This window comes from Stenella coeruleoalba (genome assembly GCF_951394435.1).
Source record: "Stenella coeruleoalba genome assembly, chromosome: 12".
NCBI lineage: Eukaryota > Metazoa > Chordata > Mammalia > Artiodactyla > Delphinidae > Stenella > Stenella coeruleoalba.
The window spans coordinates 60,327,188-60,447,580 of NC_137158.1; the positions used below are offsets into that span (position 1 = coordinate 60,327,188).

The window sequence follows — 120,393 nt, forward strand, 5'->3', positions numbered from 1 at the left end:
TCTTTAGAGAATCCCTAAACTTGAAGGAGGAAGATGAACTTGGGTTGGTTTTCTTTACTTATGCATTTTATATATACTATACATATGTACGTATAGTATATAATGAGAGATAGCAAGGTTATTGAAGGAATGGATTATTGCAGCTGAAAAGGGAAAAAGGTCATAAGACAAGGCCAGGGACACAATAGGACCGTAAACCCTTTTACTGAGATATCCGAACACTTAGGTCCCTGGGCTCCTGCCTTCACCAAGCATAAGCCTGAGGGCATCGCAAGATGTTTTTTTCTTAGGGTATTTTTTTTTTTTTTTTTTTTTTTTTGCCATACGCGGGCCTCTCACTGTTGTGGCCTCTTCCATTGTGGAGCACAGGCTCCGGACGCGTAGGCTCAGCGGCCATGGCTCACGGGCCTAGCCGCTCCACGGCATGTGGGATCTTCCCGGACCGGAGCACGAACCCGTGTCCCCTGCATCGGCAGGCGGACTCTCAACCACTGCGCCACCAGGGAAGCCCTCTTAGAGTATCTTTTGACACACAAGAGAAAGGGGTTAATTTCCTGATCCAAGGGGTATAGTCCCTTACTCCTACTCATATTTGCGTCCAACAAATCTTTCTCCTAGCTCTGTCTCCCCTTTTAAACTGGGAGTCCTAGAACATGAGTGCCCATTGAAAATCCTCCTTCACTAATTACACTCACTCAGCTGCTATCTTTGACCTGAAAATGATAAATATGTATCAACTGACTACATACTGGTCACTCAGTAAATGTTTTGGGGATGAAGAGTAAAGGGTGAAGGATAAAAATACAAACATGAAACTCAATCCCTAACTGAACAAACTCATTCTGTTTGGAATTTTTTAAATTCCAAATGTTTTTGACTGGTAAAACATCTATATCCATAATGTATGTTGTTGCGTATAGGATTTGATACCATATTCTGTATCAGAAAGCCAACAGATAACTGGGTAAAATTTTTTTCGTGTTTCTTTTCTTTCTTTTTTTTTGTATGTTCTGGATACAAATTCACAATCATTAGTTTCTCTATTCATAACTTGTTTTCCAATTATGAACCTACCAACTCTTTCACCTTTTGTTAGCTTTTAAATTTATTTATTTAGTTATTTATTTTTGGCTGTGTTGGGTCTCTATTGCTGTGCGAGGGCTTTCTCCAGTTGCGGCGAGCGGGGTCCACTCTTAATCGCGGTGCGCGGGCCTCTCACTATAGCGGCCTCTCTTGTTGTGGAGCACAGGCTCCAGACGCGCAGGCTCAGCGGCCATGGCTCACGGGCCTAGTTGCTCCGCGGCATGTGGGATCTTCCCAGACCAGGGCACGAACCCGTGTCCCCTGCATTGGCAGGCAGATTCTTAACCACTGCGCCACCAGGGAAGCCCTGTTAGCTTTTAAATCATTTGTAACTGGGGAAATGTCTTGAACTCAAGTATAATATAAAAGAATTATAATCAGTGCCTGCTCTGGACATATGGCTTCATTTAGAGTGTTTACAGTTATTAAACTTTATGAAAAATATAATTGAAGTAATATGAACATAGAATAAAGTTTATATGAGTGTTTGTAAATCTCTTTAAATTTATTAAAAACAACCTATAGTGATTTTCTCAAATGTAAACAACGTTGATTTTCAAATGTCAAAAGTTGCTCTTACGATCATGTTCTTTCTTCAAACGGAGCCAAATGGTGTAGTAATCAACACTGTGCAATATTATTTTAAACAAAATCTAAGGCTGCAAACAGAAAATATCTTATTATTTCTATTCTTCTTTAAAGGTTAAACATCTCTCAACTCTGTCATTTATTGGTTTAAAGTATGCGTTTCAATATTTAGATATATTATTTCTTGGACTAGTTAACTGATTTTTTTTCCTGTGAAATCTCTTCTTTACACATCATCAACTGAATCAAATTAGATATCAAATAATGTGGCCTACAAAATTAAAAAAAGATATAATTCCGAGGGTGTTTTTACTAGGAATAAATAAGCACATCATTGAATGTTTGGGATTCTGCTTTAGAGAAAAAGCATGTTATTACATGTGAAACTAAAATATGTATTAGTTCTGTGTCAAGCTTATTCCATTTATCCTATATAAGCTTGCTTTTTAAACATAAATATATTTAAGAACAATAATACCAACAAATATCCTGAAAATTATAAACCACTTAAAACAGGTTTTCTAATCTACCAATGCTAAGATTTAAATGAATCTCTGTAAGCATGGCCAAACGTACCCATAGGCACATACTTCTACAGGAGCCAAAAAGCATAGCTCAAAGGGATTTAAAATGAAGGCGGGCATCATGGCACATAGGCTGTTGTACTGATGTCATCAGGCAGGTCTTAGGACTGAAAGATGAGTCATTCTACTCACTGAAGCTTTCCACTGAAACAATCACCTGTTTTCCTGAAAGGTCCTTTACTGAACTTACGAGGAAGCAATCCCTTTCTCTGCTGAACACATTGGGGAAAGCATGGTCCACAGAAGAAATTCCTGTTTTGAAGTTTTGGAGCCAAGAAAACCAGAGAAAAGCTGGAGCAGTCAGCAGGTGTAAACAGGAGGCAACACAAAGCAATAAGCAACTGAATTCACAATAGGATCCAGAGCAAGACGAATACGCAACCACTATATTAGCATCTTCCTCAGGAATCACTGAAACAACTGAAGAAAATGCTAGATTCCCCAAACGACCTAGGATGGGGACTCAAACTATTTTATTTAGAAAACATTCTGGAAGGGTGTAAACCAAACTGTTAAACACTTTTTATTGGGAAGGGGGATATTGTTTTTTACCTTCTATATTGTTACATCGTTTAAAAATAAGCATGAATTATCTTTATAAACATGAAAATCAGTAAAGATATTTTCATGATCATTATTTTTATGTATTGGTTTAAAATCATAACATAGTGAAAATTTAGCTGCTTGTGTTTAACTATTTATTTGGTTGTGCCGGGTCTTAGTTGCAGCAGGCAGGCTCCGTAGATGCAGCTCATCAGCTCCTTAGTTGCAGCAAGCATGTGGGATCTAGTTCCCTGAACCGGGATCACACCCGTGCCACCTGCATTGGGAGTGCGGAGTTTTATCCACTGCGCCACCAGGGAAGTCCCGATGGTGTTGTTTAGAAGGTATAAACTGTCATTCTGACTCTCTCTGCTGGCTGGCCAACAGGACCAATGAAGCAACCTTCATCCCTGCCACATATTCTAGGAGACTCTGGTGGGGAGCAGAACAACAGCATCTCTTCATTAGAGACTGTCAGTTGCAGAGGAAGGACCATATTGCTTGTCATTTCTTGGTCTGGAGGGAATCAGGTGACTCTTGGTAAAGACGGTTCTTCCTGGAGAATTCTTAGTGTGAAGGCACTCAGAATATGTCACCCAATGTTCTCCTGAGGCCCATCAATGGTATCTCATGCATGGTGGTTTTTAACCTTACATTTGATAAATGGATTAAGAGCCTCAGTTTACCAAGCGACAAAGCCTCAGGTCTCCCTTCTTGTGGCTGTCTGGACTTTTCCAGGAAACAGGAGTGTGTTATGTGCAGTCAGAACTAGCTCATTGGTCACTTACTACCAGTAAACGCTTTGCCTTCAGGAAAGGCATCTGCCCCACAGCCACGCTAGGAGACACACGGGGTGATACTGACTCCAGTGTGATCTTCTCGGGGCCCACTTTCCCCTGCAGATGCCAGAGCTCTTCTTTCCTGCCTCTTGGTCCATGGAGTTTCAGTGGTGCTGGCTGCCTCAGCTAAGGGATGCCCACAGCTGTGTGAATCAGAACCTGGCTTCTGCTAACCTGGGACAGATTTCATGCTCCCATTTCTGCCATCTCCTGTCTGAGATCTTCGCTCTCTGCAATACGCCTTCTGATACCCAGTGTTGACCGCTTTCTCTCTGCCATTTGGAAAGCACTGTCCTCTCCCCGTGTCCAGCTCTTTCAAAGAGAAGTTCTCACAGTCGAGAAATAGCCCCGGTGGCAATTTATACTGTTCTTCTCTTTTGTCCCTATGGCAGCCTCACGTTGTAAAGTACACCAGTCAAGCACTGTTACTGAGTCTAACTGCCACACAGTTTACTACTGGATATTTTCCCCCAAAGGCTCCTCTTGTGCTTTCCTGCCATCTGTCTCCACTTCTACACTCACCATCCCCCTCACCGTACTCCGTCTGTCCATTGGCATATCTCCACTCGACTAAACCCAAACTCTGAACTGATTTTAAGGTCTTTGGTAGGGGTGTTATGTAAATGAAAGCATGTGGCTAATTGCCTTCTAACATTCCGTGACAGAGAAGCTTTGAGGATCTGTTTGGCGATGTACAAACACACCCTCCAGAAAGATGTCAACTGTGGTCAGAGGTAGATTTACTATGTTGTTAATGAATCTTAATCTTTAGGGCCTCTCACTGTACCCGTTCTAAGGCTTGCTGTGTTCTCTGGATGACTAGAGAAGGAGTGGCCCTAGCCATGGACAGGAAGCAGGAAGTACTGCCCAGCCTGGTGGTCACCCTCTACAACCTGACGGTGGTACTGGGACTGCACTGGTACTAGCGGCTACCAGGAATACTACTGTATCATCCTGGGACTCCAGGTATAGCATCAGGCCTCCGGACCCTATCTTTGAGCCCAAGGAGATGTCTCCCTGCTTATGGGCAACTATGACCGAGAATTCAGGAATATTTTCTGTCCATCATTTCAGGTACTGCCCACTGGGAAGAGGGAGCAGCAAAGACCTAATAAAAGTGAACCATCTGCTGTGGCAGGGGTTATCAGGGTCCATATCCAGTGATATTGGAGTTTTCTTATAATTTTCTTGACCAATGCCTGAGAAAGAAACTCAGATGTGGCATTACCGGTAACAAATGAAGAAATTGCAAGAAAGCTTTCTGATCACTCAATTTCCATCAATCATGATAGAGGAAAGAATGAACTATATTTCTAGTCTTTCAAGAAAAAGTATTACAAAAAATGTTCATATGAAGAGATAAAAGTGTATGCAGCCTGAAAATGCAGGAAAAAAAGTTATAAAAGTGTTAGGCAGATTATTGTCATCATAAATCATCAACATTACTTATTGTGTTGTGCTATTTTTCTTTTTAAAATATAGTAATTTTTTGTGATTTCTCATTCTAAATACTCACAATTCACAGTTTATTTTTGTATTCATAATTTTGTGTTCTCGTTCTTAAAGAAGGCCTATCCACCTGGCACTAGTCTGTTCAACACAAGCTGTTGTCTGGTTCCCATTCAGGCTGTGACTTAGCAAGGGCTGACCCTGCAGGGACAGATGCAGAAGACAGAAGCGTTTTTAATTTTGACGAGGTTTAAATTAATTGAGTCAATTGACCACAAATGTAATAATTTATATCAGGACTCTCAAGTCTCCTCCACTGATCTATATGTCCATTCTTGAGACAATATCACATTGTCTTGATTACTGTGCCTTTGTAGTAAGCTTTGGAATCAGGTAGAAATCCACCAATGTTATTTTTCTTTTTCAAAATGTTTTGGCTACTCCATGACTTTTGCATTTTCATATAAATTTTAGGATCAGCCTGTCAATTTCTACAAAAATTCCACTTGGTATTTTGACTGAGATTGCACTGAGTTTATTGATACATTTGCAGATAACTGCCATTTTGCAATATTGAGCTTTCAACCAATCAACACAAACTATATCTCCATTTAGATATCTTTAATTTCTCTCAGCAATATTTTATAGTTTTCAGTGTACAAGTCTTGTATATCGTTTGTTAAATTAATTCCTAAGCATTTTACTCTTTTTGATGCTAACGTGAAATGAAATTATTTTCTTAATTTGTAGAATGTTCAATGGTAGTATATAGAAATACAATTGATTTTGTACATTAACCTTGTATCCTCCATCTTTGCAAAGCTCACTTAGTAGTTCTAGTAGCTTTTTTTTAGATTCCATTTAACTTGCTACATAAACGGCCACGTCATCTGAAAGTAGTGACAGTTTCACTGCTTCATTTCCCATCCAGATGCCTTTAAAAAAATTTTTTTTCCTGATTGCAATGGCTATAAACACCAGTACAATATTAAATAGAAGTGATGAGTATAGGCATCTTTGTCTTATTCTCAATCTCAGGGGCAAAGCATTTAATCTTTTACCATTTTAGATGGTGTTAGCTTTTTTTGAAGATGTCTTTAGCAGGTTGAAGAAGTTTCTTTCTCTTCCTAGTTTGTTGAGAGTTTTACCATGAATGAGTATTGAATTTTGTCAAATGAATTTTCTGAATATACTAAGATGATCAAGTCGGTTTTTTGCTTTATTCAATTAATATGGTATGTAACATTAATTGTTTTTAGATGTAAACCAACCTTGCCTTCCAATGTTATATTTTTAATACTAAGAATGTCTTTCTCAAGGACCTGGGAGCCATCCCATTAAAACATAATCATCTAGAAAGACTGCACCTTTATCTCCTAGTCTCTGTGAAAAGGTAGGGAACTAACCTCAATAAGCACCAATTGGCAAACAGAGATGGCCTAATGGCATTGACTAACCTCCCCAATAATGCCCAACAGTACTTTTCACCACCTCACTTCAGTGCTTAAAAGTTCTCTTACCTTTTGTTTCAGTGGAGGTAAGTTCATTCTCTTTCTCCTATTACAATAGTATTTAATAAAGTCTCCCTTGCCTGTTTAATCTGCTCAGTACAGTTTTCTTACATTATGATAGCTTTCATAAGGAGAAAGGAGCATGGGTTCTCCCTTTGGTGGTTTCAGCTGTGGAACTGAAGTCACTATCCACTGAAGAGAGTCTTAATAAAAGGCAACTATCTCTTTGCTGGTTAAAAGGCAGAGACCTACAGAATAGGTGATAGAATGTTGATGTAAACTAAGAAGTACTGTGATTCAATTATAGTGTTCTCATTCTTTTTGAGAGTCTCTAGTTGCATATTATAATTTAAATGAAAACAACTACTTAGCTTTATCTCCTTAAAATATGCTATTGATAGAAAGGCCATTTTCCCCTCTCCCTGTTAAGGGCTTTCCCAACAGCACCCCCGATAGTTTTAAAGGAATTACAAGGGCAAAGAAGCTAAGAGTCTGAGATAACTTGGTATAATTGATGACCCAAAGGACAACACCACATATTAAACAGTGATTTAAATGCTATTCAACCGATAAAATTGTGCCACTGTAGTATGTGCTTGCCTGTGTGTATCTCTGTTTCTCAATAATTATGCTTCAATAAAAAAGAACAGTCTTCCAAATAGTACTGTCATTATATAAAAAACATCATTAAACTTAAAAAACATCATTAAATTTAGATAATTTGGAAATAGTCATAAGCAGAGAAATAAAAGTTAAATTAAAAGTATTGAAGGATAATGTAACTGAGGTTTTTTGGTTTCCTCAGTGAGGGCAATATTTATTCTTGCTCTAAGATCTTGATATGACAAATGTTTTCCAGTGAATTACTCACCCAACAAAAAGCAGTCAATTTCTCTTTGCTCTGTTCCATAGAGCTTGAGGGGGTTTTTAGATGGAAAAAAAAAAAATACAAATGTCATATTGAAATCATTAGGTGGGAGACTTTGGTCTTTTCGTTTTCTCTTAATACAATGATTTTTTTTTAAAGGTTAAATCATACTACTTTACAAATCATAAATAGCTTTGAGGATTAGAAAAAAGTAGACCTTTAAGCAGTCTTCTTTGTTTAGTCAAAAATGACTGGCTAACCTCACCCTAGTTCTCTGAGGCACAGTACTACCAAGTCTTAGAAAAGCAAGTCAGCAAAAGGCCTGACCCATGAATCCCAGTGATCCTTACACACCTAAGTGTCTCCTCCAACCATGTTTAATCTAAACCAAACATTGCATAGTACCAAAATAAGACCTACTTTGTTTTTCTAAAACCCATATTACTTTGTCAGTGTGTAATATATTTGGGATTAGAGGTTTTTCCTTATTAGAACTATTCAGGAAAAAAGTCTAGACTACCCCCAAATCAAAGGATACTGTTGGCTGTGAGTGATCAAATCCCTCTCTGAAATAATACTCTTCCCCTCCGTCTGTATTTTGAAAATTACAGAAAAATTAATAATGTAAAATGCAATTGATGCTGAATTATTACCCAACAGACTAAGTTAAGTGCTTAAGATACCAACAAAGCAGATGAACCAGAAATTACTAAGAAATTTTAACTGTGATGAATTTATGCAGCGTTTCAAAATAAGAAAATCTAGAAAAAAGTCATTTTAATTTCAGTATCTAGGTGTTTTATGACCTTCTGAAAAAATAAATTTTCTTTTGAATTACATATGGGGCTGTCATCACAATCTTTTTAGTATTTGGAGCTTCTAAAATTCTCAATCCAGCCCTGGATACAAAAACTCTAAACACAGAGTTAAGGCATCAAAGATGAAAGCTAGTACACTCACAACTATTTATATTGCAAAAGCTTTGCTCTTCTGCAAGAACATGCAGTTGCCCAAACGCTAACCTCTCTTTACAAGGTTATGCTTATTAGCTAGGATTTGAAGCTCAATAGCAACACTGTTCATCCATGGTTCAATTCAGATTGTAATTTCTTTTTAAACTACCTGACCCTTATAATCATATGGTGAGTAGGTCTGATCATTCATCTTCCTGAGGCCAAGTACTTGGCCTGAACACAGAGTCACTTGTGTTTCTGAAGCCTCTCAGCATCATGATGATTGAGGTAGAAACTGTTGATTGAGAAAAGTTTGAAAGAAACCTTTCATACAATGTTTTCATTGTCTTGTTCTTTTTCTGGAACTAAAATTCCTGACTGGAAAAGCAAAAGTCTTCCTAGATACAAGGATGAAGTTTTAAGAGATGTTTCTAATTGTTGTGGAAGCTATAAACAATTTCACTGTCCCCAATGTCAGAATTTGCTAAATAAGATTTTGCTTTTCCTAGGGCCCAGTATTTATTAAGCACTCAGCAAATTCTTATTGAATAAATGAACGACTCTACCCAACTTCACATCCTTGTCTTGAAGCTGTATCATCCCTCATAGTATTAAAATGTTGCACTAGTGTCCAGCTTCATATCCAGTGCACCACAACCCACATGGTATCCAGATTGGATTATAGTTTGGAGGAGAGGAATGCTTGAGCTGATTGTTTAGACTGGGTTTCTGCCCTTCCCTGAACCAAACACTAAGGCAAAAGGAATGGGATGGGCTGATTTATCTAAAGTAGTGCCCACCATCTCTGGAGTTAGGTTGGAGTCAATTCCACCCAAAGCATGTGGCTGCTACCCAAGAGAGGAGAAAAAATATTCCAAAGGAAAGTCTGAGACCAGTAAGAACTGGCAAGAGGTGCATGGCTTCTGGGTAGGCAACTAACACGTACTGACAATGTAATTTCTATTTTCAATATGACTCAATGAAAAACTGATGAATATTACATATGTTAGAAATCATCCTTCTCTCTTAATATTTAAAGAAAAGCTCCTCTAAGTTGGTTTGGAAAAAGAAAAATTAGTTACATTTGACGCCACGCTCTTGTTTTTAGGAAGGGACCCTAAGATAGGACACCATCTACTGTAGAGTGGAGTTTTAGACTTTAACTAGACATTGATGATTAGGTGACTGGCCTTGAGGGTTTTTTAAAGTTAACAGTGCTATTTCCAAAGAGGTTTTAAATAAAAAGTTGTTTCTAAGAAAATTTTCCCTAATTAGAGGTTATAAAAACATTCTTTAACGTTTTCCTTCTTAGCACGTCATTCCTTCTTGCATCTCAGACCTTCCTTCTAGTTATTTTTCTCTACTCTAAATTCATCCTTATTCTTTAAATGAAAGTTTATTGGTCACAAATTCTCCTTTTAAAGAAAACAAAACTAAATATGTCTTTATTTTGCCTTTGTTCTTGAAAGATAATTTCACTGGGCACTCATTCTAGATTGACAGTTATTGTCACTTAGCACCTTGAAGATGTTATTCTACTGTCTTTTGGCTTCAATTTTTGGCACTGAAAATTCGACTGTCAAAATCTGTCATTCCTTTGCATGTGGATATTTAGTTATTCTGGCTGCTTTTAAGATCTCTTTGTCTTTGTTGTTCTTCAGTTTCCTTTTACTCATCTTGCTTGATATACGTGTTATTTCTTGTATATGTGGATTCACGTTTCTGATTAGTTCTGGAAATTTTTCAGCAGTCATCTATCTCTTCCATTTTTTTCTATTCTCCATCTTTGGGACTCTGATTAGACACGTATTAGATCTTCTCATTCAATCTTTCAGGTCTCATCACCTGTCATTCATATTTTCTATCTCCTTATCTGTCCTTACTACAGTATGTCTTATTTTCTCAGTTAATTAACTACTCATGAAAGCTTTTCATGATTAGGTCTTCAGCTACGCAAGTTACTAAAAGCTTGTATCTTACTCCTGGGCTAAATCTCTAGTTTCTAGAGATGTAAACTTGGTTTCTTTGATCCTGGTTTGACTTTAGCATTTCAGATGTACCATTTAACAGTTGATATGAAACTTCCAGAAGGCACTCACTAGCAACTGAAACTAGTATCAGTAAATCTTTGTTGAGGGTAAACAACTGCATTTCTAAGTTTCCACCAATGCTAAGAGATTTTGGAGTTAGTAACTACCGTCTAACGGTACTTACAGTAAACACTTAAAAATTTGTACTTTGGGTTTGCCAAAGTGGGAATTAATGTCCTTTCAAGTTTATTTAAAGACTCAGTTCAGCTCTAGCAGACTCCCTCTAAAACAAGTAAGGGTGTTATGCATGTAACGACTGCACAGGAAATCTGGTTTTGCCTTCCACCACTTACATTTTAAGCAGGAATGCCATCACTACACAAAACCTACAAGAATCCCACTCTGAGTAATTAAATGACCAACCTCTTAAAAACCTGCCAGAAGCAACAGGGTCTATAAAAATCTATTTAGTGTGTCGTTTAGTTCTACTTCTGCTTTTAAAATTAGAATTATTTGGAGAAAAATAAGGTTTCCTAATATTCATGATTTTCATGTTAACCAAAGGATTGCGAAAACAAAGGATTAAAATCGACCAATTGAAACAGTATTTAAATTATGAGAAAATGGGTTAATGTGAGCCATTGAGGGTGTTCTTTATTCCATTTTGATACCACAGAAAAAAATAATAAAAATTGCCAAGGGATAGGGCAGGGTTAAATTAAAAATGTTTTAAGGGACATTTTACTAGGAACATGCATAATGCATTGGCTTTGAGTACATTCTGAAGAAACATGGATTCCAAAATTCCCTTAGCTCTTTCCTCTTTCCAGTGCTCTTCCCTCTATTGGGAGTAATAATTTTGCAAAAGTCCTATAAATGTCAGTCCTATCAGGACGCCCTAGCTCTGAATCCAGATGCTGCCACCAAAAGATGGAAAGTTGTTTCCTGGAGACAATACATACAGATCAACTTTCAAATTAGTAGCTACTTTTTAGAAAAACTATCACTTTTCTAGTAGTCTGTTAACTGAGAAAAGAGAATGAAATTCACTTACTTGGTAATGAGGTAATAGGATAAACAGGAAGCCAGTCCTTAAGAATGAGCAGTCCCCAGGTGTAGGTGGATTCATCCTCATTCAGTTTTTCCCTTACCTCCTTCCTCTCCCACCCACCATTTTCCTCCTAACATCAAGTGTTTTTTACATGCTTAATACCAAAATGTAAGCTCCTTGAGGGCAGGGACCACATTCTTTTGGTTCACTCTAATACCCTCTGTGCCCGGGCATGTGGCAGCCTGGCACAAAATAAATGCCAAATTAAGTACACAAATATTTATTGGGCAACTAGGGAAGGACAGAGGAAGGAAACAGCTAGGTGCTGGGGTCCCAGAGTATATATAATACAGAGACTTTGTTCTGGTTGGGAAAATGGGCTTGTTTACCATTTAAAATCAGTGTTATTTTTTTTCCCCACCAAAGAACCCCTAATGGAAGAGAATTCTGTGAGGCTTTCTGCTTCACCTTGTTTGTGCCCTTTCCATCTATCAGCGTTTCACCATTGTGATGGGCTGTCTGCTGTCACCTCAACATCACTGTCCCCTCCTTCTGTAGCGTTCTTTGCACTGCAGGGGAGCCAGAAACTACACTTTCCAGAACCTCCTTTGCTTTCTAGTTCTAAGTCAGTGTGGCCCAAAGAGAAGCATTTCCAGGGGATGGAGGAGGCAGAGAAGGGAGAGGCCACCCTCCCTTGGAGGCCATCCAGGCAGAAGTGTGCACAGGCCCGCAGACACGGGCATCGCAGCAGCTTCCAAGATCTCTCACAGGTCACCTGCTTTGGTGCTGTCAACAGCCTAGACAGCTGGTGACAGTTCCTTGAGACTCACTGCGTCGGTGCTGCAGGCTGAGGTGACGGGAGCTTCCTGGATGCTTCCAGATTCTCACGGCCTCCTGGGCCAGCTCCTGAGATCCGCCCAGGGTGGTACTGCAGATGCACCTTCCCTCGCCTGCCCTTCTGACGCTCGGTGGAAGCTTCTGACTCCCCACATTGAAACACTTTATGCTTACATCATCAGGTGGTTGTTTTCCTGACTGAACCCAAATAGAAAGGTTAAAATACTTGAATTTAGCATTAAGAGAAAAACAGGTTTCCTACATGTCTTAACTTAGTGAAAGAGATAATGCTTCACTGAGTCTACTGACTTTGTTAAACGCAGATGAAATGAAGAAAGATGAACCTGCAGGTTTACATCAGGCAATTTCTTTATTTCCTGTGTGACAGTATTTTGAGGACACAGATTCCTAAAAAAGTGGGGGAAATGGTTTTCTCTTCACTGATTGATGAACTATGTCTGGACAGTCGTTAAGCAGAAATGTGATGTATTCTGTCAAGGAAGTGGTCCAGTGTAACACTTTCAGGCTCCTGTGGGTGCCAATCTTGCTATATTTTCTTGCTGAGAAATACAAGGTCAAGCTGCTCAAATCTTATGGTGTACCGAAGAGGTCTGGGAGCCAGAGGTCAGTTTTTTGTTTTCCTAAGTGAATTATGAAAATACGCAATTTTTTTTTCCACGAAAGGATGCCTAATGATGTTCTTTCCCACTAATGAGAAATTTTCATCATATTTAAATGAACTAAAAATGTCATTTAACTCATAACTTACCCAAACAACTCTCATCTCCTTCTGAAATTTAATTTTTATTGTAGTAACCTGATCATGTGTAAAAAATAGTTTTGCTTTTCAAAAAATAAATGCTGAATAAGTTACCCTTGTGAATTGCTCTTCATTATTACGGCGGACAATGACCTTTTTTTCCTTTATATAGCTTTTTTTATTGTGACATTCCTTTTTCTACATGAAGAAACAAATGAAAATCACACCAACTAGAGAAACTACTCTGCATTTTCCTTGCTCAAACCACAGATTAATTTTTGTGGAACAAATTTTCAAAAGTCATTTTTCATTATAAATTTGTCTAGATCGGTATTCAAAACATGATTTTTTGTGTGCAAGATTTTACTTTTTCTTTTCGGTACGCGGGCCTCTCACTGTTGTGGCCTCTCCCATTGCAGAGCACAGGCTCCGGACGCGCAGACTCAGCGGCCATGGCTCACGGGTCCAGCCGCTCCGTGGCACGTGGGATCCTCCCGGACCGGGGCACGAACCCGTGTCCCCTGCATCGGCAGGCGGACTCTCAACCACTGCGCCACCAGGGAAGCCCGATTTTACTATTTTTTAACAAAAGCAGTGAAGACCCTGAAGAAGGACCCAGTGGCAACGTCCTCCAGGTGCAGTGTTCTCAGTGAGCGACACAGATACAGCTGCCGGGCACCCAGTGTACTCAGTGCTCCTGACTCCAGAGGCTGCCTCCATGGTTTGTTGTCTCAGACCAAGCTCCATCTGTGTCCATATCTGTATTTTTTTAGGGTTGATCCCACGCCTAGTAAAACAAGCTGCATTATGTTGAAATGGCACCACTTATTTTTCTACCACTAATCATTGTGCAAAACCAGAACATTTTCTTAATATTTAATGGCTAGTACAACAGCTTAACCCTTCATGCCACACTGTCATTCAGTTTAAGCAAAGAGGCTGGTTAATCTCAGTCTGCGTTGTTCAAGTATGTCTTCAGAACACACTAAAATGAATAATATGTGTCACTTGATAAGGAAAGTTCTTCAGTTTGAGACTCAGTTCAACTCAAACAGATTCAGATATGTTGACAGTCATGAAAGTAAGCATCACTCTTTCAAAGAGATTCTAAAACTCACCTAAAGAAAACCTTTGTTAAGAACTTAAAAAAAATTGGCTACTGTATTGTTTTTCATTTTATTTTTTCTAATCAAGACTACTCTTTTGTGGAAAAAATTGAGTTTTGATGACAAGCAAAGCAGCTTCTACCTATTAGCGGCAAAACCTTTTAAGATTGCCAAAATAAAAACTTTTGAGTACGCCAGTACTCCAGCAAGATGCAGAATGGTGGCCATGTGGTTACATCTCCTCTGTTGAGACTGCAGTGGCAAAAGTGTGAGGTAAGTATCAAGTCCCACGGAAGCAGAGTTCTCCTGAAATAAAACTATCCAGACACTTTTTAAAATCATCTTTATTTTGGTTGCAAAGATACAATTTACTTAGTTACTTAATATTTCATTTGTTCCCATTTGAAGTCTCATAGCTTGCCATGTAAAACATTGCCTTCACTATCAAACTGCTATATAAGAACATTATAAAATACAAACTATAAACTAAGATAATCTTCTTTACAGTATTCAGATTAGTGCATTAAAACAACATTGATTAAAAAAGGCAAGTGAGTTAAGTGGCGAACATCCAATTCCCTTTCTAATGAAGGATGGTACAAAATGGTATGAAGGGAAACAGAATTTTAAGTGTTAGGTGCTCAAAAACTGTAACTGTGGGAAAGTTACTTCCCAAAAGTAATCTTTATTATTCTACAGGACATAAGAGAAGGTAATTAATTTTCCATCATAACAGCTGTGGAAATACACAGCCGAATACAAGTTGGGATCTTTAGAATTCTAACACAATAGGTATTGATCTGTCATACTCTTCCTCCAAATCACATTAAACATTTATAGTGACCACACAATCCCCTGCAAACGAACGTGAGACTTAAACAGAACCCATATAAAAACAATCTATCCTTAGTATTTTACTAGCCAATCTACAGCAAATGCTTACTATATACACATCAGGAGTAAGAGATATACTAGGAAGTTATTCACTGATTTCATTCAGAATAAACAAGGGTCTTAAGAGAAAAATAACAGTAAAAGTTAAATAGACAATTTGTGTTGCTGTGAACTAGATAAAAACAAAACTCCAAACACAAACATATATGTTAATTTTTAAAGTTATTGACAATACTTCCTCTGCTGGCCCAAATCAAAATTAAATTTAAGATTTGTAATTGAAGTAACACAAACGTGGGTGCATGTTACACTGTGACAGAGAGGTGCACACAGAACACACACACACCTTTGAATTTACTAATTCCAAAAACTAAGTCAACAGGATAAATAAATTATAAACGAAAGGCACATACAATGTGGGCAAAAAACTAAGTTACTAGGTCGAAAAGCAGGAAGCTATGCCAGCAGTGATATTTAAAAAAACTTTCAGTATTAGAAAATATCAGATTTAATCCAAAGAAAACTTCCCCCCAAATAAAAATAACAAAGTATGGGAACCATCCTTTAAGCAACAGCTTTAAAATAATAACAATTAAAAAAACCTACCATGATTAAAGGAATCTTCCTACATAATTTACATAATGTAGTGCAATATTGTGCTCCTTTATAATCTTAGCCTTTCACTCCCCATATGATGAGACCGATAATTACGACTCCGATAACAAGGATAAAAATGATGATGCACAGGGTTTTCCTGGATTTGCGCTGCAGATGCGAAAAAACAAAAACACGTTTACAGATGTAGTGGAGCACCTCTATAGCAAGTGAAGATCATTCGGTTCACTTCTAGAGTAAAATCAATAGTAATTTATTGCCCTCATTTTGGGCTATATTTTTTTGCTTTTCAATACATATAGCCCTATGCTTTCAAAAAATATTCTTCTTGAATTAATGGTATAATTCAGGGGGTAATTATTCAACTTCTGTTGGTACTTTTTCTAGATGTGTGGTTGGGCTTAATTTAAAAATGACACAGAGAAATAAAAATTAATAACTTGAGCAATAGAGTTTACCTATGTGTGAAAACAAAAAACAGCTTAAAGGAAGATAAAAAAAGCAGAAGGTAAATATTGGTCTTTGAAAGCAGAATTTTCCAATAAGAGAAGAACTTAGAACTCATCTCTTTCAATTTCATCACGAAAGGCAGGAAGAATATTTAATTACCCTAATGGTTTACCCTAATTTATTTATTAGCGGAATTAGCTCCCCAGTCCAAGCTGAGTTAGTACAGGACTGGCACAGATTCATCTGCTTTCACCAGTCCTTTAAGGAAAGAGGGTGGACGGGGAGAGGTTTTGGTTGTACGTGTTCCTGCTGGCCTGATGCCTGGTTCCTAGGCATCAGGCCAGGCCAGAGGCCTTCTAGGAGGCTCTGGGGTAGGGAAGGCCACATGGTTGGGGATTTAGGGGCTGGCCTCACTCAAAGCTGACGAAAGGTAGAATATATGAGTCCCTTCTTTAAAGTGGCAAGAAAACTTCCCTTCTCATCCAGACACCTACTCTCTATTCCCTTTATCCAAACCTCATAGAATTTTAACCAGGAGAAACTTTAGATAGTTTTTTGTCTCTTCCTTTTATAATAAGGAAATGGAGAAAGAGAAAGGGGAAATATCTTGCCCCATGGTCATACTGCTAGTGATTATCAAAAAAAGGATGGTTCCTTTCCACTGATGACTTGTCTACTGATCACACTGTGCTTAGGCTGTGAGCTACGTTTTTTTTTTTTTTAACATCTTTATTGGGGTATAATTGCTTTACAATGGTGTGTTAGTTTCTGCTTTATAACAAAGTGAATCAGTTATACATATACATATGTTCCCATATCTCTTCCCTCTTGCATCTCTCTCCCTCCCACCCTCCCTATCCCACCCCTCCAGGCAGTCACAAAGCACCGAGCTGATCTCCCTGTGCTATGCGGCTGCTTCCCACTAGCTATCTATTTTACGTTTGGTAGCGTATATATGTCCATGCCTCTCTCTCGCTTTGTCACAGCTTACCCTTCCCCCTCCCCATATCCTCAAGTCCGTTCTCTAGTAGGTCTGTGTCTTTATTCCTGTCTTACCCCTAGGTTCTTCATGACATTTTTTTTCCTTAAATTCCATATATATGTGTTAGCATACGGTATTTGTCTTTCTCTTTCTGACTTACTTCACTCTGTATGACAGACTCTAGGTCTATCCACCTCATTACAAATAGCTCAATTTTGTTTCTTTTTATGGCTGAGTAATATTCCATTGTATGTATGTGCCACATCTTCTTTATCCATTCACCCGATGATGGGCACTTAGGTTGTTTCCATCTCCGGGCTACTGTAAATACAGCTGCAATGAACATTTTGGTACATGACTCTTTTTGAATTATGGTTTTCTCAGGGTATATGCCCAGTAGTGGGATTGCTGGGTCATATGGTAGTTCTATTTGTAGTTTTTTAAGGAACCTCCATACTGTTCTCCAGAGTGGCTGTACCAGCTCACATTCCCACCAGCAGTGCAAGAGTGCTCCCTTTTCTCCACACCTTCTCCAGCATTTATTGTTTCTAGATTTTTTGATGATGGCCATTCTGACTGGTGTGAGATGACATCTCATTGTAGCTATGATTTGCATTTCTCTAATGATTAATGATGTTGAGCATTCTTTCATGTGTTTGTTGGCAGTCTGTATATCTTCTTTGGAGAAATATCTATTTAGGTCTTCTGCCCATTTTTGGATTGGGTTGTTTTTTTGTTATTGAGCTGCATGAGCTTCTTGTAAATTTTGGAAATTAATCCTTTGTCAGTTGCTTCATTTGCAAATATTTTCTCCCATTCTGAAGGTTGTCTTTTGGTATTGTTCATGGTTTCCTTTGCTGTGCAAAAGCTTTGAAGTTTCATTAGGTCCCATTTGTTTATTTTTGTTTTTATTTCCATTTCTCTAGGAGGTGGGTCAAAAAGGATCTTGCTGTGATTTATGTCATAGAATGTTCTGCCTATGTTTTCCTCTAAGAGTTTGATAGTTTCTGGCCTTACATTTAGGTCTTTAATCCATTTTGAGCTTATTTTTGTGTATGGTGTCAGGGAGTGATCTAATCTCATACATACTGGACATGTACCTGTCCAGTTTTCCCAGCACCACTTATTGAAGAGGCTGTCCTTTCTCCACTGTACATTCCTGCCTCCTTTATCAAAGATAAGGTGACCATATGTGCGTGGGTTTATCTCTGGGCTTTCTATCCTGTTCCACTGATCTATCTTTCTGTTTTTGTGCCAGTACCATACTGTCTTGATTACTGTAGCTTTGTAGTATAGTCTGAAGTCAGGGAGCCTGATTCCTCCAGTTCCGTTTTTCGTTCTCAAGATTGCTTTGGCTATTCGGGGTCTTTTGTGTTTCCATACAAATTGTGAAATTTTTTGTTCTAGTTCTGTGAAAAACGGTTGGCAATATTTCTTAAAGTAGACTTATTAATTTCCCAAATCATTCCCATCCTTGAATATGAATGGAAACTGCATTCAAAATCTCTCAACATTCAAATAAACTATAAAACACAAAGAGCTAAAAAAAATTCTAATACTGTCATTTAAAATATAAACGTTAAGAGTTTTGCTCCATTATTCATTCCTGGCCCAGCTGTAGCTTTCTATATTTCTCCAATGGCTTGTATATCTCACAGCTACAGGCAGGAATCCTTTTGCTTACAAAGTAAAAAAAATTTGTAATTTACTTTGTGTCAACTAGAAGTAGTATAAAATTTACAAAAAGAATATGTTCCTGACTCTGAAATTATCCTGAAAACTACTTATACTTTGCAGTATTCCATATGGCCATCTAATTTTTCAACAGAATATACTCTGCATATATTACATATATTACATATATATTACTCTGCATATAAGCAGTTCAAGTTTCAATCTCATCATGCCCATGTATTTTCCCCAGATTCCACCTGGTTACCGCAGACCCATGTGTAACGTGCCTTCATCAACAATGAGAGCTGTTCCCCTAGAGTATCTTTTTTCCTGGGGCACCCTCTCCAGCGTGCGGTGGTGAGGTCCTGGGGTGCCATGGTGATGAAAGCATTTTCCACCTTCCTTTATGTTCATGGTCCATCCAAACTATTTAGAAGCACTGCACCGTATTTTGCAGAGGCATAAGTTTAATATCAAGGCTGCCAAGTGGGACTATTGGGAAGCTGCTCTCTTTCTAGCCCTTGTGTTGCATGGCTCTTTCCTCATCCCTCCAGGGCCTGTGGGATTAAGGATGGGGGCAACTCTTGCTCTGGAGGTACAACTTGGGAAGATGTGTTCCTTTTCCCCAGGGTGGCTATAGGCCTTCCCTTCCACAAGGAAGAGTAAAAATAAAACTTGGGGATATATCTATATCCCCCTGAAGTCCAAAAGGAAAATGAAATTATATGGAATCCCAGTCACTGATGAATCCTGCTAAACACTCTGAGCAGCTATAACTGTTGGTATTTACAGATTACTCTGTGTGTGTGTGTGTGTGTGTGTGTTCAACTATTCATGAATGACACCTACATTCTAGGACATGGTGACATTAGCTATCTTGAGCTGCATATCTGAATCTCATGCACAAAGACAGTAAACATGAGTTACTCTGTCGGTGAGCACAATTGGTTGTATAACTCAGCATCCTCTATATGCACTGATTTGTCCAGTGAAAAAAATGGCATTGAAACTAAAGGGAACTTCTAAGATCAGTGAGAAAAGTGAAAAGCAATTAAAAAATACCTAGGATGGTGATAATATCTTAGAAATTTTATAAGAAGGTAATAAGTTTCTGAGAAAATAATTATGAACAACTACATCAACAAAAAAAAATGAAGTTTTAAAAGGGAACTCAAATGCTAGGGTGGTATTTAGGGGTTCCCAAAGAGCCTGGGCTTATCTTTGTTAAACGTCAAAGGTCTACATATTAAGTGATATATTAATAGTTCATGGTGCTAATATTTGTAGTCCTTTATATATATTTGACTCATACCTATGGATTCCCTATACTAACCTGATTCACTTAAGAGATCAGTTCATTCCTGGTGAAGAGTCTGCTGAATGCTGACAGAATACCCACTGGTCAAGGACACTCACTCTAAGCTAATATAATTTCCACAGGACCTGAAGAGATCTTTCTGGACAAGGATCTTTGCCTCTTTAGTCCATAGTATCATTGACAAAAAAGAAAGGTAGAAGGGAACAGCAAGAAACAGAAGGAAATCGCTATCAAAGAGGTTTCTGGGTTGAAATGTCAAAATGACATCGGAGACCAAAAGTTGTCAGAAAAGACTGGAGTTGTGTACTGCTCCCCTCAAGACTCTAAACTTCCCATCCCTGTGGGCACAACACTGGTTCAAACCTGAGAACAGACAGGCTACATACACACAGTTTGAACTGACTGGCATATTTCTAGCCTGTCTTCCATGGTATTTTGAATTTTAACATCTCCAGCCACTTTAAACCTGATTTTACACACACACACACACACACACACACACACACACACACACACGTTTAAAAGTCTGAGTTATAAGACAATTCAGCACAGTTAATATTACCTGATAGTCTGCCGCCCTTGACAGCTGCTGGTTTGCTTGCTGGACGTGCACCTCAGCATTTTCCACATTGGCTTCTATGCTATCTTTAAAATAAAACACACACACAAAGCGGGTGCTGATGCTTTAGTAACAGAGCTGTATCAATCACCAGATTTTATTCAAGATAAGATTAAACATGTTCACTATTCAAAGGTTAATATTAATAGTGTATGGGTAAGGCTGAATTTTTTTTTTTTAGTGATACTACTTCTCAGGTGATCCAAACAATACTGAAGAATTTGAAGGAAAGAAACTTGATTATCTTCATTATAGTGCACTCCAGTTCTACCTGGTAACCCCCAAAAGTACCGTCACCAGTACCTGCATTCTGTGATGGCCAACTCAGCAGCAAGCAAGGCATCTGAACTTTGGTTTAGGGTAAACATAGAGAACTGAAAACCGTCATCTGCTGGGCGGCCCTCATCAACCTCCTTCTGCGCTGAAACCTAGGCTCCCTGAGGGTCCCCAGAGCCTTCTCAACTGGTGACAATTTCCTCCCCCCCTCCTCTGACCTGGGGGTGGAACAGGTGTCAGTCTGTAGGATGGGTGACCACTGTTTCCTCCTTCTCCGTGCCGACTTTCAGTTTTAGAGCTATTGCTGTCCAACTCATTCAACCCACCTTGCTGCAGACATCCACAGATGTCTTTTCTTCTCATTCTTTGACTATTTTAGCCCCTGAGTCACTGATGTTCTTTTCGATGCTTCTACTGTCCTACATAACGGTGATTTCAATATCCAATTGCTGAGCCTCTAATGCCCAGGCCTCTCAATTCTTTGAACACATGTTTTTTCAAAGACTTTGCCTGTGGCGCTTTCCGAGCCACCCACAGCCATGGTCACACCCCAAACCTGTCATTACCAATAACTGCAGCTTCTCTATCATCTCCATTTCAGGTGTCACTCTCTGATTACCATCTGCTACCTTTAGAGTTCTCGCCTTCTAAGACCCCAGCTTTAGTGATCCTACCACTTTTTCACTGCCCCTCACATACTTCATGTCCTCACTTTCCTCTTCCCTAGCCTAGACTCCATATACACAGTCATCTGTCACTGGTTTCTTGCATTTCTCCTCAGCCCTCTTCCCTCCTACTGTGGTCACAGTTAGGTGACAAAACCCCAACCTGTCCCACGCAGCTGAACATGGGTGCAAAAAAGAATCGCCGTGATGACTTATTTCACTTTAAATTCTTGACTGCACAGCACGCCTGCCTCATCTCCCCAATTCCTGGAACACTAAGTCACACTTCCTCCTCTCTCCCCTAACTTCTCATGCCTCGTCACACATTGTCATTCTCCACCAGTGACCTTATTTCTAGATCACTGAGACAATAGGAACAACCCGAAGACACTTCCACAATCTCCTTTGACCCTACCCACCACCACATGCAACAGTCTCTGTGCTCCCCATGCTTGTACTTTATCCCACTCCTTGTTGCCTAGTTCAAAGACTCCAGGCCAGCAATTTCCTCCCTCTCACTATCAACACTTCTTTCCCATCAATCCTATTACTGTCATCTTAAAAACACACAAACAAACCCCCAACCCCCTCATTTATGCCACACCCACTGGCAGCTATGACCTCACTTGACTCCTAGAAAGACTTGTCTCCACTTGCTATCTCCAGTCGCTCTCCTCCCAGTGTCTTTTGAGCCTACTTTATCATGCTTTCACCTGCACTATTTCACCAGCACAGCTCTCATCTGAGGTCACCTATGCCCTACACATTGTTAAATTCAGCAGTCAATTCTAAAGCCTCAGTTTACCTAACCGAATAGCAGCATTTGAGAGAGCTGACCTCCCATCGCTCTTGAAACGCTTTCTCCTCTCCATTCTAAAACTATACATTCACGTGGTTTTCTTCTGTATCACTAGCTATTCTTTCTTGGTCATTTTTGTTCGTTCCTCCTTGGCTCTCTAGGCTCTAAATCAGGGATCAACAAACTTTCTTTGTCTCAGATAATAACTTTAAGCTCTGCAGTTCATTCATATGGTTTCTGTCATAAATACTCAACTATGCCTCTGTTGTACAAAACCTGTTGTAGATGATAACGCATAAACAAATGGATGTAGTTTGCCGACCACACCCTAAATATTTACAAGTCCTCAGACACCCCTCTTCTCTATCTGCACTTATCTCCTAGGTGATCTCACCTAATCTCATGGCTTTAAATACCATCTATGTACAGATAACGCCCAGATTTATACCCCCAGGCCAGACGTCTACCCTTTACCCCATCTTCTCGGTACCAATGCCTATCAAACCTTTACCTGGGTGACACCTAGCCCCTGAATCGTAACAGATCCAAAAATCACTGATTTATAGCCATCCAAACCAGCTCCAGTGACAGATTTCCGCATCTCAGAAAACGGCACCGCCATGATTTTCGTGAGCCAGGCCAAAACCTTACAGTCACCCTTGAATTTACTCTCTCACATCCATATCCAGATAGTCAGTAGATCTTTTTGGCTCTACATTTAAAAAAATATCCAGAATCCCACTGCTTCTCACCACTTCACTGCTTCCGTACTGATCCAAGACAACATAGCTGCCCACGTGGATTCCTGCAATAGGCTTTTAAGTGCTTTGTTTTTGGTCTTGTCCCTTTGCAGTCTGCTCACCTAAGTCAAATGATAACGCTCCTCTGCTCAAATCCTCCTGTGGCTTCCCCTCCATTAATACAAAAACAGTCCTCACGATGGCTCAGGGGCCTATGTAATCTGGTCTCCTGTGACTTCTGACATCGTCTCCATCCTCCTCTTGCTGACTCCATTGGCCCACGATGTCAGGCGTGCTTCTGCCTGAAGGCCTTTGCACCTGCGGTTCCCTCTGCCTGGAACATGTTCTCTTGCCTGCTCCCTTACTTCCGTGAAGTCTTCACTAAAATGTCACCTATCAGTGAGGCCTTACCTGACTCCCCCAGAAGAGCAGCACATTCCCCCCACCTCCTGCAGTCCTACCCCCGACCTGGCCTTATTTTCCCCGTAACACTTATCACCATCTACTTACTTTTCTTTCTGTTTTAATTGTCTCTCTCTTCCAATTAGATTATAAGATCTTTTATCTGTTGTTTAATTTCAGCTGAATCCTCAAGGCCTAGATATATGCCTGGATATAGTAGGCATTCAATAAACATTTACTGGATGAATGAATGGCTTTTGAAAATTTACCCTACTGGGGCTACAGAGGAGGGTAAGAATGGACAAATAATAATTATATTAAACTATAGGTCCAAGCATTTCAACTGAACCAAATTCAGAAAATGTATTAAATATATCTTTAGCATACCCACAGATATCTTCATATATCAAAATGATAAAGATGATCAGAATCCTGATCAATGTTGACAACTACACCTTAAATGAATTACAATTACATTTAAAACTTAAAGGAAGTCTTAGTCACTGATTTTTTTTTAAAGAATTTTTCAAAAAGAATTCTCAGTATCTAAGTAATACAACTAAATTAATGTACTAAAAAAGCTATAAGAATTAATGTTCAGGCAAATGGCTTCTTATTCCCTCTACTTTAAAAGACAAGATAGTGTGCACAATTATGAACAGATGTTTTCCCCAAAGTCCTTGGTGTGATAAGAATTAAATTGGGATAAGACAGAAACCAGAGATCCTGGAAATAAGCTAGAATGATGTTAAATGTTACCTTCCATGATCTCAGCAGCAGTAGACCCTGATTAAATTTGGAACTTCTTAAATAAATTAAGCTGGTCATTTCCACCAGTAGGAGCCGAAAACGAGATCTGTTTTAGATAATGCCAAGGGTGATGCTTTGTTTATTACAGACACTGTACTTTTGATTTCAGGAGGGCCGAAAGAGAGGAAGGAGCTACCCTGGCTTGAGAAGTTACCACAGGTAAACTGCATGTAGCTTCCTTCTGCCTCATGAAATCGAATGAGTAGGGCTTACCTATTACATCTCCTTGCTCATGAATCATCATTCCCAAATCTTTAAATATTTCATTAATATCCATAATATCAGCCTAAGAGAAAAAAAATGCATATTATTGTAATCAGAAATTCAGTCCCCAATCCACAAAAGGAGAAAATTTTAAAAAACACAAACCACTGCTCATACCTAGGTGAGCATGCATCTGGACCTAATAACATATATTTGGGGAATATCAGAAAACTATTTTACTATAGGCAATACCAAGTAAGTAGCCTCTGAATCTCAGTTCTCTAAAATAAGTTTGTGATGTTAAAAATATCAAGTGATTCAGAGTGGAAATGAAGGACTATACAATAGAGAAGGGTTGTGGGTTACTGAATTTATGTCATGCAATATGATTAGTTTTGTTATCATGAATAGTATTTCCTCAAAAAAGTAAAAAATATTCTTATTGTATTTCTAGTAAAAATGTATATGTCAATTTGACACTTTAAAAGAATAAAACATTAGGTGTAAATTCAAAGCCTCACATTAATAAATCTGAAAATGCAATGGAAGAGTGATGGATAAATAAGTTATAAATTTAATTTTCTTCAATATATAACTATTATTTTGCTTGATTAAAAAGTAAAGTTTAAACACTTTATTCAGGAAAGGTGGGGCAATTTACATAGTCATCCTGTGCCTCAGTTTCCCCATCTGTAGAAGGGCAATGATAATGACACAGTTAATTACTTCACAGAGCTTTTATGAGAACTAAGTAAGACAATTAAAGAATTCATCACATACTGCTTGGTGCATGAAGCCCTCAATAAATGGTAGCTATTGTTAGCTATTATTAGCCCACTTCCTAGGGAACAGGTAGGTTCCCTAAGAACTAAGGCTACTAAACCTTTTAGACCTCTTTGATATCCTACACACACTAAAGAGAAATAAAACACTTTTAAAGCCCTCGGAAAAGTCTTATTCATGCAGGTGTGATGTGTATCATGTGCCATGGAAGCTTTCTAGACTCTCTGAACAGACCTTTATCTCTAGACTGATAATTTTCTCAATGCTCAGGTGGCTTGAGATGACTTAACAGAATTAAAAAAAAAAATAAAGTTGGAGTAGAGGGAAGTATATTTTCTCATCCTTGCACAAATTCTAAAGAAATTACTTTATTTTAACAGAATGACTCTAATTTATATGAAATATGCCATCAAATTGATACATCTATTTAGTTTTCTTTCTTGACCTCTCTCCCAGCATCATCTAAGCATCTTGAGGACAAACTCACTAAGAACAGAACAGCAATCCAATTCTGCAATGTAAAGCTTACTTCGAGTTGCCTAATAGAAGACTCTCTCTCCTGAATAAGGCGGAGGTCATCCTCTGTAATTTCTTCATCCTGCACCTGCACCTGAGGCTGAGTTTGGCTATTAAAAAGAAAAGAATATGTAAAAAAGAAAAACCGGTATGAAAACAATGAGGCTTCCTTTTTATTTAAGAAATACTTATTGAATAGAATATTTTTTCTTCAAAGTCATAGAACTGCTCACTTAAATTCTAAAAATATAACAGAAATGTTAACCAAATTTTATTCATGTTTCATTTCAATGATGTTATTATTATTTAATTATTGGAAACTATTATATTTGGCAAGTGAGTACTTCTTCTTGGTTGATTTAAACTTCACCTATGGGAATAATCTATATCAAATAATAATTAAGTCAATAATATTTATTTGGATAATTAAAGAGTATTATTGCTATACTGGAATATTTTTATATATTTTATAATAAATAATGACTTTGAAAATTTTTCAAACTTATTGTTTTCTATTTATAAATAACTTAGGATAGTCATGATATATACTGAAAGCTTTAATTCTGCCCAGGGACTGTGATGTAAAAAACGTATTTGAAGAATTATCTTTTGATCTGTATAATGTTTTATACTTCTTACCTTTCCCAGGACACAAGATTCCTTTCTTTTGAGCTCTCCTCAGGAAAACCACCCTGAATAATTTAGTAACAGAATGGATTGAGAAGATGCAAAGGAAAAACACACAACACTCACATTTTACTTCATAATAATCTAAACTGATTTATGTACACACTGGAGTGCAGGTGTAAGAAAAGAGAGAGAAAAGTTCTTGTTCTAGTATTTTAGGTCAATTACTTCAAGTAATAAAAAAAATTATATCCTAAGCTGACAAAGAAGGAATTCATTAAATATTCTCAAGGGCCAAATAACAAATATTATTTGATTAAAACATAATGTAGTCTTGGAACCTCTATGTTAAGGAACAACGAAACAACCTGTGATAGTTTCTAGGGAGATTTAAAATTAGATTAAGTCAAGATTCCACTCTAACTTATCCTTTATTTTCTCCAGGTGTACATTCGTTTTAAATATTCATACAATATATTCACTGTTCATTTACATCATCTTCATATAATGCAGGATTAAAGTGCTCTCTACTCCAGCACGAATACAAAGTAACAGCCTCAGGCTCAAGTTAGGATTTGACTCTAATCTTTCTGACAAAACGTTTCTATATTTTTACATAATCTTTTGTTCCACAACATTGACAGAATAACCACAATAATACATAATGATCATCCTTCTTAAAAACTGATTAGAAACACCTGAAAATAAGTATTCAAATACCGATTTCCAAGATATTCACAGGTCTTTACGACTCAAGAAACATGCCGTATAGCTCTTCACGGGGCCCTTGGAGGGTACCACGTTCTTTTTACAGTGCTGATTTAAATACTTACAGACACTCTGGAACTGGCTCTTACTCGAGCGACAAACTCTTTCTCTCTCTCAGCAGCCTGTCTCTGCGCCTTCTGAAAGTTTGTCAGTGATGTGGTGAATTCCGCCACTAAGCGATCCTTCTGTATTTTCCTTTGACGCTAGAGGAAAGCCGGGGGGGAAAGAAACCTACCAGAATCAAGCTGTGAAGCTCTACAGAATTTGCAAAAGCTGTTTTGCTGCTCTTTATTTAATTCGGAAAATTTCACTCACTCTCTTATTACAGGGCCTTACTGATTAACTCAATAACATTTTGAACAATTTGACAGTATGTTCAAATACTGTGCTTATTTTACCTTGAGGCAAAAGGCCCATAATGTTGGATTTCTCACCTCAAGTTCTCATCCTAAAAACTGGGCCATGATTTTATGTTAAAGTATTTTTTTTTAATGAAAATAAAACCTTTGACTCACCTAAGTAATAACTTCCACAAAGTAATAAGCAGGGTAATAAATACATGTGCCCCTAGGAAACCTCACATCTTGAATGAGCGTGTATGTTATATGAAGTCAGTCCTGGAAGGCCAGGAAACAATTACTCAGGAAGCATTTTCTGAGCACTTACTTAATTATGGGTCAGGGCAAGTGCATGGAAATAATTTTTGCTTTATTGAACCAAAGGATACTACCTGGGCAATTAAATATAGTTTTGTGTTCTGTGAACTAATCTCAAATTGATTTTTTCCCCCTAATTTCCTTTCTAGCACAACAGTTCAAAAATCCTACAATACATTTGATTTCTTTCACATTCAATACATCAACAGCGTGTCTTAAAGCTTCATACCTGGTCACTGGGGGTGGTGGGCAGAGATCCAAACTCTTTAATGTACTTATCTGTTTCTTTGGCAAGTTGGTTCGTATATTGCTGCTTCTGTTGCCTAAAATGAGAAAACACACATTATAGCAATAGAACTAACACATTTCTTTAAGCTATAACTCCGCCACTTGATTCAACCCTGATGAATAGTTTTAGAAAAATCACTTTTTTATAGACTGGCTCCAAATTTTCTCTATGAAAACAAAATTTTCAGGTTCTATTCTTTCACAAATATTGAACAAATACTATGTGGAAGGTTCTTTACTCACACATGGAGTAACCAAGCTCTGAGAAATAAATCAGCAGCCATTTAGAAAGGAAGATGACAAAAGCCAACAGGAGATTGTAAGGTGTATGATGTTTGAGATTTGGTGGCTGTGGGAGCCTTTGATGTGCATCCCACAATTGGGAGGTCAGCTGAATAAGTAAAGAAGATTTGTTGTCTTTAACTCTGCCCAGTTCCCAGGTCTCAGGGTACAGCCAGCCTCTCATATTTCTCTACCTGAACATTTATATCCTATACTTAAAAAAAAAAAAAAAAAAAAGCAGAGACGAGTAATAATACGAATTTACTATTATTTAAGTTTGCTGTGGAAAGAACAATAGCACTCCTCTGTAAAAAGAACAGAACAGAGTAAAAGAGGTAAATTATATAGCTATTTATATCTATCTTGCTAGCTAGCTTATGAAGTAAAAACTAAGATCTCTAACTAAAGAAATTAGCACTAAAAAAAAGCCTGTATTAATGTGATGCTTTACAAGTACAACATCAGTACTTCTCATATATATTATCTCTCATTTTAAACATGTATTGGTCACACTTAGGATCCTTTAAAATAATGATACTATGTAAAAATATGTTTTAGTATAGATATCTGTATTTGACTGGTAAGGAAGAATTATACTCTACTTTTATATACTTACCAAGTGCCCTATCTTTAATATGCCTTTTAAAAATCTTTAGAAAAAGTAATATAATTAAAATTCTAAAAGAAGACTTTAATGATGTCTACATATTCAGAATCTCCACTATTAACCTTAGCAAAATATTATTAACTACTAAGAATTATGGTTTCTATTCCATTTTACTTTATTTTAATAAATGATGGTTTATTATTTAGATTTGGGGCATGTTTAGCTCCTTGATATCTACCCACTGCAGAAAACTGCAATACAAATTAGAAACAACTGCAAATTCCTCAAATTGTACTTCATAAAAATATGAATTACTATTACCTATCTCTTAATTTCTTCTTTGCAATTTTTCCTTCTGTAGCTAATGTTTGGCATATCACTTATTACATATATATTACTTGAAATCTGTAGCTGTTAACAGTGCTGAACTAAGATTTAAGATTCAGGTTCAGAATAATGTTGGGCAAATCATCAAACCCCAAACAGACATGTTTTCCTTGTAAGTAAAATGGAAATAGTTCTTTTAATCTATCTAGCTCACTCCAATTTTGTAAGTTTCAGATGAGAAAATGTGTAAAAACACTCTGTAAAATCTGTAACCCATGAAGTATTATTGCTGTTTTTCTAATAGCATGTTAATTTATTCAAATATGTACTAGATAACTTCATTACAACTTTTTTTTTTTTAAACAGAGGCTAATGCTTTCTGAAATTCAAATATGTAAATATAAACTTTTAGGGGCATAGTTCATATTGGATATGCATTGAATCTCAGTGAAGTAAAAATCATCATATGGATTGTTAGCTATGGGAAATGAATCACATAAGTAGAGAAGCTCAGAGTACCGTTTTTCAAAGCCATCAAAAACAACCTATTAAAAGGTATAAGAAAGCTAACCAAAGAAGTTCTGCTTTGATAGAGTAAGCCAGATCTTTAAAATGAAGAAACACATCTGCCCACTCTGGACAGGAAAAAACCTACACAAAAGCTTAGTACAAATGAGGCAGCAGAAAAACCTTATTAATTTTCCATTGTTTTCTCCAATAAACGTAACACTACACACTATCAAAGGAACATAACAATAGGTGGTTTTTCCCATTTCCTTTTTTCTTGTTTAATTAATACTTACAGCTGCTGCCTCAATTCAGGTGAATCTTGAGGTGTTCCAAGTTGATTCAGAGTCCTCTGTATTTCTGCAGCTATTATGATAGAAAATAAATGTGTAATTGTTACAAATGTTAGGGCAATAGAAATTAATACAAACAATAGGACAGTTAGAAAAAGACAGAAAAACAAAGAGATAAATATAAGAAGTATTAGTTGAGAAACAAAAAAGAAATGGTTTATTCAAATCTAATTAGTGACAATGGACTAATTTTCAAGATTAATTAAATTAATTAAAACTCAAGATTAGAGACAATGGATTTATTTTCAAGAGTATTGTGTGGGGACCTTACCATGTGAAACGGCAATTATGAGCCAAAAATATTATCGTCTTCCCTATTCCATCAGAACATTTAGTACAATGGCACATGGACTTTCACGTAACTCTACTGGCATAAAAATTGTAAGGAAAATAATTGTTACAATTACATAATTCACTGGGATATAAAGTGAATGAATTATAGTTAATAAATGAAGGGGGAATAACAAAATTAGAAAAATTATTTTTCAACTATGTAATAAGTGATTCAGGCAAAGATCAAAGGATGCTAAAACCATGGGGATACTCACATGACCTCAAATTATCATCACACAGATGTCACTACTTTGAGTTAACTTTATCGAAGATAAATCTGTTGCTTATAAAACAAATGATCAAATTTAGGACCACCAATGGTACAAACTAGCATTATGAGCCTCCTGACATAATGCAACACGAAAGTCACAATATGACCTATGTATTTTGCTTGCCAAAATATTTAACCCAAATCTAATCATGAGAAAGAAATCAGACCAATTTAAATTATGGGCTAATCTACAAAACAACTGGCCTGTACTTTTTAAAATGTCAATGTCAACAAAAGAAAAGAAGTATGAAAGCAGGAAAGCTTTCTAAATTAAAGAACTAAAAAACACAAAACACTAAAACACCCAGTGTATGATTTTTGACTGGATTCTGAATCAGGAAAAAAAGAAAAAGACAAACCCACAAAAACTATAAAAAAGTTGTGGAGACAACTGGAGAAACTTGAATTTGAATCTGGAGAGAGAGAGACTAAACAAGAGTTGAAAAATGTCAGCAACTGGTGAACCCAGGTAAAGGGTATATAAAAAATTCACTGTACTATACTTTTACTCTTCTGTAGGTTTTAAATATTTTATGCTAAGTTCACCACTCAAAAGTCTATGACCACTGTAATAAAAAAAAGGGGCTCTTTACAAAAGGGGAGGTCCTAGTTTTACGCATTTATATACACAAATAAAATGTCAAGTAGAAACAAGTTGAAAATCCATCTCAAAGTAAGAAACTTTCACACTTCCAAGAACTAGAGAAAAATGATTCAACCCACCCATTCTTTTCATTTAAAATAATCATTGATTTATACAGCTTAAATGCTTTTATATAGTCACTATTTATTGATATTTATGGGATCAAAGGAATGACTGTATTCCAAAGCACAGGATAACTTTTTTTCACTGAGGATGATGTAATCAATATTGGTTTCAAGTCAAAGATGAAAAATATAAATACTGGAGAGGAATCATATAGCAACTGTTAACCATGCAGCTACTTACAAAGGAATTTCTTTTTGCAGTTCTTTTCGGTAACAGATTTTTCTTTTGTGAGGTGGAGGAATTTTGTTTGCTGTTTTATAACATATGGCGGCTTCCAATTAGTTACATATTTCCTTCTTAACCTCAGCAGATTTTCTTGGGCTACCTTATAGGGGTTTAAAGCTTTTATTTTCAAAAAAAGTATGCTGATAAGACAAACTGATGCAGGCATTTATCACATATCTAGAGGGCTCTTGTCTTTTAAAAAAGGTCACAATAAGTGAAAAAAAAAATAGATTGCTCAATAAATGACACGAGGAAAACTGACTAACCACTTGGGGGTTAAAACAGAGAACTCTAGCTTACCTCATGAAGTAAAATAAATCTGTAATAAATTATTAATATAAGAAACTATTAAACTGCTACATAAAACTATAAAAATGTATTTATTACACAATCTTATTTATGATCTTGGCATGAGGTATAAAATATTATCCAAGTATGATATAAAACTAAAAACCATGAAGGAAAATATGTCAAACTGGCAAAACATACACAAAATTTTAAAATACTATATGAAAAATATGTATCTACATTACAAATAAATAAAAGTAACGTGTGTGTGTGTGTGTGTGTGTGTGTGTGTGTACGTACACGGGAGAAAATACCTGCAGCATATAATGAGTAAAGGGGTTAATATCCCTAATATAGAAAAGAATCCTATAAACTGGAAATATAAAAATAGCTCAATGAAAAATGGGTAAAAGGTATCATCTTAAAATTATAATAAGCAAAAAAAATATGAGAAATTAAACTTCATTGATAATCAACACATATCAGATTGGTAAAAATCAAGAAAAATAAGCAGATGATAATATAATTACAATCAAAAGCCTTGAAAAAGGTAAAGACATAGGAAGGAGCAATCTCCATCATGTAGAAAGAATCAGAAATAACTGAGAAAAGGTCAGACAAGCCAGTACAAAAATCAGCCAGGAACAGGAACTTTAAAAATTGATAATATTCACTGAAAACATGAATAGCAAAAGAAAAATTGAAAAGAATATCAATCCTGGAAAGGATAAATAACTTTAATGTATGAACGCTATATAAAACTGTTCCGCCCTTAAAAAATTTAAGTAGACATGCTTCTGATAGGCCCAGTGGGAAGGAGCCTAAATCTACCAAGTGGTTATTTCCCTAGTTTTTGTAAACAGATACACTCAGCAACCCGTTTTCACCCTTTCTCCCTGAGTAAGGGCTTATATGCAAAGGAAGAGATAACCAGGAGCCCCTGAGGGCGCAAGACTCCAACAAAACAGAAAACCAGGAGCAACACCTATTCTTGTGTACTGCTCAGAAAGGCCTCCAAGACCTGACAAGCTGAGCAGGGTGAAGTCTCCCCTATTCCCCTCTTCCCATTTAACTGGCCCGTCTGGAGGATGCAGAAGGCAAAGAGTTATGATGGCTAGCAGAAGCTTATTCAAATGGTGACTCCAACTGCAGTGCTCCTCAAAATGTGATCTATTTACTAGAACAGATCGTCACAATCTCTGGCACCTTGTATAAACCTGCTGATATGGTAAATACTTTTTGCTCTACCCTAAAAAATAGAAAACATGAGAAGGAGTTTGTTTTCAACTGGATGGGATGGCGTAGAGCCTTCACAGTCTTATCTTAGGGTTATATATACTCTTTATCTCTGTACTACAAGTTAGTTGTCAAGGTTGTTGATCCTCTCCTCCAATGGGACACTACACTAGTCCAACACACTGCTTACATGTGCTTTTAGGATCTGAAAGGCAAGAAGCAACATGCACTCTTCAATGCCTTGGAAGGATGGAAGTATGCCAGTAGATAGAAGATAAATTCCGTGAAAATACAGGACCCTGTTTCTTTGGTGAAGAATCTTGGTTCATTAATCCGTATGGATCACTGACATACTCCTGCAAAGTAAATGACAAATTGCTTTTCTTTGCAGTCTCAAATACAAATAGGGAAACAGTGCTTAGTGAGACTTTTTAATGTGGCTCCAACCCATTTTACTGAATGCCCCCAAACGTTGCCAGCTCTGGCTTCAGCTCCGCAAAAGAAAAGGCTATCCAGCTAGTTCAAGTGTTGGTACAAGCAGCTCTACAAGTTGGCTTTAATGACCCGGTTGATCCAATGGTAACTCAAGCTCCTGTGCAATTTCAGAGTTCTGTATAACACTAGTGGCAAGTCCCACTAGGAAGAAAAAAACCCACAGGAGTCCCTTAGAATCTTGGAGCAAAATCATGCTCTCTTTGGCAAACCAATGTTATCTTTTGAGGAACAGTTCTAGTTTTGCTGCTAAGCCCTGGATAAGAAGTAAACAGTGGTATACTAGGTGACCCAGTGACCTGAGCTGCCTGCTATGTATTAGGTGTTATGTTATCTTGTTAGTTTATCTCTTTCTAGATTTTGTTCTGTGTATGTTAACCAGCCTGCCCCTCACCCCAACTTCTACAGCACTTGTTCACTGGACTAATCAACCAGCAATGGTTTAAGAATAAAAACCACTTGTAGGCTCACCAACTGGACTTCCCCTTTCTCAGATTAACAGGATTACTGGAAATGCCATGTACCGATTTGCAGCAAGAGTGTCAAAAGTAAGTAAGTGATGTGGCGCCATCTATGGGGCTATGAGCCAGTCACCCAGTGGCAAGATGATGACACTCCTTCCTTCGTGGTGGAGGCGGAATTTCATACTCACTGAAACAGCAGTACTGTGGATTTTGTTATGCTTCTTCTACTGCCCTCCCCCCCATGATTCTACCAGCTTCCTAATCCATATATTAGTCACAATCACGGTATTCTACACACCGGTGCTTTTGATCAAGATATTCAATTGACAGAGAAAAAAAAATTAACAGAACTTCCAAGGACAACGGGATTCCTTGGTCTCCCAGTACTCCATTATCTGGAAGCTGCTGGACTTCTAGAATCTTTAATGGCCTTTTGAAGACCCAATTACGGTGTCATCTGAGAGACAGTGTCTTGGGAAGGTGACCTGCAGCCCCATGGGATCTTTACGCTCTCAAAGAACCCCCACTCCTTGGTGCTGCTTCACCCACAGCCAGAAAGAACACTCAGATTTAGGAACTAAGGGGCAAAAGTGAAGGGAAATAGTTCACATTTACACCTAATTACTCACTTGCAAATTTTCTTCCATCCCTTGAGGTGATTTACAGACAATATCCAAATAAGGAATATAATCACACCTCCATCTGGTAGAAGCAGAGGAGGAATGGACTGGAAATCACCCACTAGACCTGGCACTGGATGCAGGAAATAAACAGGCCTTGGTCCTATCCATCTGTAGAGATGGGAGAGGAGTTCAGGTTGTATGAGTGAAAGCGGTACCATGTTAGACAGGGGCTTTTTAATTTTTTCAAGCTTAAGTATGCAAAAAGGGAAATATGTTCATTATCGGAAACAAAAGGTATGAACTATAATGGACATTTATTTTTGGTCATCTGATACCCCAAATTCTTATTACATTGGCTCTTTTTGGTTTATAATACCATGACCACTGGGAAGCATCATTACAGAACCAGTCTTAGGGGAAAAAACTGGTTGTTAAACTAGTCTAAGAGTCTTTGGGCTTTGCTTACCTCCATTATGAGTAACGCAGGTGATTAACAGTCAGAGTCCTAGCAACAATCACAAAAAGAAAGGCCAGACTCATAAAACAAGCTACTTGTAATCAAAAGCTAGATTTACTTAGTGCTATTTAGGTTTCATAAATATTGAAGTTCTTTACAAGTCAAATGCTTTAGCTGACAACCTTCTTCTCACTCTGAAACAATAATTTTAATAACACAGTGTCTCATAAATTGAACTTTCTTAGAAACGCAACCATTATGCTTTGCCTAACAGAGTGCATTAAATTAATGACTGCTAGATGCTTTTCATGAATACAAATGTAAGACAAGGCCCCTTACACTCAGGCAGCATGTAATCTAGAAAAGGAGAAAAAAAGGTACATTATATAAATGTTACAATAATGTTTCAAACGAGGACCTATAATATAGGCATTCAATTGAAGGACAATCCAAAAAGCCTTAACAGAGGTGGCATTTGTATTGTTTTTGAAGTAAGACACTAGACACTTTGTTTTGGAGATTCAAACCTCTAATACCATACTTAGACATAACTTGAAATGATCAGATTACCGACTGGTTCCCCCAACCACAAGGGTAAACTCCTTAAAGGCAAGAACTAGGTATCCATTGTTCATTACTGTATCTCTAGAACCCACCATATTGTTCACACTCAACGAGTATTTTTTAAACTGAACAACAAAAGAGCATTAGAAAGACTGAATCCTATATAAGAAGTCATATGTATTTCTAAAACACAAGGCATATATAAGAAGAAAGCTAAGAAAGGTAGGTATGCTCCTTTATTACTCATTCATTCGACACGGTCCGGCCATCCACTACCCACCGGGCACAGTGAAGGGTTTCTGGACATCAACACTCATTTACTTGTATATCTTTACTTTGTATAGCTCTAAACTTGAGGATCAAGTAAACGTATCATCTGATCAGGTGATAAAGGGCCTATGGAAACATAAATTTGAAATTACTGAATCAAATTTAGGAGAAATATTATATGGCATTAGTTCAATTCTATTATATACATGAAGTTGAGAACCAAACAGAATAACTGATTTGTCCAAGAAACTATGGCTATTTCAGTAGAAGAGCTGGGATTAGAATATAGATTTCTTAGTTTCTAAAACAGTATTTTTCAGTGTCCTAAAAGGGCTAAAAGTAAAAGGCTTTTAAAAAGATCATTTCATAATCCAGGTGTATGATAGTTGCCAAAGCAAACAAAGGAAAAATAAGTCTGTGCTAACTTCGAGTAACTTAATAGGAGTTGAGCTGAGATGCTTAGGTGTTGCAAGTAGTGTTCAAAGTACATTTCAAGTCCTACCAGTGGACCACAAGGATTCTTCCGCCCTACTGAAGTTGATCAGGAAATAAACACCTGTCCTTTCTTCAGGTCTTATGAACTGGCAAGATTCCAGAGACATCAATTTACATATGACCAGTATTACCCTCTTACACCAGGGTCAGCCATTTATGACCTGTCGGGGCTTCCAGCCTAGTTTTCTACAGCCCTCCAGCTAAGAATGGTTGTTACATTTTGAAAGGGTTAACAAAAAACAAAACAACAATGAATACACAAGAGACCATACGTGGGTAGCAAAGCCTAAAATGTTTACTATTTGGCTCTTTATAGTAAAAATTGGCCGATCCTTGTCCTAAACTAGTAAAAATTCCTAAAACTTTGTATTCACAAACTCAATTCAGTATGGTACTTGAGTGTACTAAGTACTCACTATGTTGTCTGTTTCACACAAAACGGAACAATGCTGCAAATCTTCCACTGAACACGCATGTATACTAGGTTGGATTTCTGCAATTTTCAGAAAGAATGTTACCAGTACCTCACAGGTGCTGGCTTGTATGGGCTATTATTTTCAATTGCTGCTCTTCTCACATTAATTTAGAAACAATTATCGTTACTTTTTCATTGTACTGGATGAACATTTTTGTAGAGTAACTATGTCGTTACCAATCTATTATTTTACTACTCTCCAGTTTTTGACTATCTCCTAGTTTTAGGATAGTGGTTCAGAGGATCTCTTGCCTTACTCAAGTTGACCATGTTCAAAAATGTTTAAGCAAAATTAGTTCAGAGAAAGAGAGAGAGAGATAAAAAAGAGGTTTCTAGGTAGATGACAAACAGGATGGTGATCTGGAAAAACTGATAATCATTCCTAGCTTCTTCCAGGTCATGTCTACTGGGTTTCATTTCATTACCTCGCCTGGGATACTGTGAATTTATGAAGCAGTCATATTCATTTTTATTGGCATATGTCTAATTTGAAAGAAAAAAACCCTGTGAAACATAAAAATTAAGGAACAAATATTTTACATAACCATAAACAGTTACTTGAAGAAAAATTCACCTGATACTGATAAACTGAGATAGGATTAAATCAAGATGCACCTCAACAACAATAGAATGAATAAATTATTTTTGCATTATCTACAATCTGCAACTATTTGCACCATTACTTCTAGAGAGGTGACTTTACAGTATATATTACATTTTTCATGACGTAAAGATAACACTATTTCCTACACATCCAGAAAAGGTGCATTATTATTTCCACAAAACCCAAACCATCCCCTTTCTGGCTCTTCATTATTTTCAGTACCAAACACCCATTCTGTTCCACGTGAGTCTGCTGCCATCTAGTGGATGATCTGAGGGAAAAACCGCTTCATAGCAAAGGGTATTTTTTTCTGCTGTACAACTGTAGGCAACAGTTGGCATCAGGGGCTGCGTAATGTCACCACCTGTCAGAGTGCCCTGGGGACCAGGGAGGATTATGTCTGACCACTGAGAGTGGCTGGGCTTCCTGGGCCAGCCCTAACAGGCATGTGCGCCTTCAAAGAAATGTCTCCAAACAACGGAGAACAGAATACAACTACTTGCTCTTTTAGCACAAAATATCTGTTGCTCAACCCAAAATAATTCACAGTTGAAACTGTCAATCGTAGAAAAAAATAATGGTTATTAAAACCCTTGGACAAGTGGTTTTGAGATTCTGACTTGGTCTCACCCACATCACACTGAGGAAGAAGAAGTAGAGTGTAACACTGACCAGCAAGCAGCCTGGGAGCCAGACAGTCTGATTTGGAAATCTGACCTCACTTCTTGCTGGCTGCTGACCTTGGGCAATTGACCTCATCTTTCCAAGCTATAACTGCCTCACTAGTCAAGCAGGGGGGGAATCACCTCTTCCTCAGTTATGATGAACTTCAACTGAGGACAGTGTATGTAAGCACCTTGTACTGGAAACAGAAACAGTTCAATAAATGAGAGCAAACAGTATGAAGTGGCTTAATGTTTTTCTCCTGAAAGTCAGAAATGAACAGTAAGAATATTCTTATTAATATATATTAATGTGAACCATGCTGTAGGAGGGTGTTGAAACTTAATAAACTCTGATATAGTTATGAGAATTGTAGAGATAATGATAAATATCAACTGACACAAGACAGTTATAACCCCTAATTAGGAGCGAACTCAGCTACCACCTGACAGTGACATGTATACACACAAGTAAGAAACTGAACTAGAAAAAAAACCCAACTAAATATTAATAAAAACAAATTCTGTTTTAGACAACTCCTCACCTATCAAACACTCTATCTATTTTAAAGGGTGGGTTGAAATATTACAGACGATACATATAAAAATATTTTCAAAATGGCATAGATTTCTGTAAGAACACGAGATGCTATTACTGGTAAGTTTACTATAATCAGAGTTAGAATCATTAGGTTGGGCTCATTACACAGTACAAGGTGCATAGGATAATGTATCATGAGAAAATATATCAGCTAGTTGAAAATAAGTTTCAACACAAAAAGGTTCTGAGAAAAATAATCAAGTGAACTAGGTCCCAGAAAAGTATATTATAATTCTAAAAAGCACATGTTAAGTAGAAAAACTCCTTAGAGAATCTGAAACAAAGCTACTAATATAATTATGGGCTTTTTTCCAATAGGCTCTCTATCTCATGCTCTGTCTTGTGACCTGAATAGGGAGCTTATCTTCTCTGTGGGTAAAAGAACTGATGTGAACGGTGGGGAGGAAACTGAAGGATCTTCTAAAGGATGAGTCTTGAGCTGAGAAGCTCAGGTGAAGCCTGCGCCTCGGGGCCAAGCCTGCTGGTTTACTGTGCCCTCCTTCCTGGCACTCCAACACTTGCAGGCAAGTCCTGCTTCCATGAAGCAATCTCCCATTTAGAACACATTTAATTTTAAATTTCTCATTGGTTTTCTTTCCAAATACTTAGAGGGAGAAAGGCACACAGGCTAACGAAGTAGAAATTTAGGGCATTTTAAAGCTACTGTAGACTAATAAAGAGTTAAATCTAGAGTCATGATTCTTAAAAATGAACAAAGTGCAAAAACAAGCCATTTGAAAACTGTATGTAAACAGTACTTCGGATTTCTAAGATGGCCAGAACACTGCAAGCTCTGTCTTAGCAAAGATGTTCAGTCCTAACATCTTATCATGTGGCCCTGCTCAGCTGACCTGCTCAGAGAGAGTCGAGAATCGGGAGTAACAGAGGTCAAGAGGAGGACGTGGCCCCTTGAGTAGGTGATCTGTGTACTCAGCTAACACAGGGGGATTTGCCAGCGGGGCAGCCTTACTCCTTGCGGTTCTCCAGCCTTCCTGAGCCCTCCTTGGCCCTCCTCACCTCCTGGATGAGTTTCCTTCCTGTCATCCACCAGATGGCCCGACAGTCTGCTCCAAAAGCAGCCTGAGTATTAGCCATGTGAGGAAGTTCACCTCCAGCTCATATGGCAGTGATTCCTCAACTGTTTATCTCAGTCCGAATTTCTAATCAGTTTTTTTGGTTTTTTTTTTTGCGGTATGCGGGCCTCTCACCGTTGTGGCCTCTCCCGTTGCGGAGCACAGGCTCCAGACGCGCAGGCTTAGCGGCCATGGCTCACGGGCCCAGCCGCTCCGCGGCATGTGGGATCTTCCCAGACCGGGGCACGAACCCGTGTCCCCCGCATCGGCAGGAGGACTCTCAACCACTGTGCCACCAGGGAAGCCCTCTAATCAGTTTTATTTGCAAGGCCCTGCTGTTCACATGTTTTTACTAAAACACTGCAAATGGATTTCTGCTTCCTATAGGAACATGGTACAAGTTTTTTCCTGAATCTTCCCTCTTCTTCCCTCTTCAAGCCATATAGACGGTGCAGAGAGGCAGGAAAAAAGAAAACCCATGTAAGCTACATTTTCAGAGAAATTAAGACCACAAAAGAATTCTCAAAAATATGTACATGTGGCCAGAAGAAACAGAAAAGAGCAGATCGTGAGTGGGAAGCCATGGGGATGGGATAGGAAACAGGGGTGCTGCAGAGGAGAATAGGGGAGGCAGAGCGCCAAAATGTCACCAGCAAGTGTGCGCCACCAGGAGATGATGGTGATTCCCAAGGGGGACCGGGGCAGGGCTGACAGGAAGCAGACACTCTGCTGAGAGAGGTGGAGAGCAGAGGCTTGGACCATGCTCGGGGCCCCAGGCTGCTCATCTCTGAAAGTGTCACCTTTCCCTAAGAGGAAGGGGATGCCTTATGCACTGGGGAACCAATGGAGTGACAGGAGGACGTCTGGACTGGAGGGGGAACTCTCCTATGTCAGGCTAGGTTCTGAGAGGCAGAGGGGGAAAGAAACAGTGCCTCAGGGCAGTGCAGAGAGGAAGGAGCCCGAGGGCACAGCCTGGGCACCCTCTCCCTTCACAGCTGTCTCCTGCCAGGAAAAGTAAGCTCACTCCACTGAACAACAACCAAGAGAACAGAAAGAGCAGCCATGCAAAAGATTATATAAAACTGTGGAAAAGAACAGCAAAACTCGCTACAAAGAAAATGCAGCAGGAAAAAATGTTGCCACAGAAGTGGATAAGGTGAAAATTATAACCCAAAATAGCACCCTTTTTTTTGTTTTAACTCAGTGAGGCAATTGCAATTTTAAAGGAAAATCACAAAACAGCTCATAGACAAGATGGCCAGATAATAGGCAGCAGCGAAGCAGAAACTAGAGGAACTCAGGGAAGAAAAGAGAAAGACAAATTCAGAAATGAAAGGAAAGATTAGATGCACAGAAAGCCTGAGCCCCGTTAACAGCTGTTGCCATTTTGGGTTGCTCAGGCCACAGCCCTTGAATTGCTGATGGCTTTAGCTCCTAGCTCAATGTCACTGTCACATCCTCTCTCAACTCCTAGTGATTTCAATACCCATGCTGATAATCCTGCCACCATCCTGGCCTCATTTCTTTGCACGCTTTTCTCCAAATGATCTTGTCCTCCACGCTCCCGTAATCACACACTCCAAGATCTTACCAAATGCCTTCTCATTACCAGCAACCGCAACTCCTCCATAACCTTAGTTTCATACACACCACCGACAAATCACCACCTCCTGTATGTCTAGCTCTCTCCCACTGGCACCCTGACCCAATGAGCCTCTGACCCACCCAGGACCTAGCATCCTTTGGTCCTGCCACTTTGCCACTTTCCCTCGCATGACCTCCCCTTCCCGCCATGTCTTCGCTTGCCTCCTGACCCAATTTAAACGCCACAGTCAGCTTAAATGTCATCATCTTCACTCTCTTGCTTATATCCCCTCAAGCCCCTCTCTCCACTTACCTTAACCACTTGACAAATCCAAAACTCTAGTTAAGACCAACACTGTGCTTCCTCTATTATGTGACTGTGCCATACGTCATTTAACCAAACCTCTGTTAATGGAGATTTTATCCTAAGTTTATAGGTTTAAAAGTTGGGGAACTTAACCATTTATGCTGTCTCTACAAATGAATCCTTCTGAGTTCTATTACACAGAGAGAAAATAAAGTGTAATGCTGACTAGATGAGAACATTCTCCTATCTATGTATTGACTTTCCATTTATTTACATGCTCAAAAGGCTGGTTCTACCCAGAGTAGAAGCCTGAATTCTTACGATAGCCTGTAAGGCACCCCCCAGCGCCCCCCCCAGCCCCTACTCTGCCCTCTGTGTGCTCTGCACACACTGACCCCTCCTCCACTCCTCCAACACCCAGGCAGGCTCCCACCTCAGGGCCCCTGTACCTGCTATCCCCCCATCTAGAATATTCTTTCCCCAGATACTGAAGGGTGCATTCCCTTACTTCCTTTAAATACATGTACAACTATCATCTCCTCAGTAAGGCCTATCCTGGCTCCCTGTGTATCCCATTTAGAAATGCAGTCCCCTCTCCAGGATACCAGATCCCCACTGTTATGTTTTCGTCAGGGTGCTTCTCATAACACTTAACACCTCCTTCCAATACACTATTTACTTATTTATTTTCTGTCTGTCTTCTCTCACTAAAGGTTAGCTCCATAAAGGTAGGTATTTTGCTTGTTTTATTCACTGAAATATCTCTGGCATCCAGACGGCGCCTAGCACATCACAGATGCTTAATACTCATGGTATGAATGAATGCACATAAATGCACAATGACCTGGTACAATATAAAACATGATCCAAATGCACAGTGTTACGTGAATCAGACTGTCCTGGGTTCAAGTGCCAGCCTCTCCAAAATAATTATATGAACTTGAGCAAGTGACTTAACCACTTCAAACCTAAAATTTCTCATCTGACAGAGTTGGCCAGAAGATCAAATAACAATGTACAAAAAACAGATTCAAAATACCAAATACGAGGCACAAAGTACACAGTTAGCAAAGAGAGCTAAAAGATACTAACCTACATACATATCTTCCAGAATGAGATCTTTTGTTTTCAGAATGAGATTTCTGAGTAAAGCAGGGTGTACAGGCAATACTCTACAACTAAAGTCACTGGATGCATTTGGGCCACGCTGCCCAGCTCTCCTCCCCCACCTCAGCAGAAAGGCAGTGCTCTGAGCACTGCCAAGTAAACAGGCCTTAGCTGGATTTTTAGCTAAAGGCTTCCACATTCCCCAGCAGAAAAATAATAATCCACAGGCTACAAGGGGATCTTGGTGATGTCTGCAGGCATTCTCTTGGGACGTTAAATGGGATGAAGAACAAACTATTCCAGAGAAGTTGGTGGCCATACTCAAAAGGAGTAATATGCTACTGCAACAATGGTTTCTTCAAATAATGATCATGATAATGACACTATAACAAGAAAGATGACTCCAAAAGGAAATGTCCCAAGACTTACAGAACACCATTTTGTATGACCGTTGGTTTCTTCCAAATCAATTAATATGCAAACCAATTAATAACTGCTTTAAGAAAACACCCAGACTGGAGTAAGTATAAACGGCAATATACTCTTTAATGAAAAATATTGCTTATTAATTGGTGAAAAACAACAAAAAAGTGTCAAAGAGATGAGGACAAGAATTGTCAAAACCATTCCAGGAAACCAAAACTAAACAGCCCAGCCTGAGCTTTGTTGTCCTGCTCTCACACCAGCACTGAGACAACTAAACCGTACGCACAGGCAGCATCACAGGGCAGCTGAGCAGCAGTTACACAACTGACCACGAACTTTATTTAATAAGAGAAGCCACTCTGTAATACAATTACTGAGCATATTGAATATATTTATAGTGGAAAAAGCTAACAATAGTTAAATTAATTTTTAAATAAGAGTCTGGAAACATATATATGAAAATTTTTATGGTATAATCAGCACCACATTTTATTTATACAGAACTCAGAGGAAGGATTCATTTGGGAGGCAGCATAAACAGTAAGCTCCTCAACTTTTTTTTTTTGCGGTACGCGGGCCTCCCACTGTTGTGGCCTCTCCCGTTGCGGAGCACAGGCTCCGGATGCGCAGGCTCAGCGGCCATGGCTCACGGGCTCAGCCGCTCTGCGGCATGTGGGATCTTCCCGGACCGGGGCACGAACCCGTGTCCCCTGCATCGGCAGGCGGACTCTCAACCACTGTGCCACCAGGGAAGCCCACTCCTCAACTTTAAACATATAATTTTAGGATAAAATGTCCATTAACAGAGGTTTGACTCCTGAGCAGTTTCTCAGAGCTATCTGAAATGCTGTCTCCTGGGCTACAGTCCTCATTTTGCCCCAAATAAAACTTAACTCACAACTAAAAAACAAACCAAAAAAACCCGAACAAAAACAAAAAAAACACAGATGTTTGAGATGTATGGCAAATTCATATAATAACAAATTATGCAAGCAACATAGAAGAGAGAAAAAACAAGCAGCAAAAAAAAAAAAAAGGTATAGTATTATCCTATTTTCATTAAAAAAGAAAGAAGGTAATTATGTATAAATATTTCTGGAATCATTTAGATTTGCTACTAAAGAAAAGAATATGCAAGTTGACTTTAATGCTGTTTTCCTCAGGTTGCCATTGAGGAAAAGCACTCTGACAGGTAAGAGATTTTGGTAGATAAGTGCTGAAAAAACAACTGATGTCACACTGTCAGTCCTGACTTATCTTTATGATCATTATCAGTAGTCGCTTCAAATAGAAGCAAATCTTATAATTAATGCATGTTTAATAAAGGTATTTCTATATTATTATGCATTAACTATTCTTCTTAATGTGCTATTTAGTAAGTGAAAACATCTTTCGGAATCTTGAGTTTTTCATAAAAGTCAAAAGAAGTTAAAATAAATATCTCTTCTTCCATTCTGTATCATGTGATCAACAATATCTTCCTATGCACAGGAGTGCACATTACTTTTGAAATACAATTAGTTACAACAAACTGTAGAATCTCGGGATTCAAAAGCAAACTTCACCATTATCTGGGTTTCCCATAACTTTAAATCCCAGTGCATCACGCCAAGGAATGCAGGGCTGTATTTAGTTTGTGAGGTCTGCCATAACAAAATACCACAGACTAGTAGCTTAAACAACAGAATTCTATTTTCTCACAGTTCTGGGCGGAGGCTGGAAGTCTAAGGTCAAGGTGCCAGTGGGGCTGGCTTTTCCTGCGGCTTCTCCTTGGCTTACAGATGGCCTCCTTCCCACTGTGTCCTCATGTGGCCTTTTCTCTGTGCCTGGGCGTCCCTGGTGTCTCTCCTCTTAAGGACACCAGTCATACTGGATTAGGGCCCCACTCTTATGACCTCACTTAACCTTAATTTCCTCTATAAAGGCCCTATCTCCAAATTCAGTCACACTGGGGGTTGGGACTTCAACAATACGAATTTTGCGGGGACGAAATTCAGTCCATAACAAGGACCCTGACAGTGCTAATGTGAGAGGAAGGTTAAAAAACAGTACTAATGAGTAAAAAGATACCTGTTAAGTATGTTTGACCTAAGCTCAAACACCTGTATGAATGAGTAACTTGTACCAGTCCACAGCATCCTTGGAAAGCCCTGCTGGAAGGACCACTCATATTTGCTGCAACTTCTTTCTACTCATCTCTTAACTGCCCTCCTTAATATCATACAGAAGGAAGGGTGACCCTCTTCCACCTGACACCCCTTCAATTATCTGAAGCAGCAATCTCAGCCCCCCTAGAAGTGTTCCTAGTACTTCCAAATGCTGTGTGTATCAATGGATCATAGTGTGATTTCTGTACCCTTCTCATTCCCCTCTCTTTCCATTATTCACATTCAATAACTGCTTCTTTTTCAGAACTGGGTTCACAGAAAGGTAGAAAGGTAACGTGCCTTTCCTTTAAGAGTTTTCTTCTTTTTTTCCCCCCATGTCATCCTTCTGCAGGGGCTATGCTAATCGTCTGTGTATTGTTCCATTTTTAGTATATGTGCTGCTGAAGCGAGCACTGAGATTTCTTTATATAACTTGTTTCTTCCTCATTCAGGTGATTTTACATTGCAGTCAGGATTTCTGAGAGCTTCCCATCTTCTCAAACCATGTTCCTTCCCTCCAGTGTCACATCTTGGAATCACAACATTCTCTTTTTTGAAATTTTCTATTCTATCCTTTCTGTTCTATCCTTCATCATCCAATAAATCCTTACTAGCACCTGTATGCAAAACTCTTGAGAGACATAATTCTGCATAAAGGTACGATCCCCAGCCACAGAAGAGATTACAGACCCTGGTAGTTAAGGGAAAAAAATGCTGGCACTTAAAAAAAATTATAAAGATGAAATACAAAAGAATTCACAAGCCAGCATCTCATTACCAAATGAGTGAGGGGAGATTGCTGCCATAAGGTCAAAGGAAGGAAAAGAAATAAACTTATAATGGTTACTACATGCGAGGCACACTTATCCCTACTTGCTGAAAATAGATAAATGTAGTTTAGATACATTGGGTAACCTACTTGAGGTCATTCACTCCAATTTTATTAAGGGCTGACTCATGGCCAGGCACTGTTCTTACAATACAGAGCTGTGAACAAGGTATATTAAGCCCTTTCTCTTCAGGAGCCGCCATTCTAGTAGGGAATGCAGAAAATAAGTAGGCAAATGTGGTAGTTTAATTTACTGATCAAAGGCATTACAAAAACAAACTGGTTGGGCTTCCCTGGTGGCGCAGTGTTGAGAGTCCACCTGCCGATGCAGTGGACACTAGTTCGTGCCCTGGTCCGGGAAGATCCCACATGCCGTGGAGCGGCTGGGCCCGTGAGCCATGGCCGCTGAGCCTGCGCGTCCGGAGCCTGTGCTCTGCAACAGGAGAGGCCACAACACTGAGAGGCCTGCGTACCGCAAAAAACAAACAAACAAAAAACTGGTTAATGAGAAAAAGAATGAGTGGAGGAACAAAAATGATAGGTCAGGGAAAACATCTCTAAGGATGTGACCTCTGGGCTAAGACCTAAAAGCCAAGGAGAAGCCAACTGTGTGAAGATTCGGGAAGATGTCTGAAGCAGAGGAAAAGTAAGCGCAAAGGCCCTGAGGTAAGAAGGAGCTCAACTGTTCAAGCAGCAGAAAGGCAGCCAACGTGGCTGAAATCTGAAATCTTGCAGCTGCAAAGGGGAGAGTGGTAGGAGTTGGCAAATGGGGGCAGGATCAGATCTGGAGGGTGTTGTGAGGCATGGTGGGGATTAACAACAGATTGTGAGTGCCACGGGAATCACTGCAGAGTTTCCAGCTGTGAGATGGCATGGTCTGACTGATTGTTCACCTGGGCTATAGTATGGAGAATAGACTGTAGACAGGCAGGAATGGAAGCAGGGAGAACATTTTGGAGGCTACAGTCATGCCGAGAAGAAAGAGCAGCAGCTGGGACCTGGGTGGTGACAGCAGAGATGGAGAGAAATGGACAAATTTTGCAGGGAGAACCAATAGGATGTACACTTAGGTTGCAAATGGGGAGCAAAGACACACAGTACTAGGGATTGGGGTTGTAACCAACGGTAAGAAAATTCATGTTCAGGACAGAGGCATGTAGATGGTTCACATATAGGAGCAGTGAGGGACAGAGCTCCCTGGAGCATATTTTAAAGTTTTAGTTCATAAAACAAACAGAAAACATTCAGTCATAAACAGCACTCGTGTTCAGTCATGTAGGAAAAATCACCAGAGAGAAGAAAGGATGGTTGTTCTCTGTTCAAATTCCCTTGGATATGACATTAATTTCCACTCCTAGCTCTGTTCTATGTCAACACCTTAGGCATGAAGAGAATCACAACAATGAAATGAAAGCTATTAAAGCTTTTCTCCTCAAGGCGAAAAAATTCAACCAGGTATTTTCAGACGTGTGAAGTCAGAAGTAGATATAACAAAGGGCGTTTTAGGGGAGGGAGGAGAGGAGGGAAAGAGAGAGAGAAGAACACGTTTTCAACTCCTTTCCCTCTGTAAACTGCCTTCCTGTCCACCAGACCACCCCAGGAAACAAAAGGTAACACCTCCAATTCCTCGGTAAATACACAGTTCCAGTCAATTCATTAACTTCTCAGGACTGGAGTTCTTTTGTTAAAGAAAATTTGCCCTGGCAACCAAAAAGGAGAACTCAATGATACTAGCTTCCCTTTTCTGCAGTCATGTGTTAAGGTGCAAAACTAGTGTCCCTTTCACCAGACTGTAGTTAAAAGAACTGCATTCATTCTCAAAAGTATAACAACAAAAGGGCTCAAGCTTTTGTAGAGATTTTATTTTTCTTCTCAAAGTCCTAAGGACCTTACAGGGACAAGAGCCAAGCACTGATCCTGCCTAATAAACAATTAAAGGACGCACACAGAATGAGAAGCTAATTGCAACACAGAGAAACCAATAATATTTACTTCAAATCTAAAGAAGTCTGTGTTGGACCAACAATTTTAATCTATAGGAGATAAAGGATAAAAAATAAAACAATTAAGATTCAACACAGACCTTTTTCAGTCACCTTCTCTTAACCTTTATAACATGGGATTAAGTTCACACATTTTATGCCCCTCTAAAAAGTTCTGACTTCTCAAATCTTCCGGAACACACACATAAGCACATATGACATATCATGCATATTTCTCCTAAAAAGCAGAAAACTTCTGCACTTACACATTCCGCTGAGTATATTTTATAAAGTTACAAATGGATCTATTGGGTTCATTTTCCAAAGGCTAGCTTTTAGCCACTCTCTATCTTCCTTTTTCATTCTTTTTTTAAAATACATTTTATTTATTTATTTATTTTGGCTGCATTGGGTCTTCGCTGCTGCTGCACACGGCTTTCTCTAGTTGCTGCGAGCAGAAGCTACTCTTCGTTGCAGTGCACGGGCTTCTCATTGTGTTGACTTCTCTTGCTGTGGAGCACAGGCTCTAGGCACGCGGGCTTCAGTAGTTATGGCATGCGGGGTCAGTAGATGTGGCTCGTGGGCTCTAGAGCACAGGCTCAGTAGTTGTGGCGCACGGGCTTAGTTGCTCCTCGGCACGTGGGATCTTCCCAGATCAGGGCTCGAACCCATGTCCCCTGCATTGGCAGGCAGATTCTTAACCACTGCGCCACCAAGGAAGCCCTCTTTTACATTATTCTTTAAACCAATACTCAAATGCCAGAGTGCTCATTAGCACTGGTAAGATTTACTATAATATGTACGTATGGGAAAATTTTATCTCAACGACTGTGTTTCATGGTCAGCTGTGGTTATTTCTATCTATCAATTTCCTGCAATTCATAACTTAGTTACTTCTGACATGATTCACTCCAGAATCCCTTGTGACCGCAACTCTCCCACCTCCTAATACTTAGATATGTAACTCTTAGTGGAACTCCACTTGTGGCTAACTTGTGAATGACTGTTTCCATTATGGGAGTTTAAAAGCATGCATGATGGGTCCAGATATGGCAACTGGTTTCTTAATAACAAAGAGAATAATCCTGCATATGTCAGAAGAGCTTTCAGGATTTTTTACAACTTTAACTTGGTTAAAATTATAGCCTGCTAAAGTTGGTACAGACCATAATCCGGCCCACAGAAAAAATACATAAGAAAATCATGTCTTGGAAGGTAAAACAACTTACTCAGGCCACACTGCTGTTGGATGTGATTTCGGGAAACGAGCAAGCACGCACATACAGCTTGCCTAATTAGAAACTTTTCCTATTGTCCCATTGATTTTCTTAGCTCAGCTACATTCTGGAAGTCTGATTCTAATCAGGGAATTGCAATATACATCACAGTGGGACACACTGAAATTTAAGACTATAAATGCAAATGTTGGCAAGGATTTGGAGCAACACAAACTCTGATATCCTGGCTGGTGGGAGTACAGTCTGGAACCACTACTTTAGGTAACTGTTTACCTGTATCTACTACAACTGAACATACACATATCCTATGACCCAGCAACCCAATTCCTAGACACACGTATGAAATAAAAGAACATACAAGAATGTTCAGCATTGTCCATAAAAGCAAAAAACAAAACCAAACAAAGCAAAAATACAGAAACACTCCAAATGTCCACCAACTGTAGAAAGAATAACTAGATGTGGTATACTCGAATACAGTAATGAAAACAAATGACTGACAGCCACCTGCAACAACACAGATGAACTGCACAAACCTAATGGGAGAAAGAACTTCAATATAAAACATATTTCTTGATTCCATTAGATAAAGTTAAAAACTAGGAACATTAATCAATGACATTAGAAGTCGGGACACTGGTTACATCTGGAGAGTATGGAGGGGGCTCTAAGCATGAGAAGGGCTTCAGGGGGCTGGTAATATTCTATTTCCTGACATGTGTGGTGCTGTAACATAACTCACTGAGCTATATACTAATAATTGGTATACAACTCAATATATATAATATGCTTCTATTTTTTTAAGTTAAAAAAAAAAACAATGTTTAATTATGTGATGGATTTCAATATATTTATCTGCTTCCTTCAAAAACACGAGTTCTTTCTGTGTGTTCCGTGTGTCCCAAATCCATTTTTCTGTATTGTGTGTGTCTATTCCAGGATGAAGGGCCCCTGTGAAATACCCTACTCTGGTTCACCTCATATAATAGGCTCAGCATTTTCAACCCACAGAGGCTTGCTTATCCTTGTCCTATATGTCACAGGTAGGAGCCTGTCTCCAAAAAAAATACAGACGGATGTTAAAGGGTAAATGAAGGGGATATGGGGATGTATGCATGCATAAAGTTGATTCACTTTGTTATACAGCAGAAACCAACACAACGTTCTAAAGCAATTATACTCCAGTAAAGATGTTAAAAAAAAAAAAAAGGTAAATGAGTGTATATCTCCTTTCCACATACTGCTAATGAAAATGGTACTTAAAAAAAAAACCTTGAGAACTAAATCTGAAGTTTGAGAACTAAATCTAAGCATGTCTTTGATGCACTATGATCTTCTAGACCTTGGATAACAATCAGTTTTATTTAGATGTCGACTCCAGTCTATTGGGAATGGTTGCCTGGAGCACTGGGTTGAGAAAGATTTAATGCTGTGTTAGGGCCAGTGACAGAGAATACTGTCAACGCCAGGGCAAAGGATGGAGCACAGACACCTTGCCGACTCAGAGTCAACAGAACACTTTCTCCCCTAGGATAAAAATAGTTTCTTAACTGTTTTAAATGCTCCACAGAGAAATCTCTAATAAAGTTCTAATTTATAACATTTGTTTATTACTTATACTTAGAAAGTGATATTATTTAATACAATTTTACTTCTAATATATTTTACATTTATGTATTTATAGTATTTAAATATTTTATGTTTAATATAAATTACATTATTGTAATGTGGTTTAAATACTTCACAAGTAAAGTAAATCAATAAGACTATAGGTTATTTTTTTAACAAAAAGTAGTTTAACAGGAAAACAAAACCACTTAAGTTTAAAAACATTTTGTTTCATCTATCCTACTCTTTGCAAAACAGAACTGCCAGAATACTATTTTAAAAACTCACAAAATTCCAGTCTTACTAAATGTTATTCTTGGGTTCCTCCAAGAATCAAAAATCTTTTGATTGCTATTTTTGGTATAAATTAAACCATACAACTCAATATATTTTTGGTATAAATTAAACCATACAACTCAATATTTTACAAGTTTTTGTTGATCTTAATCAAAGCTAAAATGAAAATAAACTTTTCCCACTGCAGTACTCTGGAAGACTTTAGCTTTAGCTGAACAGATGCACATATTCTAAGTCCAAGGGGATTACCTTACTTACAGCACCTTCTCTTTAGATTTCTTTTGTAAAATTAGATAATTTGTGCTGACACAAATTCAAAAGATGCAAATGCAGTGTGAAAAGAAGCACCTAATGTGGTGCAAAGTACCATCTTATTCAATCACATCCAGTATTATTAGCATTACCAGATGTAGAAAAAAGTGAACTGAAATTTCACACTTCTCCCTTTCACTTCCATGTGATTTCTGCATAGCCCTTATCAGTAATGCACACTGGATGGTAGGTTAGATTTTTAGCAATAACTTGCTCTACCGAAATCTAAACTTCCCATCATTTAAACATTGAATCTTAGAATTAAAAATATACACTGTGATGACTGGTTTCACTAGATTCATGAACCCAAACCTCAAATGAGTAATCAAACTGCCACACAACACTTCTCTGCTTCTGTTTCCCTCGTACATCCATTCTCTCAACTGTCAAAACTACAAGTAATGCACCTTCTCTTCTTTCCATAAACTTCTAACAACTTTCCCTCCCATTCTCTATCTGATGCCTTTGCCTATTTTATTTAGAAACACTCAGACAGACACTTTCCATCTTTACCCATCACACTCTGCACCAAATCTGTACAGTAGATAAAAGGCAAACCACTCATTAGTGGTCTATTCCCCATCGCCTCTCACCTTCAAAGACAATTCTTTTGCAAGTATACTCTCACTAGAGTCTCTCTTTTGTAGTGGAAAAAATGTACCTTTTCTTTGACCCTCTTCCTATTTCCATGGTAGAATCTACTAGTTGCCTCCTAAATACTGATTTCTCCTTTCTCTCTCAAGTGGAGCAGTCCCCATTTTTAGTGAGCACATTGCAATACAGCTAAAAGATGCTTTCAGCTTTCCTAGCAGTGGATATAGCCATGTGACTGTCTAAATTCTGGTCAAGGGGCTTCCCTGGTGGCGCAGTGGTTGACAGTTCGCCTGCCGATGCAGGGGACACGGGTTCGTGCCCCGGTCCGGGAAGATCCCACATGCCGCGGAGCGGCTGGGCCCGTACGCCATGGCCACTGAGCCTGCGCGTCTGGAGCCTGTGCTCCGCAACGGAAGAGGCCACAACAGTGAGAAGCCCGCATATCGCAAAAAAAAAACAAATAAAAATAAAAAGAAATAAATTCTGGTCAATAATATATGCAGAGGTGAGTAGGATGCTAAGAAGTCTCTTTAGATGGAAGAGGTCAGTCCTTCTGCCTCCTCTCCATCTACACTTGGAACGTGGATAGGAAACCACCTTTTTTTTTTCTTTTTTTGAATTATCAAAATTTGTGAACCATCTTTTTTTTTTTAATTAAAAAAATATATATTTTTACCTTTTGACCCCCTCACTTCACCCATTTTTCCCACCCCCTACCCCTGACAACCACCAATCTGTTCTCCATACCTATGAACTTAGTTTTTCTGGTTTGGGGTTTTTTTTAGATTCCACGTATAAGAAAGATTATATGTTATTTGCCTTTCTCTGACTTATTTCACGTAACACAATGCCCTTGAGGTCTAATCATGTTATCGCAAATGGCAAGATTTCATTCTTTTTCTTTTAATGGCTGAATAATATTCCATTGTGTATATCTATCTATCTGTCTACCCACCCACCCACCACATCTTCTTTATCCATTCGTCTATCCATGGACTCTTAGGTAGCTTCCATATCTTGGCTATTGTAAATAATGCTGTAATGAACATGGGAGTGCAGATACGTTTTCAATCTAGTATTTTTGTTTTCTTTGGATAAAAACCCAGGAAGAGTACTGCTGGATTGTACGGTAATTCTACTTTTAATTTTTTGAGGAATCTCCAACACTGTTTTCCATAGTGGCTGAACCAATTTACATTCCCAACGACAGTGCACAAGTGTTCCCTTTTCTCCACATCCTCACCAAACCTGTTATTTCTTATCTTTTTGGTTTACTTTGTTGTGCAGAAACTTTTTAGTTTGATGTAGTCCTACTTGTTTATTTTTGCTTTTGTTGCCTTCACTTTTGTTATCAGATTCAAAAAATTATTGCCAAGATCTATGTCAAGGAGCTTACCACCTATGTTTTCTTCTAGGAGTTGTATGGTTTCAGGTCTTATGTTCAAGTCTAATCCATTTTGAGTTAATTTTGTGTATAGTGTAAGACAGTGGTCCCGTTTCATTCTTTTCCACGTGGCTGTCCAGTTTTCCCAACATGATTTATTGAAGAGACTATCCTTTTTCTATTGTATATTCTTGGTTTTGCTGTAAATTAACTGATGATATATACATGGGTTTATTTCGGGGCTCTCTGTTCTGTTTCATTGATCTATGTATCTGTCTTTAATGCCAATACCACACTGTTTTAATTGCTATAGCTTTGTAATAAAGTTTAAAATCAGAGAGGGTGATGACTCCAGCTTTGTTCTTTTTCTTCAAGATTGCTTTGGCTATTCAGGGTCTTTTGCAGTTCCATACAAATTTTAAGACTGTTTATTCTGTGAAAAATACCATTGTCATTTTGATAGGGATTGCACTGAATTTATAAATTGCTGTGGGTAGTATGGACATAATATTAATTCTTCTGATCCATGAGCATGGAATATCTTTTCATATCTTTTCATTTATCTTTCCATGAGCATGGAATGTCTTCTTCAATTTATTTCCTTAATGTCTGATAGTTTTCAGTATACAACCTTGGTTAAATTTATTCCTTTCTCATACAATTATAAATGGGATTTTCTTAATTTCTCTTTCTGATAGTTTGTTATTAGTGTAGAGAAACACAACAGATTTTGAGTACTGATTTTGTAACCTGCAACATTACTAAATTTGTTTATTAGTTCTACCAGTTTTTTGATGGAGTCTTCAGGGTTTTCCATATAATATCATGTCCTCTACAAATAGTGACAGTTTTACTTCTTCCTTTCCAGTTTGGATGCCTTTTATTTATTTTTCTTGCCTAAATGCTCTTTCTAGGACTTCCAATATTTCTGAATGAAAGTGGCAATAATGGGCATCCTTATCTTGTTCCTGATCTTAGAGGAAAAGCTTTTAGCTTTTCACCACTGAATATGATATTAGCTGCAGGCCCATCACATATGGCTGTTATTATGTTGAAGTATGTTCCCTCTATACCCATTTGGTTGAGAATTTTGATCATAAATGAATGTTAAATCTTGTCAAATGTTTTTTCTGTATCTACTGAAATGATCATATGATTTTTATCCTTCATTTTGTTAATGTGGTGTATGTATATCACATGGCCTGATTTGTGGTCGTTGAACCAGCTTTGCATCCCTGGCATATATCCAGGGATTTATTCTTTCAAAGACACCAGTTTGCCAGATCCCATTCTCTGCTTTCATCTCATTCAGTCTGTTGGCAGCATTAGACACATGATGCCTCACTCATTCTTGAAACACTCTTTGAATTTCTGGAAACCCAGCAGAGCCTGATTTTCTTCTTACCTCACTGGTCACTCCTTCCCTGACTATGGTGTCTTCCCCTGCTTTCCTGACTTCTACATTTTTTTAAATGCTCCAACACTCTTCTCTGAACTCTACTCACTCCTTTGTGATTATTTTAGACCTATGGTTTTAAATACCATTTATATTCTGATGACACTCTGGTCTCCAAATTCATACACCTAAACTAGATGTTTGACACCTCCACTTAGATGTTTAAAAGACACCTCAAAATTTACTTGGCCAAAACAAAACTCTCCCCACATCTCCTGAACTATAGTTCTTCCCATCTTAGGACATACTCACCACCATCCACTTGGTTGCTCAAAGCAAAAACCATGAAGTCATCCTGGTCTCCCCTCTCCCTCTCACCCCACCCCCGTGCATCAGCAAGTCCTGCTGTCTGTGCCTCCACAGTACATCCATCACTTCTCTCCATCTCCCTTGCTACCACCCTGGTGCAAGCCAACATCTCTCTCATCAGAGCCCTGCCATGGCCTGTGTGTTCTCCTTCTATTTCTTCAAAGTCTGTTTTCTAAGCAGCAGCCAAAGTAATCTTTTCAAAGTGCAGATCTGATTGTGTCTCTTCCCTGCCTCTTAGAATGAAATTTAAGCTCCACATGGCCTCCAAGGTTTTAGGTGACCTGATTGGCCTCCTCTCTGATTTCATCTCCTGCCACTCTTGCCTCAAGTGCTGTGCTTCGGCCACACTGGATTTTTCCTATTTTCTGAACACCCTAAGCTCTGGACTGCTTTTTAAAAATACCAGCTGTGGCCTCCATCTAAATGCTCTTTCCCAGTATTTTCTCACTACCAGCTCCTTCTCTTCCACATTCAGAGAACCACCTAAGATAAGGCAGCTTCTCCCTCATCACTTGCTCTCATCACATCACTCTCATTTTTTTTTCTTCATAGGGAATTATGTTGTTCATTAAATGTTTAAACCATCAGTTTCTCCTCACACTGGAAACTACAGGAGAACAGGACCTTGTGGATCTTGTTTACTGCTCGATTCCCAGGGTCTGAAACAGGGACTAGCAAACAGCTGGTGCTCTATAAATTATTTGCTGAATGAATAAAGACTTAACATAAAAATGAAAAGTCATTTGTTTAACCATTATTCCAGTGTCTTAATTACAGACCTGAGAAATATCTCACCACCATATGCTGTTCACTCAGTAACAGGGACTGCACTGCTCCTGAGGTAGACAATTCTATCCCTCAACAACTAGGATTATTCAAAGCCCCTTATTCCTTTCTCAAGCTGTTGCTTCCGTTCATCTGTGGAGGCCTCTGTGATCAAGTAGAGTACATTTCTCGTGTTCTAGACAAGACAGTTCTTCAAATATCCGAAGGTGGTGATTGTACCTTCTCAGAGTTAACAGTCCCAGTCTCCTTAACAGCTCTTCACAAGGCTGTTAAAAACAAGAGTTTCAGGTCTTATCATCACCCTCCCATGTACTCCAAGACTGCCCCAAACCACGATGTAGTCACACACTTAGCTATCAACTATGCCATGAATATGCAACTGTGGTCCAATCTACCTCATATCATCTGGCTGGTCTCATGAACTGATCTCTTTCTGAGAGAGTGTAACCTGACTGAAGTTAACGCTTCCTTCCTTCCAGTTCAAGCTCACACACCATCTCCAAGATACATCTCCATGTATCTTTCACACCACTAAGTGCACAAGGCTTCTGTAATCTCCATGCACTACAGTCATTCCTCATCTTCTTCCCAGAATTCCCGACACCGTTTAGCTTCCCCAACACAGGATACCTGCCCTATCCTACAGAAAAAGACCTCCTGGCCTCCTTTCTTGGGTAAAGGTCCTGATTTTCCACATGTGCAAATTAAAATTATAATTTTCACACAAGTAGCCTGAGGCAGACTAGCACTATTTCTAATCAGCAGCAAGGGAGCCACAAAAAGGAGAGGCCCTTTTGGCTACCATGGAAACAATTTGAAGCAGGAAGAGCAAGGTGGAGCCAGCCAACGCTGGTGCCCCAGGACAAACTGGAACAATCCTTGACGTACCAATCCTATAGACCCTACTGCGGACAAAGTGATACCTCTAGGCTATCCCCCTCCTTGCTCCTCCAAGGACAGCCAAAGAAAACAGGAGCTGCCCCAAATCAGGATAAGGGTTATCCTACACTGCTGTGCAGGTCAGCACTTTCTTAGAACTATCTATAATCTAGTTTTACTCCCTCTGCCTCCAAAACAACTGATATCTCATTTCAGTCATTCAGGCAGAGTAATAATTGTTGGGAAGTTAATGATTAAAGAAACACAGTTGGTCATCTGAAAACATTTCAGATGTTCCACAGTGTGTTTAGCATTCTGGTAAAGAGAGTAGCCTTAATGAAGTAGGCTGAAGAATAAAACTATACATATTAACACACTCTGAAAGAGTTCAGGCATGCCCAGAGGGCCAAAATACTGACCGCAAAACGACCGGAATAATCTAGGTATATGATTAGCTGTGATTCAGAAAGAAAAACTAAAAAACTCTATAGGTTCAAATCTGCTACAGGGATTTTTTTTTTAATTTCTTATATATATTCTGAGGAGTACTGATAGTGCTTGACAGTGCTTCCCAGTGCCAAACCTATGAGATTTCATCAAATCTCATTTATCTCATCTAGAACCTGACAGTTTTAATGCAAACCTAAGTATCTATCCTTTTAAATCTTTCTTTCATTAATGAATGTTTATCAGGTGCCTGATACTCTACAGAAAAATGCAGTTAAGTGTTACCTCTTCTAATATAACTACTCCTTATCTTTACTCTATAGAGGTCTAGCCTTTTAAAATCTGCTCTTGGAGGAACACTAATTGTCCTTTTTTGAATCTCCACCAAGTTTCAATGAACAATTGAAAACAAACAATGAAGTCAATTTAAAAACTCAACTCACAACATTGTGTGATCTTCTGGATGTTGGAAGAGATAAGCTGGGCCAGCTGGGCAGGGTCACCACCAATTCCTGGAGTGTAAGACATAGTTGATTTGCTTGTTCGCTAATTTCATCAGCTGTTCATGGGCTGTGCAGTTTTCTAAGCAGTCACCTAAATAACATAAAAGAAAAGTCACATAATTGCATTTTTAAAGTTACTGGCTTACACTTTCCAAATTGTCGATCTGGGAGGTTACAAGTACAAATTTGACGATCCTACTAGGGTTGAAATCTAGCTCACAAAAACACACTGTATGAGGAAGTGTTCCTCTTTCTTATTTATATACTCTCTTGGGGGTGCTCTTCCATCTACATTCACAAATACACCTACACACAAATGAGTCTCACATCCACATCTCCGAGTCACACTCTTAACTCTCTTTAGTGTCTATATGCCTTTGAAGCTATAGGAACTCGCCAACTGCCCTTTTAGCTGCCAGTGGAACTGGCAACAGGAAATCTCTACTTTGGGGAAGACACTTAGCATTTGGGCCTGCTGCCAGGATCCAAATAAGATACTGCACATCCAGGGACCAAGAACTTTCCCACTCTATACAGAAGAAAGGTAAAGATCCACTCTTGCATCTACAGGACTAGCATCAACAGATCAGATCCCTTGCATCAGGACCACACAACCACACGATTAGCTGAGGCCTGCTCTCTCCCCCAAAGAGGGACTATAATCAGTCCTGTTGATTGCCACTTAGTATTGTAGCATTTCCCTCAACCCTCAAAACTCAAACAAGTCTGGTCTAAGCCTTCTCCTGTTTTCTTTTATGGTCTCCTTTTCCCCCCTTTAGAGAATCAACCAATCAGCTACAAACTACCAGTTTTCCTCATCCCTTTACTCAAGCGCCTAAATTTGAGAAAGCTCCTGCTGGTGAGATAACTAAGCTTCATTCATCCAAAGAGCTGCCACTGTTGGACTGGCTGGCATTTCCTTAGAGAAGGGGTGCAATGGCGATTCCCTCAGCTCAGTGCTGAGTGAAGAATGAAAAGAACCTGTGAATGATGGAAGAGAAAGAAAAATTCAACAAGATTAACTATAGCTAACTTATTATTTCCTAAGCATTGTGTTTAGGACTTTCACATTTTCTTAGTTGATTCTTCCACCAAGCTTATGAGGTAGGTACAACAATAATTATGATTTTTCAAATGAAGAAACTGAAGCATAATGAGAATAAGCAACATGTTTAATGTAAGAAAAGAGCTAAAATTTGAAACTAAATCTTAGAGTCTGTGTTTTGAAAACACAAAACCATCTTGTTACTTCCCTGTATAACAAAATTAAGGACAGGTCAGCCCACTCAATTTAGAAAAACCAAATTTATCACCTTTCTGCAGACTCTGTATGAAGTTTTGCTAAACTCACAAGGAAGATGAGGAATTCAGCTTGGGATAACTACATGCATGGATCAAGGTAACACTGCCGAACAGCTTACACCTCTTCTCTCTTATTCTGCTAACAGTGATATCTAAAATACAACAGTGGTTGGCTCTCCTGATGATGAGATATGAGAAATAAAGGATCCAAATAACTGACTGTACTTTAAAATATATGTATATAAACAGACAGATAGACAGCTAACTATAAACTGACTTAACAGTGTACGATCTTTGCACACAGGCTACATCAACCAAGTTATTCTGATGTCTGCTTTCCACATCAGTCTCCAGCACCTAGCCCAGAGCTAAGATGCACTAAAGTACTTTTGCTGTATACTTTGAAAGCCCATTCAGAATTCCTAGTTTTATTGCTCAGAATAACAGTAACTCATTATCTATACCTGCACTATCAAGTGTTCAGCTATCACACGTGTGGCCACTGGCTACGATAGCTCACGTATGGAACATTTCCATCACAGCAGAAAGTTCTATTGAACAGTGCTCACCAAAAATCTCAATAATTAGCCTGCTATGAGGATATAGAAACACTATAAAGAGAAAGACGGGAAGAGGGGATCAAGGTGCAATACTCATACTGAGAATCTTCTCAAGACTGTTTCTACAGAGCACAGATAAAAGAACAAAGGGAATTTTAAAAAGAAATCTTGAGTGTCAAACATTACCCCTAGTTGCTACTGGACACAGTGTAGAATCCTTAAGATTCCCATTAACATAAATCTCATGCTCTATAAATCCTGTGTGGATAAAGCAACAGAAACAGTCAGTTTCACTTTCTTAATGGTGAGCACCAGCATAAAGCTCAGGACTTCCCTCCACCCTGTGCTCCAAAATGATAAGTTCCCAGAAGGGCAGGTTTTTTGTTTTCAGTTTTGATTTTTCTTTTTTTGGTCTATTTTGTGGACTGCTCTACTCTCAGCATCTGGATATACAATAGGTGCTTAATAAATATTTGTAGAATGAATAAATGTACCTATTTCCTAAGAACACACACCCAGTCTGAGGGTAAATATTACCATTTCTAAGACAGTGAACTCCAGGGCCTTCTTTCAGATCCAGGATGTCCCAGGCTTATCGCTGCCTTGGACTACTGCTTGCTGCCATTTCCTCTCCCTGCAGGGCGCTTCCCATGATCTCCATGTGACCTGCTCCGCTTCCCCAGCAAAGTCTCATCACGTGCTAGAGAAGCATTTCATATTCACTTTGATTTGAAGTGAGAAGTCACCACTCTGTCACTCTGCTGATCTAACCTACTGCATCATAGTACTAATCACCATTTAAAATGATCTAGTTCGTATATCATTTATTATCTATCCCTACCTCTGGAACATAAACATGAGAGAGACAAGGCTATCTTCTTTTTCTTTTTTTTTGAATTTTATCTTTTTTTTTATACAGCAGGTTCTTATTAGTAATCTATTTTATACATATTAGTGTATATATGTCAATCCCAATCTCCCAATTCATCCCACCACCACCATCACCACCCCTGCTTTCCCCCTTGGTGTCCATACATTTGTTCTCTACATCTGTGTCTCTATTTCTGCACTGCAAACCAGTTAATCTGTACCATTTTTCTAGATTCCACATATATGAGTTAATATATGATATTTGTTTTTCTCTTTCTGACTTACTTCACTCTGTATGACAGTCTCTAGGTCCATCCATGTCTCTACAAATGACCCAATTTCATTCTTTTTTATGGCTGAGTAATATTTCATTGTATATATGTACCACATCTTCTTTATCCATTCATCTGTCGATGGGCATTTAAGTTGCTTCCGTGACCTGGTTATTGTAAATAGTGCTGCAGTGAACACTGGGGTGCCTGTGTCTTTTGAATTATGGTTTTCTCTGGATATATGCCCAGTAGTGGGATTGCTGGATCATATGGTAATTCTATTTTTAGTTTTTTAAGGAACCTCCATACTGTTCTCCATAGTGGCTGTATCAATTTACATTCCCACCAACAGTGCAAGAGGGTTCCCTTTTCTCCACACCCTCTCCAGCATTTGTTTGTAGATTTTCTGATGATGCCCATTCTAACTGGTGTGAGGTGATACCTCATTGTAGTTTTGATTTACATTTCTCTAATGATTAGTGATGTTGAGCAGCTTTTCATGTGCCTCTTGGCCATCTGTATGTCTTCTTTGGAGAAAGGTCTATTTAGGTCTTCTGCCCATTTTTTGATTGGGTTGTTTTTTTAATATTGAGCTTCATAAGCTGTTTATATACTTTGGAGATTAATCTAAGGCTATCTTCTTGTAGACTCCACAGTGCCAGGGACATAGATGTTCCATGAATGTGAGGGTGATCACTCTCCTAACAGACATGAGCATTCTCTACATAAAGTACATTAACTGCATTCATTAGCTCAGCTCCTCCATCCATTAAACTATTATACTATTTGGGTTTAGTCCACAATACCGAGAATTATTTTTCACTCTTTCACACACACTAAACTTTCAAATTAAATAGAATTATGGCAAATCTTATTCAGACTTACTGCAGGTGTTTTATACAATTTCTCACCCAGCAGCACCTGGCTAAAGTTTGAGATCATAACCAAAATTAAGATTGACTTTGAGATCGGGAGCAAAAGTAAAATATCTGAAGAAAAATGTAGATGTTAATGAGTTCACATGGTATCATATTAACTCTGAAACTAGAGCATAATTCTTAACTAGTCACAAGTCTGAGACAACCTTCTCAAAGTGGCCTGCAAAGCAGAGGCGTGTCCACATCACAAGACACAGCTAAACATTGCTATCAGTCTCTGACCAGGGGGGATGATCAGGCCAACCCCCGAAGAAACGTCCACCTCCAATATTACTAAACAGTACAGCATTTCATAATCATTTCCTTTTCTTCCAGATCCCGAGCAAGCTTTAAATTATATATAATTATGGTCAGAATATGTTGATCTGAATTAAACAAAAATTAATGTATGTCTATAAGAACCAAGCAAATGTAAGAAACTTGAGAGTAAAAAAATATACAGCATTTGACGGGAAAGGCATTTTTGTTTTCTTTTTGTCTGAATTTAAAGGAAGTAACAACCTAAAAAACAAGAGGGGTGGGCTGAGGTGGGGTGGAGAGGCATCTTGGAATATTTTATGTAGCTGTAAAGGGCTTAATGCAAACCAACTAAGGACAGGTACTGAAAAGATCAAAGAAAGGTAGTGTGTCAAAGTCTCCAGGCCAAATAGAAAACCAACTACGATGAGCCTCCGAATAAACGTATACGGTTCCTCTACTATAGAAATATATATCTTCAGTTCTTCTATATTCGGGAGGAGAACTTTAAAGCGCGTTTTCTAAATCCGAGCCTTAAAAAGAGGAAGAGGTCAATTCGTGTCCAGCGTGAGGCAGAAGCCGTTCTCCTGAGCTGGGCCGGAGCGGCTCGGGCTCCAGCCCCACCCCGGAGCGCTCAGCCCGCCGGTGCGCCTGAGCGAGAGCGGCCGGGGCGGCCGGGGGAGGCGGCGAGGCTGCGGCGCAGCCGGCGCAGGGCGGGCCGGGCTGACTAGGCCGGCGGCACCAGCCGGACTGCACCGCGCACCCGCGCCGGCCCGGGGGGCGTGGGGAGGAGCGCGCTCCCGGCGCTGGGGCAGCGCCGGCCCTCCGACTCCCGAAAGCCTGCCGCGAAGAGCAGGGCGGCGGCCACCTGACAACGCGCACAAACAAGGTGGCGCGGCAGCCACGGGGACACGCGCTTTCGGGGCGCCCAGCCAGGGACACCCCCTCCAGAGACTCCTCTTACCCCGACGTCCTCGGCTTCCTTCTCCTTCTCTGGCCCCGGCCACCCAAGGGCCCCAGAGCCGCCAGCAACGAGCCTCAGCTGATGGGTGGAGGCGCTGGAACGCCCACTGCGCATGCTCTCAATCCCTCCCTGGGAAGGAGGCGGGGATATCCCTCCTCTTATTGGCCAGCGGGGTTGAGTGACAGCGGCCCTTCCCCGCCCCCTCTGGTTCTAAGCTAAGGAATAGGGGTTCCAGCAAAACTGCAAGGGAGGTGTTCTTTGAGGCCTGACGTGTAGATGGTGAACGCCTTATCCTGCGTGTAAAAAACAAGAGGAGGGAATGGAGAGCAGCTGTTTTCTTTATCAGGTGATGCCAGCCTCCCTAGACTCGTGTCTTCAGCCAGCCCCATCAACTCACGCCTGTCTTGTTTCCTAACCCTTAACCTCAGTAGAACATATTCGCAAGTCCATTAAAAAATGTGAACGCAAATACGCAGTTCTAGCAGGAACAATGAGTGGAGTCATTTCCGTGTGCCCACTTAGTAACCAAGTTTTCGTAGCACACTCAAGTCATATGAAGCATCCTTGCATGGCAGGAAGTAGTTTCAACAGGATTTGAAAAGAGCAGAGAATGTTCTCATGATAAATATTCAAACATAAAGTAATTGTTAGATAAAAAGCATCAGTTGCTTCAGGTGAGAGAAATACCAAATTAATTAATTAGGCCTTTGTCTGTATTAAGGCAATAATATTTTCTGAAAGGATCATCAGGACATCAAAAGTCCAGATGGACTAAGGTGGAAAAAAAAACTAAAACCAGAATATTTTGAATTGGTACCACATGAGCAAATTCTAGTTTGTTTGGAATTATACATACATATGTGCATAAGTGAGTGAGGTCAACCAACGATAAGAAACATAAGAGGCTCTCCGTTTATTTTTCATTTTTCTACTTTTAAGAGAGAAATGGGAACAAGAAAATTTTTCTATTTCTCATTTTTTCCAGAAGAAAACTGTGGTATAAGTGTGGTAATAAGCAACAACTTATACTCTGCATCTGTGAAGAGGGGGCAAGAGAGAGATGGGCAGGCTGGCCAAACAGAAGGCACACACCCCATCGAAAGGGGCAGCATGATTCAGCTAGAGCCGATTGTGGACTTTTAGGAATAATTGGCCCAATGTGATCAAGTTATCTGTTTTGTCAAGATACAGTGTAAATTCTAATTTTTATGTGAAAAATCTTTTTTTCAATATTCATAAGTTTTTATAAAACATTCTGTGATCAAATAATATACATATATCAGCCTTTGTAATAGGCGATAGTTTCAGCCATAGAGTATTAAAGCTGGAGAAAGCCTACCAGAAAAGCTACTCTAATTCCTCATTTCACAGATGAAAAAATCTGAAACCCAAAGAAATGTCATCAAAATCACACAAATAATTACGAGAAGCACAGATCCAGATGACCTAATTCAGAATCTTGATTTCTTCCTACCATATAATTCATTCAGCACATGTTCACTGGGAATCTGCCATGTGCCAGGGACTGCGACAGGCACTGCAGATATCAAGATGAGTAGGATACAGTATTTCCCTCAGGTTGCTCAAAGAGTGAGATCCTTCCCAGAACACTGCAAGAGATGCTGTGATAAAGATTTGTACACAGCACAGAGGGAGCCCAGAGATGAGGACGACTTACTGTGGGATCAGGGACCATTCCAAAAGGGAAGAGTTAATAGAATCCTGAAAAATGTGTAAGACTTCACTGGGAAGACAAGATGGGAAAGGACATTCCAGCCAAAAGGAAGAACACATAAAACTTCATAAAATCACAGGCAAGTTCAAACTCTCAGGGATCTCTTCTAATTTTCATTAGACTAAAGCAGAGTGGGTGGAATGGAGGGGCATCAGACTAGAAAGTCAAGTGGAGTTTATATAATGAAAAGCCTGGATATCATGTTAAATGAATATCTAATAGGAGTTAAACTATGAAAGCAAAGGTGTGATGTCCTCATATTTCCATGCTCTGGAGGAACCTTTGGAGAATGGGCAAAAATAAAGGGAAATAAAAGTGAGAGAGAGTTTTGACCACTTAGGAGGCTGTTGCAATGGTAGCATCCCCCAATTAAGAATCTTCCCAATATCAGAGATATTGAAGGACTGTAGTAAGGCAAATATATTGGAGAAGAGGAGGTGAGGACTGCTTTGAGAAATATTTAAGAAGACTTGGAAATCAATTAGATATGGACAATGAAAGAGATGACTCCTCTTTTTAAGACACAAAACTGAGCAGAACATGATGTAGCTGAGATCTAAGATTGCTGATAAAGCAATTGCAGTTTGAGGATGGAGATGGTGAAATGAGGGAGCAAAGTGACAGTAAGTTTAGCTTGGGATGTGTTGTTGTGTTGAAGATTCTGGGGAAGTGAGACTCAGAGATGTCCAGTGTCCTACAGGTACTTGAGAATTTGAGCTGGAGTTCCGGATAGAGTTCTGGTTGGAGCTACGGGAAGAGATGAGCTCACTGACCCTAAGGATGGGATGTTGTGGACTTTCTGTGTTTAAGGGAGGGCAGAGGAAGAAAAACCATGAAAAGGAGTAATCAGAGAGATAGGAAGTAAGCCAGGAAGAGGTGTAGTAGAGAATGAAGGAAAACATTTCAAAAAAGAGGGAATGGTCTATGATAGCACATGTCACAGAAAGTTCAGGTAAATTGAGAACCGAAAGTTGTGCGTTGGAGTTGGAAATTAGGAAGTGGTTGGTAAATTTAGGAACAGGCATTTCAGTCATTCAAGGAACTATCATGCAAATAATTTACATTTACGTAGCGTCTGCCGTGCTTTCCAAACATCCTATCATGTTTGATAGAATCCTGGGCTGTGAGAGGGGGCGTCACAAAGCACTGTTGAAGAACTGGAGACTTGGTGGTCTCTTCAGGTCACCCTGCTAGTTACTGACTGAATGAGGACCAAAGCTCTGTTGTCTGAATCCTCCTCCTGGGCTCCTTCCAATTTTTCATGTTTCAAAATATGAGTGGATTTCTTCCAGGTCTTTTGAAAACTAGGAATAAGGTTTCACTCCTTTGTATCCTTTGTATTCAAGTGAAAAAAAAAAAGGTATAGTTTAGGTAGGCCTGCAAAATTTAGAGGTACAGAGGATAAATGAATTCCAGAAGAGTTCCTGATATTTATGGTATCCCACCTGAGCATCAGCCTGCTTCTTAGTGAAACTTAGCCAGGTGCCTTGAACACAGCAGGGATCAAAAATTCTGCCAATTTAACAGGTGATCATTTCACTTCTCCCCAAACAAATCCTTTATACTTGCAAGAATTCCCTATGTCTGAAGGCTTGTGATTTGGATTTTTCAGAGCTAGTAATTTTGGGGATTTGGGTCTTCTTGGAAAGAATTCGAAGGGCAAATCAGAAGTAAGTCTTTGAGCGGGAATTGTTATCTGCATACTTGTGTCCTTATTAATATAAATACCACCTAAATAACGTCTGCCATGTAGGCTAGGGAACTCTTCACTGCTGTATCTACAGTGTTTGGAATAGCAATTCTAGCAAATCGGAGACAATTGCCTGTTCACATTATAGCCCCTGAGCTAAAATATTTTTTAAAAGGCCCACCATGTGATCTTGTGGGACAGCCAGAGAAGTAAAAGACACAAAAAGGAAAAATACAAAAAGGCAAGGAATTTATTGATAAATGAGAGGTACAAGTGTACCGGTGAAAGTTTTTGATTATAATGTATGGGAGAACCAAAGCTGTTTTAAGAAATCTGTGCTAGATTAAAAGGCAGTTTAGGAACTTCTCTGGCGGTCCAGTGGTTAAGACTCCACGCTTCCACTGCAGGGGGCCACGGGTTTGATCCCTGGTCGGGGAACTAACATCCCACGTGCTAATATTCCACATATTGAGCAGTGTGTCACCACCCTCCCAAAAAAAGTCAGCTTAAATTAATGTCTAATAAACTAGAGTTTGTTCCATTGTGCTTTGTTTTTAAGCACCTCTCATCTCCCTCTGCAGTTTGCTTGTTTTCTAAGACCACTCTGCCCCTAGCTATATGCCAAGCACAGAGCAGATTTTGCTCTCACTTTTAAACATAGAGCTAATAGGAATCCCACAGAAATCTTATATGGACCATCATAGCATGACGATTGGTCTGTTCATCTCTAATTTTACCTCCTACAATTATTATCGTTGTGTGCCCTCTTAGCTCTGTGTCCCAGTCCACTACAATACCTTCCTCATTGGCATCTGTACCTCCAGTTCTACTCAACGTCATTATCCTCAAAGCCACCACTGAGTATTTGAAGCGCAAATCTGAAAACATCACTCCAGGCTTCATGCCATCACCATGATTGCCACATGCCCCCAAATGTACTTCTTAAAAATAAAGGTGCTGGGGCTGGTCAGGAGTGAAAGGTTGTGTAGACTGGGAGGAGGAATCATAGAAGGGCATCTATGGAGAAATGTCTGGAAATCTTATTACGATGCCTTCCTGAAGATTCGAGGTGCGTGTTTGTAAATTAAATGCTCTGAGAAATGCTTCGGTAAAGAAACAAGTATAACTTTCTTTAACCCAGTATTTTCTGAATGTATTTGACCATAGAACTTTTTTTTTATACTTAATGGCTGTAGAGATCTACATGGTATCTATTATGGAAAACATTGCTCTCAAAATCAAATCCAAGCCCCTTATCAGGGCATATAAATAGGGTGATCATACAACCAGTTTGCCCAGGACAGCCCCAGTTTAGGCTGGTTTTTCCAGCCTTCTGTCTCTGAGCACTCCCTTTCCTTCTCAAAAGTGTCCCAATTCAGATGATACATTACATGGTCACCTTATATAAAAGGACCTATGTGATCTGGATTCTGCCTTTCCCTGCACCAAAATTTATGCTTTGGAATATGCTAGCTTAAAGAACTTCTCCATCTCTTTCTGCTCCCACTTCCTTCCCACCAGCTCTCCAAAACCACACCAGGGGTTCCCTTATTTCTGTGCTTTGCTCTGTCAGTTGCCTTTAACTAGAATGCACTTTCTTCCTCCTCATTTTTAAAGTAAACTCCATTTTATAATAATTGTAGACTTACAAAAGAGTTGCAAGAATAGTACAGAGTTCCCATATACACCTCACGCAGATTCTCCCAGTGTTAACATCTTACATAACCATGGTGCATTTGTCAAAGCTAAAAAATTAATTAATTGGCATAGTACTTTCAATTAAACTTTCAATTAAACTACTGATTTGGATTTCCCTAGTTTTCCACTGATGTCCATTTTCTATTCCAAGATCCAATCCCACATTGTATTTACATAGCATGTTTCCTTTGTCTCCTCCCATCTGTCACAGTTTTCTGTCTTTCCTTTTTTGTCATGAACTTGACATTTAAGAGTACTGGTTAGGCATTTTGTTAGAAAGTCCCTCAATTCAGGTTTGCCTGATGTTTTCACGATTAGACTGTTACAGATTTTTGAAAAGAATACCAGGGAGGTGAAGTGTTCTCAACATATCATTTCAGAGGATACATGATATCAGAATGATCTGTCTTCTGGTGATGTTAATCTTCACACCTTGGTTAAGGTGATGCCTTTGAGTTACTATTTTTCCATTTCTATGCTATACCCATTAGAAGAGAATCACAAAGCCCAGTCCACAATCAAGAGGAGGAGAACTGAGTTCTACCTCCAGAAGGGAGGAATATGAATAATTTATGAACATATGTTGAAACTACCACAAGAACTAATAAATATTTGGACAGAGACCCTTTGAGGCTAAACCATCAGAGGCCACAGTTATTATTACGGAAAGAAAAAATTTTCAAGTGGATAGTTATGGAACGTACCTCTCACATCAGATGCTTGATAATAAGAAAATTCTCAGGCTCCACCCTACCTAGTTTCTTAGGTAGAAACTAAGAAACTGCTGTGATTGCTTTTCTCAACTTCATGTACATAACTAATTTTGCCTTCTTTTTCTAAAGAAAGATCCTGACCGTGAATGTTTCATCTAACTCTTTACACTTTTGTTTGTTTGTTTGTTTTTGTGGTACGCGGGCCTCTCACTGTTGTGGCATCGCCCATTGCGGAGCACAGGCTCTGGACGTGCAGGCTCAGTGGCCATGGCTCACGGGCCCAGCCGCTCCACGGCATGTGGGATCTTCCGGACCGGGGCACGAACCCGTGTCCCCTGCATCGGCAGGCGGACTCTCAACCACTGCGCCACTAGGGAAGCCCCTCTTTACACTTTTGAACCTCAATTTTGCCTTCGCATATTCTCTTCTGGTATTGCCATACTGCCTAGTGCAGTTATTACTATTGTGTTCTAAAGGTGATTTTCTATTTCCTTCAATTTTTCTATGAGGAATATTTGTCACTTCTCCCCAATTTATTTATTTCTTCAATCATTTATTTATATCACTATGAATTTATGGATTTTTATTTTCTTCTTTAGGTTATAATTAAGTTACCTCTCTACCATTTCAGGTTTTTTCAGGTTGGTTCCTGTGTCCTTTTGACAGGCCCCATTTTTTTTTCCCTAGAGCTTCCTTACTTGTTAGTATAACAAGATGCTCCAGGCTTATCTTGTATCTTCCTTGTTCCAGCTCTAAAATCAGTCATTTTGGTGTGGAGTCATTGTTCCTTTTACCAGAAAATAGTATTTAGAAACCAAGATCTGGGCACTAGCCTTCTTATTGGTACTGGGGTGTCATTGCTTCTGTGCCCTCTCAGTGGACAGAACTAGGAAATAAATGTCTGTGTATTAGCTCATGTATACACATGTATCTGTAAGTTTATCTGACTTTATTGAATATATAAATAAACATGAGTTCATACAGTTATTTCCAGCTCTCATCCAGCATCACAGCGTTCATTCTAGCCTTCTCTGCTTCCTTATCGTTAACTTCCTCTTCTGACAGTGAGGAACCCAGCCCCAGTATCTGTCATCAATTACTTATTTGTGTAATGTAAGGTAGTTTCAGAACTGCTAACTCATACTCCTGTGAGAGAAAAACTTGAGAACAGTGTGTAAGGACAATTCTTTTTGCCTTTAGCCTTACAGTACTGAGTCAAAACAATGTTTTCCAGAATTACCAAGATCAGCTCTTTTTTCCTCACTCCCTTCAGTGAATGTGTGTTTTATGTTTGTATTGCACTTTGGTTCATTTGTTATGTGCCTATATTCCATCTGGATCTCACCAAACATACTGGTTGATTTTTTTTTTTAATTTAAGTAAAGTTCACTCTTTTTGGTATATATCTCTATAGGTTTTTGACAAATGCCTGGAGTCATGTATCCATCACCCCAATACCATACAGAGCAGTTTAATCTCCCTTAAAGTTCCCTTTTGCAGTAACTTTGAGTCAATTTGTCCCCCAACCCTTGACAACCACTTATGTTTTCTCTCCCTATAGCTTTTTGCCTTTTCCAGAAAGGTATAAAAATTGAATCATGCAATGAGTAACCTTTTGGGTTTGACTTCTTTCATTTAGCAGCGTGCATTTAAGATGCATCCACCTTGTTCTATGAATCAATAGTTTGTCTTTCCTATGGCTGAGTATTATTCCATTGTCAAGATGTAATGCCCTTTAGCCTTTCACCTATCGGTTGTTTCCAATTTTTGGCTATTACGATTAAAACTTCTATAATTATTTGCATGCAGGTCTTGATACAAGTATAAGTTTTCAATTCACTTAAGTAAATATCAAAAGTGGGAGTGTTGGGTCATATATGTTTAGTTTTATAAGAAAATGCAAATTGTTTTCCAAAGTGGCTGTATCATTTTGCACTCCCACCAGCAATGAATGAGGATTTCTGTTGCTCTAATTCCTTGTCAACATTGGGTAGTGTTAGATTTCCTCTTTTAATTTTATCTATTCTAATAGTTGTATAGAGGCATCTCACTGTGGTTTTAATTTCATTTCCTTAATGATGCTGGACATCCTTTTTAGGCCTATTTAAAATTCATATGTCTTTTTTACTGAAGTGTCTGTTCAGATCTTTTGCCCATTTTTTCGTTACATTGTCTCCCTGTTGTAGAGGTTTAAGAGTTCTTTATATGTTCTTGATCAAATATGTCATTTGCAAATGTTTCTCCCATCTTGTAGTTTGTCTTTTTTATTTTCCTTACGGCGTCTTTCACAGAGTAAAATTTTTAATTTTGATAAAGTCCAATTTGCCAAATTTTTCTTTTTGTGGATCCTGCTTTTGGTGTTGAATCTTTTTATTAGCAAACCCAGAGTTACACAGATTTTCTCCTATATTTTTTTCTTAAAGTTTTATAGTTTCATCCTTTACATTTAGGTCTACAATACATACTGAGTTAATTTTTATGTTTATATGAGGTATATATCAAAGTTTTGCTTGTTTTTGCATATGGATGTCTAATTATTCCAGCATCATTTATAGAAAAGACTATTCTTTCTCCGTTGAGTTACTATTGCACTCTTGTCAAAAATCAGTTGAGGAGAATTAACAGCTTAACAAAATTGAGACTTTCAATTCATGAACACAGTATATCTCTACATTTACTTAGATTTTCTTTTCTTTCTTCCTTTCTTTCTTTCTTTCTTTCTTTTTATTATTTTAAATTTATTTATTTTATTTACTTTTTTTGGCTTCGTTGGGTCTTCGTTGCTGCACACGGGCTTTCTCTAGTTGCGGCGAGTGGGGTCTACTCTTCATTGCGGTGCGCGGGTTTCACGTTGCGGTGGCTTCTCTTGTTGTGGAGCATGGGCTCTAGGCACACGGGCTTCAATAGTTGTGGCACACTAGCTCAGTAGTAGTGGCTCGCGGGCTCTAGAGCGCAGGCTCAGTAGTTGTGGTGCACGGACTTAGTTGCTCTCTGGCGTGTGGGATCTTCCCGGACCAGGGCTCGAACCCATGTCCCCTGCATTGGCAGGCAGATTCTTAACCACTGTGCCACCAGGGAAGTCCCCTTTTATTTACTTTTAATCAGTGTTTTATAATTTTTAGTATACAAAACCCACACATATTTTGTAAGTCATATGTACTTTATTCATTTGTTTTGGTACTATATAAATGTATTTTTTATTTCAAATTCCACTTGATCTTAACTGATATGTACAGATCATTCACATTTGAAGTACGCTTGAATTAAATCTATGATATGTTTGATATGCTTGAATTAAAATCTACCATCCTGGTAATTGGTGTTTATTTATTCCATTTATTCTTTCTTTATTCTCCTTTTTCTTCCTACCCTGAGTTTAATCAAGAATTTTTAAATGATTCTATTTTATCTCCTCTATTGACTTATTATACATATTGATACTTCTTTTAGAAATATTTTATACCTCTTTTTAGAATTAATCTGAGCCTACCTTCAAGTAATACATTTCTAAGGACATTATAACAGTATATTCCTAAGTCCTCCCTCTCCTTGTGTTATTGTCATACATTTCACTTTTACATGCTATAAAATATATTTTACTATTTTTGATATAGTTATCCATATCTTAGAGTAATTTAAAATGAGAAAAAATTTATTTTACCTTCATACATTTCATTTCTGAATCTCTTCATTTCTTTGTGTAGATCCAAGTTTATGGTCTGTGTCATATCCCATATACCTTGATGACTATTTTCATCTTGGAGTGAAAAAGGCAAGGAAAGCAGAATAGGATGATTTGTATTTTTGATACATGTAGCAGTGGAGAAAAAATTTTTTTCTCTACTCTCTTAAGTTTAGCACCTGGGGCTTGTGAATTAAACTAACAAAAGACATATTAACAGGACAAAAGTTTAAGTTTGGGTTAATGTTTGTCTATACAGACATGAATGGTCTTAAAACTAAACTCCCTTGGAGAAGGGATTGGAGGTAGGTTTTATTTGAGTTCTCCCTTCTGGGAGTAGATCTGCACTGAAAAGGAATTTTATAGCAGCCTAATTTCCCAGAAGTTGCTACTTCTGGTCAGGTAAGAAAAGCTTTGAGAAGACTTTTTTTTTTTCTTTTTCTTTGTTTTTGCATCTGTTGAATCTCAGATGCTTTCAGCTTAAAACTATCTTTATGTTAAAGTAATATATTTCGGGGTGGCATATTCTGTTCATCTTCACACAAAAATTTATAATTTCTTTATTAAAATCATAAACAAAATGAGAGAGAGTGACAAATGCACAGAAAATATGTGCGAGCTCTAACACAGATGGTTTACATCCTTATCACTTATAAGAAAGACAGATCTCATGTGGAGGATGCTATTGATTCTCCAATCAAATTCCCTTTAACTGCCACGGGAACCAAAGCACAGTTGCTGTACCTGCTAAGAACAAATCACAACCGTCTTCTTTGGAGAGTTACCCTTGGCCCAAGGTGAGCAGCCCTACTCAGGAGTCAAGATCCCCTGACCCCATAGACTCAGTCAATGACTGACTGACCTCAGCTCCTGGACTTGTGGAAGAACAGATGATTCTCTGGTGCAACTTGTGCTCTAGAACTTCCCTGTGGGATGGACTGAAGCTGGTCTCTAGCTGAGACCACATTCTTAGCTTTTCCCTTGCCTCAACCTCCTTTCCCTATTCCCCTTCTCTTCTGAACTTTATTCTCACCTTCTCTTGCTCCCCACTTTAGTTTCTGCATCTAGAAAAACTAACCTAAGACATCACACTAGAAAAATAGGCAAAAGCTCAGCATAGACAATTCACAGAAGGGTCTTAGTCCAAGTTTCCTAAAAAATACAGCTTAGGCAAAATTTCACATACTAAAGCTTTTTTTAATTGAAATATGTTTGACATATAATGTTGCGTAAGTTTAAGGTATACAAATGTTGATTTGATACGTTTATTATGGCACTATGATTGCCTTCGTAGCATTAGCTAAGACCTGCATCACGTCATGTGATCACCCTTTCTTTTTTACGGTGGGAATAATTAAGATCTAGTCTCTTAGCAATACTGAGATGAATTTCTAGGCTCCAGATGGAGACACTACAGCCCAGGGGGCCACGTCATCGAACCAAAACTTAGATAACTTTCGCGTCCCTGTAAATGCTCCTCTTGACCAGAAAAGCAGTATATCCAGTCAGCCAGTCCCCAAACGCCAAGCCACCGACTCTGGGTCTTCTCACTCGAAACAAGATTAAGTATGTGGCCCCAGCCAATCAGATATTTTGTATTTTTCTCTTCCTTATTCTTTACTCTTGAACCTGTAAAAGTTTTTTGTCTTCTGTCCCATTTTGCAGTTTTCTGAAAGGAGAACCTTGTGAAGTGTTAAATAAAGTTTGTTTGTATGGCCTAAATTGTCTTTAATCATTTAGCAGCAAGTTTGATGTTTATAATACAGGATTGTTGTCTAAAATCAATATACTGTGCATTTGATCTCTAAGACTTATTTATCTACTAGTTGCAAGTTTGTACCCTTGAACATTTCTCCTACTGCCCTTACCCCCCACCTTCCCCACCCCATACTAAAGCTTTACCGTAATCCTAGGGCAGCTAGAACAAGATGAAATGGGAAGCGAGGCAGGAAAGGAGGGAGAACAGATACAAAGTGGCACCTCACCAAGAAAACATGGCTTAGTCACTTAGGACAGGGGACTTGGGGTATCTTCCTGATAGGTCTTGTAGAACCACTGTGTCTTGGAACAAAGTTTGGAGGAGTGTGCTGGAAAGGGGAGAGAGGAGAGGTATTTACTTTTTCTTCCTGTCCTTCTATAGATTCTTGGGGATCAAAGATCACCCCGTGGGGCATCAAGTTCCCCTACATTTTCAGGTTGTGTTACCTAGGTTTTCTAGAAAGTCAGATCCGAAACCTAGAAGTGCACATTGTTTGAGGGGAAGGGTGGGGGTAGGGGCCTCAGCTTTTGTGGATTGGATTGGTCTGGAATTGTCTGCTAACATTGCCATGGATCATTTGGGTTGCATCGTGGAGGCTCTGCAGAAGCCCAGACTCGGGGTAGGCAGGCAGAGAGGCGCGGCGGTGCTGGACTGTCCCAGCGGTGGGGTGTCCGGGGCAGATGGCGGAAATCACCTGGGACTGAGCAGGTCTGGGGAGGTTCTTAAACTGCATGAAAAGAAAACAAAATCGCCAATAATCATACTCGAAAAGAGAACAAAAGTACAGGAGGAAAAGCAAAATCAAACAAGCTGTTTTGTTGTTGCTGTTTTGACCTGTCGAATAAAAACCAAATCTGGACTTAGTAAGAGACTTTCTTTGGAAGTTATTGCAATGGAGGGAAAGGGACAGTTGCAATGCGGAGAGCTCTTGGATCATAAGGTCTGCAAAGGTGTCGGGAGTTAGGCAATAGGCTTTTCCTTTTATAGAGGGTGGGGGGATGGTGGAACTAGGCTAGGAAGAATTGGGTGTGCGAACTTGGAATGAAAGGGAGCCACAAGATCAGAGTGTTGTATCCTGCTGTGGCCAGTCTATTCTCAGGAGAAGCTGTTAAGGAGCGGCTGGCCGTTTGCTGGCTGAGGCTGAGGATGGACCAAAGTTCAGGCACCTGGGGGAAAGACAGAATCTTAACCAACATTTGAACAAAACAAGCATTTTGTTCTGATTGATTCGTAGACACTAGAAGTTCAGTTAATCATTTATGAGGCTAAGAATGGCCTTGTCATAGGTAAACAAGGGGGGGCATCTATGAGTCTTATCTGTGTAAAAAACGGCTCAGGTAAAATTCAACATTGTCAGACATAAGAGACTGGGAATACGAGAAAGAATGATACCACACAGTGCTGACCAGGTAGGTATGTAGGAAAATGGATACTATCTTACAGTGTGGCAGCTCTATAAATTGACACAGCCTTTCCGCAAACTTTTAAATGCAATGCACTAACCCTTCAGCCCATCAACTTCACCCTTAGAAATATACACTGAGGAAATGCTTGAACAAGTGTGCTGAAATGACTTATATCACAATATGATTTTAAATAACAAGCGCTTGGGGGACTTCCCTGGTGGTCCAGTGGGTAAGACTCCGTGCTCCCAATGCAGGGGGTCCAGGTTCAATCCCTGGTCAGGGAACTAGATCCTGCATGTATGCTGCAACTAAGGAGTCTGCATGCTGCAACTAAGACCTGGCGCAGCCTAAATTAATTAATTAATTAATTAATTAAATATCAAGCACTTGGAAACAACATAAATATCTGTCAGTGGGATTCACTAAGGATATTTGCACACACACAACAGTGTGGCTTTAATAAAGATAATGGAGAGGCAGAACGTAGTGTGGTGATTAAGAGTATGCTCTTTGGAGTGAGGCTGCCTGGGTTCAAACCCCAGATCTTGCACTTATAGATGTGTAATCTTGGGCAACTCATTTACACTCTCTATGCCTCTGTTTTCTCACCTGGAAAATAAAAATGTATCCACCTCAAAGGATTGTTGGGAGGATGAAATGAATTAATACATGATAGCATGTAGTGCTCATATTGTAATATAAATATAATAGTATAGCTAGTATTACTAGGTTTATATTAGTGACATCAAAAGGTGTCTGTCATTTATTAAATATAAAAATCCATCTACAAAATGAAATATGTGTTATGATACCACTTTTGAAATACAGATATAGAGAGAAAAGGAGAGAAAGAAACAATAATATCTGGAAGAATATACATGCAGATTTTAACTTTTTATTTCATATACTTCTGAGCTGTTCAGTTTTTTCTTTTATAAAAGTCCATTTCTCTAGAATGCAGTCTTTTTAAGTTTAAATGTCAAACTATATTACAAAGTTACATTAATCAAAACAGAATGGTATTGCCATAAAAACAGACACATAACAGAATAGAGACCAGAAATAAACTCATCCATATATGGTCAATTAATTTACAACAAAGGAATCAAGAATATACAATGAGGAAAGGATAGTCTCTTTAATAAATAGTGCTGGGAAAACTGCACAGCCACATGCAAAAGATTTAGTGTAAGACTTGAAACCATACAACATCTAGAAGAAAACATAGTGAGGCAAGTTCCTTGACATTAGCCTTGGCAATGACATTTTGGTCTTGACACACAAAACAAAGGCACCAAAAGTAAAAACAAACAAGCAGGATCACATCAAACAAAAAAAGCTTCCATACAGCAAAGGAAACCGTCAATCAATACAATGAAAGGCAACTTATGGAATGGGAGAAAATACTTGCAAATCACGTATCTGATAAGGGGTTAATAACCAAAACATATAAAGAACTCATACAGCTCAATAGCAAGAAAATAATCCAATTAAAATATGGGCAGAAAACCTGAATACACATTTTTTTGATGAAGACATAAAGGTAATGACGCAGGTGCATGAAAAGGTGTTCACTACTCATCAGGGAAATGAAAATTAAAATCACAATGAGATATCATCTCATACCTGTCAGAATGGCTATTATCAAAAAGACAAAAAAATAACAAGTTTTGGGAAGGAGGTGGAGAAAAGGGAACTCGTGTGCACAGTTGGAGGGAATGTAAATGGGTGCATCCATGGTGGAAAACCATAGAGAGGTTTCTCAAAAAGATATCTGCACCCCCATGTTCATTGCAGCATTCTTTATAGTAACTTAAGTTTCTACCCACAGATGAATAGATAAGGAAACGGTGGTATATGTAGAGGATGGGATATTATTCAGCCATGAAAAAGAAGGAAACCCTGCCATTTGCGACAACATCCATGGACCTTGAGAGCATTATGCTAGGTAACATAAATCAGACAGAGAAAGACAAATACACTGTGATCTCACTTATATGTGGAATTCAAAAACAACAACAACCACCAAGCTCATAGTACAGAGAACAGATTGGTGGTTGCCAGAGGCGGGGCCAGGGGTGGCATGGCAGTTGGGCAAAATGGGTGAAGGTGTCAAAAGGTACAAACTTCCAGTTGTAAAATAAAGTGCTAGAAATGTAATGTACAGTATGGTGACTATAGTTAACAATACTGTAATGCATATTTGAAAGTTCCTAAGAGAGTAGATCTTAAAAGTTCTCATCACAGGGAAAAAAATTGTAACTTTGTGTGGTGATGGATGTTAACTAAACTTATTCTGGTAATTACTTCGCAATATATGCATACATCAAATCATTATGTTGTACACTTAAAGCTAATAAAATAGTATATATCAATTATATCTCAAGTTTAAAAATCTGGTGTTAGGCCTTCCCTGGTGGCACAGTGGTTGACAGTACGCCTGCCGATGCAGGGGACGCGGGTTCGTGTCCAGGTCCGGGAGGATCCCACATGCCGCAGAGCGGCTGGGCCTGTGAGCCATGGCCGCTGAGCCTGCGCATCCGGACCCTGTGCTCAACAACGGGAGAGGCCACAACAGTGAGAGGCCCGCGTACCAAAAAAAAAAAAAAAAAAAAATCTGGTGTTAATTAGAATGAAAGATTACTGAAGATTGTTAAAGAAAAAGTGTAAATGTTAAAAATATTGAAGAAATTCTTACAACAGTTAATCGGCTAATGTACAGTTTAGGAAATAATCAGCTGAGCCTTGGCTTCAAATATTCCTAGTCATGACCTTCAATTAGTATTCTCCTCAAAACTTGCTAAACCACTCCCCCTCCACGTTCTTTTTTCCTTCTTGAAGTCATCAATATAATTTTGGTGCCTCACTTTTCTCAAGCCAGGGAATTAAGGAGGTAGAGAAAAGGAGGGACTAGAAATCTGTCTTCAGATAGCTTACAGAAAGAGTAGAAAATAAAGACACAGGTTTGTCTGAATCCTACTTCTGCCACTTATTTTTCTGTGAATTTGGGTAAATTACTCAAAGTCTGTGTGCCTCAGTTTTCACATGTCAAGTAGAAATTATAATATGACCTCATACAGTTGCGATGATTAAATGAATTAACAATGTAAAACATTTGTGAGAGTACCTAGCACAGGGTAAGTGCTCAGCAAGTGTTAGCTCTCACTGTTGTCGGAGTCATGGCCAAGATATTCAGGAAGCATCTTGGGAGGAGGAGGTTTTTGTGACGCTGGGCTGTAAAAGAGGAAGTTACTGAAATGTGGTGGTGGGATTAGGGAATCACTTGTCTTTCTCAGTCTCCCTCCATCTTTTCCTTTGTCTTTCTATCCTTTGCCTTTCACTCTATCTGTCTGTTGATCCCATCTCCCCTCATCTCACGTTATCTCATCCTATTTTTCCCTTTGGACCTTTCTTGGGTTTCACTAAAATGCCATGATCAATGATAAGATTAAACAAAAATGCGTTATAGATCTCTGTCTGATAGTTTATTGTGAATTATTAATGAAATACAATGAGCGGTTAGAACCTTACCTGTTTTGGGTGAAAGAGTAGCCAACTGTTCTTCCTAAGACATCTGGATCACATATATAAATAGCACTGTAAAACACTGGGTGGGAGCTATTTGGAGTCAGTGAATGACATCTTGTGGTCAGTCATTCTACCTATTACAAACACTGTCACGAGTGTAAAGTGTAAGCACACTGTCAAGTAAAAGTGAAAAACAGCCCCAGAAAGAGTCAAACATGTATGTAACCACATGTATAAATCCACATTATATATACCCTGTCTTTTTCTCGTACAAATAACAAATTGAAACCCAGAGAGTTTGAAGATGTGTTCAGGGTCAGAGAAGTTAGAAACTTGAATGCAATCTGTCCTTACTAACTCACTTCAGAGGCTCTTTGACTGGAGAACTTTCTACAATAAATACCATCAACCTGGCTCTCCCAGGGTCCTTCCCTCACCCACTCCTTGTCCCCCTGAATACTCCTCTCTCTTTCCAGAGTTCTTACCTCAGAGTGCTGTACTTGTTTACTTGGCCTCTCCCAAACTAGACTACGAATAGGCTAGGGGTTGCGGCTTTTATCTGCACTCTTAGCACCTGGCATGGATGCCTGGCTCTAGAAGGATCTTAGCAAGTAGGACTGGAATGTATGGGCTTGATTTTTCTGACTGAGTTTAGAGCACTTTCCTTTCTAACAGTGCTACTTCCCCTGCAGCAGTGTTTCTCAGAAAGTGTTCTGTGGAATGGCAGAATCATTTGGGGTGCTTGATTTAAAAAAGCACATTTCACCCCAGTCCTAGAGATCGGAACTTCTGGGTGTAGGGCCTGGAAATCTTAAGCACCTCCTGTGATTCTAATGAAGACAAGTTCAAAAACCTGTCTTTGACTTGTTTGTATAGAGGGGTAGCTTGGAAGGGAGAAAGTGGTTGATCCCTAACTGGCGTGCTTTCAAGGGGCTCGGCCTGGGCCTCATTTTGGGGAGGTGGTAGGGTGGTGACTCATTTTTGAACAGACACTTCCCTTCTGGGCTTTTATCTATCTTTTGTTTGGTCAGCCCAATATTGCTCAGAGTGACTGCTAAGGGGCAGCAAAGTACAGGGGAAAAATGAGAAGGTCATTAAAACAATGCCTTTGAAATAGATCAGTAAGAAAGACCTGCCTAGAAATAATGAGTTAAGATGTCCCAATCCCCTTCATACTTTTACTTACTATTTTAGGGATTTAATTTTCAAGCATCATCATTTATATTTTGTTAAGTAAATGATTACTGGATTATGGATAAAATTGCCTCAAAACCAAGAAAATAGTGTTTAGAAACAGTTTTTCTTAAAACCAAAGAGACTATCCCAAATGAAGGTACGTTCTAACACTGATAAGAAGCAGAAATTTTTTAAATAGTTGTAAAAAACGTATTATATCATTTGAACTATGTGATGGAGCATATTGTATCCTAAGATTTTGATCAAGAAAGAATAATGGAAATTTCAGAACCATTATTATACCTAACTTGTTCCATGCATTATAAAACAAATCTAGCATCTTGGACAATTTTATTCATAGTCTGGAACTGTAAAGTCATTAATAACTCACATGTGATCTGAGAAAAGCAATTTTATCATGTTATAGTGGCGCTTACTAGATGCCTGACACACAGTGGATTTGTAATGAAGAATCATTCCCTCAACATTGTTAGTTCCCTGGGGGATTGATTATGATATATGATGATGGCCCCAAATAACTCCCTCTAGTCTTTTGAGTTCTACACAGATGTATCCATTAGTCCACTGGACAGTTCCCAACTTAACTGTCCTTAAACATCTCAGCTTCATCATGTCCCAACTGGAAATCCTCTCCCTTCTCCATGCCCTGCCCACACTTTCTCCTCCACCTGGTATCTCAGCCTGAAAGCAAGGAATCATCCTGGAATCCTCATTGTTCCTCATTCACAACATTGAATCCATTTGTAGATTGTTTTATGAAGAAATTTAACTCACTAGAAAGATTTAGGGTAGATCCCCAAACCTACAGAAAGGCAGGAGAACCATAATTTGGACATGCTTGAAGGACATGGGTTGGCAGGGAACTTGTGGGAAAACACGGTCTTTCTGGCCTGGAGATCCAGGGTCACTGTGGTGACTGGGAAGAGTGTGGGACTCTCAGAAAGAAAAGAGCCAGATTCGAGGATCCCTAAATTCTGTCCACCTACAGCTCTGGTTGACGCCTGAATGACACATGTGCCAAGCAGATTAAAACAGGTTAGATAAAGACAATGGGTCTGACATAAGAGGAGCTACCCCCCAGGAAACAGAGCCTACTAAAACCAAAGAGGTAATACTCGCCAGAGAAAATAGCTCAGAGGGTTAAAGCCCAAAATAAATGGAGACCAGCCTTGAAAATTCCCCGAGCAGACGAAACCAGTTTAGTCATAGGAACAAAGCTTAATTTAGCTTAATTTGCAGCACTAACTTGACCTGGGTCTTTCTTCCTTATGCCTCTAGGAAATCATAAGCAAGCAAAACTTGAACTATTTCCAAAATCCGTGTGAGGTAACCACTAACCAATTCCCCATCATTTAAGAAAATTCTAATACTATAACCAATCACTGTGAAGAATGAAGTCACTGCCTTCTGGATAGATAACTTTTGTTCTTTTTTTTTTTTTTTTTTGTGGTACGCGGGCCTCTCACTGTTGTGGCCTCTCCCGTTGCGGAGCACAGGCTCCGGACGCGCAGGCTCAGCGGCCATGGCTCACGGGCCCAGCCGCTCCACGGCATGTGGGGTCCTCCCGGACCGGGGCACGAACCCGCGTCCCCTGCATCGGCGGGCGGACTCTCAACCACTGCGCCACCAGGGAAGCCCTGGATAGATAAGTTTTGTAACAATATACTCCTGAGCCTTATTCCAAGTTTTGGTTTGAGTGCTCCTGGCTCACAAACTGTCTTTTGACGTGGGCACAATAAACTTTTATTAATCACTACTTTTGTGATTTGTTGTTGCTTTTATTGATACTCCTGCTATTTCTGAACGTTTGAGGAGAGGCTCCAAAAGTTAATATTCACAGCGTCTGGAATACAATCCCAAATTATCCAACATACAAAAAACTAGGAATATGGGACACATTCTTAAGAAAGAAGAAAATCAGTTGAGACCAACCCTGAGATGACAAACATGAACTAGGAGATAAGGAGGTCAAGGCAGTTGCTATAACTACCCTCAATGAAGTAAAACAAAATATGCTACCCATGAATGAAACATGGGAAATTTCAGCAGAGAATTGAAAGCAATAAAACACCAAATGAAAATTCTAGAACTGACAAAAATATAGTATTTGAAATAAAAGATTGCTAGAGGGATTTAGCCAAAGGGAAGTTACAGAGAAAATAGTAGTGAAGTTGGAGATAGTTCATGAGATATTATCCAATATTAAGAAGAGAGAGGGGAAAAAAGATTGGAAAAAAGAATGTGGCTTCAGAGAATTGTTAGATAATATCCAGTGGTTTAACACAGTGTAACTGCAGCCCTAGAAAGACAGGAGTAAGATTACTGTCAGACAGGAGCAGAAACAAGTATGTGAAAAAATAACAGCCAAGTATTTCTCCCCATGCCACATTTAGGATTTCTGAATTTCTAAAAATTGAGGTTCTGAAAAATTAAGTACTACAATTTGAGTATGAGTTTTTCTAAACCTGAGGTCTGTGTTCTCCCCCCCGCAGCCCCACCGAGGACTGTGTCCTTAATTACCCCACTATTCTGCCTTAATCATAGGTGCTCACTAAATTAAAAAATAAACTTTGAAAAGCAAAACAAAATAATCAATACTATTTTCAGGGCAAAAAGTCCAGTTTTGCTAGACAAAATGACCTAAATAAAGTTTGTATGGTGAAACAGCTCTCGAAATTAAAGTGCTGTGATAGGTCTTTTTCGTTTTGTCCCTTTAGCATAGGCCTAATCTGCCCAATACAGCTGTAACTAGCCACATGTGGCTATTTTAACTTAAGTTCTTTAAAATTAAATTGAATTAAAAAATCAGTTTCTCAATTGAGAAACCACATTTCAAGTGTTCAATAACCACATGTGAATAGCGGCTGTCATATTGGACAGTGCAGATTATAGAATGTTTCTTTCATCACAGAAAGTTTTATTGGATAGCTAGCTCTGGGCTAGACTATATGTGGTTCAACTCAATTAACTAACAAGAGCATTGAATCAACAAGGACATTAAACCTTGTTTCCTCTGATCTAAAGCTTCAAAACTTGTCCAAGAATATTTCAGGGAATCATTAAGACTCTTAAGCAAATGTTAAAAATCTAGGGTAACAATATGGACCTGACACTTAGCATATATTTTCTTTGGCATCCCTCCTCTTAGGGACGCACTGTGTTCCTGTGTTGTCCTCTGACTGCTTTATGTTTCAGGGCCACCCAACAAACACTTCTTTTCTGAACCTTCTGTTGTACAATAAACATGTCCAGTTTCTCAGTCTCTATGCTAGGCAAGAATGGATTGTCTATGGATATAATGTGATACTAGCTATGAAAAATGTTCTACTACATTGCCCCTCACAGTAAAATACACTTTCCAGAGAGCTCTTAAAGATGATGCTTTGCTAAGAATTTCCAGCATCATGGAGAGACAAAAAGACTTTAAAGGAGCTATTTATCACATCTTGCCAAGGAGGACTGGGGGTATTACTGTGTCTGTGCTCTTCCTAATTAATCATTTATATCTGTAGAAAATAGTTCTGTTGCATTTGTTAAACTCTATTTCAAAATGCTTCTTCTAGACTCTCATCAAAATTCCCCTCCCCTCCCACCAGGTTTAGCGTCCATTGATGATTCTCTCTGAATCAATATTATTGTGATGGCTCCAAAATTATGGTGCTCCAACTCCAGCAGCCTCTCCATATGTATCAGTGGCACTTGGTATTCTACTATAATAAAGAGCCCTTCTTTATCTACCTATGATCTATCTATCTATCTACAATCATCTCTCTCTTTCTTTTTCTCTCTAATGAATATGGCGTCACAGTTTCTCATTTTTTTCTAATGGTTTATAATTTGTTTTTACTCTCCCTAATTACTTAAGCACTCAAATTGTCCCTTATTTGGCCAGTGGGAACCCATTCATGCTGTAACAGCGTCTTTATGAAAGTGCTCCAACATTAAAAAAAAAAAGTGATATGAAAATATGTTCCAGTTTCTTCCTGTACTTTCCTGGTCCCATGGCTTGCATGAATCATTTCTTTGAGAAGCTCTAGTTCCTTTTATGGGTGTAAAATATTAAGCCAAGATGTGGGTCTGAGGAGTGCTCATCACTCCTCAAGTGTCTGCTTCTAGGGAAGGGTAAGATTTAAGACACTCTATAAGACTGAAGGCTGCTATTTTAGGGCCCAAGTGTAAAGACCTGAGGAAGGGGTCTCTCTCCTTTTGCACCACTGCAGCATTGCCAGTGAAGTGGGGAGCCTAAAGCTTCGGGAGATAGCAGCCTTTACGTAGACACTCAGACTCTAAGGCAGGACACCATCAATGGTGGCAGTGATGAAATTTCTTTAGCCAGCTCTAGAATAAAACAAGAGATGTGGTGAACTTTATCTGGAGAGCTGGGACAGAAGAAGAAAATATGGGGGTGTCAAATGGTCTTTTTATTGGGTAAACTGACTTGTGAGCACATGCATGCACCCACCTTGGGAATCCCAGGAGTAACTGGGAGATGCTCTCTAAGGAGGAAACTTAGACTTATGTCATTAAACCAGTGAGGGCTTAAGTAAGTATAAACTTGAAGAATAAAAGTAAAAATGAGAGTCTTCCCTGGTGGCGCAGTGGTTGAGAATCTACCTGCTAACGCAGGGGACACGGGTTCGAGCCCTGGACTGGGAAGATTCCACATGCCGCCGGAGCAACTAGGCCCGTGCGCCACAGCAACTGAACCTGCGCGCGTCTGGAGCCCATGCTCCGCAACAAGAGAGGCCGTGACAATGAGAGGCCCGCGCACCGTGATGAAGAGTGGCCCCCGCTCGTGGCAACTAGAGAAAGCCCTTGCACAGAAACGAAAACCCAACACAGCCAAAAATAAATAAATAAATTAATTAAAGAAAAAAAAGTAAAAATGAGTTGATTTAAAATTCATGGACTAGTAAATCCTGAAAGTACCACAGGCATTTATACACACATATCACACATACACAAACATTTAAAATTCACAGATTAACAAAACCTATTTACTAGAGAGTATAGATATATAGATAAAAGATACACGGGTGTGTTCACATAGCCTTTTTTTAAGAACCTGCACTTTCAACAGAGGACAGAGCTCTGGTACGGGATAATGGCAATACAAGTAGTCTAGTCTCTAGTTCAGTTAAGATATAGATGCAAGGTTGTACATTTTCATGGTTAAATGAAGTAAAAAAATAATGAGTCACTTTTGTTTGGTGAGCTCTGTAACGTGTTTGAAGGCTGTTTTCCTCAGTATAAAAACAAACAAAAACAAACACCAGGAGAAACCAACTTGGTCACTACTTGAATTTTGGAGGACTTAGCATGAATCCATTCCCACCAGAGACATGGCTAATCTAGAACCTCCCTACCCACCCTGCCCCAAGACCATCCCAGGTGTTGCCTACTCCTCTGTGGTAGGTTTAAAAATATACTGTTTTTTAAGGATGGGAAGGTAAGGGGCTAGGTGAGTTATTGCTTATTTTAATCAATCTTACTGATTTTAGACATCTAAAACTGGCTAGTAGCAGGGAAAATATTTATAACACTGGTTATATATTAGTATCAATCTGGTAAGAATAGTTCTCCAAATCATCTTAAGCTATCAGACCATGAAGGAATACAAAAAGAAAAGAAAACCCCATAAACTCTGAAAATATAAGCAATAGAAGAAATCTATTCCCCAAATAAGTTTAACAAGCTATTATGAGTAAATGTTTCCTCAGTCTTTACAGTCTATACTATAGGGATTTTTGAGGCTATAATTTGAAGAAGATGTAATTTATTTCTTCCTTCTTGAAAGAATGAAGTACAGTTTATCATTACTGCTGAAATGACTACTTAGGGGAGATAGCTTAGTAAATAAAACAGCCTTTGGTAGCTTAATTAGCTCTCAACTCAGGTGGTTACAGGCAAGATTTCAAAAGGTAAAGTAACACAAAAAAGGGATTCTCTAGTGATTAGCTAATTACATTTTATAAAACATATCATTGGACTAAGTATGTTGACTATAATTTTAATGACTTTCTGCAACAAGTTTTCACTCTAAATATATTAAAAACTTGGGAATACTTTTTGGAAAGACCAAGAGGTTATAGTTAATATGCCCCTCAAAATGGGAGAAAAGTTACTAGCTTTCATTTTAGCTAGAAATTTTTTCCTCTTACAGAAGCTTTTGAAATTGCCATCTCCTTCTTGTTTTAAATGGCTGAAATAGGGAAGTTGAGAACCTTGAAATCATTCAAACAAGAAGGCAATGGTGAAAAATTTCTCCCAAGCTGAAGCTGTGGAACTCTGCTACAAGAACGTGAACAGGTCCTGTCTTAAGACTCCTTACTCACCAGGTCCTCGGGCAATTCTGTATGCAGTCCTCAGTTTTGGGGCCCTGCTGACTGTGTTTGGAAACTTACTGGTCATTACTGCTATTCTTCACTTCAAACAGCTGCACACATCTACAAAGTTTCTGATCGCATCCCTGGCCTGTGCGGACTTCTCGGTGGGAGTGACTGTGATGCCCTTTAGCACAGTGAGGTCTCTGGAGAGCTGCTGGTACTTTGGGGAGAGTTACTGTAAATTTCATAGATGTTTTGATAATTCCTTATGTTTTGCTTCTTTATTTCACTTATGCTGTATCTCTGTTGACAGATATATTTCTTTACTGATCCTCTGACCTACCCAACCAAGTTTACTGACTTGGTTTCAGGAATATACATTGTTCTCTCTTGGTTCTTTTCTGTCACATACAGTTTTTCTGTCTTTCACACAGGGGTCAATGAAGAAGGGGTTGAGGACCTAGTAGTTGCTCTCACCTGTGTAGGAGGCTGTCCAGCTTCAATGAATCAAAATTGGGTTCTAATTTATTTTCTTCTATTCTTTATACCCACTGTTGCCATGGTGTTTGTTTATATACGGTAAGGTATTTTTGGTGGCTAAATATCAGGCCAGGAAGATGGAAAGTACAGCCAGCCAAGTTCAGTCCTCCTCAGAGAGTTATAAGGAAAGAGTGGCAAAGAGAGAGAGAAAAGCTGCTGAAACATTGGGTATTGCTACGGCAGCTTTTCTGGTCTCTTGGCTTCCATACATTATTGATGCTATAATTGACGCTCATATGAATTTTATAACTCCTCCTTATGTTTATGAGATTTTAGTGTGGTGTGTTTATTATAATTCAGCTATGAACCCCTTGATATACGTTTTCTTTCATCCATGGTTTCAGAAGGCAATAAAACTTATTGCAAGTGGCAAAGTCTTAAGAAGTGATTCGTCAACAATTAATTTACTCTCTGAGGAAACATATGTATATTGTTAAGATTACTGCAGGGACTTTAAAACTAATGTGGGGGCTTCCCTGGTGGCACAGTGGTTGAGAGCCTGCCTGCTGATGCTAGGGGACGCGGGTTCATGCCCCGGTCCGGGAAGGTCCCACATGCCGCGGAGCAGCTGGGCCCGTGAGCCATGGCCGCTGAGCCTGCGCGTCCGGAGCCTGTGCTCCGCAACGGGAGAGGCCACAACAGTGAGAGGCCCGCATACCGCAAAAAAAAAAAAAAGATTTCTCCAAACTGATTCTAAGTGTCGAGTCCAAGGCAACTTTATCCTCCTTAAGCTTCCTGCTCTGGGGCCGGGTCCCCACGTGTGGAGAACTAATGGCCTAATTGTGTGATGGGACACACGGTAGCAAAGGAACTGAAAATGGAGCAGGGGGGATGTGGGTGATTACAGCACATGATAGGTGCGCTACCAAAGTATATTTTGGGGTCTCTGCCCACCAATGTCCTACACACTGTTTACAGAAATGATAGAATTATTCCTGAAAGTTTTTTAAACCTATTAATGTAAGCACATATAGATACAAGGTTTGCAACAGAATTAAGGAAGATGTCTTTTGTTTCCACAAGAAGCTCAAGCACATTAAAAATTTGGGACATAATGAATTTCTCACCCATTCAGCTTATGTCTGAACTGTCTTCTACTAAATTGTCAAATTAAAAGTGATTTCTACATTCCCTAAGAAAGTGACTAACCTGCAGGAGCAGACCATAATAATAAAGAATTTCCTGATTGTTCTAATGTGATCTCATTCCTTTTTACCTTGTCATTAAATTTGTTTAGTGCTACCATATTAAATATACTGCTTTAGTACCCACTATTTAAGGCTTTTAAGGGACTTTAAAAAGTCCTTCTTCCTGATAATCATTCTTTCTTCTTTCGTTGAATTATTTTGTCCTTACCCAAGCAATTGATTTCTTTCAGTTGCTCAATTTCTATAAAAAATTCAATGCTAATGGATCTTAACATATTAAATAATATATGTGAACAGCCGTAGCACAATGCCTGATATGTAAAGAACACCATCAAAGGTGACTTTGCTCTTGTCCTCCCTCCCTCCCTCCATTCCTTCCTTTGTTCTTTCCTGGTCGGGATGAACACCACATTCAACATCAAGAATACATTTGACCAGAAAAGATTTCCCCAAAGTAAAGGAATGGGATTGTATGTAAAAACCCAGGTAACTGCCTTAACCCCCTGCTTCACATAGGTGAACACTTGTGGCAAATGATTTACTCAGCTGCTTATGAAGAAATAACCCTTTCCACAATTCTAAATCTTCTTCCCAGGAAACATGTTGCACCGCCAAAAGGCACACATTATCCTGTTTGCATTTTTAAAAAGCTCTGCTTTTTATTACAAATTTATATTAAGTACTGCACCTATAACCTTCTGCATTCCTACACTACTCTTTGTACATGACCAAGATGAAAAAAGAGGAATCAATCCACCAGCAATGCCACTGCATTATTAGAGTGACAATTTGCTTCTTAAGAAAACCCAAGGAAGAGAAAGTGCAGATCTGTCCTTAATCCCTTCTCCACATACCTGTTGCACTGCAGATGACATTGTTAATTAAACTCCTCGCTCAAGGAACTGTATTTCTTTGTTTCTTTTCTAACTAGCGTGAATGCTTTTGTGGAACTAGACAACCTGAACTATGGGCATTGTGTTGTTTTACAACTTAACAATCAGTCTCAAGGGAATTGGGTTTGAAAAATTAAAAAAAAAAAGCCAAAGCAAAACCTTGCCTTTCTAAAGTTTAACAGCTAAATGAGCCTAAACCACCCCTCTATCCTCTCAGGAATCTCTGCTTTCTGAAGTTTTCATCACCTACAGCGCTGAAGGCTCTAACTCCACTATTTACTGTAACAACTATAAAAGTCAATCTAAACTGTTGAGTTACAGGTGACCCTAAGGAACCTGATTCAGTTACACATGGATGAGATCAGTAGTTCAAGTAGAAGAATGGTTATACGTCTTCCATCTCTAGGAAAATCTGATTGTCACAGTCCACACATCGTCTCACATTCCAGTCACTAAGAAGAGGTCTTATCACCTATCGTTTTTGTCTTTTTTCCTTTGTTTAAATGTGACTAAAAGAACAAGTCGCATCAACCCTCTCGGGGGAATGGGGCATAATTATTATCTCTTTAAGGAACTCACGTAACGATGCCAAAATCTCAGATGTTACTGACCTAAATCTGCTCACATGATGAAGGACTTACCTTTTCTTTTTTTTTAAAGAAGGTGTTGGGGGTAGGAGTTTATTAATTAATTAATTTATTTTTGCTGTGTTGGGTTTTCGTTTCTGTGCGAGGGCTTTTTCTAGTTGTGGCAAGCGGGGGCCACTCTTCATCGCGGTGCGCAGGCCTCTCACTATCGCGGCCTCTCTTGTTGCGGAGCACAGGCTCCAGACACGCAGGCTCAGTAGTTGTGGCTCACGGGCCTAGTTGCTCTGTGGCATGTGGGATCCTCCCAGACCAGGGCTCGAACCCGTGTCCCCTGCATTAGCAGGCAGATTCTTAACTACTGAGCCACCAGGGAAACCCTGGACCTACCTTTGTGTTTGTGTTCTTTTAAAATGTGAAAGTTCATTCTGCACTGATGGGACAGCCTTGGAAGGCAACATACCACAGATGTAGACAGAATATAATACTGGTCACTAAAAACCATCAGTGTCTGTTTGAATTAAAATTATAGCTACCCTGTGATTTCAGTCACCTTGGCTTAGGGCTGCTGCTCGGGCATGCCACTGTGCAGTCACGTGGGGTCACAAAGGGTCCTGAGTTTCAAAGGGCCCACACTTGGTTCAGTGGCTCTGCTGTTACCCTATTGAAATGCTTAATACTTTTTGTTTTGTTTTGTTTGTTTTTGTTTTTTTTTGTGTGTGGTACGCGGGCCTCTCATTGTTGTGGCCTCTCCCGCTGCAGAGCACAGGCTCCGGACACGCAGGCTCAGTGTCCATGGCTCACGGACCCAGCCACTCTGCGGCATGTAGGATCCTCCCGACCGGGGCACGAACCCGCGTCCCCTGCATCGGCAGGCAGACTCCCAAACACTGCGCCACCAGGGAAGCCCCTTAATACTTTTTTAAGAAGTGAAAATGCATTTTCGTTTTGTTATGGGTCCCCCAAATTACATAGCTGGTCCGGATCAATCTCTCTCAGGAGCTCTTCTTGAAGAAGAGAAAGAAGAACCAAAAGATCTCTTTTCATTTCAGAGCATATTCCTATTTATATTACGATATGATGAGAAAATGTGTATGAAACTATTTTTAAAGCAAACTTTACAAATAGCAGCACAATTGATGGCCAGGAAGGTAGAACTTATCTTAATAGCAGAAGGCATGGCTACTCCAAGGTTGCCAGCAAATTCTCTGTCTTCTGAGGAAGACAGTAAGTCATTTTGGATAAATCTTCTTGGTTCTGCAAAGAATTACTTAAGCATTCTCTTTTAATTATGTAGATGGGAGACATAGCAGAGGACGGTTAGAACATAAATTGTTGTTTTTAAAGAGCTAAGGAGCAAAAGGAATGAGTCTTGTCCTCTTCCCTTCTGAGGTTCACTGCTATCAGAATATATCTAATAAGCTGAAATATATCGTCTTAATATACACCAGATTAATGCACTAACCTAATATAGCAGCTGGCAAGAGAGCACACTAGGGCTTTCCTGAGCAGGACTGACCATGGGAGAGGTTAGATGGACGACTAACCCTTGAAAACCCTTCTGAACAAGCCTCTTTAATGCCATTGGAAAGATGTGAAAGTGAGGGCTCTTTGGGGAATGTATGTGTCGTGAGCGCCAGCTCAGTCTTCTTTCTAAGCCCTTGGAAACCGTATGGTCTCCTGACAGCCCCATATCTACATCATTGAAGATGGAACGGCATCTTCGGACTGGGTGGCCTCCTACTTTCAACAGTGACACCTTGTGGCAGCTTGGGAGAACTGACTCTTCAGATTCAGTCCTTAGAGAATATATCAAGAGAGCAGAAGGGAAATGGGAAAGATGGCTAATTAACTTAATTAAAACAGAGATATGATCTTATTTTGTACCTCAAGCTGGAGAAAATGGATATATCACTAGTATAACTGTTCACATTTTTAAATGAAACTCAGGTATGCAGAATTTGAATTAATCACAATTAATCATGCCATACGTCTTACTTGCTTTATTCGTTTGTAGCATAATGAATACCCATGACTGTGAGCTAGCTTGACAATAGTGTACATACCCCTATATTCTGCTTTCTGCCTGTCACCTCAGGTAACTACTATATTGAATTTTGTGTTTATCAGTTTTTGTATTCTTTTAATAGTTTTATTGTGTATGTCTGTATGATTAAATCAAAATATTGTTGCGTTTGTCTTTTGAATTATTTATAAAATGAGTATCATGCAACTTGTTGTCTTTTAGAATCTGTTTTGCTCTTATTTTTCCACTCAATTTTACACTATATGTAACTGTAGTTCATTCATTTTCACTGCTATATAATAATCTTTTCTCCTATCAATAGATATTTGAATTATTTCTAGTTCTTTTGCTATTATGAATGGTGCTATTTTGAATATTCTTGTGCAAGTTTCCTGATGCTTATACTCAAGAGACTTTCTTTTTTTTTTCCCCTTTTTTTTTTTTTTTTTGCGGTACGTGGGTCTCTCACTGTTGTGGCCTCTCCCATTGCGGATCACAGGCTCCGGATGCGCTGGCTCAGCGGCCATGGCTCACGGGCCCAGCCGCTCCGCGGCATGTGGGATCTTCCCGGACCGGGGCATGAACCCGTGTCCCCTGCATCGGCAGGCGGACTCTCAACCACTGCGCCACCAGGGAAGACCAAGAAAACTCTTAGTTAAATACTCATTTTGTTTGTCCCTTAATGATTAATTTCAAATTTTAGAGTTATGAGTAAATTACATACACAGAATAAATTAAGATTCTGTGTCAACAGAGGGTATAATACTGGACGAAGCCAACTTTTTTCTTAGCAGCAAGAATTCTTTTGCTTGTGTTTGTCTGTGGCCTTTGACATCTATTTTCACTGAATTGCGAGCATACGTTATAAACAGTCCTTATGACTTTAATTTCTTCAATGATTGGAGCTGAACTGATGCCTCCCTGGTATGTTGCAGGCTCACCATAAAACCTTACTGCCAAAAACACCTTTCTTGTTATAGGTGTTACTAACAGCATACAATAATGGATTCGGGGATTTCATAAAAAGAAAATTTTTTAACCATGGGGGCAAACATAGGTTTGTCAAATAAGATCCTTGTTAAAATCTTCTGTCTATTATTACCATATTTTCATAAAAGAAAAGAACATCTTAATTCTGGAAATTTAGTAAGGACATGATCTTAGACAAAAGACAGTCTATTAAATTGAATAAGTATTCCATAATGAAAAACTCACTACATTGTGTTTATTTTCTCACTTTATAATGACCTGTAAAAAGTTTGTCACAGACAACACTAATCCTCAGACTGGGAGGATTTGGGAATCCCTGAGTTAGATGGTCAAGGTGCCACTAGTTTGAGAAAATAACGTTAAATGCTTAAATTTTAAGTTATAACTTTAGAAATAGTTTTTCCCTTGCTAGTTTAAAAATGTTGCATTCAAATCAGTTAGTTATCTTTCCTCTCTCCCTTCTTTGAACAAATGTTCCTGGAGCAACTATTCTGGCCCAGGTTCTATGGCAGGTGCTGGAGATAAGTGAGCCCCTGCCCAGAGAAGCTCACAGCCAGGGCTTCTGAGCTCATTTCTCAATTTCAAATACATTGTTCTCCTAAATTTTCACTGTACTATATGAACTTTAAATTCCTTTTTCTTAAATATCTAAGGCAATGGTTCTTAGAAGAAATGTAATCCAAAGAACCCGGGTTGCTGTTTGAAATTGCAGATTTCTGAGTCTCAGTCCAATCAATCCCAAATAATTCGAAGGCAGTTACATCAGCCTGGGTAGTAGCCCATAAGCTAAGTCTAGTTAGCAGTTTCAGAACAAATTTTTAAATAACTGTTAAAATATTTTTCTATTCATAAAGAATACATATTTATTGTCAGAATTAAACCCATACAGGCACATCTGCTTCAACTTGGCTGGGGATAAAATTATGAGTCCCCGTGGTTGCTTCATATTCCCCCCCCCCCCCCCCACTTCCTGAAATAAGAAAGAGAGTGGAGTTTGTAGCCAGAACAGACTTGGACTAAAATCTGTCTCTGTCATTAGCTCTATCCCCTTGGGTACCTTTTTATCCCTGATTCATCTATTCCCCTAAAGAAACGTGCATTGAATGACTTCTCTGTGCCAGGTGTTCCCTGAGTACAGGGTACAACGATGAATAAGAGACAGTCTCTTAACTTCTGCAATCTACACTCCAGTGTGAACACAGCCAGGGAGTGTACTGATGGGAAGGGCAAGACACATTTGGAGAGTGCAGAGAAGACCCCTATCTGGTCTTAGGGGATTTAGATAGCTTCCTGGAGAGGCAACCCTCAAGATAAGTCTTTTAAAATGAGTAAATGTCAACCAGTTAAGGGAGGTGGGGTTGCAGGGAAGGGGGCTTTTCAGGCATGGCGGCTGCAGGAGCAAAGACACAAGGAGGGAAAGCACAGGAACCACGAGGAAAGCTGGGACTTGAACCCAGGCTTGTCTGGTTCCAAAGCCTGAGGACGTCCCTCTGTGCAGGGAGCTTCAGAACTTTGGCTCTACACCAGCATGCCTCAGAGCTTACACAAGGTGCTAGTCCAAGGTCATTAGCTAGGTAGACAATAAATAGTTACTTTGCAGATAGATATCAATAGTATATATGTAGAATTGTAGAATAGAATATGTAGTTACTTTATGTATATGTATGTTTATAGAAATTATTTTTAAGGAAATAAAAATTCCCACACTCTTGCAAATATACTAGATGCCAAATATTGCGCATCACAGACTAATGCAGAAATGTATCACCAGGTTAACTTCTTTCCTCATAGACCTTGGAATAAATCTTCTACTCTTCTTTTGTATAATTTTAATTGTAGAATTTATTAGAATTTATTTTCTTGACATAGGGCCTTCGTGTCCACGTTATTTCTATTTCTATTACAGCAGTCAAGGTTGAGAAACACTACTTTAACACACTGCATTGTGAAAATATTGACCAATAAACAAATTTCAGAGCTTTTCGTCGCAGTTAATGCTTATCTGACTGGTATATTTATGAAGAGGAAAGTTTGCCATTGATGAGCCATTGTGAGTGGCTGAATTTAAGCTTCTAAATCACTTTAATTGATAAATATGCTGAGAACTTTTAATTTGTGTGATTTCTTCCTCCTGAAAAAAATCAAAGGCTAAAACAAATTAGATGCTGAGGTTGATATGACTTTACAGTAGAACTAGCCTCAATGGAACACTCTAACCAAATTAGAATGTTGGAGCAACATAAATTGACTGGGAGCTTAGAGGCTTGGGAAAGAGGTTTTAGGAGAAGGAGGAATGTGGGACAGAAGGTCAGGACCTGGCAAAGACAAATTTACTTTCTCTGAATACCTGTTTACAGTTGACCATGTGCTCAATGACCTGTGTTGAAACACTTTGGGAAATGCACATATACTTTATCTTTAAAAAAAAATCTTCAGTCTGATTCTTACATCACCTAGCTTATTTGAGTGCAACATTCAAAGTATCTCTCTGAATAATTCTTTCTTTGGTACACTATATAGTCTGCTAAATTTCAAAATATAAATCATTCTTTAAACACTTAAGTTAATGTTCACACTCTGGTTGACAATGTACAATTAACCAAACTGATTCACCAGAATCCACCAATTTACAGCAGTTTATATGGTTTGCTTTACTTTTTTGGCCAAAATTATTTATGACTCTCCAAAGATTGAATTATTGACTTCAATAACCAAGCTGATGGAACTTCCATTTCACTGATCTCTTAAGATGGCAATATTATTATTATAAAAAAATCAGTTCCAACAAGCTCCTTGCTAATACATTTATTTTTATCTCTTCTTGAGTGGAAACTTATATGAATACTTCTCTTTGAGAGGACAGTGGAATATGAGACTGCTTCAAATGAATGTTGTCTGGACTAGGAAAGGAGAGTCATGTCGTGTTGTTGCAATTGCTTTTTTGGTGTTTAGTGTAATATTGTATGTCAAGTTAAAGTTCTTTTCGTGCATGCAACCAAAAACTACTCCTACAGAGAATTCATTAGAAGACTATCTGGGACTCATGGAATCCATAAGAGAATGGATAAGTCAGTTTGGAAATGAATACTTGGGTATCTCTGGAGTCTGGGAAGCAAGAATTCCAACAACACCAAGAGGAGTCAGGTCACAATCTTACCACATGGATAGGATGAAAACCCACAGTTTTCATTTGTTTGTTTTCTGCTAAAAATCACTGTCTTTTTCCCTTCATTTAAGATTCAATTTCCAAAGAAAGACCTTCTGAAAGTTTTAGTGTAGGTTATCCACCCATCTGTTTAGTTAAGGGGAAAGGCAGAAAGCCAGTCTCTTCATTACAGTCCCAACAGTTTATCCCTAGTTGGGATGGGAAAGTTCTCAAAAGCTAATTGGATTCCAGTTGGGAAATGGATTCTGGGCAACCAAAAGACCAAAATACCTTCTGCATGAGGGAATGGTAGCTAGAATAAAGCTGGGAATAGGGAAAGACAAAGTTGTTTCTTCTTGTTTTGCTGAGAGGATGGGTTATGGGTTGTCTTTTATTATGAGTATTAAAAACAGAGGTTTCAAAGAGAAATAGTCTATAGGGGATTTAGTACTAAGTAAAAAAGGTAGAATTATCTGAGTCATGAACTTGTCCCGAGAAAAATGTGGGCTCAATATTAAAACCTGAATAGTAATTTAAAATAGATATGACAAGGATGATTCTTATCAACACTATCAATATCAATATTGCTCTAGAAATTCTGACTAATGAAGTATGCAAAGAATGTAAAGAAGAATAATTATTGGAAAGGAGATAAAATTTAGCATTATTTGAGGATAATATGACTATAGAATGAAAACCCAAACAGGTCAACTGAAAAACTAAAATAAATTTTACTGTACACCAGCAATAATAATTACATAGAAAATATAATGACCTAAAAGAGATATATTCATAATAGGCAAAGCACACACACACATACACACACACACAAAAGTACAAAACATCTAAGAATGTGTGGGAGCAAATGAAGAAAGCCACAGAAACTTGCTCTAAGGTACAGAAAACTGTCTAAATGCTTTTGTTCTTTTTAAAAATTTAACAAAATGGTTTCACAAGTAGAAAAAGCCAAGGTAGTTTTTGAAACTAGGAGTGATTAGGGGCAACTTGTCTTACCATGTACTAAATGAAAAGGTTTTAAAAATGTTTTTAAAATCTACTAGAACAAAAATCTAGTCAGTTCAATGGAACTAAATATACAGTCCTGAAACAGACTCTAAAAGGCGGAAGGGTTTGTGAACAGAAATGTATATACAGGAACATGCATTTTAGTTTCATTTAAAATTAGCTGCCTTACCCTAACTTACCCATGAGCATAAGTCACAGTTATTAAATAGATAAATTCAAATCCCTGGTGCTACCCAACTTAATAAAAACGACATGAAGTCTGGATGAGAAACAGCTCAACTGCAAATGGGTACTTATGATTAAGAATGTTGGCCCACTTCTATAAGATCTTACTTGAAACCACTATTTTTCCTTTTTTCTTTTGTATATGACACCTTAATAGACATGGCATACTCTGTGTCCGATTATACCTCTTCTTATCCTTCAGGTTTAGCTGCTTTGATGGATAGCTGCTTCTCTTTCAGTGTAGCCTGGAGCCCAACAAGTGAATTTGTTTTATTTCATATGGCTTGTGTTTTGAGTCCTACCACACCAGCCACGACCTTGAAATATGGTGAAATCTTCCAGACATTTTCATGAGCTTCAGTAACAGGTAACAGGAATTAATTTCTATTGTTTGAAAAAAAGGAATCAAAATGAACTAAGTGGTCAACAATGGGAAAACGGTTAAAACAAAGTTTTGTGCATCCATGCAATGTAGCCTTATACAGTCACCAAAAATTAAGTTTTTAAGAAGCGGTACGCGGGCCTCTCACTGTTGTGGCCTCTCCCGTTGCGGAGCACAGGCTCCGGACGCGCAGGCCCAGCGGCCATGGCTCACGGGCCCAGCCGCTCCGCGGCACGCGGGACCCTCCCGGACCGGGGCACGAACCCGCGTCCCCTGCATCGGCAGGCGGACTCTCAACCACTGCGCCACCAGGGAAGCCCCAAGTTTTTAAGGATTTTGAATGATATGGTTCTTTCAGGAAGTAAGCTCTGAGTGATATTTTAATTTCATTTTGTTTCTATGTGATATATTATTTTTATTTTTTACTTTATTTTCTAAATTTCCTACAAGTATGAAAATCAGAAAAAAACATATTTTTAAAATATAAAAATTGAGATTTAAGAATTAGAATATATAAATAAGAATTAATGATAAATAGCAAATTATGTGTAAACAATTACTTAATAGTAACATTTAATGTATACTTTCAGTTGATTTTACAAAAAGGCATATATATTCAAGCAAAGGAATGACAAATCTCTTCTAATTTGCATCCCCAAATGTAGTCTCTTAGTTTCCACCACTGAACAACTGAGTAAGGTACCACTGTCAATTTCATGGCAGTTCATGTAAGGGCAGGAGAAGTTCTTTAAAATACAAGTCCCTAAATTCTGGGCTTGTAAAGCTTCAATATGTATAATAAGAATGGCAAATAGGAAGCAAGATATAAGCATCATATCTAACTACACAATCTTTGACCCTAATACTTGATAAGAGCCCCTGTAGCTGGTGCATGTGGTTGATATTATGTTGTGTTCATAAATATGATCACCAACTGTTGGCCAAACAGTAAAGTCTAATAATTCTATGGATTTAATTCTAAAAATAATTTACATCTAGATGAATCTTTTTGGAAAATTTTACCAAATAGAATCATCTTCAGTGCTCTTCTGAACCAGGGATAGAAAAATGCATAAACCATTGGATTTAAAGTGGAATTCAAGTAGCCAAACCAAATCAATGCATCGTTCAGGATGGGTGGAATAGTATAGTCCAGGAAAGGATCCATGACTGTGCAGACAAAGAAAGGACACCAGCATGTGAAGAAAACTCCCATCACAGTCCCTAAAGTCTTCGTAGCTTTCCTTTCTTTGCTTCGTGAAATTCCATTTTTCTCTTCCAACCCAATTCGAAATTTCTGATTTGCATCATGAATTGATCTTGCCTGCCCTTTCGCTATGAAATAGATTCTACAATAGATGCATATCATAATAGAGCCAGGTATATAGAAAGAAGTCAGAAAGGCCAGAACCCCAGATGTTTTGCTGAAGAAGACAGAGCAACTCCCTATGCAGTGAATGTGTTTGTAATACATCTCTTCAGCTCCTTTGAAGTTTAGCTCCAGAAAGATCATTCCAAATGCAAAAAGAGCAGGAATACTCCAACTAATGAAGATCATCACAAAAATAACCAAGATGTTGATCTTAGTTTTGTATCTCAATGGGTCACACACAGCATAGTAGCGGTCAACGGAAATGAAGGACAAATGAAAAATTGATGCTGAGCTCAGCATAATATCAGTGCTGGTGTGAATTTTACAGAAGACTTCTCCAAAATACCAGCAGTGCTCAACAGATCTCACCATACTATAAGGCATGACCAGACACCCCAGCAGAAAGTCCACAGTGGCCATGGAATGAATGAGCCAATTAGTTGGGGTATGAAGTTGCTTGAAGTGTGATATAGAAATAATAACTATTAGATTGCCAACCACTGTGGTTAGAATTATGAGCACCATTAAACTGTACAGGGAAGCACGGACGTCATTTGACCAGCTGCTTTTCACACAGGAGATATTAATTATATTGTGGCAAAAGGACATCATTTCTGAGGGCTATGCACTAGTTATTATCTTTTCCTTTGTGTGTTGAGGAGTCTTTCTTCGAAATCCATGATCAGGTTAGAGTTCCTTCTTTTATTTCCATATATGTATCCCAGAAACCTGGGAGGATAAAAGAAAGGAAATCATCAGCAATTTGATTCTTCTCACTTTTAACACATTTACCTATTACTTCTTGCTGAAAAATGATTATTTTGGAAAGAGCTTTTATTTCCAAGTTTAGTTCAGTAGTTCAGTTCTACAATTATTATTATTATTATATATATATATTTTTTGTGGTACGTGGGCCTCTCACTGTTGTGGCCTCTTCCATTGCGGAGCACAGGCTCCGGACGCGTAGGCTCAGCGGCCATGGCTCACGGGCCTAGCCGCTCCGTGGCATGTGGGATCTTCCCGGACCGAGCCCGTGTCGCCTGCATCGGCAGGCGGACTCTCAACCACTGCGCCACCAGGGAAGCCCCTGCAATTATTTTTAACATCTACTTGATGCTGCTCACTGTGCTGGAAATGCAAAGTTGAATTATTCGTTTGAAATATATGATTCTGTAATTCTGTAATACTCAGCTAAATTCGAGAATTTGCAATACATTTTTCAATACACGTACAATACATATTATGTGTAATATATAATACGTTATATAATTATGTATTATAAATATAAAAAGAGGGGGAGAGAGAGAGTTTGGAGGAAGAATGTAAATTCTGGCTATCAATGAACAACCTGTCACTATATTGTGAAGATGCTGGAAAATAACAACAAGTCTTAGAATTCCAGTAGTCCACCCTCCTCTTTGGCTCTTATTCCCTCTGGGCTGACAGTTTAGGTCAAGACCACATAGAAATCGAAACTTATCCAACATTAGAATTGGAGGAATAAGATATTTAGGAACTAAAATGCATATTTTAGTAAATTTGAAGTATCTCTCCCCCTAATCCCTTTCTGCCTTCTCTTCTCAGGAGGAAACATATTCATATCAAGTACATCTGTAAGATTTATTTCAATAAACACCCAGGCCCACTTTATGACAGAACAAATTGCAGATGAAATCTATTTATATTATCTGAGCTCTGTAATATTTGAATTATAATTAAAATTTTGCTAAAAGAACGATGGAGTTTTTACTATGAAATTTGTGTTCACTCAACTAAACTATCATTTAGAGTTTTAAATCTTCTACGCGGACTTTTTTTTTTTTCTATTTCCCCCCTTTTCTTCTTTCTCTTACTTTTGCTGTTGACATTAAAGGAACCAAGCAACACACCTGTAATCAGTGTTTAGAACTGTTTGCTAATAATTACTACCAGTCAAGAAAACATTCCTACCTGATATCACATTGAGTAGCTTTACTCAGTGGGAACTAGGGTCCAAAAATAAGTAAGGGAAGATGAAAAGGGGAAAAAAACTGGTTGTTCAGTTTTAGAAGACTACCTTCATAGATGATGAAAAAGTCATCTGACAACTTTGTATGCCATGTTCTTCATTCCCAGATAAAAACCAAATGGCTTCCTCCTCATAATGGTAACATCCTGGTTTTAGAGAACTAGAGCCTGAAGCATGGTATCTGGGAAATTATTGATAATACCAATGACATTTCAGAAGAGTAAGTGTCTGACCAACTTTAAGAACATTACACATAATTTTTGTGCAAGTATTTTTTGTTATAATTTATTTTTAAATAGATTGACTTGTTTAAATAAATTCCCTATGATGATACTGAGTTGAGTGCTTACCTAAAAACATGACATAATAGTGTTTTTGTTTCTTTTCTTCCAGCTCTAAAAATTTAGCTAGCTAGAAATGATTACTCTCTGTATGTAAAAATTACCAAGTTGGGGCTTCCCTGGTGGCGCAGTGGTTGAGAGACCGCCTGCCGATGCAGGGGACACGGGATTGTACCCGGGTCCGGGAAGATCCCACATGCCGCGGAGCGGCTAGGCCCGTGAGCCGTGGCCGCTGAGCCTGCGCGTCTGGAGCCTGGGCTCCGCAACGGGAGAGGCCACAACAGTGAGAGGCCCGCGCACCGCAAAAAAAAAAATTACCAAGTTGAACATACAGTAGTAATAAGGAAAGTTAATAAATCTCTCTTTAATTACCTAGCTAAGCAAACAGTTCTGTGCAAATGATCTAATCACCTAATGTTTGAAAATGACGTACGATTTAAAAATATATTGGTAAGCATTATAGTTTAAAGTAGATCTGTCTAGCAGGACAGGAACTCACTGGTTGAGTGGCCCCAACTTCCCAATAATGGGCCATCAGCGCTAAGTTCACCATGCCCTTTGTCTCTGGCTCCTTCAACCACCCATCTCTGATGGTTCAGACTCTCAATCCCAAACTTTTCTATACAATTCCTAATGTGAACCCATCTCCCAATCTACCTACCCATTACCCGCCCTCCCCAAAACCATTCCAAGTGTGCCCTCCGGAACTCATGGTCATCACCCTACTTCCTCAAGCTCTTTATTAAATGCTTTCCTCTCTTTGTTCTAACTAAAACCATCTTTCCCCTGAGGATATCTCATCCCCTACAGACTTGTCAAAGGCAGCTGTTTTCTCACCTGTATCCCTAGCTACCCTTTATATTACAGGACTTGGAGGAAAACTAAGGATCCTCTTGTACTCATTGACATTGCGGATACTTTTCCGTCTTTCCTTCCTAACCTCCACCCCTTGCAAACTCTGAAGTTCTGTGTTCAAACTATACCTCTTCTTGCTGCAGACCTCAGACTTCCAAGTCATGTCTCTCTGTCTTGAAGATGTTAACTCCTAGTCTACCGTCATTTTCTCCAAGGCTACTCCTGCCAAAATTCTTGACAATTTTCTTGTCCACATAAATGATCCAATTATGGACTTTCAGCTCTTTAACCCTCTGCCTTCCAACAAACATATCCTCCACTCCATATCATCTCACACTTTCATAGCCATCCCCAGAATCTTCCATTATCGATAATGAAGCCATTCCAAATAATTAATTTCAAGTTCCACCCTCTGTCTTCCCAGCCCATGCCACTAATGCTCTACTTCCAACACTTGTTCAACCTGCTTGAAGCCCATAATTCATTTATCTTATCACCTTTTCACTGTTCCTCATTTACTTACACTCACCTCTTTACCTAGTGTAGATTCCAAAATTTTTTAACATTATTTTAAACTCTCTCCCATTAATACACTTTTCTGGCTAAACTTGACCCCTTGTTAAATCGAGTTTGCCTCTTACTGTACTACACATGTGCAACTGAACATGATGGAGAAAAACACACAATCGGCCTCAGATTAAATTCATGACAGGTATGAACCATTCGAACTGCTCAAGAATCCTACCCAGTTCCCTATTACATTCATTCTCCCACTCTTCGAGATGACTATTTCATACCACCTCCCTCCTTCAATCTCAAATACTTTCTTCATCCTCATTCTCAGTTGATGACCTTGTATCTTGTTTCACTGAGAAAATAGATGCAATCAGAAGAGAATGTCCATATTCCCACTTCCACCCCTACACCAGCTTACATCTGTTCATATACTTAACCTTCCCTCTTATTACTAAAAATGAACTAACCATCTCCCATCAGAGCCGCCCCTTCATATGTGTCCTATAGGCACCCTTTCATGCCTGTTCAAGAATATACTCTCCAATTCTCCTCTATCCCCTGAATCTTCAGGAGTTCTCTTCTAAATAATTAACTCTAGTGTTCAAAAAATGTAGTAATATTCCATCTTAAAAAGAATTATTTTATACCCACATCTTTCAATTATCACCTTATTTCTCCCCTTTATGAAAAAAGAAAACATCTTTGAAAGAGTCCTGTAGACTCCTTGTCTTCAGTTATTCTCTTCCTAACCTTTTGAATCCACTCTAATGAGACTTTTGTCATTAACACTTCACCAAAACAATCTTAACCATATTGTTCTATATTACTAAACCCAATGGTAAACTCTCAGTCTTCATCTTGATGACCCCTCAGTTACTTCTTGAAACAATTTCTTCCTTGGCTCCAACTCACCTCCCTCTTGGAGCTCTGTTAACTCACTAGCTCTTCTTTATAGTCTCATTACTGGTTCTTCCTCAAGTCACCGGCCCTAAGGCTGGCTAGTCCTTGGTTCTCTTCTCTATTTACAGCTTCTCCCTAGGTTATTTCTTATAGTCTCATGACTTTAAAAAAAAGTCTCAAATGAATATCTCCAGCCTTAACTTCCCCCCTGAACTCTGAACTAAAATTTCCTGCTGCCTGGAGAATATCACCACTTATCATGTCTAAAGCCAAGTCTCTAATCTCCCCCATAATAGGTGTTAAACTCCTCTTCCTCCCTAACGTCTAGAAATGGCAACTCCATTCTTGAAAATCTTCAGTCCCAAACACTGAAGTAATTCTTTACTTCTCTCTCTCACACTCAACAAAATAGCCAACCCTTCAGTAAATACCTTGACTCTTCATTGAAAGTATGTCCAGAATCAGACCATTTCTCATCAATTGTACCATAGCCATAAACTTATCACTAACCACTGTCAAATTAGTAGCCTCCCAACTGGTTTCCTGGCTTCTCCTCCTTTTTTCCCCTTCCTTCTTGATTTACTTTTAGTATCTTGACTTAATATATAGCTTCTAAGCCAAGAAGGGGTGAATTGTTTCCCTCCTCACTACTCTTTCATAAAACGTAAAGAATGTGAATGAATTCTGTGGAAGGTGTGGAGAGTATGTTCAATAGAAGATGTTGACAGAGGAGAAGATTACTCTGTTTACAACCAGATGTGAGAATTCATTATAAAGCAAAAGGAAAGGAGGTCCACAGTGTCCTTTGAAAAAGGCAATCATAGAGTCAGGAGAGGAAAGTCATAGCCTTTTAAAAACCCAGCTGCAATCACTGGGGTCCAGGGGAATAGAACCTGGGAGAGGCAGAAGCTGTACAGGCTTAGATGAGGAATTCCGCAGCATGCCCAACCCTTACAGGAGAATGTCACCTGAGTTCCCAAGTGGTTTTACGGAGAAGTCAAGATCTCCTGCCCCTTACCACGAGGAAACGGGAAGCCCTTCAAGGAAATGCCAGTAGAATGGCTTGGAGTTGCAATAATGTAGAACCTTCCACCTGGTATAGGTACTTGTATGTCCTTACCCGAATGCACAGGCTAAATACACATACAAAAGTAGTCCCCAAACAGAAAATGTGGAGCAGTTAATTTCCTGGGGAATTCAAGGCAGAGGCCATTTGATACCTTAAAGGAAACTAAGAATAAACAACTGTTTATCTGGGAGAAGACCAATCCAGGTAGAGGGGTCAGCAAGTGCAAAGGCCCTGAGGTGGGAGCATGCCTAGTATGTTTGCAAAATAGCAGATGTCAATGTGGTTGGAGCAGAGCAGTGAAAGCAGAGAAAAATCGATGGAGAGGCCAGAGAAGCTGCACAGGGCTACATTGAATAGGGCCCACAGTAAGAATTTCAGCTTTGCCTTTGAGTGAGAAAGGAAACCATTGGAGGGTTTTGAATCCAGTAACATGCTCTGACGGATTCTAACAGATTCACTCTGGCTGCTGTGTCGAGAACAGGGGCAGAGGGCAAGGACAAAGTGAGATGATTAGGAAGCTGCTAAAATAACCTGGTGAAAGAAGATGGTGGTTTAGACCAGGACAGTGGTCAAGTTTGGATATGTTCTGAAAGTACAGCAGGCAGGATTTACAGATAGACTGAATATGTGTTGGGAGAAAGTTATCAAGGGAAATAGCAAGGCTTCTGGTCTGGGCAGCTTGAAGGGTGGAGGTCCCAGTTACTGAGATGGGAAGATGGCGGTTAGAGGAGGGTAAGAAGCAGGAGGAAGTCAAGAGTTCAGTCTTGAACTTGGAGGCTGGGGCTGTGTGCTGAATAGCATGGCCTTTAGTACCCAGCTGCCTTTGTTTAAGTCTGGGGTGGGCCATTCACTAGTTCTGTGGCCTTGGACATTCTACCCAACCTCTTGGGGCCGTAGTTTGATAATGTGGAAAAACAATCTATTTCCTGGGCTTCTATGAGGCTGAAATAAGTTAATATTTGCAAAGTGCTTATAATAGTATCTTGTACATAGTGTTTATCAAGTAAATAAACATCCAAGGGGAACGTTAAGGGTGTGTTGAGGGAAGGTATAAGAACCATCGCCAGGCTCTTTGAAGACTACATGTATATTTAGATCAATATAAAAAAGATATACTCTAGACTGTCACTATGGGCAGAGGGAGGAGGGGGGTGAAGGGTGAACAAAAAATAGGATGAAATGGAACAAACAGAAATAGTGTGTCATAAGGGAATAGATGGCTTTATTCACTGCTATGGCCCCAGGACCTGGAAAATGAGCACGAAATGAGCACGAAATGAACACGAAAATGAATAAAGGATTGAATGAATGAACAAATAAACTGAGGGGTTCATTAGCTCAATTCTGTGCTCCCTGGGGCCAATAAAAATTAAGGCACATACTCATAGCATGGATCTGATTCCAAAGATAAATATTATAGGCATTCAGATAGAAGTTCCTTGATTGTGGTGATGGTATCACAGGCGTTTTGGTAAGTCCAATCTCATCAAATTGTACACATAAATTACGTGCAGTTCTTTGAATATCAATTATAACTCAATAATGCTGTTTTTAAAAAATAGAAAAAGGAGGATCAGCCTAACATAGGGATTCTCATCTGTAATTTTGGAAGCCAGAGGGCAGTGGAATGAGCTTAGAAACTGTTAAGGAAATAGGATGGCAACTCAACAATCCTGTATTCAGCCAAAATAGTAATCATATGAAGGCAGAAAAAGGGCAGCAAATATATGTCTACGACCACCTTCTGAAAGTCTCTAGAACATATTCTAACAATATAAAAATTAAATCAAAACAAAAATTTCTAAATAGCAAAAGATTAAGAGTAAAAGCAACAATAGTGAGTAATATTATCTAAATTGGGATTTAGTTTATATCAAAAAGAATTATGATAATATGACGCAATACAATACTGTTAAAAAAGGATTTTTGAAATGGAAAAAACAAATTTCAAGAAAACACATAATATTAACCTGGAATTTAAATTTTCAACTGTGTACAAAATAGATAACTAGTAAGAACCTTCTATATAAAAAAAAAATTAAATTAAATTAAAAAAATTTTTTCAACTATGTCAATAACCTCTAGTTGTTAACAGCATTGGTGAATAGCTGGCAAGTTAATCTTCTTGACCGGATTGTAAGATGCATAACTAATAATTTAATTTTGGAAAAATTCTCCAGCTGTATTTTTTGAAGTTCAAAATGCCAAATTGTTTGATCTAGCAAATGTTTGGTGCAATGATTTTCATTACAGCAACAAAAGTAAAAAGTAAAATTGTCTGAACTTATATCAGACCTTAAGTAAAATTGTCTGAACTTATATCATGAACCTCAGTAGATATATGTTCAACAAGATGTCAAATAGGAAGAGTTGGTTCTTTTTATAAGACATAGAAAGATGTCAATCAGATCCTGTCAAGTAAAGAAAAAAAATTGCAGTGTTTTAAAATACCATGTACAGGGACACACACACCTACACACACACAGAGACACACACATTAAAACAGGAAGTCATTCAGAAATGTGCCAGGATTTTTCCCACCAAATAATATTTGTGCAAGTAAGATTTTAGTTCTGTAGTTTAGTATATAGGAACAATAAGATACAGTTTAATTTTAAAACCTGAAAAATCTCCATGAAGACTCCTCTATTATATTAAAACCAGCCAACAAACACAACATGGAATTTCCTTCTTCATTTACAAGGAAAGGAGATTTTTAAAAATCATGTTTCAACTTTTCAAATTTTCTAGCTTCACACAGGTGAATTTTTAATAAAAGTGAAATATTTTGAAAAGCACATGTAAAGCAAGCTATTTAAAAATATGTAACTCTTTTTATCCTCTCCTACTAATATGACAGAAGCCTTGTGAATCTTCCCAATAAATAATCCTAAATTTTAATGTATGAATAAGTACGAAACCATTGATAAGTCTTATTCTCTTGAGCACTCTCCCTGTGAAAGATTACCTGGGTCTCCAGGCTAGTCTGTGTGATTTGGCGAGGCCGTTCATCGCCTTCAGACCTACCTTTTCAGGAAAGGGTTACAGAGCGAGTGGATGAGCAGAAACACAACCTTTGGGAGGAAGCTGTCTGCACGTGTCTCCCGGACACCTGCTGCAGGTGGAGCCACTGCGGCTCTATGATAGACCGCAGTTAACGCAGACAGAATGACGCAGATATTAAAATCTGAAAAAGATAAGCTGATAATAAATCTTTTTGAAACAAGGTAACAGTATACTATTGAGAAAGATAAGTGGAAGGTGCTTTTATTCTAAACCAGCATCAGGAAGCTAGCAGTGAGCAAACTAGAGAAGGTAAATATTATCATTACTTTAAAAATAGTCTCAAGCGTGAGCCACCAGGATCCACAGTCATGGGTGTTAACAGCATATAAATGAAACCACATGTCCATTAAAACTGCCTTAATTGTTGATTGATTTGAAAAAAAGTACTCCTGTATTAGACATCTGTACAATGCAGATAATAGCACTAAAAAAAAAAAACAAAAAACCCCACCTCACTTCCAAAATAGATGACTTGTACCTGACAAAGGAATATTTTTAAAAATCAGGCTGTATTTAAACCCAATAACATCTTATAGTTAGAAAATAATTTAAGGCAGTGGCTTTCAAAATTTTTTAACCACGATAGGAAAAAAATGCATTTTAGATAATGACTCAACACACATGTAAGTACACATTTGTAACAGAAGCAAATGTTTTCATTAAAAATATCCTTACCTCATTCAATTCACTCTAATACTCTCTATTTTATTCTATTTCATTTTTTTCAAATGAGTAGGGTTCCCACCTCAATAATGTTACTAATCACAATTAGAAAAACATGACTTTAGAGATTATATGATCACATATATTTAGCCCACCAATTTTTAAATTCCTATATATAAAACTTCCAAAATGACGCTCTTTTTAGACAAGTGCCTTCAGTATAGCAAAATAAATAGCTGAACAAGTGTAGTTTCTCATCTATTTCTATCTCTCTGTTATTCTGCCAAAGGAAATCATAGGATCGTTATGGCAGATTGATGATCGGTTCCAATTCTTACTCTCCTAGCATCTACACCTTTGTCTTTGCTTCACTGGGAGTGGAAGGTACTCCCCTGTCCTTTGAGCTCGAGCTTTGCCACTTGGCTTGTTTGGGCCAAAAGAGTGTAGACAGAAATAAAAGTGTGCCAGTTCCAGCCTAGTTGTCAGGAGGGCTCAAGTGTTTGTGAATGTCCTCTGTGCCATCCCCATGAGGAGAACACGCCCCGGAGAAGCCCACTTGTCCAGGGAGGCTGAGAGGCGTGCAGAGCAGACTAGGGCATGGAGATATGCAGTATATGACAGAGCCACCCTAGCTGACCCTACACATTCATGACCTTAAGTGGCTATTATCTTAAGCCACCGAGTTTTGGGCTGGTTTGTTACACAGCATTTTCATGGGAATAACTAACTGAGTTAATTGTATTTCTGAAAGAAGCCACTGAAATCTATTACCCATTCTCTTGCCTTGGAGAAATACTGACACCAGAGAAGTACTGACACCACACGATGGGCCACCTGTGATCTAAACAGCCATTGACAAAAGCTGCAACAGCACAAACAAATAAAGCATAAAATAAAAATTACCCCATACTAGGTGAAGTTGACCTTTTACTAAGTAAATGTAACTCCATCTTCAGAAATTCCTAGATATTAAAGGTCAGTTCAAGAAATAACTCCAAGTTTACTTCTTATTAACAGTACATAGAAAATATCATTCATCTTTCCAAAAATTAGTTCAATGTGTGCCTGACTCATGTGTATACCTGTCATTTTGTGAATGACTGAGAAAGCATAATGCCTCACATATTGGAGTTTATTAAGCTCCAGGAAATCAAAGATCTTATCTGCTTTGTTCACTACTGTCTCTCCATCACCTAAAATAGTGCCTGCAAACCATAACCACTCAATACACATTTGCTCATTGAACGATATTGATTTACTGATTAAACTTATTATTTTTAAAACTCAAAGTATTACATTGATATGGAACTCTTATAGCTCCACTTGTGTTAATTACTAAACTTCACCACCAGTCAATCTTCTTTTCATTTTAGGTCTAGTTACTTTTTTCACCTGAAAATTTCTTTAACCAGCAATGACTGGGTGCTAGGCTTGTGAGATGAAAGATAATTATGATTCTTTCTGCCAGAAATAGATAGCTAATGGTGAGACAGACAGGCAAACTGTTGGTCACATTGCAATAGAGAGAATGCTAAATGGAAATATAAAGGCCGTGTATAGGAGCACATAAGAGAGATCTTGAAAGCAAATGTGGTACCCAGGAAAGGCTTCACATAGAAGCTGAATCTAGAAAGAAGGTCTCAGAAAATTTCACAAAAAGACTAAATTTAAAATGGCAAATATGCACAAAATCTTTTATTTAGTCTTAATAAACTAATTTCATAGTGGAAAATTAAAATCCTTCAATCAGTAAGGATCATGTTTTACATTTTTATTATCTTATTCCAGCATCCTTTTTATCAACAGAATTGTATTGAGTGTGTACTTCAAGCATTCAAAGTAAAGTTTCTCCATTTTGTCAAACACACACACACTTAAAAAATATTTAAGCTAGCAAATGACTTTTTTGCCATTCTGTAATGTATTTATTTTTAATTTTTATTGAAATATATCTGATATATAACATTGTGTAAATTTAAGGTGTAGAACATGTTGATTTGATACTCATATACTGTAATATGATTTCCATTATAGCAATAATTGTCTTAATTCCCACAGTCCAAACAGAAAGCTAATTTTTCCTTTATCCCTTTTGTTGCCTTGGCAAGGAACAAAACTGAGCATTTCAATTTGTATTTGGAATAGCTTAATATCATTTTTATGACTGGCATGTTTCTATGGGTATGTTGAGATTTTCAAAATATGTCTCTAAAATTATTTCTATTATGTGTGAATAGTACTAATTGAGCACTTATTATGAATGGAGTTATGCTAAATGCTTAAGTAATATTTTTACTTAATCCTCACAATAACCAAATGAAGTAGGTGTCATTCCAACTTTACAGGTTATGATTAATTTGAGAGAGATCCAGTGGCTTTTCCAATATCTTATTACCAAGAATGGCAAAACCAGAAATCAAACCAAAGCCATGCTCTTAATGAGGATTCTACACTGCCTCCAGAGACAAGCTTTATGATATCAGTAGCAGTTCATTACTGAAGATATCACAATCTCACATAACCACTTAAAGAAGAGAAGAAAAATGTAATGAAATGAACTGAGTAAAGGGAAAAAGGAGTAAGTAGAGAGAATTATTCTCAGTAACATGACTGCTTTCTCTCTATCCACATATATCTTAGATATGAAAAAAAAGATCTTTAAGAGAGATGAGAGTGTCTCCACTGAGATAGGCTTGAGCAGTGGGTCCTGATGATGGTGTAGGGGAAGATCTGCCCCCAGGGGACATTAGGCAATATCTGGAGACATTATTTATTACAACTGGGGGAGGGGGGGGCGGGAAGAGTGCCATGAGCATCTTGTGGGTAGAGGCCAGGGATGCTACTAAACATTCGACTGTGCACACAGGACAGTCCCCACAACAGTTATCTAACGAAAAATGGCAATGGTGACAAGGTTAAGAAATCCTGGGTTAAAATGATACCCTCAGTTTTTATGAGTTTTAAGACTGTCTTAACTAATATTTGCAGAAAAAATAACTTCAAATTGCCTTCTTCCAGAAAAAGTGATACTTCAAGGAAAAGAGAGACTGCCTGAAATAATGGGCGTAGGATAGGACTAGAAATAAAAGATAATAGAAGGCCTGAGATTGGTTCAAGATGTCAGAGTAGGACATGCTCTCACACCCTCTGGCGAGAGTACCGGAATCACAACTAACTGCTGAACAGTCATTGAGAGGAAGACACTGGAACTCACCAAAAAAGATACCCCACATCCAAAGACAAAGGAGAAGCCACAGTGAGATGATAGGAGGGGCGCAATCACAATAAAATCAAATCTCATAACTGCTGGGTGGGTGACTCACAAACTGAGAACACTTATACCACAGAAATCCACCCACTGGAGTGAAGGTTCTGAGCCCCACATCAGGTTTCCCAACCTGGGGGTCTGGCAATGGGAGGAGGAATTCCTAGAGAATCAGACTTTGATTGTACATGGGCACATGACCAAACTTCTGTGAACATCAGCTTCCTAATTATAAATTGAAAGATTGATTATTTTCAGTTCCACCATCCAATGGCTGTTAGTGAAGACACGATCCATGTCTCTGCATGTGCAGGCTCTCTGCTGATCTCTTCGGTTGGGGCACTCCTGTAGAATTCGTGAGCTCCTGGAAGACAGGGAGCTCTATTCACTGCTATATCCTTAGGACCTCGAACATAGTAGGTGCTCAAAAACTACTGATCAGTTGACTGTCTGAGATTTCTAGCAGATTAGATGAATATTCACGCCTATAGCACAAGAGCAGTCGGAGCTTGTGGTATAGATTCGGAAGGCATCAACTTGGTGGTAATAGTTGAATCTGTCTGTGGTGGAGGATAAAGAGAGAGAGAGAGAAAGAAAGAGTGAGGAAATGGACTGAAAATAAGGTCATAAGTTAAAGAAGCCATCATTAGTGATTTTGAAGCAATGTCAATGGATTATTGTAGACTAGGGAGAGCAGGTCAGAGGAAAGCTAGATTCACGACACTAGAAAGATAGTGTATAGTGAAAAAATAGAAGTAGCTGGGTTCAATTAATTTTTTGAGACATGTGACAGTGAAAGGAAGGTGAAAATGGAATATTAGTGAAGAGATGAAAAGTTCGGGGAACTATAAGGGCAAATACAAATTCAAAATAAAAGGCTTAATTCTCCTTTTTGAAAATAAGGGAAGAGACTCCTTCTCTCCCTTTTCTTAGAGCATTTATTTAAAACAAAAAAAAGTGTAAGTTCTTTCTCTGTCTCTTTGAAATATAGGTAAATCTTTTGTAAAAGCTAAGTAAGCTGGCTCTTGCTAGCTTTACGACCCAGGAGGGCCTTGCTCAAGGACCTGGGAACTATCTCTGAAATATAATTATTAAGGAAGATGATGCCCCTAGCTCCCAGTTTCTGTGGGTTGGTAGGAGCTTAAGCTCAGCAGACACTTCACTCCCAGGGTGCAAAACTATCTTTTGTCATAAAGAGGAGTTTATATTTCCTTTGGATAAAGCCAATTAGCGCAGATGGTCAGCCCAACTACAAAGTGAATTTAGGATAAACTACGTGTGACAAATGGTGTGCTGTTGGTCCTTTTTCTTGAGGACTAGTTATTGTTTACCTTGAGAACATGTATGCATTAGTCAGTGTTCTCCAGAAAAACAGAACCAGTAGGTTGTATATGTATATATGGAGAGATTTATTATAGGGAATTGGCTCGCGTGATTATGGGCACCGACAAGTCTCAGGATCTGCAGGTTGAGATGGCAATTTGGAGATGGAGGAGAACCAATGGTGTAGTTTCAGTCCAAAGGCCGACAGGCTCGGGACCTAAGAAGAGTCAATGCTGCAGTTTGAATCCAAAGGCAGAAAAAAGCCAATGTCCTCGTTCAAAAACAATCAGGAAAAAGGAATTCTCTTTTACTTGGCAAAGGTCAGCTTTTTGGTTCTCTTCAGTCCCTCGACAGATTTGTGTTTACCAGAGTGGGGCGAGGGGGAATTGGATGAAGGTAGTCAAAAGGTATAAACTTACAGTTATAAGATAAATAAGTACTTGGGATATAATGTATAACAGGATAAATATAATTAACATTGCTGTATGTTATATATGAAAATTAAGAGAGAAAATCCTGAGTTCTTATCACAAGAAAAAAATTTTCTGTTTCTTTAATTTTGTATCTATATGAGGTGATGGATGTTCACTAAACTTGTGAAAATCACTTCATAATGTATGTAAGTCAAATCATTATGTTGTACACCTTAAATTTGTACAGTGCTGCATGTCAATTATATCTCAATAAAACTGGAGTTAAACAATAAAGTCAGTTCATCACACACACACACACACAAATAGTGTGGAGGCTGAAAAGCAAAGTGGTACTTCAAAAATTGTAATCAGTTCAGAGCCCTGAGGATAGACCAAATGTTAGCAGGTCTCATAAATCTCTTAAAACTCCATTCAGACAATAGACTGGCTCATAAATAAAATCATCCTGATGCCACTAACTCTGAATATTTTCATGAACGTTATAGGGAGGATCTTTGGAGGATTGTTTGTATATCTATTCTTTGGCTACGACAAATAGAAGAATGGAAATGTAATGAGGCATTCGGCTTACACACTTTAGGAAGGATATTTTCTCTTTCTTAACTGACCATAAGACACTACAACTTGAGTCTTAATTTCTTATTGAACTTGAATCTCTGACCCAGATACTATATTCATATGGACCTATAGAGGACAGCCTTCTGCAAACTTTTGTAGGATGTAGGTTTCTTTTTTTTTTTTTTTTTTTTACGTCGGCCTGTCACTGTTGTGGCCTCTCCCGTTGCGGAGCACAGGCTCCGGACGCGCAGGCTCAGCGGCCATGGCTCACGGGCCCAGCCGCTCCGCGGCATGTGGGATCTTCCCAGACCGGGGCACGAACCCGTGTCCCCTGCATCGGCAGGCGGACTCTCAACCATTGCGCCACCAGGGAAGCCCAGGATGTAGGTTTTTATACTGGATCCTTCCTCCTATCTCCTAAGGACCCTAGAATGGAGTGACCCAGTATGAAGTAAATCCATCCTTCTCACTTTCCCCCCCACCCAGGGGAGAGGGGAGGAGGAATAAACTAGGACAATGATTTATGATAGTGGATTTCCCACCGTGTCCAGCTCTGGACCTTCCCTTGCATCTTAGGAATTCTTGAAGACAAGCCCGAAACATACTGCTCATGTGGACACAGCCTAAGCTTGGTTACTCTCAATAATAATTTTTAAAAAAGGGAAATAAGAAGAAAGAAGAGGAGGGGCAAGAGGAGAGGTGAAGAAGAAAGAGGACAAGAGGAGGAAACCTGGGAGGAAGCGGGGGGAAAAGGAGGAGTAAGAGGGAGAGAAGGAAGAAAAGGGACGAGAAACAACCTTTACTGAACCTGTATCAGTCACTGGACTAAGGGCATTATGTGAAATCTCTAGTTTATTTCCATAACAACTCTAAAGTAATAGATACTATCATTATCATTGTTTTACAAAGGAAGGGACTGAGAATTAGATATTTTAAGTTAAGTTAATACTGAGGGGCAGCAGTGAAGTTTGATTCCAGATTTGTCTGACTCCGGAGCTCCAACTACTAACCACCACCAAAAATTTGAAAGAAAAAAAGTTTGAGTGAAGGGTTTTCTTCTCTAGAGGTGATTTTTCCCGCAGACCCTCCAAACAGCTAGAGAGCGAAAACTGAGATAACTACACTGTTGTGAACTTTGCTTAACATCCATGGATGGATAGGTGGGCAGGGGAATCTTATTAATTACAAGCTAGGCAGGTGAGATAATAACATACTAACAGTAATTTCAAAACATTTTCAAAATAGTATTTGTAATTGTTTTTGTCTCTAAAATTATTACAGTATATTTTTATCAGCAGTCTCTAAAAATAACTTTCACATATTTATTTCAGTTAAAATTGAATTATAAATATTTTCAGGCTAACAGATTTTATTTTCTTGCTATAATGTTTTTATAATCAATCTTTACAACAACTAGTTTTTTTGTACTAAGTACACACAATGTCAATTAATTTTCACTCATATTGCTATAGCAAGTAAACCCTCAGTTAGTTGTCTTTGATAAAGCAAGATGAAATTTTACCATAGACAGGAAGAATTCAGCAAGTTCACAATTTCAGTTAAATCAACATCATAATCTGTTAAAACAGTATTTTGTGATACTAATATTTTCATAACTCAATTCAAAATTTATCCATTCATCCTGTCTACAAAGCATATTGCCCAAATATTAACTATTTATCAGATAATCTACCACTGTGCTGACAGGTGGCCTTTATTTTCTTTGGCAGCAGCTCAAAGTTTCTAGAATGTATTGATGGCTAAATAGCTATTAACACTGATAAGAGCTCTTGCTGTGTTTCTGTGGCTGGACCACCACATGGAGCCGATTTCAAAACAGAAAGATTGAAAGAGCTCACTCTTAATACATATAAGGGAACACGAAGAGCACATTGTCATTGATCCTTCTAAACTTACCTCCCAAGTCTGAAAACTTCCTACTCTTTCTGTTGACAGTCTTCTCTCAGTGTCTCAAGGAAAATTTATATTCTCCATGCCACGTCTACAGATATGATTAACTAAGTTCAATCTTTCTTCAGGGTGTATATATATATTTAATATTAATTTTGTTCTCTCACCTAAGCCTTCACCCTGCATTCTATCAAAGTCTGTGGCTATTAAAGCTACAAGATTGACTATGAGGAATGTGGTGTATTTAAGGTAAGGATGCAATTAAAACCTAACTTTAATAATCACTAAGCAAAATTTCAGTGTCCAGCCCTTCAATCAAACAGGATTAACACTGAGTCCCTCAGGAAGCCACAGTCTAGCATGGCCCATGTAAGAAAACACTAGTAACCTAGACTGCTAAAGAACACCTTGGACATGAGGTTCAAAGATTCTGGTCTGAGGATCTGACACACCTAAATTAAGGACATGAGCACAACACTTTGCTCTCTAAGATAAAATAGAGAAAAATATACCTACTTTGTGAAATAAAAGAAAATACATGTTAAAATATTTTGTAAACTATAAAATGCTATATATAAAACATCAGTGATACCTTTACATACTCCTGGCAAGAAGATACAGATAAAATTGCCCTCAGATCAATGAAAAGGGCAGGGAAATTTTGAGCAAATGTTCGTATTGGCTTGCAATTAGCAGGTACATGGTACTGACAACAAAGTAATGGGGCAAGAGGCAAAGAGTATAACATAACTATTGGTTAGAGAATAAAAGAAGGATAAGTGGCAACCTTGGCAACTCATGGCAGACATTAATCATTTATTGAGTGATTTCTATATGCTAAAGTTAAAGAAGAATGTAAGATACACGCTTTTGAGGACCTTACATTCAGTGATAGACATTATTGTGTTAGCCAATATTTGTGAATCATTTCCCTTTCCTGGACATGCAGAATTATACTTCCTACTTATTTAAATTTGGCATGGCCATGTGACTTTCTTTGGCCAATAAAATGAGTGGAAATGGCAGGTATCACTTTGGGTGAAAGCATTTAAAAGGCAGTGTGCAATTTCTCCATATTCTTTTCTCATGCTCTAGAAATTATGGGAGCAGTGTTGATAAGGAGATGACACAAGATGAAAAAGCCTGGAGTTCTGAGCCTTGACATACAGGCTAGCTGCCCTAGAATAGATTCTGAATGAACAAGAAATAAACTTTTATTTTAATAAACCATGATTTTTTTAATATCATTTATTACTGCACCGTTACCTAGTCTATCCTGACTAAAACACATTCTACAGAGAAAGTATAGCACGGTGAAAGAGTACACTCATCCTTCAGTAGCCAAAGGGGATTGATTTCAGGACCTCCTGTGGATATCAAAATTCTCAGATATTCAAGTCCCTTATACAAAATGGTATAGTATTTGTATATAACCTATGCACATCCTCCGGTACACTTTAAACCATCTCTAGATTACTTATAATACCTAATAAAATGTAAATGCTATGTAAATAGCTGCCAACACACAGAAAATTCAAATTTTGCTTTTTGGAATTTTCTGGAATTTTTTTTCAAATACTTTCAATCTGCAGTTGGTTGAATCTGTGGACGCACTAACCACACATATGGAGGGCCGATCGTACATACATCTGAGGCAAAAGGAGCTGAATGTTTTACCTCATCCTAACTATTTATTATTGGTTGACTTTGAATATATTACTTAGTCCCTCTGAGCCTCAATGTTATCCTTGTAAAATGAAGATAATAACGCTTGCTTAAAGAATTGTTTCATGTGAGACCGTGTCTATTTTTAATAGTAAGTTAGTTAAACAAGGAAGCCATTAGACTAGGAGGTTCTAATAGCTTAGCAACCTACGTAAGCAAACCAAAACCTAAGCCTGTAAATGCCTAGAAGTTAAGAGACCAAAACCTAAGGACAACTAATCACAAACAGCCAACTAGGCTTTCCCAAATAAGGCAGCCGCTTGAACTATCGCCAATAAAATTATTTCTTGCTTTGCTTTTTCATCTTCTCTATAAAAGCCTTGCCCCTAACTCTTGTCAGTGGAGCTCTCCTAACCACTTCTGGTTTGGTGCTGTCCCATTCAAATTGATTTTTGCTCCAATAAACTCTTAGAACATTTAATATGCCTCATTTTATCTTTTAATAGTTAATCCTTGAAATGCTCATTATTATTATACCTCAGCAATAATGAAATACAGTTGAAATATCTTAAAAATAAACACAACTCTTGTTGGTGCCACTACACATGGATGTCCCAATGCAATGGGTGCTAAAGGGCTATCAAGGGCTGGAAAATAGGAACCGTCCTTAGAGGGTGTGAGGGATGGGATATTCCCTTGTTCCAGGAAATAAGGGTGAGGGGGCCATGCGTTCCTGCTGGGACATTTTTTGCATTTTGCAGTTGTTTAATTTTTTCTTTCTTTTTTGTAATTTTGAATTTTTTGTGAGACCCGGGTCTCAAGACAAGTGGAAACATCCTTACCACAGTGAGCAGACCACAGGTACTTTGAAACCTTTCCAAGGATTGACAATTCTTGGAATCTGGAAGTTCTGTTTTGTTTATGTTTTTATTTCTTTTAATTTTTATACAGATGTATTCAGAGATCTAAGGAACTTTTTCCATTCCCTGTCTTCTCCACCAACTTAAAAGTGAATACTTTTAGCAAAGGAAGGAGGAAAATACTACAGCAACATTTTGAGAGGTTTGGGATTTTTTTATGAAAAAAAAAAAAGGAATGAACTGAGACGGAGAAAATGTTCCCACCTTAAGCCCACATGAATCCCTCTCTCCCACCTCTACTGTCTTCGTAAGTTTCTATTAAAGAAGCCATTGAAGCAGCTCTACTATCATCACAAAGATGCATTGAGTGAGGAATAAAGAGAAAGACAGAGCTGGATAAAGAGTCACAGTCCATTGGTTCCCCAGTCGGTGTTCTACAGTACTCAGAATGTGAGAACTTGCATCATGGCCATAACCTCCACATTCTGGAGTTGTGGCCGGCTGCTCAGTTGGCCCTTCTATCCTGGTCCTGGCATCTGGGCTCTCTTCACCCATCATCCTGCCTCAAAAGTGCATGAAGAACCCCATCAGTCCAGGTCAGCTGTTGTCAAAAAACCACCAGACGTGGAGTCCCATTGATCCTGACACCATTCATGTCCCTGTGGGGTATGAACAAGATCGTTGAGATCTTGGCTTCTCCAGCATCCATACCCGGGAAGTGTTTGACTGTAGGAAACCCAGGTTCTCTAAGGTTGTACTGAAACCACAGTCCATGACTAGGGAAGCTCACAAAGTCTTTATCCTTGGCTGTTGAAATTTACCAAGTCCTGAGCTATGAGTAGAAAGAACAGTACGGCAGCCAAGTGCTCCTGCCATGCCTGCAGGCTGAAAGAAAATGAGATTATGGCACAGGAGACCTCAGCCCTCCGAGTCCAAGCCAAGCACATTTCCCTGTAGGGTGCAGTTTTGATTGTTCTCTTTTGAAGAGACTCGTTTGTCTCCTGTCTGAGAGCACCATACCTGAACAAACCTTTCTGTCATAAACACTTTTCTAGTAGGACAAACACACCGACTCACATTTTAATCTACACCTGTGTCCAGCTATGTGCTCCCACACATGCTATGGCCTGTGTGTGTGGTCACCAAGGTGTGTCTGTGTGTGTGTGTGTGTGTGAGCGCCCACATATGTATGAGTGAACATGTGTTCTTTTGCATTACTCTCCATTTTAAAATCCTTCATCTTTAGTTCAAAAAAAAAAGTACCATATTTTTATTAGATTATGGAGAACT

At 38.8% G+C, this 120,393-nt stretch overlaps 3 protein-coding genes across 3 annotated transcripts; 1 reads left to right on the top strand and 2 right to left on the bottom strand.

The window, feature by feature from the left end:
- Positions 1 to 14,404: 14,404 nt before the first annotated feature.
- STX7 (syntaxin 7) lies at positions 14,405 to 63,702 on the bottom strand. Its single transcript, XM_079939524.1, has 10 exons — positions 63,605 to 63,702; positions 58,402 to 58,552; positions 30,308 to 30,377; positions 28,230 to 28,323; positions 27,410 to 27,547; positions 26,589 to 26,641; positions 25,963 to 26,059; positions 24,660 to 24,732; positions 20,698 to 20,780; positions 14,405 to 15,861 (listed from the first exon to the last, which is right to left on the bottom strand). Exons 2-10 carry the CDS (start codon positions 58,484 to 58,486, stop codon positions 15,769 to 15,771), a joined length of 786 nt encoding a protein of 261 aa, XP_079795650.1. The 5' UTR covers positions 58,487 to 58,552; positions 63,605 to 63,702; the 3' UTR covers positions 14,405 to 15,768.
- Positions 63,703 to 87,217: 23,515 nt separating this feature from the next.
- Positions 87,218 to 88,315, top strand: LOC307195494 (trace amine-associated receptor 9-like; the record flags this gene model as incomplete). The annotated part of the gene is given in 3 exon segments (XM_079939612.1): positions 87,218 to 87,659; positions 87,662 to 87,908; positions 87,910 to 88,315. Coding segments are annotated over 3 exon segments (1,050 nt in total). The 5' UTR covers positions 87,218 to 87,262.
- A 10,926-nt stretch (positions 88,316 to 99,241) lies between these two features.
- On the bottom strand, positions 99,242 to 100,281 carry LOC307195248 (trace amine-associated receptor 1; the record flags this gene model as incomplete). Its single annotated transcript, XM_079939221.1, has 1 exon — positions 99,242 to 100,281. The coding sequence occupies one exon, from the start codon at positions 100,279 to 100,281 to the stop codon at positions 99,262 to 99,264; it is 1,020 nt and encodes a 339-aa protein (XP_079795347.1). The 3' UTR covers positions 99,242 to 99,261.
- Between the last annotated feature and the right edge of the window lie 20,112 nt (positions 100,282 to 120,393).

Bases quoted from the DNA above. Each gene is read 5' to 3' on its own strand.
- STX7 (XM_079939524.1), bottom strand. From the start codon at position 58,486: ATGTCTTACACTCCAGGAATTGGTGGTGACCCTGCCCAGCTGGCCCAG. The intron at 30,378-58,401 runs GTGAGTTGAGTT...CTATCATAATAG, and splicing joins CCAGAAGATCACACAATGTT to CTGCAGAAATACAGAGGACT. The intron at 24,733-25,962 runs GTAAGCTTTACA...TTTTTCTCTTAG, and splicing joins CTTCTATTAGGCAACTCGAA to GCTGATATTATGGATATTAA.